General features: G+C 42.6%; 4 protein-coding genes across 4 annotated transcripts in view; 2 read left to right on the top strand and 2 right to left on the bottom strand.

The window, feature by feature from the left end:
- Positions 1–56,781: 56,781 nt before the first annotated feature.
- Positions 56,782–92,591, bottom strand: LOC308378079 (SEC14-like protein 1). The gene is made up of 16 exons (XM_080854889.1): positions 92,279–92,591; positions 87,459–87,548; positions 73,391–73,540; positions 72,750–72,881; positions 70,450–70,578; positions 68,922–69,186; positions 68,562–68,671; positions 67,791–67,980; positions 65,395–65,483; positions 64,798–64,868; positions 64,407–64,578; positions 63,961–64,095; positions 63,358–63,492; positions 62,467–62,718; positions 61,234–61,412; positions 56,782–59,924 (listed from the first exon to the last, which is right to left on the bottom strand). The coding sequence occupies exons 2-16, from the start codon at positions 87,519–87,521 to the stop codon at positions 59,819–59,821; spliced, it is 2,178 nt and encodes a 725-aa protein (XP_080711015.1). The 5' UTR covers positions 87,522–87,548; positions 92,279–92,591; the 3' UTR covers positions 56,782–59,818.
- Positions 92,592–104,434: 11,843 nt separating this feature from the next.
- On the top strand, positions 104,435–113,576 carry LOC308369454 (4-aminobutyrate aminotransferase, mitochondrial-like; the record flags this gene model as incomplete). The annotated part of the gene is made up of 15 exons (XM_080843901.1): positions 104,435–104,498; positions 105,935–106,038; positions 106,361–106,390; positions 106,669–106,786; positions 106,914–106,963; positions 107,074–107,154; positions 107,267–107,359; positions 107,497–107,559; positions 107,644–107,707; positions 108,588–108,736; positions 109,067–109,204; positions 109,449–109,616; positions 109,835–109,981; positions 113,227–113,338; positions 113,455–113,576. The coding sequence occupies 15 exons, from the start codon at positions 104,435–104,437 to the stop codon at positions 113,574–113,576; spliced, it is 1,503 nt and encodes a 500-aa protein (XP_080700027.1).
- A 22,187-nt stretch (positions 113,577–135,763) lies between these two features.
- Positions 135,764–136,620, bottom strand: tmem186 (transmembrane protein 186; the record flags this gene model as incomplete). The annotated part of the gene is made up of 2 exons (XM_080837250.1): positions 136,573–136,620; positions 135,764–136,456 (listed from the first exon to the last, which is right to left on the bottom strand). The coding sequence occupies exons 1-2, from the start codon at positions 136,573–136,575 to the stop codon at positions 135,764–135,766; spliced, it is 696 nt and encodes a 231-aa protein (XP_080693376.1). The 5' UTR covers positions 136,576–136,620.
- Positions 136,621–138,161: 1,541 nt separating this feature from the next.
- The window catches only part of gde1 (glycerophosphodiester phosphodiesterase 1), a 10,686-nt gene continuing 4,668 nt past the window's right edge, over positions 138,162–144,179 (top strand). Inside the window, exons 1-2 of the mRNA XM_080831932.1 lie at positions 138,162–138,687; positions 140,806–140,981. Coding sequence (XP_080688058.1) covers positions 138,424–138,687; positions 140,806–140,981 — 440 coding nt within the window. The 5' untranslated portion in view covers positions 138,162–138,423. The remainder of the gene's footprint in view (positions 138,688–140,805; positions 140,982–144,179) is intronic.

The raw sequence follows: 144,179 nt of genomic DNA, 5'->3' as shown, positions 1-144,179 counted from the left end.
GCAATACTGGTTCTGCTTTCTGCGTTAGGAGCATGGCAGGCGTGAGGACAGAAGGCATGTCTGGGTCAGATGACACGGGAACCAAAGGCCTGGCGTTCATAATGGCCATGACTTCTGACATGAGTGTGACTAGGACCTCATGGGACAGGTGGGAGTTGTTTGTCTTGAGCAACAGTGCATCTAAGATCCTGCGAGCAACACCTATCATCCGCTCCCACACTCCACCCATGTGTGAGGAGTGAGGTGGGTTGAACATCCAGGTGCTGCCTTGGTCTCGCATGTAGGTAGTCAGTTCATGGTCATCAGATTTGATCTGAAGTTCTTTGCATGCACCTATGAAGTTCGTTCCTCTGTCAGAACGAAAGAGGCGAGCAGGGCCACGTATAGATGTGAATCTTCTTAATGCATTCACAAAGCTAGAAGATGACAGGGACTCAAGGACCTCGATATGCACAGCTCTCATCACTAAGCAGGTAAAGATGACTGCCCAGCGTTTATTCTCTACAAGGCCGCCTCGAGTGCGCCTGGTGCTTATTGTCCAAGGGCCAAACACGTCGACACCAACATTAGTGAATGGAGGACCTGGGGTGAGTCTGTCAGCAGGCAAGTTCGACATTTTTTGTTCTTCCATTCTTTGTTTTTTCTCCAGCATGCGGCGCAAGGAGGTGAAGCGGTTAGCAGCATGCTGTCTGTTGTTGGGTAGACGAGGCCTGTTTGGCCTGAAAGGCAGTGGTGCTACCCAGCAGTTTGCATCGTCCATGTAGACTTCCTTGTCCATGATATCGAGGAACAGTTCGTCTTCAATGGTCATGCCAAGCTTGTCGTCGTGCTGTGTCCTCTGGAACACATCTCTGCCGTCTTCGTTCTGGCCACCGCTAGCTGTGTGAGAAGCACTTGGAGTGGCGTGGAGTGGAGCAGGGCTGTCAATCTTCTCTTTCACCACTAAGCGGCTGGTGCACGGACGCAGTATGGAGTGGCGCCCGGTCATCAGCACGCTGGTTCTGAAGATGCTGGCGATGGCAGGTTTGTGTGCTCCTCCTAGACACACATCTCCGATGATCACCCATCCGAGGTCGAGTCGCTGTGCAAACGGTGCGTTGTGAGGCCCATTACACTGCTCACGTACCTTGTGCACCTGGATAAGGTCTCGTCCGAGGAGGAGTAGGATGGACGCATCTGGGTCCAAGGCTGGGACTTTGTCTGCCAGGTGCTCAAGATGAGGATGGTGTCTAGCTGCCTCCGGCGATGGTATTTCGGACCTGTCGTCTGGCAGCATGTCACACTCGATCAGCGAAGGCAGGGGGATGTGTGTGTTGCCGTCCAAGGATTCCACAATGAAGTTGCTGACTCGGCGTCCGGCAGTCTCCATCACTCCTGAGCATGTCTTCAGAGTGTACCTTGATCCCGCTCCATCGATACCAAAGTGATCGAAGAATTCTGTTCTGCCCAGTGACTTGTTGCTTTGCTCGTCAAGCACAACATAGGTCTTCATGGCTCTGTGTCTTTGTCCAGCAGGATACACAAGAGCAAGACAAATCTTGGAGCATGATTTTGATGTGTTCACACTTCCACAGATTTCCGTGCATTTGGAGGTCACAAACGGGATGGTGTCCCTCCGCTGTTGCTCCCCGCCATGCTCTATACCGCTCACCTGGGCAGCAACTTTCCATGGGGCAGGTCCTGGATGCAGGACTGATGGGTGTCTGTCGCTGTTGCACTCTTTGCACAGCACAGGCTTGTCACAGTCTCTAGCAACGTGGGTGGACGAGGCACAGCATTTGAAACAGATGTGTTTTTCCATCAAGTAAGCTTTTCGTTCATCCAGTGTTTTGTTTCTGAAGCTGCGGCACTTCCTCAGTGGATGAGGCTTGTTATGCAGTGGGCACTGTTTGTCAGGGTCATCATTTCTCCTGGCTGCTGCGGTGCTGTCACCGTCGCCGCCATTAGTTGAGACTTCGGTCTTTCTGACATCAACTGATGTTCGTGCATATTGACTGCCAGACTGGAGAACACTCTTCTCAATTTTGGAGGGACACCATGCTCCTGTTATGCTGGCAAAGCTAGGATCATTGCGTGTTTGAGCTTGATCAGTGACAAAGTCCACAAAGACTGCAAATGGAGGGTATGGCACCCCGTGTTGTTGCTTGTAGCGTGATCCAACAGTAATCCACCTTTCCTGTAGGCTGGTCGGAAGTTTCTGGATTATAGGGCTGACGCCGCGGGAGGTGTTGAGGTACGAGAGACCAGGTAAGTATCCATCCGCCCTCGCTACTTCAAGTTCCATTAGAATGTCTCCCAGTTCTCTTAACTTTTGATTTTCTTTGGCTGAGATTTTGGGAAAATCCTCAACTTTCTTGAGAAGCGCGTCTTCGATTACCTCAGGTGACCCATAAACGCCCTCCAGTCTTTGCCACAACATCTTGAGGCCTGCAGGTGGGTTGCGGATGTTAACTGCTCTGATTCGTTTTGCTTGCACAGACGATGAAGGCCCAAGCCATTTGCAGAGCAGGTCAAGTTCCTCTCTGGCAGAAAGCTTTAAGTCATCTGTAGAGCTAAGAAAAGATGCCTTCCAGGCCCAGTAATCCTCTGGTTTGTCATCAAACTGCAAAAGACCTGAACTCACCAGCTCACGCCGCATCAGATATTTCCCCAGGTCAGTTGCAGCCGTAGTATTTGATAGGCTTGTGTTGTACACAGGGAGTGAATGTGCATAGTGGGGCTGGATAGGCTTGAAGTCATCGCTGCAGTGTTTTGAGTCGTGGGGGAAGTCTCTGAAACCGCATGCTTTTCTTGGTGCCTCCACAGTGCTGGTTGCCTGATGTGGTATCCAGGTAGCTTGTCCTCTGAGCGAGCGATGTTGAGCCCAATTCAATTCATGGTCACTGATCACACTTGGTGGCCTTTCACCCTGATTGTCATGTGTCCACGCTTCACCGTTGTCCATAGTGGGCTGGCGCGCTGGTGAATGTGGAGTCATGAGTGGTGTGACATTTGGTTGTGAGCTTGTGACTAAATTGGCTGTTGTTTCCCTCTGATAGGACAGGTGGCCTGGATGTATATAAGGTCTCTGTGTTACAGCAGTTACACCATACATTTCAGCTGAATTTGAGGTCTGAGACAGCCTGATGTTTCTGATGGGTTGAAGTGGAGTTAATAACTGACATTCCTCTTTAGCAGCTGCTTCTAACATTTCGGCTTCTGCATTTGCAGCTGCCATTGCCTTTTGTAATTTCAGTTCGTGTAAACTGGCATTTAGAATGGCTTGTTGTTTCAATAGCTCCGCCTCTCGTTTGGCGAACTCTAGTTCAGTCCGTGCAGTCTCAGCTTTGGCTCGCGCTTGCAAGGCTAGAGAATTAGCTATTAAATGTCTACTGGTCCTTGAGCAGTTAGATATTTGTGACCTTGTTTCTAGATCCTCAAAATCCTCTTCTTCTCCTCTATGTGTCATGGTGACGGTTTGTGTTGGGTTTTTACTCACAGAAAAGATGATCGCTGGCCGTAGAAAGGGTTGTCTTTTTACTGTTCTGCCCCCGCTTCTGTGTGTATGGCTAGGTCCGTCTAGCTTGCTACATCAGCTCGGCAGATAGTTAACAGTCTTTCCCCAAGTGAAACGCTGAAGCTTCAATTTCTTTTCAACTCTTTACTGAAGAAAATACTGTAAAAAGACAAACGCTTTTTGACCATTTAGATCGGCAGGAAAAATCGTACTGCTCAACTTAAATTTGTATCGTGTTGTTACCACGGAAACACTGTCAGATTACTACAACTGTTCGGTTGGAACTCTACACTACTAGAGGGTGCTATTTCCCTGCACAAATGACAACAGAACAGCACAAAGACAAAGAAAAAGGGGCAAGGGGAAGAATCGAGATTCGGCCTGGGATTACCCCTAGTTTTTCTGCATTTTGTCTACCTGTTACAACTTACCCCAGTATGTGTTACAATCTACCCCGCTAGTGGGGTAGGTTGTAACAGAGGACCACCTTGCATTTGTCATCATCTCACAAAGTCTGTGATACAGTTATAGAAATTTGAATTGTTGCCATTTGAAGTTGACACATGTGGGTACTTTGCCTAAAAGTTTCAGACATGTAGCTTGAAAAAAAAGAGGTAGTTTTAGGTGCTGAAGAAAAAAGTGTTACAACCATCCCCAGTCTCCCCTAATAGAGTTTTATTTTTGGGGTGGGGTTTAGATGCAGGGAGCTCCATGCTAAAACACGAGAGCCACGTTGAGTTTAAACATTGTCGGGGCGAGTAGCTTTTGTTTTTGTGAGGAAGGCGACGTGAGCGAGAGTTGCTTTGCAGCCATAGTCGACATTGTGGGCTATATTTGTTTGGCGTAACAGTACAGAGTTTGGTTTTCTTTGGTGGAATATTTGTAAATTGTGGTGGCGAAATAAAATGGATAAGCTTGGTGTGTTTTTGTCTGCCCCTTCGGCAGCCACGTTGGAAGCTTTAACTAACTACAGTGGAACTTGTTAAAGTAGCTGAGCATTACAGATTTGAAGGGGAGATTCCGGAAGGGATTAAAAAAGAAAAGTTGTTAGGGTGGGTTAGGGAACAGCTGGTTGGAAGAGAAATCTGTTAATTCGATCCAGTGCCAGAGTTTGTGATCCCAGCTGCGTGATCGATGCCTCTGATAGGCCCAGTGGATTCACGTTCGAACAGCAAATGAAAATAATGGAGATGCAAATAGAATGTGATAAATTATTGGCTATTGAGCGTGAAACGCAAATAGAACGTGAGAAATTATTGGCTATTGAGCGTGAAAGGCAATGGGAAAGGGAAAACATTGACATAAACTGGAAGAAGAACGGTTGAAACTGGCTAGAGAGGGTAGAGCACCTGGGGGAAATCCTGAGGTTTCTTTGTCAAGTTCAAAGTTATCTAGCATGGTTAAGCTGTTGCCACTTCAGTAAAAGTACAGTACTTCAGTGAATACACATTTCATCACTAGTATTCTTACATGTAGGTGTTTCAGTGGACATATTTGCATACTGACAGAGTATGCATATGTATGACAGAAAGTATGTCTGAAGCTACATGCTATTTACAGTGGTCTGAACTTTTCTTATCAATGCATTACAGGCTCTGCTGATTTCAGCACAAAGAAGGAAGTCTTCGACAAGGTCATGGGTGTTCGTTCGGAGGCTTCAAGAGGAGAAGAAGATCCGTGTGACTGAAATGAAGCAGCACTGGGAGTCTCTCAAAGCCCATGCCAGGGTCTTGTCTGACTTGTCTCACCATCAGAGCGAAGACACCATGCAAAGTAAATGCGGCCTTGTAATTTATGTATTCCCTGTGTCACCATTTTATGTTTATATTGTGAAAGACTTGTTGTTTGCCTGGACAGTGACATATTTTATTGTAATGGGTAGCCCTCGTAAAGTTCACGTGTAAACCTAACGTGTGCATTTAATCACGAGTTGTGTGGATTTAAACGGTTTTGTCGTGTCGCAATATAAGAGTGCTGTGATTGTGTGTTCGAACGTAAACAGGAATTGAAGTGTTACCGTGTTTCACAGGTGTTTTACTGTGACGTGTAGTAGGACTGCCCCATTGCCTTGTTTTCTCTCTCTCTCCGTCTGCTGTCCACTGATTGCCGTCCTCTCCCTCCGTTTTAGCTCCACCAATCCGTGCACCTTAAATGTGATTGAACACGATATTTAATGTAGAGGGGAACGTATCCAAGGAGGGAGGTCTTTTGTAGGGAGCACCGGAATCCACGAGGGGCTGGTTGCATTAGAGTGGCTACGTCTCTTGGACGTTGGTATATAGGAGCATTGTCCTCCGTGACTAGTGAGCCATCCAAGCCAGCTCTGCACAGGCACATGGCCTGGTGAGTTTCTCCGTCAGGCACGCAAGGTTCCTGTGCTTCCCCGCCTGTTTCAGATTTTTGACCTACCCGGGTATTGCTGTACTGGTATATGTAACTGGGCATCGGGACCAGCCTAGCTCTAGCTATTGTTAATATTGACGCAGCCGGTTCCCATGAGTAGCATGTGTGGTTGCCAGGTTTGTGACCGATCCTCGTTTGTCACATTGGCAGTATCAATGGTTGCCAGACATTATGTTTAAGCTGCTATTTAGAACACCTGTTATTTATACTATTTATTGGGGGCTAGTAGACTGCCCACTGTCCCTTGTTGGCATTGTTGTAAATACTTTTAATACTGTGACATTAAATTGCGATTTCTAATACCTGCCTATTGTGTGTATTTTAACCAGCCACAAGCTTAAGCAAACCTGTGCTTACTTAATTAATTTTAATTACTGCCCTTCTGGGCTGGCGTAGTCGGCTACTTTATGATTACCTAGTATTAATTATTAGTATTTGCATTTCCGGCCCCTTATATTATCCCTTCTTAAGGACAAAGGACAGAGAAAGCAAGAAAGGGTTGGACCTGCCTCATCCGCTGAAGGCAGTTGGAAATTAGAGAACTGCAACAGCATACCAGAAAACACTACCTGCATGTGCTGTCATCACTAGATGACATAATGGACCCAATTGATGAGAGTTCAGATGACTTTGAAATTAGCTCTGAAGATTCAGAGTCTGATGTGGATGTACTGTAACTGCTATTACTAATGTTTGATTGACTATCAATAAAAAAAAACTTGTGCATTCATTGTCGCGTTTAAGTTGGACTACTTTTTTGTTTTTGATTGTTGTTTAATTGTCATGTTAGTAGTCGATAGTCAAATGAAACTTGCTGTTTGGTGTTTTGAAATGCACCTAAACCCCGATCACTCCAAGCCTGGCCCTCTCCGCCATTCTCGCCACCTCCCCGCAGGCGGACTTAGTCACGTTTCGGGTACGTGCCGGCTGCACTCAGGCACTCTCCAGCCGGTGGTACCGGTGGGGGGTAATGTAATGGTCTGGGGCTGCTTTGGTGCTGGTAAAGTGGGAGATTTGTACCAAGTAAAGGGGACTTTAAATAAAGAGGGCGATCACTCCATTTTGCAACGCCATGCCATACCCTGTGGACAGCGCTTGATTGGAGCCAATTTCCTCCTACAACCGGCCAATGACCCAAAGCACACCTCCAAATTATGCAAAAACTATTTGGGGAAGAAGCAGGCAGCTGGTTTGCTGACTGTAATGGCGTGTCCAGCTCAGTCACCAGACCTCAACCCTATTGAGCTGTTGTGGGAGCAGCTTGACAGTATGGTACGGAAGAAGTGCCCATCAAGCCAATCCAACTTGTGGGAGGTGCTTCAGAAAGCCTGGGGTGAAATTTCCACAGATTACCTCAACAAATGAGCTAGAATGCCAAATGTCTGCAATGCTGTAATTGCTGCAAAAGCTGCAAAAGGAGCATTCTTTGATGAAAGCAAAGTTTGAAGAACAAAATTATTTTTTCAAATAAAAATCATTATTTCTAACCTTGTCAATGTCTTGACTATATTTTTTATTCATTTTGCAACTCATTTGATAATTAAAAGTGAGTTTTCATGGAAAACACGAAATTGTCTGGCTGTCCCCAAACTTTTGAACGGTAGTGTATGTATATATAGGGCCGGGACTTTAACGCGTTAACTACGATTAATTAATTACACAAAAATTAACGCGTAAAAAAAATGGACTCATTTTAATCGTATTTATTTTTGCACCACGGAACGTTTCTCACTGGATGAGTTTCAGACGGACCGATTATACTGGGACACCAACTAACGCGCATTATTTGAATTATTTCAGTTTAAACAACAAACCACAGTGGCACTGGCACAGTGAACATGAACCAAGCCGATGAGACCGCGTTGGTTGGCCCCGTGGATGGGAAATTTTACTACAAAAAAATAGAGAAGATGGAAGCGTAGACAAGAACACGGTTGTGTGCAAGATATGTAAAAAGGAATTTGCATATCATCGCAGCACATCGTCCCTTAAATATCACCTAAATGCCAAACATATATCAGCTAGCGTGGACGTTAGTCTGAATCCGGCTACAACCCACACACAACCCACACTCCACCAGTTGACTGGTTTGAGGACGAGGGTAACTAAGTCCACGTCTGAAAAGATTACCAACGCCCTGGCTCACTGGGTTGCACTCGACTGTAGACCACTTGGAGTGGTAGAAGATAAGGGCCTGCAAAAGGTACTGCAGATTGCGTCATCTGACACAACATACGAGCTGCCATGCAGAAAGACAGTGACAAAAAGAGTCCAGCAACTTTATGACAATGAAAAGGAAGAAAAGGAGAATTTATTGTTGAATAAAGCAGAGTATGTTGCCCTGACTGGGGATCATTGGACCTCGTTAAGCAATTCAAATTATCTTGGTGTGACAGCACACTTTATTGACATGAAGTGGCGTCTTCACTCATTTGCCTTAACCCTTTGTTGCCAGCACCTAAAATGACTGATTTAGGGTGCTTTCAATTAAAGCAGTGGTGTAAGAACAGTTTGTAACATATATTAATGTGTGATACATCATTTTAAAGCTAAAAGTATGGAGTACAACACAGCACACAGTTTTTTCATTTTTAAAATATATTTGTTTATTAAAAATAGCATTTATGCAAATGTTGTATTAATTATGCGCATACATTATGTACACTTTCTCATCTGAAGAGCAAAGTATACATTTTTATTAAAAAATTTCAACGTCAAATCAAAGCATAATCAATCAGCCATATCACTCTAAAATTTCAGCTTGATCTGAGCAAAACCTCAAATGTTACAGCCCAATATCTGGCGTCCTCCACATTATGTACATTTCAAAATTCCAGTATAATTCTGTGTGATCAAATATGGGAGATTGCGTTACCCCACACATAGATTTGAACCTGGGTCTACAGGGTGCCAACATGCACTCTGACTGCCATACCAATGAGCCAGGCTCCATAGTGTGGCAGTCAGAGCACTATACTCATCTGTAGTGCAGCACTCCGTCACACTGCCCTCCACTTCGGGAAGTGCACCCTTGCGCTTCATGTACATAGGCATTCCTCGCGCATCCACCAAGAGTACTTCTACCATCAAGAGTGCCCCCCCCCACCCCCATACACACACAGACATGTGCTTTACCCATCTACGGGGCCCCTAACACAGGTGTCAACCTACCTGGGGGTCCCTCATACAGTTTTACGGCCACGCCTCAGATGACCTCACGGGAAGCCATCCCACATCTGACATAATTTGTAGCAAACAGAGAGCATAGTCAACTCACCTGGCCTGGCTACAGGGTGCCAAACATTCACCCTCAAAGCCCTTATGGCCATGTTACATGTAGTAGACCCCAGTGCTTAGGATGGAAATGATAAGCTCAGAGAAGTCAGAACTTTCCTTGACCATTTCAAAGAGCGCTGCAAAGCTCTGCATCAGCCCTTTCAAAATGTGTCCATTGAAAGAGAAAGCCCAGATCTGGAATTTGTCAATATATTAAAAGGTCCAACTATCCTGGCTTGTAGGCCTCTTGGCCCTTTCCCTCTTGGTCTCACACCTCTCCCTCTCGCTGGTCTTGGGTTGGCTGGCGGATTTTCAGGAGCACCATCATCGCTTCTCTCCTCGTGGCTAATATTCCATTACCTAAGCTGAAAATCAAGTCAGATCAGAAAAAGGAACAGTTAATTTTTCTATTCTTCATTTACACACACACACACACACACACACACACACACATATATATATACAAGTTATTATTAATTATTGTACAGGGCTGAAATAACAAGCACACAAAACCTTGAGGTCTCAAATCAACAACGAAATATTGACAGAACTACACTAAAACCATAAGTAAGTCACATTTTTTTCATGAATTAGGTAAGAAAAACATATTGAAAGGAAAATAAATACTGCTTTATCTTTTCTCCCAAGGGTTAGTCCCTGCTTGCTTATGCCTTTCAAATGCTAAAATGTAAACCCAGTAACATGTTGTTTGCTATTAGTACAAGGTGCGTTTACGTCAGCGGTACTTTGCGGTAAACGAAACATGTGAATGTTCGCCCTCACAAATGTCTTATAAATCTAGCCAAATTGATAGCCGAACACAATACTAAATACAAAGGTTTGATAAAGTTAATTATTTACTCCGAGAAACAAATGAGGAAAGCTAGCATGCATTTCAGTGACTACTTGTTTGGTGTGTGTATGATGAAACGTACCTTGTGATAGAAACGCAGTCGGAGTACTTTTCTCCGGCGGTTTCTCCTTCCAATCCTCGGTAAAAGTTCAAACTTTTTCTCCACTAGAAATCCATCCAGGACCACTGTGTACATTAGTTTCTTGGCCACTCATCATTCATTAGAAATGCTGCTTCTTCTTGTGCTGAAAATTGCTGTTTCTCTCTGAGGTGTCGCATACTCGCGGACGCCATGTTTGTTTTTTCTAACCTCATTCACGTCACTCGCGTAGCTTGATTTGACGAGCTCTGTGGGACTAGCCAATCAATAAAATGGATTTTAAAAGCATGCAATATGATTGGATGGGTCTTGAGGTTTTGTAAAAAAAAAATGTTTTGCAAAAATATGTTATTTTCCGTTGTCATGGCACCAAAACGTCATCGTTCGAATAAGAACGATATTAACACGGGGCGGCACCAAGGGGTTAAAGGTGCATTAAGGATTAATAGCTATTCGCTAAAGGTATGCTAGCAGCTAAAACTAACGAAATCTTTTGAAATGTGCTGACTTTGACATTATGACAAACTAATTACTCAACGACTGTCCTTACACAGTCAAACATCAATCATCTGCAACACAAGACTAAGCAAGACGGCAAATAAGCTACTTACTAGATCGGCAGAAGGTAATCAAAGTCAGCTCGGCGGGCATCGGCAGGCAAAACTACAGAAGGCAGTTGTATGCCTATCGACCCTGCTATGCCATTGGCACGGACGCAATTCTCCATATTAAAAGTCATTGTAGCGCCCCAATTTTTTTTAAGCTGTTATTTTAAGGTTAAACTGCTTATCCTAACCCTAATCCTGAAGCATAATTGTTGCATATTGTGCCTTTAACCATCGAGAAGACCACCGCTAGGCACTTTGCTGAAAACGTGGCAGAACATTTTGAGTCTGTGGCAGAGGCCTGGGAAATCACACCAAAAGTCACCACAATCGGAACAGACAGTGCCCGAACATGATCGCTGCAATGAGACAGCTCACATTCCAGCACATGCCGTGTGTTGCTCACGTAATGCAGAGGACCATCACAGTTTGCCTTGCTGACAGCGAGTTCACAGCCACATTGGCAAGATGTCGTAAAATAGTGGGGCATTTTAAACATAGCCCCTCAAACACAGAGGAACTGCACACGGAGCAAGCACGTTTAGAACAAGACAAAGAGCCACTGATGCAGGATGTTTCCACAAGGTGGAATTCCACACTGTTTATGATCTCTCGTCTGCTAAAGAACCAAGATGCTGTGAAGGTTACTCTAGCCCAGGGCTGCCCAATTTGGGGCCCGCGGGCCAAATGTGGCCCGCGCTGGATTTATTTTGGCCCGCGCTGCGGTCAGAATTATAGTTAAAACGTCATTCGTTAGACAGCATTTTAACCCATTTTTAACAGGGTCTCTGTTTCAACGTCATATTTAACTAAGACTGGTTGCAGTTCACTGCTTGGCCACAGTTTTTACATTGTTTCAGATGGGTCAAGGGGGGCGCTATTGACCTTTTGTCAATACAGATCCATATCTATGGTTATCTTGTTGCTATGCTAGCTAAATAGCTAGCTTTTACCTTAACCTTAAACGATTTAAATGGAAGAGCTCCGTTTGCATGAAATGAAAGCTAGTTATCTAGCTGATGTTATAGTCTTCTCAACTTACATGTATAATGGGAAAAGGTAGAACAAGTTCATATTCATGAGTTCAAATTCACACATGTCAACACGAGTTTAGCAACTGCCAACTGTAAGTACCTTACTTATGTTTGTGTAAAGAATGTTGATATGAAATATGAAATCAACCAGTAGTCAATGTGCAAGCTCTCTCTCTCTCTATCTGAGTTGGGGCAGTCTGTCCTTCAGTTGAGGTCAAGGCATGACGCTCTCTTGCTACAAGTTTCACCTGTACGTGTTAGCTTAACAAATGTTTGTGGAGGTAGCCTTTGGAGTCAAGTGCTGTCACGGCGCTTGTTTCCACGGCACAGCTTACGCGTAACTGTTATATCTTTCTCTTTTGATGGATACAAATAGAAAATAATGGGAGTATTTCCATCGAAACATCAGCAGTCACTCTTGTTGCATGCAATCATGTTTATTAGCCTTTAACTTGCTGTTAGTTGATTGGCCATTATAGAAGTCCCCTACCTATCTTCCCTGTGTATACTAATAGATTACATTAAATTAGTATGATATGTTAATAAATGTTTCTTTTTTACCTGAAGCAAATGTTATCTTTCCCCATTATTTTCGTCTTGGAGTATACCAGAATGCTTAATTTAGGCCTACATGTTAAAATAACAAAATAATCTGGGGGGGATACCCCCAGACCCCCCTACAGGGGCTTGGTTTGTCACCTTTTTTAGCCCTTCTGAGTTTGCAGGTATGTATATTAATGGTAATGTTAATTGGGTACACATATGCAATACATTTCAATATAATGGGACCTGACCTAACATGAAACTCTGGTTTTGGCCCGCGGCCCTCCACTCCGATTAATATTTGGCCCCTGACGAGAAAGAATTTGGGCACCCCTGCTCTAGCCAAACAGAAGCACACGGTTACGGGGACGCTGGCGACACTGACGCCGCTCCGTCTGCCTTGTTTTTATTTAAGTTTTTCAAGTTTTCGCAATTTAATCTATTTTATTTTTTATGACAAAGTTTGTAATACGTTTAAGCTTCGTTTTGGCCTTCTTTTGTCACAATTTTTCTTGCACTTTACCCCATCCTGAGCTTGATTTTGGATATCCAACGCCTCGGTCTATCTGAAGCTGGTTGCCTGTGCTTCACCGCTGCTGTTTTTGGGCCACTCGATGTCTCTCTCCCTCTCCTTCATCCTGTCGGCGGATTTGACGCTGACCAGCAGCTAGGTTAGTCGGTTGACTAATAACTAGCCCTCCCAGGGAGATTGAGGCTTTGCGCTGTGCTTTGCCTGAGCTGCTGTAGCCTACTAAACATGGGATATATCTACACTGCGGAGCAGCTCCAACAGCTTGCCTCCTATGCCATCAGTTCCATCGATGAAGATGTACTCCAGCTTTGCCAGGTTACGGGGATCCGTCGGAGGAAGTGCTACATACACAGAGGGTCTCGTCGCTCCTTCAAGATCTACAATCGAGCAACGGAGGATGCCATACCGACTATCCAGTAGGGGTGCAACGGATCAAAAAACTCACGGTTCGGATCGTTCCTCGGATCAGAGTCACGGATCGGATCAGAAAAAAAAAATGGACAAGACAAATAAACATGTTTTGTCTTTTTGTTTATTAACACTTTTAAGTTATTAAATTGAAATATATAAAATCAACTTAAAGTGTACAATTAACATCTTCTTTTCAACATAATCAATAATTAAAGTGCAACATAAAAAGGCATATCTCCTTCCTTTAAACATGGACCAATGACCATCAATAAAAAACAAATTAAAGTGCAACATAAGAAGGCACATCATCTTCCTTGAAACAAGAGCATTATCATCAAAGAAGAATTAAAGAAAGAAAACAAAGCATACATGAGCTTATAAAATTTTAAATTCTTTTTCAAAAAGACAAGGGTGTCTACATTGTCTGGGGAGAGTGTGGACCTCTTTGCAGTCACTATGTCCCCTGCTGTTGAGAACACTCTCGGAAGGGACTGAAGAGCCTGGCACAGCGAGATAGCATCTTGCCATCTTAGCAATATGAGGGTATTTACACTCATTGCTTTTCCACCATGTCAGTCCATTCTGCATTCAATTTGACAGGGAAGCCAAAATGCTCCCAAACAGGGGATTTAAATGTGGGGCGTTCAAGTTCTTCTGTTCCTCCGCTCGCCATGACCACGCTGTTGCAGGTTTTTCTTTATGTTAGCAATCGCTATGTCAGCTACGTGTTACGTCTGTGTGGTAACCTAGGCGACAGGTTTGTGTGGCAGCGCGAGTATATGGAAACAGACGTATCATTAGAGGCAGCAGTTATCGTTACAGTAGTCACCGAAGTCTAGCCTACTTTAATTTTTCATGCCCACTGTTCTACATGTTGTACGCTGAGGACAATAAATCACAACGAGCCATAGGACTGTTTGCTTATTGAAAAGGGAACTGTTGCAGACTTTTACCCAGAGCGTGTTAAGTAGCTCTGTCCCTGGAACTAGCAGGAATGGTTACGGCTGTGTGTGGACTGAACATGCGCACAATTTTTTTTTTTCATAAATCAATCCGCGGATCATGCGTGTGCCGAACCAAAATAGATGATCCGAACGGATCACGGATCAATGATGATCCGTTGCACCCCTACTATCCAGTCTCAGCGCGGCTCTCCTGGACGATCCTCTCCTGTAGGCAACTCTGCACCCCGCCAGGAAGTCCTCCATCAACACTTCACAGGCCGGAATGATCTCTCCCTGGCTCGTTGTTCGTGGGATCCAAGGTTCTCCTGCCATGTAGGCCTATCCATCACCCCGCACCGACCCCAAACACCTGTCAGCTCTGCTCGTCCGAGATTGCGGATCCGTAGCGGTGGGGTGAATCCCCTGAACATCCGCCCTCTGGAATACTGCCGTCACCCCCAGACTGTGATTCACTCCACAGCAAAAGCCGCCCTGGTCAACAGCAGGTCTGTGTCGAACAAAACTTTCGTTTTAAATGACTTTTTCTCTCGTCACAATCTGGACTTCCTATTTTTAACCGAGACTTGGATAGGCGCTGGAGTTGGTCAGTCTTCTGTTTTCAGCGAACTTTGCCCCACCAACTGCTCGTTTACACCGCGTTCCACATTATTATGCAAATTACACTTTGCTCAGATTTTCCTAAATAGTAATGCACATTCAGTCAGTATAATTTTCAAGTCATCAACTGTTAGAGTGTAATTCAAATTTTATTGAACAAACCTCCTAATGATAACAGTATTTTTTCAAAAATAAAAAACTCAAAATGCAGTGTTCCAAATTATTATGCAGAGGTTCAAAGTCTCAGAGTTTCAAGATATTTTATAGGTTGTAAAGAACTAGAAATTGTCATTTGTTGAATTTGCAGCATTAGGAGTCCATATTTACTGAAATCAAAAAAAAAAAAAAAAAATCAAAAACATCTTACCAGGTCAAGTTACATGTTAACATAGGACCCCTTCTTTGATATCAACTTCACAATTCTGGCATCCATTGAACTCATGAGTTCCTTGACTGTTTCTGCTTTAATGTCTTATCAGGATGCCATAATAGCCTCCAAGAGCACCTGATTGGATGTGAACTGCCTTCCACCCACATAGATATTTTGCTTGATGATGCTCCAAAGGTTCTCAATAGGGTTAAGATCAGGGTAAGATGAGGGCCACACCATGAGTTTCTCTTCTTTTATGCAAAGAATACCTCTGGGGCATTGGCTGCTATAGCCAATGACCCAGAGGTATTCTTTGCAGCATGAGATGGTGCATTGTCATGCATAAATATGACTTTGCTATGGAGGCGCAGCTCTTCTTTTTGTACCACGGAAGAAAGTGGTCAGTCAGAAACTCTACATACTTTGCCGAGGTCATTTTCACACCGTCGGGGACCCTGAAGGGGCCTACCAGCTCTCTCCCCATGATTCCGGCCCAAAACATGACTCCGCCACCTCCTTGTTGTCGTCTTACCCTTGTTGGGACATGGTGGCCATTCAGCAACCATCGACTACTCCATCCATCAGGACCATCAAGGGTTGCACGGCACTCATCCGTAAACAAAACAGTTTGAAAGTTAGTCTTTATGAAGTCCTGAGCCCACTGCAACCTTTATTGCTTGTGAGCTGGGTTTAGGAGTGGCCGAATAAGGTTTAAGGACACTTGCAAACATCTTGAGCATCCTACATCCTGAAGTTCGCGAGACTCCAGAGGCACCAGCAGCTTCAAACACCTGTTTGCTGCTATTTAATGGCATTTTAGTGGCTGCTCTCTTGACCCTATGCATTTGTTTGGCAGAAATATTCCTTATCTTGCCTTTGTCTGAACGAACCCACTTGTGCTGTGAATCAGTGACAAATTTCTTCCCCGTCCGATGATCATGCGCAATTCTTTTGGAAATATCCAATGTTGTGATACCTTGACCAAGGTATTACACTATTTGCCGCTTTTCAGCAGCAGAGAGATCCTTTTTCTTTCCCATTTTGCCTGAAACATGTAGCTTGCTTAATAATGTGGAACATCCTTCTTAAGTAGTTTTCCTTTGATTGAGCAAACTAATTATCTCAGGTGTCTGAGATTGTAATCATTCAATTAGCCCTGAGACACAATACCACCCATGACTTTAATTGAAAAACAAAAAAATGAATTTTTATGACCCATAAATCCAATTTGCATAATAATGTGGAACGCGGTGTATTAGCACGCCAAGGTGCGTTGGAAGAGGAGGCGGAGTAGCTCTCGTTTTCAAGAATGATTTTAAAGTACGGACACTCTCTGTAGGCAGTTTTTCCACTTTCAAACTGCAATGTATAATTGTAGAATCTGCCACGTCCCCACTGGCTTGTGTTCTGATCTATAGACCCCCTAAGCCTGACAAAGACTTTATAACAGAATTCTCTGACTTTCTGTCCCATTTTGTGTCATTGTACGATCATCTGTTCATACTTGGTGACTTTAATATCCATGTCTGCTGTCCAGACAGACCCATGGTCAAAGAATTCTGTGGTGTAATAGATGCCTTTGGTCTCACTCAACATATAAACAAACAGGGTACCCCCAGGATTTTTCATCTCAAATTTAAGACTTTTTAAGACCTTTTCAAGACCACTTTAAATGAAATTTAAGACCAACATCGCACCTTTCCTGATATGCATATGAATAAAATAAAAAAAAAAAAAAATCCTAAAACAGTACCATTTAAAACAATGACTGTGAGGGGTGGACGTGTGTGTGTGTGTGTGTGTGTGTGTGTGTGTGTGTGTGTGTGTGTGTGTGTGTGTGTGTGTGTGTGTGTGTGCGCGTGTGTGTGCGTGCATGTGTGTCTGGATACGTCTGTGGGTGAACCTGTGTGCGGTTGTAATACAACAGATCCTACAGCCTTTGGAGCTCTGTGCTTTTGGCAGCAATCTGTTCATCCAGTTTGATGAGTTCAGCCAACTTATTATAGCGGGAGCTTTTCCATAAAAGTTGCAGTGTTTTTTAGGTGTTTGCTGAAATTAATTTGCAGGAGCAAGTGGAAGTTGTGATAGAGTTGCGAATTTCCCTCTTTGTAATTATAATGGAGTTATTTGTTAAAAATAAGTTATTAATAAACAAACATTCATTAAATAACAAAACCATTGAGAAATAGTCCTCTAAATAACCTCACCAACATGCCAAATAAAGGATTACCAGGACTACAAAAATGTAGCAAAATAGGCTGTTCTGGCCTCTGCTTATTCAGGTCAGCAAATGTATATATAATTTGTATTGTTGTTAGGGAAACAAACACCGTTTAGTATTGGACTTTTACTTTGACATCATTAAAATGTTCCTCTCGTGGAAATGGCAACAGCTGTTATCTAGAAACATAGTTATGCGATGTAATGTTAATCACGTAGTGAGAACAGTACATAGGCAACAACGAAGTGCACCTGTTGGTCTTACAAAAGGACCACCAGAATGACTGAATAAAGTGTTATGAATATCTCAGCCTTCACATACAATGGGGAAAAAACAGCCTGTGTCACTGTTATCTGACGTTATCTGTCCAGCACGTCTTTCTGCCGTTATCAATCGGTTTTGCTATCCTTGTTAATTTATTTTATCTGTATAGGTGTTCATGTTGTTCAATCTCATATATTAATTTAAAGTTGTCCAATTTCAACTAACCCATTCTTCAACACTATGCTACCTTATCTTCAAACAGAAAGTAACGTTAAAATCTCAGCTTTCGAGGGTTTGGGAAATAATCGCTGCTGCTTAGCTTACTTCTTATTTACATGTTTGGTGGAGGCAATCCAGAATTAGTGTTGATGAAATTATAATCAAGTCACCCAAACTGCTGTGAAAAAAACGGGAGTCGCTGAAAAGCGCACTGTTTGCATCCCTGTACAACAGTGTCTTCTTTAATATTAGACGTTTCAATGTCTTTATTCACCCAAAAAGCCCCGCATTGTCCTAGATAACTGTCTAGCTAGCTAGCGAATAGCTTACGTTAGCTAGTTTTATCCTTTATATCGTGTCAGCATCTCAGCCAGTTCAGAGCCAGGTTGCCTGATATTTTGGATGCGACGTTTGGGTGTACTAAGATTCTTTGTCACAACGAACAATAAATAAATGTGGACTTGATGAACGAAATTTAAGACCTGTTGACGAACATTTAAGACCTGTTGACAAAATGTAATACCTTTACAAGGCCTTAAATTATGAATACTAAATTTAAGACTTTTTTCAAGTTTTTAAGACCTCGCGGGTACCCTGACAAAGCTACACATTTACTGGGACATACACTTGACCTTATTTTATCTTATGGTTTTTCTGTTGATAATATTGTAATTAGTGTGCTTGCCCGAAGGGAAGCACAGTATTGTTATCGTCAAGTTTTCTTTATTTATTTATTTATTCCGTACGTTTTTCTTGCAGCTAACTACTCCTCGCCCGATTGAGCTAGAGACGCCATTCAAACACCAAAACGTCCGGCCCGATCCGGTGCAAGCTGCTATGACTTTTCGTGGCGATACTCTTTGCCACTCCTTTTTTATTCCTTTTTTTCATCCCCTTTGTCTCTCATTGACTAACATGGGGAAGGTTGAGCCATTGTGACGTCACCCACTAAGGCGAAGCTCTGTATTCTCCTGTAACGGCAGTTGACGGCCAGCGACGACCAGCATACAATCATGGATATAAACACTAGAAATGCTGTTGCTGAACTTCATCTACACACCTGATTTAATTCTTTAAGCATTATTGGACATATTTTTATCTTAAAAGCTATATATATTTGTATTTAACTATTTTGAGAAATGATAACGTTATTACGTGATGTGCCTTCGCTGCAGAACAGGATGGTATAAGAGAAAGAGAGCGGAGATTCTCCTAACTAGCTGGCTAATGTAGCCATCCCATTTAAGCTATTCATATTACCGCTAAGCTATTGTGTAAGTGACATTGGTAATTATACAGTATAATTTGTTACATTTCACTCTCAATTTTTCCCGCTACAAACTGCTTAGTATTCCACTTTGTAGCCTTCTCTAATCACTCGATTACCTCAGCCAGCCAGATTGGCAAAATGACAGCACCGAGAGGTCCACGTATGTTTACCCTGGAGAGAGCAGTAGTGCTTTGCCAAATTGAGCCAGAGATTTTCGAGTCGAATGACAATGAAACTAATGTAAGTTGTAAAATGAATGTTGATGGATAACAACCTAAATCTGAGCCATAGTTGCCAACTCTGGCATCTACAACATTTCTGATTAGCTAATAGCCTACACATAGCCTCTTACTCTATAAAACATTAAAGCAAATATGGCGATTATTATTTACCTTATCTGCTGGTAACCATAGAAGATCGTGAAGTAGGCCTACTAGTGATTTGAGTCCAAGCCCATATGTATTGTAGATGAGGTAATCCATTTGGTGCTAACAAGCACATCAAAACTCCAGTCAAAACGATGGTCTGTCGACAACGCAGATTTCGCTAATATGTTTATCCTACTTGTAACTTGTTGGTTGCTAGAAAGCTCTCTGAACATATGACCGGTCTTACTATACTGTTAGTACACAGAGTATTCCTATTTTATGGACTGCATGGCTTATGAACAAAGCTCATGTAAAGTGACATTTCTAGTAACGTAATCTTGGAATGTGGCCTGGCTCACGTCGCTGTCATTCTTCCACACTGTCAGTGGACGAGCGTTGGCTCACTGTAGATTCACTTTGTTTGCGTTATTTCAGTGTAGTATTTATTTATATATTTAATTTTGCAATTAGGCTATATAGGCTGTCAAAAAGGTGTTGTATCGCTATGGCAGGGTTACATGAAGTAAATATGAATGTAATAGACTACTTTGTGCTACTGAATAATGCAGCTGAGATAATAAAGTCTTTGGAAGACGTTTTGTGTCATGTCTATAGGTTTATGTCTGTAAATGTGAAATGGTTAGTGGTAGGCCTACATCTCATGGCATTTCAATATATTTCTAGTTTAGTGAGCTACACTTTAGATATTTTCTGAGAGTCTTCGAGTTTAGCTGCCCCCTCCTTATATGGATAAAACATATAACAAGCCAGACATCACTGTTGAGAGAGAACTGCATTAAGTCTAACATATAGGCCTATCTTACAATAAACTTTAAGTAAAGCTGGCTATGTAACCGCATTCATTCCAATATTGTTGCAGAGATGTTTCCTTTTACCAAGATAACAATTTCAACAATTCACTTAGCTCAGTAAGTCAGTATAACGAAACTCTGGAACTATTAGGCTATGACCAAATGTAACACACTAGACCCTTTCACAATAAACAAGCAAACAAACAAACAAAAACAGAACAACAAAGATACCCTCATATGTCTAAACGTCAGTGGAGCCAAAATATAATGGTTGAGCTTGGTTGCTTGCTAAAATATATTGGAAGAAGGCCCCACTACACTGATTGAGTAGATGTAAATACATGTTAATTCATTGGCACTTGTTCTCTCTGTCACAGAGCAAGCACACTCTCGCAGTTCGTTCACGAAACGCATTCTAGTTGAGGATGCCACTTTCTCTGATCACAGACCTATTATGTTTGATGTTACCCTCTCCAATCATCTGCCAGCTACTAGAGCTCAAGGCCATTACTCTCGCCATATAAACTCTCTTACTGCAGCCCAGTTTTCTGATAGCTTTCTCAGTCAAACTGTTGCTTCTACCATTGCATCAGCAGCATCATCCTCTTCCAGCCCAGATTAATTAGTTAGCCTTTTCCACTCTTCCTGCTCCTCCATACTTGACTCTGTAGCTCCTCTCACATACATCCGTCCCAAACTAAAATCTCGATATAGGTTGGATGAGGCCACCCGCTCTCTCAGGCAGGCCTGTCGTAAAGCCGAAAGAAAATGGAAAAAGGATCACCTCACTGTCTCCTTTGAAATTTTTAAAACTGCTTTAGCTGCTTTCCAGGCTGCAGCAAAAAAAGCCAGGGCAAAGCACCTCTCTGTTTTGATCAGTAAACACTCAAACAGACCAAACATTTTATTTAGCACTATTAACTCTGTTATCAACCCTGTTAACTCCCCAGCTGCTGATGTATCTACTGCTACCTGTGAGGAATTCCTTAAGTTTTTCATTAACAAAATAGAGAACATCAGATGATTCAGATCCCTGTTTACCCCCTCCCCATCACCCACTCTACCTGATTACTTTGGTACACCAGTTATTTTTAACCAATTTCAGCCCATTTCTCTCTCTGAACTGCGTGAATTAGTATTGCACATGAAACCCACTGCATTCCCCCATGATGCCATTCCCTCCTCTATCATTAAGGATGTTTTTGATGCAGTTGGCCCTTCAATTCAAATAATTCTAAACTCATGCCTTACATCTGGCACTGTCCCCTCATGTTTTAAACATGCGGTTGTCCAACCCCTGTTAAAGAAACACAACCTTGATGCTAAATGCCTGAAAAATTACCGTCCCATCTCTAAGCTTCCTTTTATCTCCAAAGTCCTAGAAAAAGCTGTTCTGTCTCAGTTGACTCCCTTTCTGACCACCCGCAACATACTTGAACCTCTTCAATCAGGTTTTAGATCCCTTCACAGCACCGAAACAGCCCTGCTCAAAGTAACCAATGATCTCCTCCTCAGTCTGGACTCTGGTGATAATGCCATCTTAATACTACTTGACCTCAGTGCTGCTTTTGATACTGTAGATCACAACATCCTCCTCACCTGCCTGGACCAGCAGGTGGGCATTAGGGACACTGCACTACACTGGTTCAGCTCTTACCTTAAACATAGGACTTTCTCTGTCTCTATTGGTCAGTTCTCGTCATCATCCGCCCCTGTCTCATATGGGGTCCCCCAGGGGTCCATCCTGGGTCCCATGCCCTTCAGCCTGTATATGCTCCCACTGGGTGACATTATTAGAAAGCATAAGATCTCTTTTCACCTCTATGCCGATGATTCGCAGCTGTACTTGCCCTTAAAATCTAGGGACTCCATCCAATCTCTCCTGGTCTGTCTTGAAGACATCAGAAACTGGATGGCTAACAACTTCCTCCAGCTAAATGGTGACAAGACTGAAGTCAGTGGCGGTTCTACATGGAATAACGCCCCGGGCGAGACCCCCTCCGAGCGCAAACCCCCACCCCTGGATTTGTTTTCATATAAATATATATATATAACTTTTTTATTATTATAACTAAATAAATGCACAAATTGCACAAATCCCTTTATAGAACTTTGAATAACATACTTAAGGGAATCAATGGGAATAAACATGCCCTTACATGCCCTTACTGCCTACAAATATCTGTCATTAGACGCTATATTAACCTATCTTTCAGGGAGGAACAATTAGCTGCTTGGTTACTGCCTAGAATTCTATGCATGCCACACTTCAACTTATGACTGGTAAACTATAATTTGTCACGAAATAGAGTTGTAGCAAATGTCAAACGTTCCGTCTTTGAAACTGCCTAGAGAAGATATGAACATTCCGTTGGCTAATTACACGGCCCAACGTCAACCCAACTGATGGAAATAAATAATAACTGAACGTGTGACAGTTTTGTTGCAAAGCACAATCTTATCGTGAAATTAGATCTCGTGTTTGTTGAGTTAAAACCGAACTATTGTTGTATAATCATGGGCAGTAGAATAGCAGGCTAAGAGTAATACCACCAATTAACATTAGCCCTTCATCATGACATGGATACCGTAATCATACAGAGAGAACATAGTGGCATACCTTTATGTTTTGCTCGTTTCTCCTCTTCTTCTTTACTTTCGAAATAGGGCGCCTGACGGTTTTGGCCATTACCCATCCATCTTTGTGCTTATTTTGCACTCGACAATCAACACATTCCCCATCCCCTGTCACTCGTACAGAAGTTAAGACTAAACCAATTCACCTTGCCCTTGGTGACACATAATCGTTCAGTATTACCTATTTGTATAAGCCATTTCACACAATTCAGAAAAACAAAAAACTGTGCAGGATTATAGGCCTGTAATTATAATATTATGAATGTGCGTTTTTTGCAAGAAAGTCGAGGTGTGACTGACCTAAGCCCACTAATTGTATTAGAGTATTGCTATAGCCTACAGTGGATCCCCCCGTCCCCCCACTTGTCCGTTCCAGTTGGGATACCCATACTTTTCCCCCGCGCTCACTCCCCTTCCCCCTTTTCATGCACGGCACCTTCTTAGCAAGCAGGGGCGCAAGCAATGGCGCCTGCAGCTGCAGGGGGCGCCAATTTGCCAATTCTCCACACAGTGATATGATAATAGAAAACCGCTTCGTGGCCCAGATTATTATTTATTTATTTATTTGGTCGTGCTGCCCCCCACCTGACTTGAAAAAGTGCCGCCCCGGTCGACCGCCCGGGTCGCCCGTGTCTAAAACCGCCACTGACTGAAGTCATAATTTTTGGTCCCTCCAAGGCAAGACACACTGCACTGTCAAACTTTGGTCACCTCACGCCTCTTGTCAAACCCCATGCCAGAAACCTTGGTGTCATCCTAGACTCTGAACTCTGTCTTGACAAACAGATCAGCACTGTAGTCAAAAATAGTTTTTACCAGCTCAGAGTGATCTCCCGCCTCAAATCCTTCCTATCCCACAATGACCTAGAGATAGTTATCCATGCCTTTATTTCATCACGGCTGGATTATTGCAATTCCCTCTACCTTGGCCTCCCCCAATCCTCACTCAGACGTCTGCAGCTGGTCCAAAATGCAGCTGCGCGTCTTTTAACTGGCACCAGGAGGCACGAGCACATCACACCCATTCTGGCCTCCTTGCACTGGCTCCCAGTTATTTTTAGGATCCAATTTAAAATTGTTTATAAGGCACTCAATGGGCTGGCCCCGGCCTATATCACTGAGCTTGTTCAGCCCCACTCTGCCCAAAGGTCCCTCAGATCCTCTAACAAAGGGCTTCTGTATGTGCCACACTCACGGCTCAAGCAGAGAGGTGATAGAGCCTTTGCCATTGCTGCTCCACGTCTGTGGAACCAGCTCCCCCTGGACATTAGATCTGCCCCCTCCATTTCTGCCTTCAAATCTAGGCTAAAAACCCACCTCTACTCCCTGGCCTTCCTTGCCCCTTGACCTATTAGCCTACCTCCTGTTCATGTCTGTGTGGTATGCCCTGGAAATGAATGTTCCCCCTGTTGTATTATTATGACCTTTATGTATTGTTGTGTTGTTGTATTTTATTCACTTTTTATCTTTATTTATTATTATTATTATTATTATTATTGTTATTTTTAATTATTATTTTTATCTTATTGTACAGCACTTTGGTCAGTGTATGCTGTGTGCAAATGTGCTCTATAAATAAAACTTACTTACTTACTTACAAGCTCACCATGTTAACTACAGCAGAGTGGGACAGACTGCAGAGGCTCGAGACCCTCCTTAAACCATGCAGGTAAACACCCACCAACTGTTTTTAAATGTATTGTACTGAATATCAATTTCTAAAACTGATTGTTCAAATCCTTGATTGTGATTAGCTAAAAGCCGTTGTAAAATCCAGCATTACCTTACAATTTGTCCTCATAACATTCTATGATAAAATTCCATATTACTGCGCAGTGAATGGCAAGGCAAGGCTGTGTATTCATATAGCGCATTTCATACCCAGTGTTCCATCTGGCTGTTGCGTTGCTTCAAGGGTTGCGTGGCAACGATTTATTAAGGAACTTTATTTTTTTAGTGGCGGAAGAATGGCGGTTTATCATTAAACTATTGTTTCTTAAATTGAATTGTCTTTATGTATGAAACCATATCAAATATTTGTAGTAACAGTTTAAGAAAAGCAATAAGCCCAGCGAGTCCGTGGTTTGCCCTGATTTGAGAACAGGTAAGGGGTTTAATGGCACTCCGCTTCGCGTCGTGCCTAACAACTCCCCTTACCTGTTCTAAAATCAGCGCAAACCACTGCCTCTTGGGGCTTATTGCTTAAATCATTATGACTATAGTATAAAGTTGCTACTGTTTTTAATCTACTATTAATTGGCACAGTAATCAATCACTTTCCTAAACTATCCTCTGCAGATATGTGACTGAGCTCCTTGGGGGTGAGACTTATGTCTCTTGCTCTGTTGTGTTACCTGCTCTCAGCCACCTGATACACACCATGAAGGTCTCAGATGACGACCCAGCCTATGTGGTGAGGTTCAAGGGTGCCTTTAAAACAGACCTGTCTCAACGGCAAGATACACTCAACCATGGATGGCTCAGGGTGGCTCAGGGATTAAAGCAAAAAAAAATCATCTGACTGAAAAAAAAAAATCGGCACTCACTTTGGGTCGTGGCTGCATACCGCCTCGATATTTAAACTTCATATTATCACGATATTATCACTTACTAGTTCAAAGCTAGGGCATAAAACCAATATTTTTTGCAAGACTTCACCATTCTTGTTAAAGGCACCCAGTGCAACTTTCGAGGCTTAAAAATAAACATTCAATTTCTAGTCTTTTTTACACGTAGTAAGTTTCAATAACTCCATACCATTACATACCGACATTCAAGCAGCAAAGATGAGACGTCGTTGTGTGGTGAGAACTGATAGAAAATCGATAACAACAACAATCGCCGCCATTTTCTTTATTTTTTGTAACCTACAATAAATAAAGCAGGCTTCCAGTCAATGGAAAAATGGCTTCTCCCCACCGGCGATTGTTGTTGTTTACGATTTTCTATCAGTTCTCACCACACAACGACGTCTCATCTTTGCTCCTTGAATGTCGATATGTAATGGTATGGAGTTATTGAAAGTTACTACGTGTAAAAAAGACTAGAAATTGAATGTTTATTTTTCATTGAATGTTTACATAAATTTGCACTGGGTGCCTTTAATGGGCTATACATGACAAAACGATTTACTGAAATCCAGGGGCATTTAAAAAAAAAATTGGGGGCACTTTTAGAAACTTGTGAAATAACATTTAGGCCTAACCTTTGTTCAAAATAATAAACACACTTATTTAGGCTTACAGTATATGAACAGTAAGTAATAAGACTATTAGCATTAGTCTACAGATTCAGAGTGTTTTCTTAGATTTTTTGAACAAAAACCAAACAGACAACGTAAATTAGACAATCATATTAAATAGTATTCTATTATAGTAATAACAACTTATACAATCTTATTAGAGAAAAAAATTAAAATACAAAAAATATTAACAATCGTTTTTTTTCTTTCGTTTTATATTTATGGATTTTTGTGTTACCTTTAATCATGTACCTACCATAGTAGGCCTACAGGAAATACAGATTAGACTAGTTAGCTAGCATGCAAGCCAGCCTTTGTAGCCAACGCACTAGATAGCTAACGTTAGCTAACTAACATTTAACTAGCTTAACCGAACTAAATCATTTCTAAATGTAATATTACTAGTTATCATTCAACGTAGGCGATGTGTGTCGCTTGGCGCTTGGTGACGAAATGCCATGTATTTCTGAATGTTTTTGCTCCCCTTGATGGAGTCAGCAGAAGAATTTACCTGTGCTGGATTGACAAGGATTTGGGCAACTCGTTGTCTACAATTCCGACATGCCTTGAAAACAAAACCGGGTCTTTTTCTCTTCATCATAGTCTTACTCCACCCAGTCAATCTAGCTTTCATTTTTGACAGTCGCTGGGTGTATGAATTTTATATTTTGGGACCTGAGCTGGTGACAGAGACTGCGCTGATCCTTTCTCCTCACTCTCGCACTCACAGCCAGGTCTGATTAGGAAGCGCTCCAAATATTTTTTGTTAGAACGTTCGTTTCTTCACGCAACAATCAGTCATGGCGAAAATCAAAACATTAAATGGCAACTGACCGGGTCATAGGCTACGATGTTTTTGACAAGTTCATTAAATTATCATTACAGAAAATTATATTAACTCCTAGTAATTTTAGGGGCAAAATTATATTTCTTAGCGGCAGTTTTGCCCTTTGCCCTCGTGTATTTCCGACGCTGCAAATCATATCAGTGCCCCCCCCCCCCTACCTATTTTTTTTCTCTTCGGATCTGCATCGATCTCATTTTTGGCCTTATGCGAGCCGAGTTGACGGAAATCCGTCATAGCGACGGAAAACTTTAATCCATGGGTGGCTACAGCACTCGATTCACGCTTTAAGGTAACATGTGTAATGGTCTTCATTGTTTTTCTTTTCTCTTGCTTTTTGACTTTGACCTTTACCCTGCCCCCCCCCCCCCCTCTTTCTTTCTATGGGAACCATGTATGAAAATGAATTTCGCCCATCTTTTTACTCTGTAAATCTGTGATGTGACAATAAACCTGATTCTGATTCTGATTCTAAGGCTAGCTTTACACGACAACGATCTGAACACAAACCGCAAAAGTGGCGTTGCGTTCCCACTTTTAATTTCGCGTTTAGACGAGAGTCTTTGGGTGGAAATCTGCATGCAGACGGTGACGCAAAAAGTGTGAGAAATTGAACTTAACCGGTGCAGACGTGGAGGTACTGCAGGATGTATGTGTCCATTCTATTCCACTATGGCTATTTTAACGCGATTGGGTGCTTATTTATTTATTCATTCACTTACATTTGCACTGTTCGTGTACATTTACATTTAGTCATTTAGCAGACGCCTTTGGCCAAAGCGACGTAGGCTACAAGGGATAGAACAGTCAAGCTACGAGACCTAGTGTAATTAATGCGCCTTCTCTGTTCTGTTTTATCTGTGATTACTCGGCTTATTTGCTAAAATGACTCCTGGATAGATATCAAGGCAGCTTGAATCTCCGACTGATGGAAATAATCCGACATGTTTGTTGTTGTTTGGCTGTACTGCACATGGATATGATGTCAACGCGTATGCGAGGATAGCCAGCGTGAGCAGCTCAGAGCACACTTTTGCGTTTTCAACCCTTTAGACGGGAACGCAACGGTGGAGCGTTTTTAAGATTTCCACTCTGGAGGGTGGGTTCATTTCTTTGCGTTTTCAAGCCCCAAAAACGCTGTCGCCGTCTAAACGAAAGGCACATCTGATAAAATATTTTGTCGTTTTCACCCGGGAGCGTTGTCGTGTAAAGCCACCCTAAGGACCTAAAGTGTCTATCAAGAGGAGAGCGAGGAGGGGTGTGGACCAGCATTGAGGCACTGCTGCAAAAAGAACCAGACAGAGCCACTCCAGAACCCACAGAGGAGCCTCCTGCTGTTTACTTCATACTCTGAATCAGAGGATGAAGAGAGGCCCAAAGGGGCTATGGCCCGCTACAGGGCAGAGCCCACCATCAGTGAGAAAGACTGCCCACTGCAGTGGTGGTCTACTCATGAGGGAGCCCATCCACAGCTTTCTGCCCTGGCCCGCAAGTATCTGGGCAGCCCTGCTACTTCTGTCCCTTGCGAAAGATTTTTCTCACTGGCAGGTAACATAGTTCAAAAGAAAAGGGCAGCCTTGAGCTTTGAAAATGTGAATAGGCTAGTTTGTCTCAGCAACTGGCTGAAAGAGAAGTAGAAGAAGTAGTCATAGAGGTATCCTGAGGCCACTTTATGCACTTTATGTTGAACTATGTTTTATGTTGTTATGTTGTTGGTGCAACTGGCAATTTAGGTTGTTTTAAACCAGCTGTTGGTATGGTATTGCTACACTTTGCAAAAATTGCACTGGTCTTTTGGACTTGAAAAAAAAATAAACAATATTTTTGTTGCTTAAGCTTATGTATTCAGTCATTATTCAATGGTATACTAAAAATCTATGTGAAAAAAATTACTTCTCACTGTTCTCAGGTCAAATATTTATATGCGATTAAAACGCGATTAATAACTACTTACTGGCCGAGAGTGAGGTCATGCAGGTAAATATCAGACAGAGGCCGTAAGGTATCGACCGAGCGATAGATGCGGGTCCGAAGTCTGATATACCTGCATGACCGAACGGTCGAGGTTAGTAAGTTGTTTATTATATGGCATTTAAGCTCTTTTCATTTTGAAAATAAATGGTAATTGTAAATAGAAATCATGTCGTTTTGTTCAGCTCACAAGTCTTCTCAAGACACAGTGTTTCAGGTGTTGCCTAGCAAACAATGGGCCTCATTCTCGACCTTTTTCTATAATTCTTCAGAAATGTTTCTTACACGACTTCGCAAAAACAACGTAAGAGAAACGCTTCCGCTGCATTCCCGCACGCTTGAAAATGTGTTCCTAAGAGTCTTCTCAGCTGGGTTCCTTCCGATTAGTTTCTTAGGTTGATGCGCGTTCTCGTGAAAGTCGATTTGCATACATACACGCCCTGCCAGCTCCTTATTAGCAGACGCAATTTTAGAAACGTGTGCTGTCGCAATCTCCCGAATCCACCTCGTAACAGGTGTTCATTAACAAGGTGGAGATATTGTATTACGTTGAACGTCCGAAGTCCGTAAAACACATTTAATTAGTCACTTTTTTTTTAAAAAATCGAAAAATAGTCACCATAGGTGTGAAGACCGGTCCCTAGTAGGAGTATAAATTGCAATGAATTCATGCTTCAGTGCTTGGAGATTGGGTTTAGTGTTTATTTATTTATTCGCTTACAGTCACTTAGCAGACGCGGCCTTTGTCCAAAGTGACGTACAAGGGAGAGAACAGTCAAGCTACGAGCCATGTAGACCTAACCCTAGCACTTGCAAGTGTAAGTGCCAAGGGCTGAGATCTTTCCCCTATGAAATGAGACGCCACTCGGTTTCGGGTACGTCATGCGTGACTGTATGAGCTATGAAACTAGCGATTTAAAAAAAGTCTAATGAAGAACATGGTTGCAAATATATATGTATACAACTGTGTAGAGCACGAAACAAGACTGTCGTCATTTTTAAATTAATTATAAGCCAAAAATACTTACATGTAGTGTATGTAGCATGATAGCTGGCAAGCTACCATATAAGCCAATGGAGTGGTGGTATACGCGCTAATTGTATCCTAAAACTACCGTTTGAAAGCTTCAGTTAAGACCGACAATACTATGCATCGCTCGTGTAGTACATTTCAGATCAAACCGAGTCATTATAAACATATAAAAAGTTGTGTAGATAGCTTTATTCATGTAAAATATTCCTCGCTTCAAGCAGCCATGTTTTTTTGAAAATTCCCGAGCTGGTTTCGCGGTGTGCTCTGGGATAGCCCTTGGAGGAGCAAGGTAGCTCTCCGATCATCTCAAAAACGAGGGCCATACACCCCTTAATCTTCCCCCTTAATCTTGATCAAGTTGGGTATTGAGACACCACTAGCTCTCACATGAACGCGCAATTTCAAGGGTAAGGGGTAAGATAAGGGGTAAGGGGAAGTATTGAGATTGGGCCTAAGTGGTGTATGGCCCTCGTTTTTAAGCTGATCGGAGAGCTACCTTGCTAAGAGAAGTACTCTCAGGTACGGTGTTTCCACAGAAGTCGAACTAGAGGTGGCTCCAGACCCACAGTGGCCGTAAGCGTAAACCTGTGAGGCAACTGGCTATCCTCAACTGGGCTAGACATGCTGTAGTGAACTGCTAGTGATATTATATAGTGGTGGCTTACCGAACAGCCTCTGCTCTGGATTGAATGGTTATACGGGATCTTACTACAGTCAGGCACCCGTCCCTGGACCACGTCAACCATCAAGCTGCAAGGTCCCGTAGCAGCAGTATAGGACCTCTGAGTTAGACCCAGAATAGTTACAGCCTGTGCCGTGGGTATGTCAATCAGCTGTGGCATTATCCTAAGCGACATTAGTCCGAGACAAAACCAGTTATTAAAAAGTAAGGGAGGATTTCATATTACAGACGATAGGTGTACAAATAATTGAGTTGGAGATCAGCCTACCAAACCCGGTATTTATATGCATTAGAAATACGGAGCTAAGACTGAGCTCCTCAAAGAGTGCGGTCAGACAAGAAATGAAGTCAGATAAAGAGGTATTAAAAAGAAAGATGTTTTAATAAACTGTTACGTTTTCAGCAAATCAAAGCGAGAGAAGAATTCACTCGAAGCCTTCCAGACGGCCCGGTCCCTTTTTGGTCCGGGAAAAGTACCGTCTTTTACAATATCACTTTGCACTATCCTCACACACACAAGCACAGTACTTTTTTGCACTATCCACACATGCACATGAACACTCTGGACTCCTTGCACTACTCTCCACTACTTTCAACACTGTCACAATTAATGCACACTTTTATATAGGGCCATATTTATTCTGTACCTGTACACACCCCACTCCCTGTGTACATGTTCTCCCTATGTGTATTGTTTTTATTGTGATTCATGTATGTATCTTTGTGAGTTAAGAGTATAAGCTACTAGATGACCTTAATTTCCCTCTGGATCAATAAAGTATCCATCTATCTATCTAATACCTTGAAGATTTTTACCAAACAAAAGCAAACAATTGAAAGACTTGAGTTCATCCAGGCTGGAGTCTCAAAGGGTCTCAGAAACTACACCTGAAAGAGACTGTCACTGTCACAGAGGTGAAAATTAAACTTTGTCGTAGGACAAAATTAAAGACATTTTTGGACAGGCCTTGACCTGGTGAGTAACATATATCAGTGTGAAGATTCTAAGGGCCTAATTTACTTACATTGCGACCGCAGCTTAATCCGTGGTCGCACATTAACGCACAGGGCCCTATCTTGCACCCAGCGCAATTGACATTGTCACCGACGCATGCATAATTCCTATCTTGCACCCGGCGCACAGCGCGATTTTCCCTCCAGAGGCGCGCTTCGAAATGAACTTGCGTCGACATGGGCGGGGGCGGAACAGAGAAGACGTTTCTCTGGCGCAAGTGGTATTTTGCAGTTTCAAAACAACGCCGTGCGCCATTGACCAAAAAAAAGCTGGTCTAATGTGAGGCGCAATGTCTAAAGTCTGTAACGCATATTCAGAACGCTATTTTAAGGGCGCATGTGCTTGCCCGCACAGTATAGGACCTATAGGCTACACTTTACTTCTGTCGTCTTCACGAGAGATTTACACCAATTGTTTGGCAAGCCATATATAATTACAAGGAAAATAAAGTATTTACCACATGAGGAAATCATTGTGATATCCGTATCCAAGACATTTTAAAACTAGGCATACATCTAGCGTACACAATTGACCCAAATGATTCAGGTTAATTGAAGCTGCGTGACATTTGATTTATTGTATGGCTTTGTTGCATTTATTTAATGCCAGTATTATTATAAATCTTGTAAACTCATCTTTGTGTATGTGGACTTTATTTATGTACCTTGGGTTTGGTCAGCTGGTGCACTGGCTTGGGTGCCGATTTCCATGCCCCCAAATCCCTGCAGGCTCTCAGGCGTGAGGGTAGACGTGGCGATGTCCTCTGCTGCCGTCAGATCCTGGGTCGAGGCAGATCCACCTCCCGTGAAGGCACGAGAACGTGTGTTACCTTCCAGCTTGGATGTCCCACGTCTCCGGACGTCATTATAGCGTTTTCGGGTGCCCCGTTGGAGAAACAATCACGGCAATATCTTGACATGCTTGCTTGACTTTGCTTACTTTTGGAGGGTTTCTCGCATCCTCATATACAGCGGGTGAAATAAGTATTGAACACGTCGCCATTTTTCTCAGTTAATATATTTCCAAAGGTGCTATTGTCATGAAATTGTCACCACATGTTGGTAACAACCCAAGTAATTCATACATACAAAGAAAAAAAACAAATACATTCAGAAATTAAGTAATGTGTATTAATGTGAAATAACACAGGAAAAAAGTATTGAACACATGAAGAAAGGGAGGTGCAAAAAGGCATGGAAAGCCAAAAAAACTGCTGGAATCTTTCAGTAATTAGAAGGCAATCTGGCCCCTAGTCAGTGCAAATTAATATCCCAACTGATGGCCTATAAAAAGGTGTCTCATTACCAAGGTGTCACATAAGAAGTAACTCATGATTGGTAAAAGCAAAGAGCTCTCTCAAGACCTTTGCAACCTTATTGTTGCAAGACATACTCATGGCATTGGTTACAGATGCATTTCTAAACTTCTGAATATTCCAGTGAGCACTGTTTCGGGCCATAATCTGGAAGTGGAAAGATCATCATTTCACCATAAACTGGCCACGACCTGTTCGTCGCAAGATTTCTGACAGAGGAGTGAAAAGAATTATCAGAAGAGTTGTCAAAGAGCCAAGGACCACTCGTGGAGAGCTTCAGTAAGACCTGGAATTTGCAGGTACAGTTCTTTAAAAGAAAACAATAAGTAATGCACTCAACCCCCATGGCCTGTATGCACGCTCTCCACATAAGACTCCATTGCTGAAGAAAAAGCATGTTGAAGCTCGTTTAAAGTTCGCAGCACGAAATTTGGACAAGCCTGTGAAATACTGGGAGAATATGGTCTGGTCAGATGAGAGCAAAATGGAACTCTTTGGATGACATAATGCACACCATGTTTGTAGGAGTCATGGCACTGCACATCATCCCAACAGTGAAGTTTGAAGGTGGGAACATCATGGTGTGGGACTGCTTTTCAGCATATGGTACTGGCAAATGTCACACAATTGAAGCAAGGATGAATGGAAAAAATGTATCAAGACATTCTTAATTAAAATCTGCTGCCATCTACCAGGATGATGAAGAGGTAACGAGGGTGGACATTTCAGCAAGACAATGAACAGCCAAGGAAACTCTCAATTGGTTTCAGAGAAAGAAAATAAAGCTGCTAGAATGGCCAAACCAATCACCTGACTTGAATCCAATTGAAAATCTATGGAAAGAACTGAAGATCAGAGTTCATAGAAGAGGCCCAGGGAACTTTCAAGAATTGAAGCCTTTTTGTGTTGAAGAATGGGTCGAACTCACATCTGAGCAATGCATACAAGTAGTTTCTCCATACAGGAAGCGTCTTGAAGCTGTCAAAGGCTTTTGTACAAAGTATTCAATAAATATCAGTAAGCGTGTTCAATACTTTTTTCCTATGTCATTTCATATTATGAGACATAACTTAATTTCTGAACTAATTTGTTTTGGTTTCTTTGTATGTTTGGATTACCTGGGTTGTTACAAACATCTGGTGAAAATTTCATGTCAATACCACCTTTGGAAATATATTTACTGAGAAAAATGGTGACGTGTTCAATACTTATTTCACCCGCTGTATATCTATCTCCCGGCTTTTTACAAAGCCATACAATAAATCAAATGTCACGCAGCTTCAATTAACCTGAATCATTTGGGTCAATGTGTAGGCAACGCTAGATGTATGCCTATTTTTAAAATATCTTGGATATGGATATCACAATGATTTCCTCAAGTGGTAAATACTTTATTTTCCTTGTAAATATGGCTTGCCAAAAAATTGGTGTAAATCTCACGTCGGTCTCCTCGGCTGTGAACTTTTCCGGTCTTCCACCAGGTAATTCCGCCATCAAAATAACAAGCCGCTATGGACTATGCGCTCCTCGCTCTTAAAGGGAATGTGAAATGACGCTCGGATTGGTTTATTGCATATTACGCCCAAACCACACCTATGGCTGAGTATCCTCCTTTGGACCAACCCTTTTGACACTTGCGCTGGACGCAAGTGTGTTTTTTCCGCCGTTAAAATAGCAACTGCGCCATAGAGCCGCCCACACAGCTACTTGCGTTTCTGATCGGCAAGATAGGGCCCAGTGTTTTTGCGCATTTTCCGTGGTATTTATCAAACCGCGCTGGGCAATCATTATTTAGCGCACCGTTAAAAGACGGGAGAAATCGCCTGCAAGTTACTGCCACCATGGAGATTCGAGAAGAGAAAATGAAGGTTCAGCGAAGAGGAGATAGATATATTGGTTCACATTCGCTCAATCACTGAACCTGATTCATTGGTTACTTAACCTGTTATATTGTTGTTCTGCCAGCCATCACCTACAGCGAGATGTTTAAAAGAACACGATTATAAAGAATATGCTATTGGTGGCATTAATGCATAAACTGTCTATTATAACAATATAGATGTGTACATGGCAAGATTAATCATTTCTACAAGGGACATGGGTTCACTACAATATATATCGACGTGGGTGCAATCAATGGTTCCAATTACGTTCGGAAAGTTTGCGATTTAAAAAAAAGAGTTCTGTTTGATGTCTCTAATTTCAGCTATGGCAGTGGGGAAATGTGTTGACCAGTGCGCCGTAGCAATGCCTGGGTGAATACTTGGCTGAGTGAAGGCTGAGATATACCAACTGCTGATGCAATAACTGTTTGAAATGATCCGATGCCAATATTTGCAATGTGATCACCGGTTGGAGGGTTCGATGATCTGGTTCAGTAATTGAAGTATTGCGTGGCTGGTTAACCTGTACCGTCTAATGATTTGTGGTTCGCTTAACTGAAAAAGTGTTATACAAGTTGAAAAAAATTATTCTGTGCGCTGTCTGTCTTCGCCTTGCTCTTATAACTGCTGCCATATCAACGTTTTCAGACTCAATGGAAATGCGCTTCCTGGTTAAGACGTGCTTTTATGAGGCGGAGAATTATCCCGCAAATTAGAGACGTGCGCTCGCCAGGCAGTTTTAGTAAATACCACGCAATACATCATTAGGCGCACTTAACTTTCCTCCCATATATTTGCGCCTCACGCCCAGGTTTCTTTTAACCTCCCATCTCGTTTTGATTTAGTTTTGATTCTTGTTGGCGGTTTTTTTAAATTCATTTTTCATTCAGGGTATTTTGTAAGGCTGGTACTCAGACTGTCAGTTAGAAGGAGATACACAACTGGAAAGCAGGTAAGACAGACAGTGAATGTTTTGAGCATGTACTTAAAAACTTAAAACTTAAAATCCCACCTACTGAGGTCTATTCGGTTTTCTATTTTATTCATGCTGCATTTTTTTTATTATTGTGTTTTTGTTTCTTGTATAGTGTAGGCTAGGCTTCATTATGTCTTGTAACACGGTAGTTGCAATGTACATTTCGCTGAACACATTTAGTGACAATAAAGGTAATCTTGAATCTTGAATATATATGTATGTTTAGAGATGCAGGCAGCAATAACTTTTGTGCTACACACAGGTATAACACATTCATATCAGTTTAGGCTATTTAATAGGCAACTGGTATGCGCTATCTAACTTGCTAGCTGAATTTAGACAGCCCTTTGCACTGAATTGTAACTTAGTTACTTTTATGTGTAACACAGATTTTTTTTGCCTTAAAGATGACGAAGCCAAAGCAGAGAAGCTGCCCCCATTGTGGAGTGATTAACCCGGCCAGCCAGAAGACCTGCTCCAGCTGCCATACTTCAATCATGAAGTCGAAAGCGTTTAAGGAAAAGGTTACTGAAATGAGAACAGGCAACTGGGCACCAAACACCAAAAAGCACAGAAATGTGGCCAGAGTTGTGGCCTCAGCCCATGTCACTGTAAGTACTTCATCAAATGTCCTTCTAATTCATAATGAGTGACTGCAGGTTCTCAGGCACAGTGTAGATCCATTTAAAATATTCAATATTATTGACTTTGATGTGTTGTATGAAGTTGTTAAAATTCCATCAGATGAGCAGTCCATAGTATTAGTGAAAGGTTATTGAACGTAATGCCGCCACACACTAACCTTAAATGTATCAAATTATTCAAAATGTGTTGCCTCATTAGTGACATTCAGGCTTGGTCCATATAGCATTTTTTTTCTGATCAACAAGGCCAGACCACCTTATACTTGACTAGCTAAAACTAACATTGAAATAAACTGAAAAAAATGTCAGCGTGCAATAGTAGCCATGGTAACATTTTGTGTAATGTATTGTGTACATTTCAGATCAGCAAGCTTGCTGCATTAGGGTACAACCCAATTTTATTTATCGGCAAACATAAGGTGGGGGCGAGCTCAGTCACTGCTGAGGTAATCACCTTCATGTGTCCTGGAGGGGACGGGCCTGCAAAGGCATTTTTAGAAAAAATGACTAAGGCCTATGAGTACCTGGTGAAAAGTAAGGCAACATCTGTTCTTATTATCTGATTTATGCTTTGGGATGTGCTGTCATTTTGACTGATATGCTGACATGTATTATTTCAGATTCACAACCATCCGAACCCTCCACCTCTCACACTCCATCTGTCAGTCTCCCAGAACCAGAACCTTGCACGTCGAAAAATGACACTAGAGAACTTGACAGCTTCGGTCTTAAAGGAATCAATGAAACATCCTTGCACGTCGAAAAATGACGCATTGATAGGAAGCAATGAAACAACCTTGCACGTCGAAAAATGACGCTAAAAGGCAGATATTGCGTCGCTTTTTGACGCTATGGGCCACTGACGCCTAGAAACCGGAAGTTGCGTATTTAGTTTGCTAATTCACCGGACGTGGGTAAATGTGTAGTTGCTCACTTCACAGCTACAAAACACCCTTGTGCGTCGAAAAAGGAATCAATGAAACACCCTTGAGTTATGTCCGTTACTCATTCAGACGAGACGTGTTCCAAACTTATCGTAGTTTTATTAAACACAGTGCTGCTGCTGATAACTGTCACTAACGTATGCACATGTAGTGTTCTACATCTAAAGTGCATGCGTAACTCTACTAAGCATGCTGGGAACTGGAGTACTAAATGTTATTAACACATATCACCACACCTTGCTCGTCGAGAACTTGACAGCTTCGGTATAATAGGAATCAATGAAACAACCTTGCACGTCGAAAAATTACGCTAGAGAACTTGTCGGCTTCGGTCTAAAAGGAATCAATGAAACATCCTTGCACGTCGAAAAATTACGCCTGATGGGAAGCAATGAAACAACCTTGCACATCGAAAAATTACGCTAGAAGGCAGATATTGCGTCGCTTTTTGACGCTATGGGCCACTGACCAAGCTTCTTATTCTGAGGAGTTGGGAATGAGAACGTGTTGCAATGTCCTATGGATTGCGCCAGTTGTTCTTGTCAGCTACATCCAGTTTGGTTAGCTGCAGTGTAGTGATGTCTTGGAGTATCTCTCTCTTTATAAAGCGTCTAAGTAGACCCTGTCAAAAGACAATTGCATACAAATGTAAGTCCCCTGTATCCACACTGACATTATCTTAATTGAAATGCATAAACAAAGGTTGAAAGATGTACATATTCTTCGTTCACACAGAGTGTACACATCGATTAGGCCTAATCAATGAAAAGTGACAAGATTTTTGATGATAATGTGCAGTGCTACCTTCATTACCTTGATCAACTCAGCCAAGTCTTTGCTGAGGAAAGGCATCACTGGCTCATCTGTTTGGTACTTCTTTAAAAAGGGATCGAAGTTCCTGGCGACAGTCATATAGAAATATAGCTTAGCCAAGATGAGTGGATCTTTCAGGGCTGCTTCAATCGTGTCAAAGGATGCTGTCCCAGGGTTTGGGAGTTTCTTTGTTCTCACCGCTTCCATATAAAGGTGAAGCGATGGACTGACTGCAACAGCCCTCTCTACCACAGGCAGGTTCTCAATCCATCGGTGGCCACAGAATGGTAAAGGGAAGATGGTGGATTTGGTGACAGCACTGTAGTCTTCTCTCCTTGCTGGTACGTTGTGGAACAGTGTGTGCATGGCTTTCAAAAGTTTGTCCAGCTGCCACCTGGAGAAGCTATTTTTAAAAGCATTATGTAATGTATGGAGTCCACAGCTTCCCACAGCAACAAGCTGAGCTCCTCCGTACTGTTGAGCAAAGTCTTGTTGGAAAAAGTTCAAAAAACTTAAAATTTACGTTGGGCCCATCCATCGAGAAGGACACCAGGCTCTGCAGGTTCAGTTGGTACACACTCATGAGAAAGAAAAAGAAAAGAAAATCAACCATTATTTTTCACATTAAATTTTCCGAGTCTTAAAATAATTGAAATGACTGAATATAAATGTTTTTTATGTTAATAATCATTAAAAATGAACCGAGAAATATGTTAAGGTATCATTTTACGGCCTTGCTCACCCATTTTCCAAATTTGTATATAGTTTCACAACATATATAGATACATATATATATATAGGACAGTGGCAATGACAGTTTCCTCACATGGTCCTAGCTTTGCTCAAATAAGTATCCATCATTTAAATTTCTTGCAAAATAACCAGCGGCACAGCTAGAATTGTGTGATGAAGACACCATTACCACTGTCCTATATACCACCTTTGAGGATAAGTGAAACAATATAGTTTCCTCATTTTGTCATTGCATTGCTAAAAAAATATATATATATGAAAATGAGAGTAAACATTGTAATGCTTGCTAATGAATAAATCCTTTACTTACTTTGACCTTTTCCAGTAAGTCGTGGGCTGTTGCATGCCCCAAAAACCGGGACCCCAGGTACCTCGACCGTACCTGCTCGCCTTCCCAGAAACGTGCATGCAAGTCCAACTGCTTGGTTTTGACCGTTTTGTTTAGACTTTCATCGCACATCAGAACAAACGGTCCCTTGTTCACTTTGGAGAAGAGGTCTCTCTTAATGAAATCAGCCAACCCAAATCGCGTGATGTCAGACGTCGACTTCCGAGCTTGAAAGTTTTAGCGATGTCCGAATCCCGGAACATGGATTGAAACAAATCAGCGATGTCATCGTTACTTTTGTACGACTGATGTTTCGCTACAGTGTGTAGGGTCAAGAGCACCTCCGTTTTTAATGTCGGCGTCGATCCTAACGGTGTCCGGAGGTCGCTTACCGGAGTTGTAGGCGTCAAAGTGGGTAGAGACTGGGTCGCACTGGTGCCGGGTGAATTTCCCAATGAACCAGAACAAAACCTTGTGATTGCAGGTGTTTACCGCTGGATTTTAAGAATGGCGATATGCTTTTCTGACCTGCTATGAGACTAATGCCTTAACACCCAAAGCAGCTAATTTGAAAGTTTTTGTTGCACAAAGTGCAGCGGGCTTCAAATGGATTATTTTCAACAGGCTTTAACCAAGCACTAAATGCAGCGTTTTCGAGCCAGATCTCATTGAATTCGCACATACCCATACTGGAAGCAGTACGCTATGATAGGTTAACCTAAAAAAAAAAAAAAAAAAAGTTATTTATAGTTATATATGCTATCTTATAGTTATATAGTTTAAAGTAGGGCTGGGCAAAGATTCAAAATTTTAATTGCGATTAATCGCATGATTTCCCTGATTAATCGCGATTAATCGCATTTCTATACTCAAAATCCAATAATCAATTCAAAAGTAGTGTATAGCGCACTTTTATTTTAAATGTTCTGCCAAATGAACAAAAGTGCCACATGTGTTGTGCAAACACATAACATCAGCATTTTTATATAGTAGCAGTTTAATAAAAATAAATACTTTGTGTAATTCTCAACTTAAACAATGTTATCAAAAAAAATACAAAACTGAAGCTTATTGCCACTGCCAGGGTATTGATGTTTAGAGTGTGGAGAAGCACCAGAAAGTTGTGTTGACAATATTACAACTCAATTCCATGTACTTGATGGCTGGTTTCCCTGTAATGTAACTAACCAGCCTGGTTATGACGTTGTTTCTGCCATAGCCCTCTGACGTTTTTAGCACACTAGTTAATGGCAACTCCCCATGCTAGCTAGCGACAGCTAGCACGTTAAAATTAGTTAGCTTAACTTATCGGGAGCCGGGAGGTCAGGGGACATCATTGCACAAAAAGCTAAAAATCATATTTCGATAGTTGATTTTCTTGTCATCCTGATGTGATCTTAATGATAGATCCAGTAGGGTGACAGGCTAGGATAGCCAGCTGCTTAGCTGCTGTTAGCATCATTCAGAGACAACGAACTAATAGATTCTAGCTACACAGCTGACCGGTTGACGCTAACCTTTGCTGGAGGTGATGCACAGGCAATGAATCGCCACATTATTTCGACAAGTTTAGCTTTTGAGTATCTGTGTTAACTTGCTTGTGGTCAACTTTTCAAGTATATATGTCTGTGCCCAGGTTTGTTTATCCGCCCATTGTTTTCTTTTCCGGTTGCGTAGCAGTCAAAATAAAAGCCTATTGGAAACAGACTTTTACAATAATAAAATAAATAATAAAACATGCGTTAACGCGGGATAAAATAATTGTCGGCGTTAATTAATTGATGAATTAACGCAAGATTAACGCGTAAACTTGCCCAGCCCTAGTTTATAGTTATATATATATTATAGTTATATTCATATTAGTTGAAGTTTTTCAAAATATTTCTGCTCTGTTTGTCTCTGTCTTTGCTCTGTCTATCTCTGCAATAGCTTTAAGTTAGTTGCCTAGGATGCAGTTAAAGGGCGCGCGCTGAATATGACATCAGCATCAAATATACAGTTGAAAAGAGCTTTGATTATGTGCCCAACTTTGTTTAAGCTCGCGAAACAAAATAACGTGAATTCTAGCAAATATAATTTTTTTATTGAAGTCGCAATATAATCCAATACATTTTTATGACCAGTCAAAATCGTAATAATGACTTTTTATGACATTTTAAGGCCTTAAATTCGGATTATCTGATTTATGACTTTTTAAGGACCCGCGGGAACCCTAAAGAACCAAACCGTTTATGAGATATGGTCCTCTAAATAACCTTACGAACATGCCAAACAAAATATTACCAAGACTACAAAAATGTAGCATAATAGGCTGTTCTGCCCTCTGCTTATTTATGTCAGAAAATGTATATTGCTTGTATTGTTGTCATGGAAACGAACACGAGACTTTTCCTTTGACATCATTCTAATGTTCGTCTCGTGGGAATGGCAACAGCTTTTAGACAGATATCTAGAAACATAGCTAGTTATGCTACGTTATGCTAAACACGTAGGGGAACAGCACATAGGATTTACTTATCCACAACGAAGTGCACCCTTAGTTTGTTTATTAATTATTTATTTTTCAACAAATAACTCAATTGTAATTAGAAAGAGGAAAATAAGCAACTTTTTATGACAACTTTCACTTGTGCCCGCAATTTCATCGCAACAAACACCTAAAAACACAGCAATGTTCAGCTCAACTTTTTGGTAAAGCCCCCGCGAAATCAGTAATTATCGGCCGCAACTATCACAAAAAAGGATTTGTGAGAAACAGATAGTGAGATTTGCCGAGCTTTCATCGGTAGATAAACATGCCGGCGGTAACCCGACGTGTGAAGCGACTGGATTCGCAAGTATTGACTGCATTCAGCTAAGTTACTGGGAAAACGGGATGAAAAACTTTGTAGTGCGTCCATATCTTATTATTTTTAGAACGGTGCGACCAAAAGACGCATGGATGCATCCCTGGGTAAAAGCCTACCATGCTCAGGCAAAACATGACCTGGAGGCTGAATGTTGAATTGCCTGTCGTGCTCCTCAATGAAATTATCACCATGCTCTTCACAAATATTATGAAGTACACAGCAGGTTAGGGTCATTATCTTGCTCAGCTCCAGCTTGCAGTCATTTCTTTTCAAGAGACTCTCCATCGGCCCTTTAGCCTCCCAAAAGTCATCTCTACAACTGAGAGTGCACTGTTCAGTCTGTAGTTGTACGTATGTTGCTCTGGTGACATTCTGCCAGTGTCGGAGAAGGGCTTCATAAGCTAGTTCTGCATGGTGTAAGTCGGGTCACAAATTAAATAGTGTCCAACGTTAATGCCAGAGATGGACAATTTATTCTTTCCAAATAATTCCCCATAATTTACTAGCTTCCATATATGGGACTGCCTTAGCACTCTAGAATGTGGTTTTCTCCAGCGTTTACGGAAGAATGTGGCAATCTCAATGAGCTTGGCAGCATCTGGAGTAGTGATATGCTGAGGAAGCAGGAAACTGCAGAAATCTTCAACACAGTTGAATACTGTGCTAAGAACAACACCAAAAATGTTGGCTGATGGTCCTATGCTCGCTGCCAGTGGCCAGCTTCCAGAGTGCAATTGCCACACGCTTTCTCAAAGGACCGTTCAGACGGTATTTTTTGTTCACTCTGCCCATGAGATGCCTGACCTGATCGCATATTTATTCAAAAGACTCCTGGGATACTCGAAAGTTATGAACAAACTGTGCCAGGGTGAAATCCGGCACAACGGTGTCCCACCAATAGCATGATCGGGGGCATGTCCACACAACATGCTCTCAGCCATAATATGTATCTGCAAAGGTAAAAGGTATGTTTTGGTTTGTTTACCGCTATAGTCCATCTGAGTTTCTACGTTTAGTAGCTAGGTTTCCGCTAGCTAGCATTGATATGCTATCATTTTCATTTAGCAGACACTTTTGTCCAAAGTAAAGTACAAGGGGGAGACCAGTCAAGCTCAGAGCAATACAAACCTGGTGCAACAATAAATACTAATTTACACAAGAAATAGAAAAACGACATAGAAAAGAAAAAGTACAGGAATGTAACTGCTGTAAGTGCAGTCGATAGATATGGCTATCGCAAGCCAGCTAAAAGCTATAATACTAACAGCCAAAACGTAAGATAATTACCTTTCTTCTTGAAAGACCATAAATATTGTTGAGGTTAAAGGACTATATTTCTTGTTGAAGGTTGCTTGGACGATTACTCGGGTAGTGTGTAAGAACACTCACAATAACCACAGCACTCTTCTTCTTCTTTTGAATGTGCCATCATCAATTTCATTACATGGCAATGCATGGGATGGCACATATGGGTGTGGTCTGCAATGGGAATAGGGACCAATTAGCACTGCACTGGAGTACATCAACATGAATGATTGCTACACTATAACAATTACACTTAAAGGCACAATATGCAACAATTATGCTTCAGGATTAGGGTTAGGATAAGCAGTTTAACCTTAAAATAACATCTTAAAAAAAATTGGGGCGCTACAATGACTTTTAATATGGAGAATTGCGTCCGTGCCAATGGCATAACAGGGTCGATAGGCATATAACTGCCTTCTGTAGTTTTGCCTGCCGATGCACGCCGACCTGACTTTGATTACCTTCTGCCGATCTAGTAAGTAGCTTATTTGCCGTCTTGCTTAGTCTTGTGTTGCACATGATTGATGTTTGACTGTGTAAGGACAGTCGTTGAGTAATTCGTTTGTCATAATGTCAAAGTCAGCACATTTCAAGAGATTTCGTTAGTTTTAGCTGCTAGCATACCTTTAGCGAATACCTATTAATCCTTAATGCACCTTTAACCAATATTATTTAGACACATATCATAGTGGACATTACACTAAACAACATAGATCTCATTCATATTATTATTATTAACAGCATGAACTCATCCTTATTACATCAATCAATATAAGAGAACATACTAAATCTACGCTTAGCACGCTAATCGCTATGCACTGTGAAGCCCACTAAAAACACCATCACAGTTACTTCATGAAAGACACTTACTTTTATCAGGTACGCACACAATGCCTCACATCCATATACTCCTGAGATTGAAGGGTAAAAAGGTTTTGACATTCAGCTTTTTTGGGGGATAATTTAAGTATTGTGGCTGAAAGAAGCATATTACTCCTTGCTCAGTCTCCTCCAAAGCTGATATGTTCTCCTCTGAGCTTTCACCTTCCAACTCCACTGCCTGGCCCTCCTCCACCTCATCCAGGGTTGCCAGGTCTGTGTGACAAAACCAGCCCAATGGCCAATAAAACTAACAATGAAAATAGTCACGCCCAGCAGTTGCTTAGACAAAGGAGACTGATTACCTGAAGGTGTGTCCTAGCAATTCAGAAAAGTGACTGACTGAAACTACATTGATTGCTCTCAGGAAGTAGCCTGATTGAGTATTCAATGAGTATTCACAGTATTAGGTTTAAAATAGTAAAAGCAAGCCAGTACATACAGATACACACAGCAGTCCAAGATGCACTCAAGCTTGTTCTAAATTATTTAGGATTGCAATAAGATTATATAGAGCCTACCTGATTCCTGGTGAAAATAGTCACGCCCAGCAGTTGCGTAGACAAAGGAGACTAAATACCTGAAGGTGTGTCCTAGCAATTCAGAAAAGTGACTGACTGAAACTAGATTGATTGCTCTCAGGAAGTAGCCTGATTGAGTATTCAATGAGTATTCAATGAGTACATTACTGACGGACCACGCTTTCCTCTGAGCTAGCATATCTAATGTCTAACTATACTAGCATTATCTCTACAAGTATTACAGTAACTGCCAATACAAACACAAAACACCTCCTTACACTGCCTGACGTAAATGTCAGCCGAAATCAAGTTATTTACAAGAATGTATACCTGCAGAGTGGATATACACAGTGGCGTAGTGGGGGTTTTGGCCGCACACACACACACACACACACACACACAATCATTTATTTTGTCCTACTTCTTGAGCCACCGATTATGAGATGATGAAGAGACACAGATTATGAAGCTAAACAGCCCATTATGAAGGGAAACACTATTACATGGTGGACTACCTCCCCGAATGCTACTGAAACACCTGTTACAAAATAAAAGAATATATATACTGTATATACAGCCGCGGAAAAAATTAAGAGACCACTTCAAAATTATCAGTTTCTCTGGTTTTACCATTTATTGGTATGTGTTAAAGTAAAATGTACATTTTTGTTTTATTCTATAACCTACGGGCAACATTCCTACCACATTTCAAATAAAAATATTGTCATTTAGATCATTTATTTGCAGAAAAATGACAATTGGTCAAAATAGCAAAAAAGATGCAGTGTCTTCAGATCTCGAATAATGCAAAGAAAACAAGCTCATATTCCTTTTTAAACTACCCAATACTAATGCTTTAACTTAGGAAGAGTTCAGAAATCAATATTTGGTGGAATAACCTTGATTTAAAATCACAACTTTCATGTGTCTTGGCATGCTCTCCACCAGTCTTTCACATTGCCGTTGGGTGACTTTATGCTACTCCTGGCGCAAGAATTCAAGCAGCTCGGCTTCTTTTCATGGCTTGTGACCATCCATCTTCCTCTTGATCACATTTCAGAGTTTTTTTTATGGGATTCAGGTCTCAAAATTGGGCTGGCCATGACAGGGTCCTGATCTGGTGGTACTCCATCCACACCTTTACTGGCCTGGCTGTGTGGCATGGAGCATTGCCCTGCTGGAAAAAACACTTCTCAGAGTTGGGGAACATTGTCAGAGCAAAAGGAAGCAAGTTTTTCTTCCGGGACAACGTTGTACTTTGCCTGGCTGAGGTTTGTAAAAGACCATAAGGATTGAACCAAAGCGGACTGGAGGTCCTTCTAAGTTCGTCTTCTCTGATGAGTCCAATTTTCAGCTTTGCCCAACACATGGTCGTCTGATGGTTAGACGGAGACCTGGAGAGGCCTACAAGCCAGAGTCTTGCACCTACTGTGAAATTGGACTCATCAGAGAAGACGTGTTTTTTCCAGCAGGGCAATGGTAGAAACCCTCAGGGTGCCTGTGCAATTTTGTATGAAGGAGTTCATATTCATGATTTCATATTGACATATTAACACGAAGAGTTCAGCGCATGTATTACCTTGCCTATTTGTGTGTAAAGAATGCTGAAATATGAAAACAACCAGTAGAAACATCTATGTGTATAAAGTTCTTCAAAAACTTAGTAGACCCTGCTTGAAAATGTAGCAAAATGCAGTCCATTGAGTCCAGAAGTAGAATTGGGCACTAAACACAGAGACATTTCACCAAGACGTTCACACGCGGAGGTCGCGCGCGATGTTTAGAAGTTGTCAAACTAATACGTTGCAAAGTGGACGCTAGGGAGACAACGCCACTACAAAACAACACCATATTCTAAATTCCGCCATTTGGGAAAACAACTATTATCAAAAAATTACAACAACAAAAATCACAAGAAAGTAATACAATTATAGTATTGGCCGCCCCCTTCTAAGTGGCGCCCTGTGTGGTCCCCACACCCCATGCTACGCCACTGGATATACGGTGTATGTTAAGAAAAGACACAGAAACCGTGCTGCTTGCCTCAGGTCGGTAGCTGTTATGATTTCAATACTCTCTGCTGTTGAATCATCAGTTTCCTCTGGCAACAAACCTTTGTCTTCAAATGTCTATGGGAGTTTATGAGTGAGCTCCATCTGTCTCAATTATCGTCGGACCTACAGTGCTGGCATAACTCAGATAATGATGGTCACGAGTAACAGCAGTGAGTGCAGGGCCTTGTGAGTCAGCACTGTTCTCACTTAGTTACCTACTTACCTCTGACTCAATCTGGTGCAGTGCTCCTCAGCCTTCAGATGGCAATACAGGTAAAACAATAGTTGGACCTGCACTGCGAGCGACGCAAACACGATTCTCAACATGGATGAAACAGTCTTGCTTGAAGTGATGGGAGTGTGTAAAAGAGATGGTGAGAATGATGGCTTGGTGTTCAGTCCACTCTGCTCATGTTGTGTGTCCATTGCTGCAACCTGTCTTTGTCACTGAAAGAGAACCTAAATACCATCAAACTATATCACATCATTCTTGTTTCTGATGGTCAACAACACAGTTAAATATTAGAATGCCATTACTTGTCATACTTGCATTGACACTGATTGGTCTTTGACACAGTCAACCCATCAATGGGTTAACCCTTTCAAGTCCAAAGACTAAATGTAGCACAAGACGGGAAAAGGCCACAGAATTACATGTGATCAGATTAAAATGCTTGAAATTTGCTCATTACGTTGGATGAGCATCTAACAGCAGAGAGTGTAATTCTTAAATGGTACTTTTCATACTTTTCTTCATGATGAGGTGTAGATTAATTTGCTGTCTAGTGGAAACGCATCTGACCTCCACAGAGTTTGACGTGTCTGTAAACACATAAAAAAAGATATTAGAGTGATGGGTGGCGAAAGCCCACGATGGAGGGGTTTGAAGCTAGATAATAATTAATTTAACATAATTAAATTGCACACAGATAGCCACCAGAATTTCCCCAAAAAGAATTACTGTCTGGGCAAAGGTGGGATCTCTCTCGTCTGTCATATCTCCTGGGCTTAGACAAATTGAAACATTTTGGACATACATTGAAAAAAGCTGTCAGCCAAAGCTACAGCACAAGAAACCGGCAAATGTGAAGTGATCAAAAGGGGGAAAAAAATATTCAACCTAGGTTAGCTTGGGCATGTATCCCAGTTGGAATGATTTACCTGCTAGACAGTTCAATGATTTTTAATGACCAAAATTCAATGTAAAGGGGTTGAATCATTTTGACGGCTTATGCATGTATTACTGTCCTGACCTCGCAGGTACCTCCTCCTGTTCTGGAGCATTTTAATGCCTTTTTTATCTCCTGTTGTGTGCTAATGAGGCAGGGCAACTCTGCTGTGATCTAGAAATGACTCAAACTGCAATTAAAAACAAAAATGACTGATTTGTAGACTGATTTATTTACCATTTATGTTGAAATACTCTACAACACATGTTTTGATAGATGACCTTGTGAATAAAATATACAAATGTTATCTCTGATGACTGCAAAATGAGAATGATGGTGCAGTCAAGTGTTTATTACTGTATAGAAGCACCATTTTCTTTTAATTAAACCTATAACACGCTTGAGTACCAAGGTCACCAGTTTAAGTTAAGCAAGCAGATTTCTCCCCATCTTTCCATTATGCAAGATGTGCTTTCACTGCAGTAGTTTGTGTTTTATGAAATGCACCACACATTCGTAATTAGTTAGAACTGAAGGTAAGCCAATGTAGCACCAACACTTATATATATATATAAGTTCAAGTTCAAGATTGCTTTATTAGCATGACTGTCATTTAGACAGTATTGCCAAAGCTCAATACAAAACATACAGTACTGTGCAAAAGTTTTAGGCAGGTGTGAAAAAATGCTGTAAACTAAGAATGCTTTCAAAAATGGAAGTGTTAACAGTTTATGTTCATCAATTCTTCATAAATTAACAAAATGCAGTGAAGGAACAGAAGAAAATTCTAAATTAAATCAATATTGGTGTGACCACCCTTTGCCTTCAAAATAGCATCAATTCTTCCAGATACACTTGCGCAGTTTTTGAAGGAACACGGCTGGTAAATTGTTCCAAACATCTTAGAGAACTAACCACAGATCTTCTGAGGATGTAGGCTTCCTAAAATTCTTCTGTCTCTTCATGTAAACCCAGACAGACTCGATGATGTAGAGATTAGGGCTCTGTGGGGGTCATACCATCACTTGCAGGACTTTTTGTTCTTCTTTAAGCTGAAGATAGTTGTTAATGACATTGGCTGTATGTTTGGGGTTATGTTCCTGCTGCAGAATACATTTGGTGCCAATCATACGCCTCCCTGATGGTATTGCATGATGGATTAGTATCTGCCTGTATTTCTCAGCAATGAGGACACCATTCATCCTGACCAAATCTCCAACTCCACTTGCAGAAATGCAGCCCCAAACTGGAAAGGAACCTCTACCATGCTTCACTGTTGCCTGCAGACTCTCATTATTGTACCTCTCTCCAGCCTCCAGCGAACAAACTGCCTTCTTCTACAGCCAAATATTTCTAATTTTGACTCATCAGTCCAGAGCACCTTCTGCCATGTTTCTGCACCCGAGTTTCTATGTTTTCGTGCTTAGTTCAGTCACTTGGCCTTGTTTCCTTGTCGGGGTATAGCTTTTTGGCTGCAACTCTTCCATGAAGACCACTTCTGGCCAGACTTCCCCGGACAGTAAATGTCTGTACCTGGGTACCACTGGTTTCTGCCAGTTCTGAGCTGATGCCACTGCTTGAAATCTTCCGATTTCGAAGGTAAATAAGCTTGATGTGTTTTTCATCAGCTGCATTAAGTTTCCTTGGCTGAACACTGCGTCTACGATCCTCAACGTCTTCTTCAAAAGAGCTTGAACTGCACATTTTGAAACCCCCGTCTGCTTTGAAATCTTTGTCTGGGAGAGACCCTGCTGATGCAGTATAACTACGTTGTGTCTTGTTGCTGTGCTCAGTCTTACCATGTAAATGGATAAAAAATAAACATTTATTGTTAACATTTTTCAAAGCATTCTTAGTTCATAGCATTTTTTCACACCTGCCTAAAACTTCTGCACAGTACTGTATATGTAATATAAAAAGATATTACAACATACAAACATATAGATAGAGTGACCTTGTGTGTGTGTGAGTATGTGTGCGTGCTGGGTGGGTTTCTGTGGGTGAGTGTGTGGAAGTAAATGTGTGTGTTGAACATAGATGTGAGTTAACACATAGATACCCTCACGCCGTCACATTTTGACACATATTGTGCTGCTAGAGCCACTGATGGCCCTTCCCCAAGGAGTATTATAATTTTGTCCTCATCGGTGAAATTCCTAAAATTTGCAATTTTGTTTTAATTTTGGGGAAGAAGACCTGTCTTAGGTCTTCATACTTGTTGCAGTATAGGAGAAAGTGCACCTCTGTCTCTACCTCCCCTGTCTGACAGTGACCACATATCCTTTGTTCTTTTGGCAACCATGTTTTCCTGTGTCTACCTGTTTCTATTGCCAGATTGTGGTGACTTAGCCTGTACCTGGTCAGGATTTGCCTCTGCTTCGCATCTCTGACAGAGAAGATATACTCTGCCAATTCATAATTTCTTTTTAGGGTCTGATAGGTATTCATTCTGCTTTGTTTGGAAATTTGGTTTGTCCAATGCTCCAAATAGTCTTCTTTTGCTTGATTCATTATTTTGGTGACTCTAATTGGTGTTTGGGAAGCAGTGCTGGGCTGAGCATGATATGTGTTACTTGTGTTAGTTAGCTTCAGAACCAGCTGGCACAGAGGACTCTTTTCGGGGTTCAGCTCTTGGGTTTTTAAAGCCTCAAATTGGAGGGTGTTCTTGGGACTGCTGTTTAGATGCATTAAATTTGTGTAGTCATGCGCACTGAGTGGACCCCATACCTCACTTCCATACAGCACAATAGTCTGTATTATGCTGTCAAATATTTTGGAATTGGGATGCTTATTTTGTGAAATTTTCTTTTTTTAGCATAGAGTGCCCTACGGGCCTTTTTTTTAATGCATTCACTGCCAGGCTGAAACTCCCTGATGCAGTAATCACCAGACCAAGGTAAGTATACTGCATTGTGTGCTCTAGGGCAGTGCTACCTAGGCTGAACCTGTACCTGAGTTCCTGACACCTGGGTTTCTTTTGGAAGAGCATCACTTTGGTCTTTGCTTGATTAACTGCCAGGGCCCAGGACTGGCAGTACTGCTTCAGCTGATCAAGGAGCTGCTGCAACCCCTGCTCTGAGGGCGACAGCAGCACCAGGTCATCAGCATAGAGCAGAAATTTCACCTCTGTTTCGTGGAGTCTGAGTCCAGGGGCTGTAGACTGTTCCAACTGCACCGCTAACTCATTTATGTATATGTTGAACAATGTTGGACTCAGTCCACAGCCCTGTCTCACTCCTCTTTTTTGGGTGAAGAACTCTGTTCTTTTTTCTCCAATTTTAATACTTGATTTAGAATTTGTATACATTGATTTAATAACACTGAATGTTTTACCCCCTACACCGCATTTCAAAAGTTGATAAAATAGTCCGTCATGCCAAATTGAATCAAAAGCTTTTTTAAAGTCTACAAAGCAAGCGAATATCTTTCCATTTTTTTGTTGTTGTACATGTTTATTGATGAGGGTGTGTAGGGTGTAAGGGTATTGTGCTCGTTATGGAAGGTTTGAATCCTGTCATTTAAAATGCTACTAAATACCTTCCCCAGATTACTGTTCACACAGATACCTCTGTAATTATTAGTATCCAATGTATCACCACTTTTGTGAATTGGGGTAATGATTCCTTGATTCCAGGTGTCAGGAAAACAGCCAGAACTAAGAACAAGATTGAACAACTTGAGCACAGCTTTTTGTAATGCTGGAGTGCTGTGTTTCAGCATCTCAGATCTGATGCTGTCACTTCCACATGCCTTTTTTGATTTTAATGTTTTTAAACATTCTAATCCTGCTATTGGAAAGTCAAGAGGGTTTTGGTTGTTCTTGAAAGCTGATTCCATATTTTGAAGTGCTTCTTTGATACTAATCTGTTTTTCATTTGGTTCTATTTGGCTAAATAGGTTTTTGAAATGTTCAATCCAAGTTGTTCCATTTTGGATCGGTAGGGCTGATTCTTGTTATTTGGTTGTGCCCAGATTGTTCCACATCTCCCAGAACTGGTTGTTCGTAATTTATTCTTCAATTTGGTGTAGAATTTGGTTTGTATGATCACATTTTTTTCTGTTGATTGTGCGTTTGAAGGTTTTAAGTGTTTCATGGTATTTATTTCTAAGGGTAGTGTTTTCAGGCTGGTGGTGTTTTTGGTTTGACAAACTGTTTTCTGATGCTCTGGCATTCAGAATCAAACCACTCAGCTTGTTTATTTGATGTCTTTTGTAGTTTCGGTTTCCTTAATAAATCAGCATCTTGTGCTGATCTGTGGAATAGCGTGGTAAGCTCATTTACAGCCATGTTTATATCCATGCTGTTGTTAGCGAACTGTCTGTTCGTAAAGTTAGTAATTTGTTCCACTAATTGGGTTGAATTTAGAGCTTCTGCAAATTTATCAGGGCTATTGGGGGTCCATCTGTATGTCAAATTTAGTTTAAATACATTGCAGGACTCAATAATTGTGTTTCGGGAATTCATATCCATTTTCATAAACACATTAATTTGATTGTGGTCAGAGAGAGGAGTTTGCTGCCTGACAGTGAATGCATTGAAGGAGGAGGGGTCCATGTCAGTGACGGCATAATCAACTACACTACTACCAAGAGATGAACAACATGTGAACCTCCCTAAAGAGTCTCCTTTAGTCCTTCCATTAAGTATGTACAGGCCTAAGGCTTGTCAGAGGTGCACTAACTCTTTACCATTTTTATTTACAATCAAATCCATGTTGTTTCTTTTTTTGAAGAATGGTGTGGAGTATAGGGTGCTTCTACCAAACACATGGCTATTGCCTTGTGGGTCAGTTTGATCTGGCTCATCACCTGTTCTTGCATTGAAGTCTCCACACAGTAGCACATTTCCCTGGGCCTGGAAATTGTTTGCTTCGGTCTGTATTGTGTGGATGAGCTCCTCATCAAAATAAGGGGAGTCTATGGGAGGGATATATGTTGAGCACAGATACATGTTTTGTTTTGATATGCCGATGTTAGGGTCAATTTTTATCCAGCAATGAGATTTTCCTGTCGTGATGACCTAAACCACACCAAAAGTCCTCCTGAGGCTCGGCCACGTCTAACTGATTTTAACTTGTGGGAGGGTATCAATATTTCTCCATATCCTGGGGGACAACCAGTTTGTATGTCCCTACCACACCATGTTTCGGTAAGAATGAGAATATCGACATTAACAGTACTCTTTATGAATGCAGGATCTTTACTTTTCAGACCAAAGGCTGATGAGTAAAGGCCCTGAATGTTCCATCAACTAATAACAAATGAACACATGAAAATTATTTGATTGGACCATTATAAAAAAGATACGCTAAGCAGATATAGTATTTAAAATACCATAAATTGGGGTTACCTGAAAGGTAAAATTGTTAGGATAGAATGTATACTAGCCTAAGGAATACACATAGTAGCAAGCAATACAATACTGTTCAAAACTTTTTTTTGTGCATATGCCAGTAGTCTACTGCAAAGGATATGCAGCATCTCCTTTATCTCTCCTAGTTCACTCTTAAATTACCTTGGTGGGGTGGGTGACCTTGGTGGGGTTCTATATATGTATATAGAAGACATAAAAGTTTTATTCAGCTGCCTTGCGGGCAGTTTTCCACATTGTTGATGCTGACCGGGCTGATGTTACTACTGGTGGCGAGAGAGATACTAAAGAAGACGTCATAGTTGTTCAGCCAAAATGTTACAGGATATAGAATAGTACAAGTAGAATAAGCAGAATAGGTGGTGATCCCAGCCAGGATTGAATTGCTCTTGTAGAAAGCCTGTGAAACCACAGCAACAGAAACCCTGTTTCCCATAAGGCAGAGGGTTACTTGGCAGATAAAAGGAAAGCTGGATACCCAAAACATGTTGTAGTAGGAAATGATAGGAACTAAATTAGAAATCGCTTTTCTATCCAGCTAATGACCACTCACCGTTTTCTTTCTGTGTATGTTGAGGGTCGGGGGTCAGGTCTTTTCCTCCCAGTCTGTCCCAGTCAGATGTCTGTATTAGACTATGCGCTAACCCTGCTTGAGTCAAGGCCACCCTGTATTTTTCAGATCCTGTTGAAAGCCATGAGGACAGCATGATAGCAGTTTTTATAATACAGGTAAATGGATGTCCTCTTGCCTCTAATTGGACTGGCCTTGCATTTCCCATGTGCACAAGCAGTGGGCCAACAGCTCTCGCATTTAGTTGATCAAAAGTGGCTCTTAAACTGATTCAACAGCCCACTCTCAGTAGAAAGCACATCAGAAAGGGAGCCAGCGCCATGAGATGCCTCTCCCAGCCTCAAAGTGCCTTTGTCTTGGCTCTGTGTCAAGAACACAGGCCAGCTCAATAGTCCCCCAGAAATATTGTGATTAGTCTTTAATTAAAGATTAAGATAAATTGAGGCAATGTGTTTGAATATGGGACTTGCTAAATCATCTCTCTGTGGAGAACAGTGGGGTCTGAGCATCCACATACTTGGATCTCACAGACCATCGGAAGCTTAATTCTAATTGATAGATAAGAGTTAACAAAACTGCAGAGTAAACCAGTGAGGATGGTTAATTAAAAGGTTTAAGTAAGGTAAGGATAAGATCACTAAGCGAAAAGAAGCTAAACTAAGCTTAATCAGCAACTCTCGGAGAGTCAATGAGGTTACATTTAGCTTGGCTGGAAAATGTATTATTTCAAATTAATTTGTAAGTCTACTCACCTATGGTGTCTGTATGCGTGATGTGGAAATGGAAACACAATGTGGTCCTTTGATGGTGTATGTCTCCATCTACTGGCAACTCGCAAATCTGTTCAATACAATAATTTTAAAAAGATGGAAACATGTATGTAATATACAGTGCCCTCCACAATTATTGGGCACTGTACACTTGGCATAAATCTTATTCTTGGGTCTAAAGTGAGCCATCTGTCAAAATGCCCTGTGTAACATTATTCCCTGCACATGTCTGATTGACATGGTTTTGTCCAAACTGTCGGGGATCACCAAAGTATATGTCAAAAGATGCAATGCAGCTGGCGTGCAGCGCTGCAGCTTTTGAGCTGAAGTGCTCTTCTCTTTATTTGGCACCTACTGTTCAGGCCCAGATTAAAGGCACGCACAATAAAATATTTAAGATGAACAGAAGCCCAAAGTAACTTAATTGCCTGCCACAGAAAACACTTACTAAACTGACACGTTCAGCAATTGTGTTGTCATGTACTGCACATTCCTGTACACCAACCACCCTGCAACTATTCCTTGCTTGATGTAATGGGCCTTAATATTACATTATCTTTATCCACAGTCATTGAATTATCAGCTCAGAGAGATGCTTGCAAACAAACTTGCACACAAATGATCACTAGTTTGACTAGCTAGTGGTGTCCCACTACTTTAAATGGGTTTTTATGGGCACTCACAATACATAGAGATGACATCACGTATGCCAGCTATGAATTTATGGACACTTTGGCATTTCTAATGTCATTACACAATCTACAACCAGTTTTAAGCATCATAGCTATATACAATGGATAAGTTGTGGTATGCACTTGTTTGCCCTTATCTGACTACGTACTCCGGTCAGAGTAGCCACAACCTTCAGGTGTAGTAGAAACAGGGTTTATTTGTGTTTAACCTCCAGCGGGTTGATCGAGTGCATTAAGTGCTTGCAGTGGAATAATCAAACATTAAAAGATGTATTTGTAATATATAACAATAATATATGAAATATCAGGATGCTGTTTTGTCTTTTTTTTTTTTTTCTTGTCCCCTTAGGTCTGTCTGTCATTTGTCATGTAAGATATCATATTACCTCTGATGTATTGTCTGTAAATTGGTAAAAAAAAAAATCACAATAAATAAAGTGTTTAAAAAAAGCTGTATTTGTAAGTGTTCGTGTGGTTTCTGTAGAAAAAAATACAGAATATAACTATATTAAATGTATACATAATTAGCCATCTGTACCAGTATAAATAAATACATGCATATCTAAACAATATACACAATTACCTATCAATTATGAATCATTTATAATATACAATTCACTATTATTCAATAAACAGAATTGCTATGCAAACCAACTGAAATAATAATATATTAATATCTGCACTCAGTGTAGTATCAGCAACACTGTACTAACAATGCTGTTACATAACTTTACCACATGATGGCACTCTATGACCACAAATGGCCTGGCAGTCTGAACTCTTAGCTACCAGCGATATCAAAACAATTGGATCTTCGTATTAGCGTCGTAGACAGGCTAGAATAAGTCGGCGAGAAATGACTAGTTATAACAGCTAGTGCTAGTAAACATTAACATAAAGAAAGTAAAGCTAGCAGGAGCATGAATTACACTTACATTGTCGGTAACGCACACGGCAACACGTTAACTCTATGCTAGCATGATACATTGATAGCACCTCCACTCACATTAGCAGCTGTCACGAGAAAGAAGAGGAAAGTTTGTGCGCGTGCGCAACATCTCAGCCCTTACAGGGACGTAAGCTCACAGTCCAGAGTATGAAAAAGTAAGAGGACAAACACCACATTTAAATCTCTTATAATTCAAGTTTAATAGTTTCAAACAAAATGTAAAGGCGCTATTTTGTATATTAATTTAAACATTTTTTTGACATACACAATAATTTCTCAAAAGATATGCAGTTTTAGTACATGGAGTGAGACAACCACACGAAAGACAACAGGAGGTGGTTTAGAGATCAGGAAGTGACTTTTTAGCCCTCTTAGGTGGATGACATTCACACCGGCAAGAAGTTAGGGTAACAGAAACAAGAGGTGAGCTCTCATACTATCAACAAGCCCTACATGGCTACTCCTGCCCAAAGGCGGTGGGACTAACAACAATGAGGGGGGGGACAGTCAGTCAACTAAACCCTAACAAATGCAGCACAACCTTTCAAACCTGGATCCTGCTGTACTGGTGAGAGGCAATTCTCTCGGGGCAAATGGATTCATCAGTGTTGAGCGGAGGCCTAAATTGTGACTTGTTTCCCCTAAACACACTTAATGCTTCTGTGGACTCCCCGTCAGAATAACAGGAAATGGAGCAGGGGTGTGCAGACGTGGACGGGACGGGAGTTTTCTAAAATCACCAAGGAAACCACTGAACAGACGCTATGCATATTCCAACCTCAAAGGGCAGGCACCATCATCATCACTCAATGCAGACCCGTAACAATACGGCAAGGCTTTGCAAAGTGAGGGCGGTTTCGGGGTGGGGGGTTGGTGGCATGGGGTAAAAGTTATTTTTATATACAGGTCGTCGTTGGGACCCAGTAAGTCACCGCACAATCACTGTTGATACTCCATACTCCCACCACAGCCCTCATTCGTCTCTTGAGTAAAGCATTTCTTGGTTAGTGCAAGCATTAGCACGTCAGAACAATATTCACTTTCTCAGCCCAGAATTCATAATATAATACATACACTCACATACAGTCAGAATGAAAAAGAAATGTACATGTAACAAACAAAAACTGAATGATTTTAAAACAAAGACCGAGAATGAGGGTCATATTTGAACTACCTCCACAAATGCGCACCCCAAAATCAATGACCCATCTATTGTTTATGGCAATCACGCATTTTGTGTGAACTATTGTGCCGATACCCAATCAGGACTCAAATCTAATAATTTCCCCCCTCTTAAACACGCACATAAACACATAACCACGCTTCAGTAACTGCATGGTGTCGCTGTTGGTGAAACTCATTTGACAGCTGTCTGAAGATTCAGGGTGATCGATTTGGCCAACATGTCCTATCTCAAGACTGCTGTTCCATCTGAGACTCCGAAAGCTAGACGCTACTGAGGTTGTCTGGATGGCTGAAGCCAAATCAAAGTGTACAACAAAACAGTGAAGTGGCAGCTTGGAACGAATTTGGGGAAGATATGTTTTTCTTAGCTCTAAGTGGAATATAGCTGTTTAAGATGATGACGATGCCAATGATACAACATAAGGAAAATACTTTCTTTGCATTACATTTACAATAAACCTATTTCACATGGCAATTTTGTGCCAGGCAAAAATCATAATCATAATCTGCAATCCCCTTTTAAAAGCACAACTTCAGTCCTATGCAGTCTGGTCGGGGGAGACATTCAAGGGCTTTATGCAATAATCAATGCCTGTAACATCTGCACTGAATGGTGCGCAGTTTCACATCATGCTGTTGTGCCTTTAAAAAAAACGCCAGCAGAATTGTTTATACACTGGGCAAAGGTTATGGTTCAAGAAAATCCCTTTAAAACAACCATAGTAAGTAATGGCAATTGCAAAACATCAGCACTAAATTGCAAAAAGTAACTTCTCTCCGTTTTTCAAGCATCCTCCTTCCAATATCTTTGTAACAATGCTTAAGTTGACCTCTATTTTGTTGAAATGACACATCGCAAATATGGCAACACTGAAATTCACTACAAAAACCACCCCAGATCACCTGTACACCCAAAATCATCCAAAAGAAAAACATTTGACCTATTCAAATAACATGACCCTCCAATGCTCAGGCGCTGTACTTACAGGACTGCTTGTCCAATTGATCAGTAGCATGTTCCAGGAGTCAATGGCAAAGATTCCAAGATGAAGGTTCATGTAACAAGATCGTAAAAAAAATGAACTACCAACCATTGGGAGAGCATAAAAAAACTGGCCTGTTGCCTGTTCAACTCGTCCTGTGAGCAGTAAAAAACTGGAGTTCTGCTCCGTCTCAAATCCTGCCCAAAGCTAGACCTAGAGGGTCACGTTGCGTTGCTAGCTCCTTTTGCACACGTTCACATAATAAATAGAAGTTTGACAGCAGAAACTCAGCTGGAATTATTGCCTCTAGCCCCAATCTCTCCACAACTCCACACTTGACCTCATAATAATAATAATATTAATATTAGAAAAACACAACACAGCTCAGCAGAGAGACATCACCCTCGTCCTGCTGATATGGCATATTCTGTGGAACACGTTGGTGTGAAGAGAGAGTGTGCGTGTGTGTGTGTGTGTTACATCTACGTGTGCATCAGTCTATTGATGTGCTAGGATAAGCCCACATGTGAAATCTGCGATGTCCATCTATGTCTTTGTTTGTCTGTGTCTGTATCTGTGTGTGTGGTTGTGTGTGTTGTGTAACAGAGATTCCAGTTCTGTAACCTCCCAACCTTTTGTCTAGCTTTATCTCAGGAGGAATATTGCTTAGTCCAACATGGCGTCCAGGATGCACGGAGCGTACAGTGAGATAATGACCCACATCCTCCTGCAGCCCCCCAGGAGAGGCAAAAACCTGCTTGTGTGCAGACCTGCTGCCCCGGTTGATTGCCGCGGTAACACAGGTCATAGCCCTTCACACATCGGAGAGGTACTTTTTGTTTGTTCATTTTCCACCCACTCCAACACATATTTTTATTGTGTTTGTTTTTGACGTGATGCTATAGTTCAATCATGCTTCAGGTCCACACAGGAGAGATGGTTAAGAGTCAGCATCATCAATGAGGGGTGGAGTGAGGGACTGTGGAAGGGGCTCAAAAATGTGGGGTGTTGGTTGGGGTGCAAGGGATCGTGGGCCAGTGTTGTCCTCCAACTTGCCCGCCCCCAACCCCATCCCTACCGTCTCTCTGATTGGCTAGCTCTACCTGGAGATCATGGAGCTGGACTGTGATTGGCTGGAGCTGGTGGTGGCAGCACTGAGCTGGGAGAAGCCGCTGTGGCTGGACTCCAGACTGGTCATTGAGCCTCTGGGGGAAGAAAGTGGGGGGTAGGGAAAAAACACATTTAAAACTCTTCCAGTGACTTCTTTGGTCAAACTATTGTTTAAAAAAAATATATATCACAGTCAGGATCCATCAGCCATCATCAGGTGAATGCAAAATGGTTATGTGGTTTCCTGGTGGGTTTTTGAGATCTCCCCAGTGATCCTGTGTAGATGCACCGTGCCTGTGCCCATGCCCACTCCAGTGCCCATACCCATTCCAGTGCCCACAGCAGATCATGCATCATATTGAAGCTACTGGAACGCATTAGTGCCCTTTACCTAAGGATTCTGTTCCCTGCCTGCAGAACCTCAGTTATATCTTTACCCTGTGAGCTTTTGACTAAAAATAATATAAAAAAATTAAACGATTTTGCTCAAGAAATGTATAAAGTCCTCGTCACTGCTAACAGTTTAAACACTTCATTTAAAAAGTGCACAGTGCAAACATGGCATTACTGATACAGTAAAATGTTATAATGAAGTCTTGAAAAAGATCAAAAGCTGCCGTCTTCTGACTCAGCACATCTCAGGGTAATATCATGCCAAAGAAGCAAGCACTGCACTTGTCAAAGCAGTTCATTAAAGTGGTTGAAGTTAGTAGCCAATGCTGATGGAACTCAGACGTTATTAGCTCTTTAGCTGAATTGATGTGTGGAACGCTAGTGGCGTTGAATCAAAGCAAGCTTCCATACGGACAAAAAATATGGTCCTCTGATCTTGTGGGACTCCTCACAAAAGGCCACAGTAATCTTCGGCTTGAGGACCTTACTGTGTGTCCAATATGGGAGGGGTTAACAGCAAGTCAAGAGCAGCATGGCTAAGCTTGGTTAGCGGAGTGCTGCGGCTAAGCTAAAGGCAAACACGAGTCCACTTACAAACTCTGCACATCACAGCAAGCCAGTCTTTACAGAGACACAGAAAAGAGGAGGAGGAAGAAAGGCGAAGGAGGAGGAGAGGGGAAAAAAGAACAAAAAGAGGAGGAGGTAAAGCAGTGGGCGCAAGATATCGCTTTGGCTTCAGGGGGGCTAAAAAGCTTAGCCACTGAGGAACAAAAACACCAACACCATATATGTGGATATATTTTTTTGTCCTGAGCTCCCATGTCTCCACTACAGAGAACTCTTTTTAATCCCCTCCCAAGACAGTACTCTTAAATCATGCAGAGAAGGAACATATGTCACACCAATGACGCAGGGGTCTCACATTGAGAGCTATTATACAACAAAGAAGATGCCTTTACCACAGTCTAATGTAGGTATGAACGGAGAAAGAGTGTTGTGTTGTGTTGTTACCTGAAGTCCTCAGAGCCCAGCACCTCAGTGTAGTACATGACCTTGCACTTGTACGAGGACACCTGCAGCGAGGCGAGCACATCGTCCATGCGCGGGAGGTTGGTGGCGGCGCAGGCGGGCATGCTGTGGAAGCGCCACTGCAGGATGTAGAAGCCCGGCCAGCGTGTCACATGAGAGCCCTGAGCAGATAACACACACACACACACACAGGAGGACGGAGACGGGTTAGTTGAAATCGTGTTTAATTAACGACACGCTCCTCAATTGAAACATTTCCCCTTATAACTCAATTCATATTCTTAATTAATGTTGGACTGCATATCTGTCAGTTAGTTCTGCTACAAATTACTTGTTTTTGAGGTTGCGGTCATCGTCTTTCATATGAGTATAAAGTAACGAGATCAGGAGAGGGAACTCATTGGCAACATCCAATCATAATCAGATACAAGGAAACAGACACTCAACATTCCAGTGGTACATTTGTGTGAAGTGCAGGGAGAAACCGTCACCACAGAGAACATTCAAATGATCGCATCTGCTTCCTTATTTGAGTATTTGATTAAACTGCTCTCTATGCCAGTGGTTCTCAACAGGCCTGGTCTTGCCACAAACAAATTTCCATGGTTATAAAGTTTCAACCCATATTTTTTTTTTTTAATTTACTTAAATATACTAATAGAGTTTGAACTATATAAAAAAACAAAATAAAAATATAAACCTAGACAGAGCCTAATTGTACCCTTGCATTCACAGCACATTAGCCTAAGTCTGACATCAGCTAGATTTAACTAGATTGTTTTTCCACACCATCGTGGGGACTATTTGCTTTACCCTTTGCCCAAACTTCAGGTTCTATTCTTCGTCAAATTAGCGTCTCTAGGCTCCCGTTACAGCAGACGCTTTGGACTGCAGTTCATATATTTTCAACAAGTCAGTTATGTTCTGAGGGAACACACACACTCTGTGACCAGTCAGAATGATTATGAGACCCACCAGTTGAGAAACACTGCTCTATAGCATCAACGTCTACATTAAAGCATCAAAAACACTGTTAAGTATTTAGAAACATTGCCTATTCTATATTTCACAAGTTCTGACAACTACCACACTACTCATATAACTATAAGCAGGCACATATTGTCTCTCTCTCTCTCTCCAAAGGCTCTCCTGCCCCTCACAGCCTCACCTGCACCCACGCCTGCTCTCCACCAGGGGGCCCCCAACTCCACTCACCTGGACGCTCTCTCCCTCCTTGCATGTCAGGGACGACTCCACCATGCTGTAGTCCTGGCCCAGCATCCACGACTTGTCGATGAGCTGCACGTTGTTGCCCCCGGGCGAGGTGATGCCGTGGCCCGCCTGCTGGTCCTTGCGGGGTTGCTGGGGCGCCCGCTTGGAGTGGTAGATGTTGAAGACCACGTCACCTTTGCACACGTCGAAGTCCCAGGTGATGACCGAGGAGGCGTCAAGGATCTCGATGAGCAACTGTTGAGGGGAGGGATTATTTTCATTATCTTCACTGATGAATGTTGGACAGGAAAGGAAGTAGACGATCTTGATTTTTTTTTTTTTTTTTTTTTTTACAATTTTGAAATATTTATCATTAATTAACTTTGTTTGTAACCTCTGCAAAACTGTGAGACCGTGTTTGGAGTTGTTATTAAATTTAGGTCAGCACAAGCTGTGTTGTTGTTTGTTTTTGTTTTTTTTGCACTTCTGTGAATTCTTTCTATCCCTTACACAGCACCAAATAAACAACAGACCAAAACATTCTGTCCTGTTCTAACATGACACCTCTGGATATGATCTCTCGCGAACCTGAAAAAAAGATAAACAACCCCACACACAACACATTGAGAGAGAACAGACTGTGCAAACTCCACACGGCCCTGGTACATTCTGACATTCCTGCGATTCCTGCCAACATTTCCTCTGATGTCCAGCAGGTGGCGCCTCCACACTGCACCTCTGTAACTGGCTCTGCAATCCCCTGCATTGAGGGGTTCTGGTAACTTTCCACTCGTGAGCCTGCTTCATTCTCAGCTCCCCTCCACATCCATCCAACCAGCCTGCTACTTACAGCGGGGGGTGGGGGATTGGGCACTGGAGGGCTGGTGGACTCACCTCGTGGGGGGCGCCCTTGAAGACACTGGCGCTCTGATAGATGGTCTCGGTCCACAGGCGGATGTCCTCGTTCTCCAGCTCCTCGGGCGTGCGGTACAGAGACTTGGGCACAAGACCTCCCTCAGGCACCTCACACTGCAGAGGGAGAGAGAGATAACAAAACGAAGATGATTGCACCGAATTCAGGAACTGGGGAAAGATTGTGCAAGTGACGAATAAAGAGGATCAATCCCAAAGTGCTGATCTTCCGTCTGATACAAAAAATATGTGTCGCCATGACTGCAGTGTTTTGATTTGCAGCATTACTTCCTGTTCACCATACATGCCGTGCTGTTTTAAAGAATTCTGTATCAGACACATGAACACCCCAAAGGCCCAATATATTCCCCATACAGCTTCCTTTCAAAGATCATTCCAAAGCGGCATTCATCAATGACTAATGAGAGCTGTCAAAGGCAAAGCTGACAAGGGGTATCAAAGAGCTCCTAAGAAGAGCTAAAAATGTATAAGATCATCATTATCTACGACCAAAACAAATACATACACATGCATAGACACACACAAACACACACATACACACACACACACACATCCTTTACGCACCATACACTCCCCGCCAAGGAAGTCAGGGATGATTTCTTTGTCGATGTAGTCCACCAGACCGCCGGGGCCCTGGTAGTCATTCCCCGCGTAAATAAGGAACTTCTTCCTGGTGTTCTCATCAATGAAGGGGCTGACCTGAACACAGGAATATACAAACACAATTAATACATTGTAAGCTTTACAAAGCAGCCATCAGTCAAGTATAATGCAGATGGCGTTAACTCATCTGTGAGGACTGCAGTGAGAAGCTGTTACTTTCAACAGTGAACATCACAAAGAATCACCAAACATTATTCATAGTATGATGACGTCAATGTGTCTATGGAGGGGAAGACATGGTGTAATGTCTCTGTGTGTGTGTGTGTGTGTGTGTGTGTGTGTGTAATGTCTGTGTGTGTAATGTCTGTGTGTGTAATGTCTGTGTGTGTGTGTGTATGTGTGCTTACCAGTGTCCAGAGCACAGGGAAGACTCTGGGTGCTCGAAGTATGAGCAGGCGGCCCAGCGTCTCGGGGTAGTTGGCCTCCACCACCTCTATGATCCGCAGCAGGGCCTTCACACCCGGCCTCCACAGGTGCCTCATGTTCAGACCCTCCAGATCCACCAGACACGTCCAGCAGCTGGGGGAGGGGGGGGCAGAAGATTGGGGTTAGAGAACTGCGGATGTGAAATTCAAAAGGGCTGGGGAAACTCAAACAGACTGACCAAGAATAACAAAAACAGGAACGTAAGCACTGAAAACAGGACGCTGCTGTAAACAACACATGAAAGGTTATCCAAACACACAGACACACACACACACACACACACACAGACAGTCCAAAAGAGTCAATAAACACCTGATTGGCCTGCCAAACACTTTGGTGTTCTCCTCACAGCGTCTCAAACCCTCTTCATTGATAGACAGCACCTAGATCACACACACACACACACACACACACACACACACACACACACAAAAAAAAACACACACACACACACACAAAGTGAGTGAATGTGTCTTTGTAGAGTATTAGAGCTAAGGTCACACACATTGTTCTTCTGTGTTCTCACCTGACTTGATGATGAGTACTATTGTAAACACGACTCAAACCTGACTAGTCATGCAATGCTCCGTTGAGGAGATTGCAAACATATTGTGTGTGTCTACCTGCATGGTTCAATTATCATCTCTTCCTTGTTTAACAGACAACAATGCCCTGCTGGGAATGCGGTGTCAGTTTAGAACACCACTTCTAGTTAAAGGATGTTCTCTTAGTTTAGAGGCTCGGGTGACTTTCCAGTTATTCATTGACCGAACGGATCATCAATACCTCGATGGATTGATTTCACCTTCCTTGTTTGACAAAAAACAACATTGCAATGGACTCTTTTGTTTGGATGAGCATGCTAAGACTACTATGCTAAGATGACTAAGCTAAGACTGGCATCCTTACATGTCTGAGGAGGGACTCTTCCCCCAGGGCGCGCACCAGGCCCTTTGTGTCCATCTGCCCCAGGCGCAAGATGTAGAGAGGTCGGCCATCTGTGGAACACACACACACACACACACACACACACACACACGATTAAAACAGAGGTGAGCATGAAGGTATTACCACATCTGCATCATGACACATGGTTCCCTCTTATGGCTTATCAGCATCATACATGCTCATCTGCTGAAAGGCGTTCTCTGAGACACACACTATGCAAACAAACAAATGGCTGCCTAAAACACACACACAGAGCTGGGGATACTCTGCTGTACATTAAAGAATCAGAAGCCCCTTCTGTCCTCCTGTCTCTACCGCCTTGTGGCTGTAAGTACGTGTGTGTGTGTGTGTGTGTGTGTGTGTGTACAGCTCTGTTAAACACATGTATTCACACACACACACACACACAAAGTGGAGTTTCCCTTTCCTGTCCTTTAAATTCAGAAAAGTAGGCCAGTTGTGTTATCATGAAACTCTGCTCTGCATGAGACTGTATCCTACTTCTGGGGCTGCCCACACAGACAGACTCTCACTACCGCTACGGTCTCTACTGCTCACGAAAGTTTACCACAGACAAATTTCCCTAGAAGAACAGGGTGAGCGACCACAAGGGACTCCCTGGAAGCGGCCCTCTGGGTGAATCATCAGGTCTTAGAGTAAACACAAGACACTATCAGCCATGCCCTGCCTATGTGCTATGGAGCGGGCGTTGCGTGCTATGAGTCAATGCAAAAAGTAATTATGATTTGCATGTGTTACTTGTAACAGTGCAGTCATGGGGGAGGGAAGGGGGTGAGAGAGAGAGAGAGAGAGAGAGAGAGAGAGATGGATTGAGGAAGAGAGAATTTTAAAATTGCATTGGCTCTTCCTTTTCCTACTCTCACAATGAGAAGTGTGTGTGTGGAACAGCTGACCACTGCATGACCCTGGGTAACAAACTTATCTGATTGATTGAAGATCGTACGCGTGCAATCAGCTTTTCCATCAAATGTTTTTTTTTTTTTACCAAATAAGAAAGAAAGGGTACCAACTTTGTGTACTTTTAACATAGCTTCACAGCCCGTCTAGTTTATGCATACAAATCCTTCTAAATAGCTGCTGTAAGCTGTGTATCCACATACCCATTGTAATGTCTGTTTATAATTGCCTCTGGGCATAAGCAGCACACAGAGAGGAATTGGAGCTATATTCGCCCATTGTGTAGGTGGAGACATCTGAAGTACCTATCTGTGTGTGGGTGAGTGAGTGGAATAATGGCACAACGTGTGTGTGTGTGTGTTTGTGAGTGTGTGTGTGTGCTGTTGCAGTACAGTGGGAAAGGTGCGAGTGTTTCACTTCCATTGATTCTGTGTCCATGACAGAGTGTATGTTTGCATGTTTACTCATGCGTACACCTGCATGCGGGTGTGTGTGTGTGTGTGTGTGTGTGTGTGTGTGTTTTGGTGTGTCTGGTCATTTAATGTGACACTGTGAGCCATTTTGTATGCCTTCATGCGAGGTGACGGTGCGTGTGTGTGTGTGTGTATTTGTGTGTGTCTGGTGTTTAAATGCCAGGGCATAAGTATGGACGTCTGTGACAGTGGGTGTGCGCACAGCAGTTCCTCTCAAGGACAAGTATGACAATCACACACACACACACACGGCTCTCTGACGCATGTGGCCCAGTGGGCCTCTGACAGGAAGGCGCTGATACACTGCCCTCAATGCCGACGCGAACCACAGACTGAGCCGTCCGCGCTTACAAGGCGCGTGTGTGTCTAAGAAAGGGGGAGGGGGGGCTGAGAGATACTGATCACCCGTTGCCTGGCACAAAATGTTTGAGATGGGCAGGACGAGTACCAGGGGGCTGAGGAATGTGGCGGACGCAGATGGGAACACGGATAGCGCTGAAGGTGGATTGGTCTGAACACGACCCGGTTTGGAATGAGGAACACTTGCCAACCGCTGGTGAGAGGAGACTTGGTTAGCCAGGTCCTAACGCTGCAAACGGTTAAATGCTCAGTGTTGAGGGGTCATCCAGGGTCACTGTAAAGCAGTCAGTCTGTATCAGTTCATAGAATAATCATACTGCGAGCTTCAGAAGGCCCAGACACACGAGGCATTAACAAAGGCACCAGAGGCAGTACGCTGATTACATCAGTAGCGTTGTAGAGCTATGTGCTTATCGTATTCACAACGCACCCAGGAGCTAACTCTTAATAGCATTTACACGGACCTGACACTCACAATCACTGACACTATCATACTTCCTCATCGCCTCAGGCTCAATGCAAATACTATTCCCCCGTTAGAAGCGGAGTTGACATTAACAACGAGTCACGGTTGTGCCTGAGGGCACGCTAGCTGGTTCTCCTCACCCTTGTCATGGTGGTGCCAGCCGCCCGTGTAGTAGTCGTGCAGGACCTGCGGGCAGCTCCAGGTCTCCAGCAGGTAGTCCACCTGGTGCTGCTTGCGCCAGGTGAGCGACTGGCACAGGATCTCCCGCGCCTTCTCCATGTTGAAGTCGCGCGCCCGCAGGAAGCGCAGGATGTGCTCGTCCTTGGGGATCTGAGGACGGAGGGAGACGTGGTTATTACTTGCCTTTGACTCATAGGTGTGTGTGTGTGGGGGGGGGGGGGGTCCTGGGGGATCTAAGGACAGAGGGAGACGAGAGAGGGGGATGTTAATGTCCAACTGGTTGGCCAGCAGGCAAAGAAAAGGGCAGTGACAGAGAGAGAGAGAGAGAGATAGAAAGAAAGAAAGAAAGAGCAGCGGTGTGTGTGTGTGCGTGTGAGTGAGTGAGTGTTCATGCATAAAACCTAGATCAATAGCAGCTGGTGTGTGAGCCTCTGAGCAAACTGAATGGATGGCCATCGGCGTGCGTGCGGGTGGGTGTGTGTGCGTGTGTGTGTGTGTGTGCACACACATCATGTGGAAGGCAGGTGTGGGAGAAAATAAATATTTAGCAGCTCTGGGGCTGAGAGGGAGGCGCAGGGAAGGGTTTGGCATGTATAAATATTTATCAGCCGGAGGAGCGGATAATTTCCCAACTATCAGTGTGTGTGTGTGTGTGTGTGTGTGTGTGTGTGTGTAAATATCCCAGTCTGTAATTTGAGTATGACATTGGGCTGTGTGCCTTCGTGTCTCACCTTGCCCTTGTGCGTTTCCTGGAGCCAGCCACGCAGCCGGATCAGGCAGCTCTCCTGCAGGGGTGTGAGGTCTCCCAGGTAGCGCTTGATGTAGTCAGCATCCAATTTGTCTGGTACACACACACACACACACACACTTATAAGTCTAGAAGCAAGTAACAACCTGGCTTTGAATATGTTACCTAGACCCCGTCCCTGAATGATCAATACGAAGAAAAATATAATCATGAAGAGACTTTTCTCACTGGACAAACAATGAGCAATTACCAACATCAGGTCACATGACACCCACCCCAAACAGCTACTCCCCCACCTGACTACGCCCCAGTCTCTGACCAATCACACTGCTCGCTCACTCACCATCTGGGGTGCCAACTGTTGGCTCATTGAGGCTGCCGGGGGGGCTAGTGCCCTCCTTGCAGACAAGGGCGAGGGAGTCTGGGGGGGTGCTTGCGCTCTCAGCAGGGGCCGTGATGGAGATGGCAGGCGTGACGGGGAGCTCAGGAAGGCGCACTACCGGCGTCAGGGGCTTGACAGGGGAGGAGGGGTCGGGGCACCAGCGGGGGACGTGGCTGATGCCATCTTCCTCCAGTTGATTCAGGTAGTATTCGATGATCTCCTTACCCTGCAATGGAGGAGAGGGCAGTGTGAGGTGGGCAGTGTGAGGTAGTCAGTGTAACTATATCTGTGTGTGTCTGTGTGTGTGTGTGTGTGTGTGTGTAGGAGAGTGTGAGTTGCTGTAGTGAATGTATGAGAGTGCGAGTGAGCGTGTGTGTGTGTGTGTGTGTTACTATGTAGGAGAGTGTGAGTGAGCGTGTGTGTGTGTACAAGAGAGCATGTGAGTGTGTGTTTGTGTGTGTGTGCCTGTGTTGTCTGGGGGGGCCTCATCCATTGTCTGTTCATTTGATAGAGGAGTAATGGTTGTATACAGTATTGTCTGGCCTGGAGAGGTGGGGCAGACTAAATTCTGCTGGTGTTTGGAGTTCTTTGTGTGTGTGTGTGTGTGTGTACCTGTAAATCAGAGCAGTCACAGAGGCACACACGAGGCCTTTTAAATGCACTGTATTTATGTGTGTGTGTGTGTGTGTGTGTGTGTGTGTGTGTGTGTGTGTGTGTGTGTGTGTGTGTGTGTGTGTGTGTGTGATCCTAACAATAGCTGTCAGGAGTGTAAGTGAGTGTACAGATAGCTAGGGAGAGGCTCTGGTGAAGCCGGAACATGACCAGGCCTGTGAATCACAACCGGCACAACAAACCACTACTACCTACTCACCACACTCCTAAGTAAAGCGTGCTCGTGTGTGTGTACAATATGATAAGCGAATAGGAAATGCCTGGCAAAAGCAGTTGAGCCAGCATCGATTGTTCACACGATCTATCTAAAAAAAAAAGGGGGGGGGGGGGGGGGGGGGGATCTTTCAATTCTTGGAATCCTCAACACAGCTGAGCAGAGAAGCTGGAAGGTCCCATTTCGTGGGAGGGCAGGAGGAAGTGAGTTTTTAAATCACCATGGTTACAGAGAAAAAGGGTGCGAGGTGGTTAGTTAGAATAGGGCGTTCACAAACTAGGGGGGGGGGGGGGGGGGGAATTAAAAGATTGCTGTGTGGTGACTGCTATTCAGATCAGTCATGACAGCTTAAGTGTGCCAGGTAAGTCCTAAGTGTGCCAGGTAAGTCCTAAGTGTGCCAGGTGTGTCCTAAGTGTGCCAGGTGTGTCCTGAGTGTGCCAGGTAAGTCTTTAGTGTGCCAGGTGTGTCCTGAGTGTGCCAGGTAAGTCCTAAGTGTGCCAGGTAAGTCCTAAGTGTGCCAGGTGTGTCCTGAGTGTGCCAGGTAAGTCCTAAGTGTGCCAGGTAAGTCCTAAGTGTGCCAGGTGTGTCCTGAGCGGCCCTGACCTTCTTGATGCTGGTGGCGTACTGCTTCATGGCGATCTTCTCCACTGTGCTCTCGAAGCCAAAGAAGGATTTGATGTCCAGGCTGGCCGACTGCTCGAAACAGGTCCACTCCTCGTTCTCTGGGTGCACCTACCATTCAAGGATGGAGAAGGAGAGGAGGGGAGGATGGGAGAAAGAAAGGGACAGAGATTGAGAGAGAGAGAGAGAGGTACCATTACCATGGAAACTCATTACACCCAGACAGTCAAAGACGGGAAATATTTGTGTTTGCCAAATAAACCATTTAATGGAACAGTGTGTGTGTGTGTGTGTGTGTGTGGTGGGGGGGTGGGTTGTCTCATCGCAGCAGGCCAACAGGGAGTAGGTTTTGTATTTACCAAAGCATTTTTAGTTTTTTTTAAACTGACAAGACTAAATAGAGTATGGTAGTCATTAACCTATATCTTTACCGTTCACTGTAGTTTGGTGTGTGCTTAGTGGACATGAGGATGTATTCCCCATACACCAAAGGCAATCTACTCGATCTGCTCTATGCTGGCTTAAACCAGTACGCTCAGCTCAAATCATCTTCGTCAGACTCGGATTACCAGTCTTCTCACTCCACAGCACTATTGGTGTACTTGTTCCTCAATGGCTTCAGCATAATGGCTTCAGCATAAGCACTAGTCAAAGCTCCCACAAGGCTGCTGATGAGAAGGGACTACTGGTTGAAGCCTGAGGCAGGTGTAGAATTACTAGAGACACTAATCAAATGGGGGCAGGGATCTGCTCAGATAGTCAATATTAGTAGAGAGCAAAGAGTTTGGCTTATAGCAGCTGATCAGGGACCAGTTTGAGTCCATCCAGGGAAGGCAACATGCACTGGAAAAAGCTGTTCCTGAGTCAGCCGCTTAGGTCGGCACACTACTGACTGCAAGCTCATCTGTATGGAAGAGGAGGCATCCAGTGAAGGGGATAGTGGCGGGTTAGTGTCCTGAGGCAGGTGTGGAGTTATTAGACTCATACGGGGGTAGTGATTGCTCTTCACTCCCACTGAACGCCCAGCTGGGCAGAAATGATTGAGAGTGGAGCGGGTGAGTGCTCACATCAGGATAGAACTGATTTATCATCTCCACAGGCAGAAAAGCAAACGCACTGCGGTAACACAAAGCATCACCTCATGAGGAGGTGAACCACTCTCGGAGGGAGGAGCGGGAACTAGAGGAGGAGAGAAATGCTAAACTCTCTCAGTCCTCTTCTCTCTCCCTTAGTGTGTGTTGGAGATTTTATTTTGGAAATGACGTAAGACTTTTTACGAATTTTATATATCTAAAAGGCGGTGACCTCATTAACACCACCCTAATTCCGTGAGTGCTGTGCCCCCATTCTGGGACCGTTCCCTCGTGTGGAGCGCATGACCTCACACACTGACTGGGGATCAGCTTCCCTGGTCCCGCCTGCCCCGTCGCCTTCACAATGGAAGCAGCAGAGCCCTGATCTCAGGTCAGATAATAAGTGGGTCGCCCCTCCCTCCCTCCTGCACCTGAGACAGCAGGGAGCCCAGCCAGGCTAACGCTATGACTCCTCTGGGCTGAAAGCTCTGCTCTGCTGGCTGCTGCAGCAGCAACACACTGAAGCGCCAGGAGCCTTCAATTATTCATCCTGCTGAGGAGCCCAGGCTCGGCTCCAGCGTCGGGGAACGAGGCCAAGGCTGCAGGCCCGGAGCAGAGCCCTCGCTCAACGGCACTCTGCTTGGGAGGGGTGAGGGGTGAGCATAGGGGGTCTGTGGTCAACAGAGGGGGTAAGGAGGTTAAGGGATTTGTGAGGCTTGTGATAGGGGTGGTGTGTGTGTTTGAGAGGGTTGTGGAAGGGGGGGGGGGGGGGGTCTTGAGACACGTGGAGGCTGTCAGCAGCTCGTGCTCCAGCGGTGATTTATGGGCAGCCAGCAGGGAGGGGCTGAGGCCTGAAGAGTTTGCTGATGGTGTATGCAGCGCTGGAGGAGGCACCATTCCAGGCACCTGTGTGTGTGTGTGCGCGTGTGTGTGTGTGTGTGTGTGTGTGTGAGAAACATCAAGACATGCTTGTGCTAGTTTGGAGCATAATTTCAATATAAACTGGATAAATGTATATAAATTGGATGCATGGGAATGGGAGAGGACAGAGCTAATACAGAGCAGGATGCACAGAGGGCAGAAGAGGATGTTGCAATCATGCAATGTACACACTGCATACTCTTACACAAGTGTGTATATTTGGAAACTGTGTGTGTGTGTGTGTGTGTGTGTGTGTGTGTGTGTGTGTGTTTTCCTGTGAGCACTCACAGAGTAGCAGCATTCCTCACTGATGATGACCCTGTTGGAGAAGGTCTCGTTGTGGGACACGATGTGCAGGGTCCTCTGCAGGCGGTTCAGGGAGTTCTTCTGGTTGAAGTACACGTAATCCACCCCTGCAATCTGCGGCCAACCACAGACAAAACAAGCACCTCATTACACACAGCTGTGCAGTGCACCTCTGGGAACATGTCGTTAAAAGAGGAGGTTCACCAGAACCCTCCTATGACTGACACATATACAGACCTATCTACTGTTTCAAACATTCTGAATGGACATTACACAGAACTTTTGCAAGGGACGTAAACTTCTGCATGTCAAGCCACTAGTGGATCTGAAGCCCACAGTGTGCGTCTTGGTAAGCTAAGGGGTTGGGTGTTAAGTGAGAGACTTGTTGGTTCTAGATGGATGATTATGATCTGAAATGACTTAAATTACAGAGGATTATGATCTTAACATAATGCTGAAGTTTTAATGTAGGCTTTATGGCTAGTGATGCATTGTCAGTTAAGATCTTAACCCCTTTTAAATGTATGCGTTATGACTGGTAATATGATGCATAATGTTAAGATCTTAACCCTGTGTATTTTAAATGTATGCGTTATGGCTGGTGATGTGACGCATTGTCGTACCCTCTTGAGCAGACGCGGCGCGTCCACGTCTAACTTGCATCGGCGCTCGACGTTGTGCATGCAGCCGTCCTCACTCTGGTCCTCGCTCAGCACGTCGCTGCCCACGAACATGGGGATCAGCGGGCAAGTAGGGAACCGCCGCTCATACGCCTGAGAGGGAGAGAGGGATGGAGAGAGGACAGAGAGAGAGAGAGAGAGAGAGAGAGAGAAAGATAGAGAGAGAGAGAGAGATATTAAAAACGATAACAGTTTGCCCTGAAAAACCTCAGAGATAGAAAAAGGAACATCAAAATGTGGGTGAGATTACAAGAGAAGTTCTTCTTAGAATATCTAATTTCATACAAAATGTATAACCACCAGAACAGACTCTGCCTTTCAAAATTCTTCAACTTTTATTTGACTGATGATGTAAAAAACAAAGGGAGCACATCACAGAGATCTCACGGCAGAAAATAGAAGGCACTGGTCTATCTCCGCAGGCACGCACAGACAGACTGATGGAGGACACAAGGAGGGTGCGGGTGGGCTGAAGAGTGGCCTCGGCTACAAAGAGGGGTGTGTGTGTTTGGGGGTAATGCACATAGCAGTGATAAAACATGATATGCTGTACTAGAGCGAAATTCACGGTTGGTGGCTTTGTTTTCATATATGATGCATATAGCTACTGTATGTAGAAAGTGTAGACCTCAGTGTGCAGACTTTGTGTGTGTGTGTGTGTGTGTGTGTAGGTGTGTTTAAAGCCTTTAGCACACGACCCACAGCAGTAGCAGTAGAGGAGCCACAGCGCTGCCCTCATCACTCACTGTCCTCAATCCGATTTTATGAAACGCCAGTCCCCGAGGAGCACGGCTGCCTCAGAGCAGTGATGGACGGACTACACACAGGCTGGATACCAGCACAGGCGGAGGAGCACCTGACCTGGGAGCAGCCATTTGGCTAATAGAGGGAGGAGTGCCGTGGGGTGGGGTGGGGTGGGGTGGTGCTCCCATTTCCAAATCCCCATGTAATCTTAGGCGCTGGCCTATTTGCTTACTTATGGCATTATATTTCAATCTTCTTCAGCTTGCCAAAATGGGTTTCTCCAGCTTACTGCATAAATGCAAAGCAGTGCATGAGTGTGTGTGTGTGTGTGTGTGTGTGTGTGTGTGTGTGTGTGTGTGTGTGTGTGTGTGCGTACATACATACATACATACCACAAATATACACACACACACACACACACACACACACACACACACACACACACACACGAATGAATGAATGAACATTCAGTCATCAGCCCAGGCAATGCTAGGTCACCGAGCATACTGCGATCACTTGGTCTGAGAAAGACAGAGAAATGCTTTTGATATGAAAGCACTCAGCTCATGCGTGTGTGGACAGCCTGTACTGAGGAAAGGGGGGGGGGGGGGGGGGGCTGAAGCCATGCGCACAGATGCACGCAAAGATACTACACGGAACATCTGGTTGAACAAGGGCTGAGTACAGGAAGCATCGGTCAGAACAGGACAAACCAGGACTGAACTCATCTGAACCAAGTTAGGTGCACACACACGCACGCATACACAGGGCGGTCGAAAGGAGCCTGATTTCACTGTCGGAAGAATGCCACAGTGTGCTTCATCTGTAAACTGAGCAGTGTGTTCGTGTGTGTGTGTGTGTGTGTGTGTGTGTGTGTGTGTGCTGAAACTGCACAAGTCGAGATAAGGCCAAAGACACACCAGAAGAAAAACAATGATGACAACAACAACAACAACAACAACAACAACAACAGCAACAACAACAGCCCAAAACAATGTCAACAGATCTGGGCCACAAACGTGTGCTCAAACCAGGACAGACATGGATCAATGTCCCGACGTTTTCTGTGACCAAGATGTGTGTGTGTGTGTGTGTGTGTGTGTGTGTGTGTGTGTGTGTGTGTGTGTGTGTGTGTGTGTAAGAGAGTGTGATCTCATGCCAGGCACACGTTGCCTATCCACTTGCTGCTGAGCTTGGCTCTTTTCAGTGCTAGGCGCTCCGCTCTGGAAAATAAAAAAGGCCACTTCAAAAACCATCAGCAATAATGGACGGATAAAAAAAAAAAAAAAAACTCCTGCCTACCACGAGCCTGGTAAACACAGTACCCCATCCGGGACAATAAATGACAACAAACAGAGCAGCTAAAAGAGTTGGGGATAGAAAGCAACACATGATAACTTAACCTGCCTGTTTGAATTACAACACTTACTTGGGCTTCCGTGTGGAGATTTTACCTTAACTTCCAGATACAGGACTTCCCTGTGGATTACTTTACTTAAAGTGCTTCCAGATACAGGACTTACTTTACCTCCCTGTCCATGTCTTTACTTAAAATGCTTCCTTGTAGGAAATTACCTGAACAACGAATCCGGGTCCAGTAAGCCATCACAGAGGTGTGTAGGACCTGTGATTGCTAACTGGTACCAGAGATACCAAACACTTTCCCAGAGTTATTGGAAAACCTCTCCATAGGATTGACTTCTTGTCTAAATGTCATTTCTTCACCGTGCAGTATCAGGGCGTGGCCCACAAGTCGGAGCGTTACGGCCAAATGAATCAGAGCTCTGGAGCCAAATGCAAATTGTTTCCAACGGAGATCAAGCGAGTCCCTAGTCAAAAACAGACTACTCACACCAAAACAAAGTGACTGTCTTGGCAAAGGCTTCGCCTCAGAGCATGCGTGTTGGTTAATAGCAATCTCAATAAAAGCCTTGAGGCAAGGCGATTACGTGCGCTGCCTGGGCGTTTCTCTCCGGTGGTTCCCACACGCACACCAAATTGACACAATCAGCTGCCAAAACATGGCGTCATGACAACCAACTGCTCTCCAGACAATGCCCATCCCTAACGAGTACAAGATCTAGCCACTCCAAACAAAGTAGGGCAGTCAATATTGAATTAGTGGATAATGACACTGACCCGAGATTTATTAGCTCTTTAGCTATCAGTTTAATTGAATCAAGGAGATCCTATTGAATAAAGGAAACATCCCAGGTGCAATAGCGGTCAGTGCGGGTGATTCACACTCACAGGAGTGGTGTCTGCTGTGGAGTACCGACAGTATGTTGGGACGAGGGCCAGCTAATTCCTTAACACTAGTAATCCTTAAGCAGGACAAAGATCTTTCTCTCTCTCGCTTTCTTTTTCTCTTCATCTCTCTCTTTCTCCATCTATCTATCTATCTATCCCTCTCTCTCTCTCTCTCTCTCTTTCTCTGGTCTGCTGTTGACCCGAAGCCTTGAAGAGCCTTACAGCAAAACAGACACTTTTCTAAGAGAATTCAGATGTTTTTGTCAAAGGCCCCAAAGATCGCCATGGAGACGGGATACACTCAGGCAGAGCTCGCATCGGGTCCAGATTGAAGCAATGGCTTGAGAGTTTCAAGCATGATTCGTTTAGGGGCTTTGAAAGTGCAATGCTGGAAAAATTCACACAAAAGCCCAGAGCAGCACTTTCGTGCCAAAGATGAACACTGAATGCAAAACACTGGGCAGATTTAAAGCAGCAGTAAGGAGTTTTGGTCTGCAAGAAAGCAAGCAAGCCAACTTCCCTAAAAGGAATGCAAAAAACACCAGCCGGTCGGGTCTGACAGAAAATTGCAAACATGCTGAATCGTGTTGTTCGGTGGCATAGCTGGCTATGCCCTGTGGTGAAAGCTTTTCTCATATTTTCAGACTGTGCTCTGTGCCAGACCACAGAACTGAATAGTGCATTAACCAGGTGTGTTTATCCGTCCTTCATAAGACCATCTACCATCAAATTTCATTTGAAGATGATTTTCAAACTAGTTGCCTATATAAATATGCTTGAAGAGTTAAAAATAGTTTATTGTTGCATTAAAAAGAGGAACTCTTTTTGCCCCTTCCTCTTTGAGGAGAAAAGAGAAGCAGCCTGGAGCGTGGAGAGCTAATGAGGGTAATGAGTGACCTGACTGAGCTTAATCCACTTAGTCCATGAGGGAGAGGCTCCTCGGACAGGAAGGGGAATGACTGCAGTGGCCCATCCATTACAGAGCCGGGGGAGCCTCAGCCAAGGTCAGGCAGCTACGCTTCATGTCCGACTGCTGTGCCGACACCGCAAGCTGCTCTATTTATGGTTCCCCATCACAGACACCACAATAACACATGCTGACAGTCTTCACACATCCAATGTCACTGTTCACATTACCATGTCACTGAGTCGAACACAGACAACGGTATCCCACAAACACACAACAAAGCAGACACACAACACAACTGATAAATGCTCACACACAGATTAGCGTGAGTTAGTAAGGTAAGCATTAACCTGGCTCTTGGCACACGAGGCATCAAACCAACACCGTGCATGGCACAGGCACTCGCATCCACCCATGTGCCGGGGGCAGCGCTTTATGCCGCAGTCACGTTGCCTGGGGGATGGGGCATGGCAGCCGCGCACAAATCACCCACAGGCCCGGCTAATTAAAATCAGCTTATCAGCATTGGCCAGAGGCATTTACACTGTGACAGGATCAGCCATGTGGCCGACGCCACGGCAGTCTCTCCCATCACCTTTGTGCATGACATCTGAACTGAGATCAGTCAGAAAGTCAGTCAGTCAGTCAGTCAACTCCATATGTACAGTGAACAGCATCCTGAGGCATGGACACAGTAGTCATTAAATGTGATGTTACGGTGCAATCAGTGGGTACTAATCCACAAATGGGATTTGAATGATGAGTGGTGGGAGATGCTGGATTGACATTACATAAATCAGCGGTACGAGAGAAACAGGGTGAGTGATGTGGGACTGCACGGCGTATGTGGATCGCTGACTGTCCAGACCGAGTGATGGGATCAGTTGTGATCACTGGTGGTTTTGGTGGACTCAACTGAACTTTCTCAGCTTGACTGATCTGGGTTCAGTTTAAATCCTTTGCATAACGGCATAATCATGGCACAGTACTTCCACTTTAGGATTCTGGAATGAAAACTGCATGGTTAGCACATGGGGGGGGGGGGGGGGGGTAAGCACACTCATCCAAATCCAAATTGTGTTTCCAAATTGAGGCTTGGATCATTAATAGGAAAAGCTGAACAAGTCTGACTCACGCAACGCAGCACGTTTACAAGGATTTTACGATTTCCTATAAAACTGATAATCTCATCTATCTCTTCAGGGCTCCGGGCTGTGCATTTCTGCGAGGTAATCTTCCATTTCACATGAATGCCTCATCACACCATGAAGAGAGGACGTATAACAGCTTGAGAAGACTGACAGCAAGGCTAATTAGAAGTGCGCTAATTAGAGATGCACAAACTCCTCATCTCTGTGATGTCGAGCAGCCAATTTTCTCGCCTCACTCCGATAACTTGCCTAAGGGTATTTGGTTAAGTGGTAAAATCTTTGCAAGAATTTTGCATGATGATAGTATTTCAAAAGTTGCTTCTATTGATGTATGGGTGACGGAAAAAGAGAGTGTCATTGATTCTTATACAGCACAAAATACAAGAACCGTTTCATGATTTATGCTTGACTTCATTGATCAATCCCATCATTAATGGTTTAGTAGCTATTAAATAAATAGATTTATAGCTGAAATGTGACTGGATTCTTAACTGCGTACTGGATGAAGGGTGGGTGTTGGGCGGGGAATACTGCAACTGCTCAAGGAGAAGGACATCACCAAAATATCCATCACCGAAAGGCAAGGAGAAAGAACATTACCAAAATATCCATCACCGCCAGGCATTGGAAATGAGTCACAGTGTGAACCTTTTCTGACAAAATGATGGTCACCTGTCTCCGAACCTCCAAGCCTTTCCGAAGGGGAGCCGAGGTGCTGCGAAAACAAAACACTCCAGCGTCTCTCCCAGCGTCTCTCTGCACTTTGTATAACAGACCCCCGGTGCCGGTGGGAAGGTCAGGTACTATTTATAAAAGCGCTTGACGTCTGGGAACAGAACATTTTGGTAATGGGCGCTTAAGATACAGATGTACAGAAGGGGGCGGTGGTGCTGGTGATTGGAAGGTCAGTTGCCATGCAAAATGGGAAAACACAGCAAAACAATGCATGCCTGCCAGACGGAACACTCTGTCCGATTGGGATGGTTCAAGAGGGCAAAACACTTAAAGCTCCGCAGAGTTTTGTAAATAACCGGACAAAGAGGAGACAAAGGGTGAAAAAAGAAAAAAAGTGAGGTCTCACACGCACGTGTTTCTCTCAGTTGCATAAGAGGCAAACTATTGGCCAGGCGTGGTCCTTTGTTTTCCATGATCGCAAATTATACCCAAAGCGCTGTTCTTCCAATCGCTCACATCCAACCTCCACTCAATTTCACAACAAGCATTCGATTCATGGCTCAGTTCACATAGGCAAACCTTTTCCCCTTAACAAACAAAGGGGAACAAAGGCAGCATTATTGCATTTGAATCACGTTTCTGGAAAGCACAGCCCAGCTTCTCTCGTGTTGACACAGTGCATTCTGGACAGGTTGCCTGTGCAGGGGAGCGGAGTAGGCCCTCCAAACACAGCTAATGAGCCACCAACTCATGTGAACTCGCTTACGCATCCTAAATGTTTACCCACGGCTCTGGTAAGGTCTAAAGGAGGAGAAAAATCACAAGGGCCATCACAAAAGAGTAGTGTGTGTGTGTGTGTGTGTATGTGTGTGTAGGTGTGTAGGTGTGTGATTGTTTGTGTGTGGGTGTGTTTGTGTGTGAGGGTTGTCATGGCTGTTTTAGCAAAGGAAGAATGGACTAAATTGTATAGTTCAAATTGCATTATTTTATGCCAACAATAAAATACAAAAGAGAAGGAATGTGTGTGTTGGTCAGAACGTCAAAGGGACGAGCCTGCCCAGTGCCTTTACATTTGTAGTGTTCAAACAGATTGCTCAGGGACCTGTTACGCTGGCAACTGGCTGCGGGGTCCACTGACAGGGGGTCAAACACGCGCCAAGCAATTGAGGTCAGCAAATCGGAGAGCACACCAGCAAATCGGAGAGCACACCAGCAAATCGGAGAGTACACTAGGGAGGAGTGTTTGTGGACGAGGGTAGATGGGTAGACACTAATGCCCTGAGAGCAAGGGGGTGTGAGTGTATATGTGTGTGTGTGTGAGAGTGAGAGTATGTGTGTGAGTGTGTGTGTGTCTGTGTGTGAGTATGTGTGTGAGTGTGTTTGAGTGTATATATGTGTGTGAGTGAGAGTATGTGTGTGTGAGTGTGTGAGTGTGTGAGTGTGTGTGTAAGTAAGTCACAAGTGGCCGATTCTTGCAACTTTCTGATAGGAGCCTGTGCTTATGAAGCCCTTGTGCCCAGCTGTACAACTGTCCATTACGTATGGCCCTGTGCCAGAGGGAGATTACACATACATGTACACAAAGGAGGCCAACACTACAGACCTCACAGGCGCCTGCTTACACAACGCGATTACATCCAGACTACAGGCTGCACGGAACCAGGACAGCAGCAGCAGCAGCAGGAGGAGGAGAAAAAAAAAGAGCCAGGAACGCATGAAGTAGTTCATCTGCAAAACTGTCTCACCACAAATGTATTCTTTACCCTCCAATATGAAGAAATGGGAAATGAAGCAGAGAAGTAGGTCACTGCTGAGCAAGTGAGGAGGAGAAGCGAGATGGGAACTTTTAAAGCAGCGGTGAGGTTTTAGAGAGGGCAGGGAATTCACTTGTGTCCTAAATGATGCAGAAACACCCGCGCTGGCATCCTACAAGCGTTTAAATGGCTAACAAAACAAGGACAGCAAAGACGGTTAAACATCCCAGCACAAAATCAGCGTGTATAACTCAAAGGGTTTCTGGTTATTACCATTTTATTTAGATAAAAAGCCTCTATGGAGGCCTTCACAAAGCAAAGGAGGGTATTTAGCCCTTTATTGACTTTTCTCACTGGTCTGGTTGAACAACTTCAAAACGAAACCTGAAACTGAAAGTACTTAGCTAGCATTTGACACCCCATTCAAATGCAAACAATATAGTTTCGCCGGTAGCTTTCTTTTCTCCATGAATATTTTGAAGGTTGGAGACATCAAGAGCAGCCGATTGTGTTGCCACAGGTGTGAATGTGTCCCCTTCTCTTACAGTTTGAGAGGCCAATGAGCCGAAGAGATCTGGGGAGATTACGCCGCCATTGGACTGATGCAGGATGCCAGGGATGGAAAGATACAGGGCTCTTCCCAGCCTGGCATCACATTCATCCCTGGCCTACTCCTGCCACTGTGATCTTTAGAGAAGGGCGGCAGGTCTGCATGAGCATGAAGAGAAGGCAACAGTGAAGGAGGGGGGGGTCTTGACTAGGAGAAGGGAGCTGTTTAAATGGCAACTAAGTGGCAGAGGAAGCCCTTCTGTAGGCAGTCATGCGCCCTTCCCCATCAAAACAGGAAGTAAGCTCAAGCTAAGACAGTATGTGGTTAGCGGTCTGTGAGGGGGAAGCTGGTACGCACCAGGGATGGCAGAAGCCATTGTTAGTAGCATATATTTAGCAAGGTTGTCCTTACTGTTGGTTCAGCAAACACAGCAACAAAAAAAACAACGAAAAAAAAAAATATTCTCAATCTCACATCTACAACTGCAGCTGCCTGGGTGCCATTTCCGCAAACGCTGCCACAGCTTATGCTGCAGTGTACAAATCAGGCATGGTGTTGCTGAAATGATAACATGCTGAACATGGTGTTGTGCTGGGCACTGCCTGGAAATGTGTACTGTGTTGATTAAGCACATCCTTTACTGGAAGCTCAGTGGCGCAAACAAGGGGGCCTGACCTTTGACGTCCACTGCTGGCCCGTAAGGATGGATGGAGTTGTGATGTAAGCTCGGCGCAGCAAGGGGTGCTTGCGGGGAAACAGAGTGTGAATGATGCGGTCAGGAATCATGCTGGCTGACTGCCCACATAACACTGTGTGTGTGTGCGCGTGTGTGTGTGTGCGCGTTTCCATGCAGTGATGAGTCAGACAACATAAAGATGCAGGTTTAACAGACCACAGGAGTCATCCTGTACTACATCAGCACTCCCACACAATGTATTGTGCGCCTGTATGAGTATGTGTGTGTCATCACCTGCAAGATGAGGGCTGAGGAAGGCTATGGGTGGGGGGGATGGGGTACTATTCAGCCCTACAAAACCTTATGTAAAAACATGCGTCCAGACCACAGCCGTCATCACCCCTTCCTAGAGACGCAGAGTGGAAAATTCCCAGTGGCAGCAGGCTGCTCATCCCTCTGCGCACCACATGTCTCTCTGGGCTCATTCAGCCGAGGCTGACATTTCCTATTGGATCCGATAAATGAATTACCTCGGCGGGCATCGGTGTTGACGCACTTGCTCTACAGCGGGGGATGAAAGTTCTGAATCAAATTTTGAAGATATTGGCAGGCTGTCAGCTGCGTTCAGATGGGTCAAGTGAGCAGCAGAAACACTCTGCCAACTGCAGTGAGCGAGGGGGTGGAGAGACTAAGACCTGCAGTGCTGGCATTGGCTCAGGGATGAATGTTCGAGTGCTGAGGTGCATTTTTCAGGTTACCAGCATTTTCTCCAGCCGCCTGACTCCCACACACGCAGCAAATGAACTGTCACAAACTAGGAGGGATGGAATGTGTAAATAAATAAAACAAACAAATACATAAATAAAAAAGGCAAAACCTATCTGTTCTAGATAAAGTAGAGGCTGGAACATCGAAGAACATAAATACTAGATCACATCAGAATCAATGGTCAGTCCCGACTAGTTGACACCTGTTAAGACAAAACGAAACGCTTCCAGTGTTCCCAGATTAAAAAAGTAATTTCTGAGTCAAAACACTTAAATCTTTATAGGTATATCTTTAAAGATGGAGCACCCTGAAGGTGCAGTAAGTAATTCTGAGGGGAAGTGAGACACGGTTACGTGCTATACTCCGCACAAATAATCGCATTGTCAAGAAGACGAGATGTCTGAGAAACAGCCAAAGAGGACACAGAGACCTTAAAACAGAGGTTTGCACAGTAGGATTATTTGAGTTGAAGCATAATTGAAAATGCTATGGTAGGTAATGTTACTTTTTCTTTTTAGCTTAGCTGATACAAACCTACGGGTTGTGCAGCAGTACTGTAGGGAGAGGTGTACTTGTTTGGCTGTTGAGTTCAATTATCAACCCTTTTTCTCCAGAATTGCTGAAACCCCTCCTTTAAGCACACCCATTACTTTGACTTTTCATTCTCTGATTGTAGACCTTGTACGGCTGTGTGTGTGCGAATAACAAAGCAGTTCACACAATGCAGTCTGTTGGAGCACTGGACTGCATTCCAAATTACATCAGAATTCCGTAGCGAGGGGAAAGTTGTAAACACGCTTTGATCTGCACTAGTTGTTATGGGCGAAATTAGGAGGCTTTGTAGAGCAAATGAACCCTTCTGCCTGCTATCACGGTCACCCTGCCGAAGGCTGGACGCACGCCTGCGAGCTCAAACCACATCACGGGGGACAAACACTTCCCCCACAGTGCTCAGACAGGCCATGTCCTCAGGGTAGTACCAGGAATCAGTTTACAGATACAAACTGAAAGGACATTCTTGAGGTCATCTCTGCAGAACAAAAAGGTGAATTTGACTTTTCGGTTACCGGTCATTGAACAACCAATCATGCTTGAAACAGCCTGCACTGTGCATTTCCTGCACTGGCTGAATGATGGTCAGCACATTTTACCTGCGCGTATTCTTACAGTGTTGACAGCCAAACCAGAGAAGGGTTTCAAAGGGCTTTGTTGTGTTCGGGTCAAGGATCACTTCAGCCTTGATTACACGGAGAAGGAGCCAGCACTGTTGATAAAGGAGGCTATGGGGAGTGAGGGTCTACATACCAATGTCCTCTCTTGTCCAAATATGGCCTGTTACAGGAGGGGTGAGGGCCCCTGTACTTACAATTTACACATTACTCAGTCCAGCAATCTGTTAGAGATTCATCAGTGCAGGGCATCAGGGTGTTTCCTGTCTGCCTAAAGACTGAACTGAGTGAGGGATCACATTCTCCCTTGGAAAGTTCTATGCTTGTCTCATTTTATATACACGTGATTGTGCAAGCGGTAAAAGCAGTCGTGTTTCTGCTGTATGCCGGCGACGGTATGAGGACAGGAGGATTTGCCTAAAAACATCATAATCAGCCCGGTTTCCTGACGGTTCCCCGATGTGCACGAGTGTGTCCCGGCACATCCTGTCCCCTCCGCCACATTAACGCGGAAGCCAATGGAGCTTTGTCCCCGCAGATTACACAGGCGCTCATTTAAACAGACAAAGCAGGCTTATGTCCTTAATGTGGCGGCACAGCAGCGGGGTGTGGGGGTGGTGGGTTGGGGGGGGGTGTGTGGGGGTGGCTGGAGGGTTGCTTAGTGAAGGAGCGGCACCCGTCCAACCTGAAACAACAATGACTGGGCGGGTCAGCATCGTTCCTCTCTGGTCTCAGGGGGAACTTCTGTTTCATGAGCTCCGTGGACGACGGCACGATGTAATAGCAACAGCAAGATCAGCTCAATTTCCTGTTATTGTGAGAGAGAGAGTGAGCGAGAGAGAACAAGCGAGCACGCCAGTCAGGCTCTCCGGGGCCAGAGGACTTTGCCTTGGCAGCCCATGCCCCGAATATCAGCTATTGTCGCTCGACCCCCCTCCTCATCCACCGTTTGGCTAAAGCTGCATTCCTCAGGGAAGACTCCTGGAAGTTCTACTGGGGTTGTCACGGGGAAAGAATGTTGTTTAAAGCTGATGCGTTCTGCAGCAACTGGGTGGATACCCTGTTCCAGAACTGTGCTGTTCACTCAGACGCTACTTTACTGCGAAAGAGGAAGCGCTGGTTTCCTATTGCAGGGTGAGAAACACAGCTGATCCCCCCCATTCACACGCATGCAGGCACGCTGGTGTCAACTGCCTTTAATGTGGGCTCGAGCACAGAGGCACCCTTCAGTAAGGCAACCTGCAGCTGTGCATCAGAGGCTTTCTAGAGGATTCTAGAGGATCCTTTGGGGCTGTGCCCCTGAACAGCTGTTTTTTCCAGCTTTTGTTTCTATGGTAGGGAAACAAAACACACTTCAGAGCCTTTGCAGATTTGTGTTTTGCGACACAAACCGCAATAAACAAGTCGTTCAACAACTGGCTCTCGCTTGACCCGGGCAGGAAATAAACAACCTCTTGGAGTGTAAAACTTTACTGATGTTAAGAACAGTCTAGAAGGCAGGCTGCTGCAACCAAGGCCTGGGGAGGCTCAAGCAACAGAGGAATATCTTTCCAAGAAACATTCCAGGTCCTGACGAGCACAGACAAGCTGGTTGTGTGTGTGAGGCAGACACCTCTTCAGTCTGGTCTTCGCAACACTGACAGTTTAGGATATATAGGGTGGTCACAGTTTGAGTTTGGGAGAAAAGAAAAAAAAAAGAAGAAGAAAGAAAGAGAAAAAAAACACACACACAAACACACACACACACCCTTCTGCAGAACCAGGATTAAAAACAAACACAATATCCGGTACAAATCCCAAAGGGGATTCTAACTTATAATTAGGCAACAAAAGAGGGATAATCCAAAAATAACAAGGACGGACACCAAGGTAGGAGTAAACTAGAGGTGGAATAGCTATTCCAGAGGCAGAAGGTTTTCCTGCACATCCAGTCTCCATCTCCCACCAGAGGTACGCAACGGCCCATTACCTCCTACTCTGCAGCGTCTGCAGATGTGCGCCCTGCAAAGCCAGTGAACCCAACAAGAAAAACTGAACAAAAAAAATGCATAATCAACAAGGTAAGATACTGCACAAAACTCCCCACTGGCTTTTTGACCAAAATAACAACCACCTCTGCACCATGACCCCTCTCCAGGGTCTGCTTCCAGTAGGGTGGGGGTGTGGGGGCTCTGCAGCATCCTCTCCCTTCTCCATGCCCTAGTTTACTGGAGCCCCTTCCTCACGCTCCCCTGGAGGCAGGTCATGTCCCTGCTAAGTCCCTCAGGAACATGCAGCTATTTCAGTCCGCCTGCCTCAGGTGCATGAGAAGTGTAAGCACATGAAATGCTTGCTGACTATTTCTGCAACACGCTTAAAACCTGGGCTACAGGCTGGGAGGGGAATAATGCTTTAATAAATGGGAGCTGCACGCACTGTTCAGCTGCTCTGCTATAAAGCAGAACCCGTAACTGATTTCTGCCTGGCCCCATCATGTTTTCACTCAAGAGCTCTCACACAAGATGAGGCTTCATTGCAAAAGGACACCCACCCACAAAGCTTTACCTTTCCACATACCCAGATATGAGGGGGGGGAGAGAGAGAGAACATTCCCAACTCCTCTGCTCCATTACCGTGGGGAGGGAACACCAGGCATGCTTCAGGTTACACTGTTGCTTCAGGTGGCGCCTGCCTAATGGAGTGGAAGGAGAAGCAACCACCTTCTGGCCCCTGTCGTGTGTGTGGCCACAGTGACTGCTACATCACATATTGTTCTTCCATTGCCACTGAACCAACCCATCCTAATAACGCCCTAGCAATCACGGCTCACTGGGTGGACTAAGAGGGGCAGAAGCAGCTGTTCTGCCTTCTGCTCCCTTGAGAAAAAATGTATGAAGTATTTTCTTTCTTCCCCTCAACCATGTCACTAAGTGGTAACAAAGGTTGAGGGTATCTAAAAGCCTATGCGGCTATGTTTAATTTTTAAAGCAGCAAAATGGATGACTAGCAACTCCGCAAAGAAATGACTTCTACACATTCTCCATTCAGGAGAGGACACCGACTCAACTTACATGACCTCTACTGGTCTATGGTAGAGATTTTACAGTACTGACAGCACTTGCAAATAATCTTAAGTTTCCATACAGAAGAAGTTTGAGTGTACACTTAGACTTAGATCATTCAAAAGAGAATGAACACAGTGTACAACATTCTTGCTCAGACACTCAGACACTTAAAAACTAAATGCAGAAACTTGTTTGACACTGGACTTTGTCCATCCAAATTAATTTATTATCTACATATGTCTATCAATGCAGACAATCTAAATGACAATTAGTTGTGGAAAAGGGGGGAAAAAGCAGTTACTGAAGAGACTGAAAGCACTTACCGCCATAACCAGCTCAAAGGGCTGCTTGTAGACCCTCACGGGAGACTGATACTTTTGCACCATGGTGCCACCTCCACTGGTGCCGTCAACCTGTGAGCAAAGACCAAAAAAATTAAACCACACACATTTACTTCAAGTATTTCATAACATATACACTGTCTATTATAATAACTGGATATCTCTATGGTAGGCTGTGGCCTAACCTCAGCTACAACCAGCTACTTTACGCCACCAGACTAGCTGCCAACACAGTGGGGCTTTTGAGGGGTGAGGGAGTGGGGATTTGAAATGTATACAGGGGGAGCCTCACTGGATGCACATAGTCTCCAATTCACTTGAAGAGGGCTGCATCCAGCTGGCTGCGTGCCCACCACCTTGAGTGTCCGTCCGCAGTGTAATACTGCAGGAGAGCACTCTCAGCCGCTGTGGGTGAGGGAGCCCGTCTCATTGATAAAGCGGTCTGAATTAATCAATGGCCACAGAGTACTCAACCACTTAAGGTGGTGCTGGTATAAACTACAAAAGGGGAGTATCTGTTGTTATGTTCTGTTCTGTAACTAATCTTGGTGGCAAATGCCAGCACACAAAAGAAAAAGTCCTCTCACATATTTCTTACAATAAAAATAATGGTAATACTGATTACAGTACGTTTATCTTTGCAATAAATTGTCCTTGCTGAAACTGACATGAGATGACTGCACTGCACCTTTAGGGATTCCATTCAGGAACTGGCATGGCTTAGGTGCATGGTGTCATTTCGAGTTGAAAAGTGCTGGGGACATAGATGGGATTTTCTGGATCCTACCCGTCACAGGCCCATCGCGTGTCTGCCTCTGCTATTATGATGAGCGTAGCCTAAATACAAATGCACCGAATTCCAATCCCATTATTTGGGATTGTGTGCAGGCTTTAAAACTAAAATGTAAAAACATGCCCAAAAACAAGTGGGATGGATAGTGTCAATTAGTACCCTGCCGATAGAGAACCCTGCAGTGAGAAAACCTCATGACCCAAAACTGTAAAGCCTAATTTATACTTCTGCATCCCTCTCCGTCCTCGAAAAAAAAAATGGGCGGGCGGGGGCAGGCGGTTGATTCAGAAAAAATTGAACGTACTGGTCGGGCTTTTATACTACTCCGACGGCTATGCGTCCTAAAGCCTATTCAACCTATTCAACGCCGGTCCGCTGGGTGGGGTAACGATTGTTTGCCGAGCCCGTAGCTACCACATAACCTCTTTATTGAAAGTCATTGATTGTTTTTACTCCCAAATGTCACTGACATGACACGGATGCTGCTTCAGGACTTGACGGGCAGGTGTCGTCACATAGGCCTTGGAGACATGTAGCTCAGTCAACAATAGCATGTCTAATGCTATATATTCACTTGAGTAGGCAAATGTATCTCCATCGTGGTGGTCAATTTTTTGTGAAAAACATAGTAGCGATTTATAACAAAACGATATGCTTATCGTACATACAATACAGAAACTATTATAAAACGATCCAATAAAATGAATACGTTCTTATTTTCTTTGGTATTTTTGTCACATTCATACTGCAATGATCGCTGGGTAACCTTTGAATAACTACAACGCTATGACAATGCACTCATTGGCCACGAGACGGTTGCCCTTGTCAAAAAGTGGTAACGTGAATGTGTCACTATGAAACAAAGCATGCACACTTCGAACAAAATTACCCCCCAAACTCTGAGGACAGGGCCAGAAAAATAAACCCACGGTATTCATCATACATCATACATCATGCAGTGTTATAGTTATATCAGTCACACAGCAAGAACATGCATACCTCAATACAGTTGTGGGACTGCGATTTCAACCATGAATATGTTGAAAAACACATACATTAGCACACTTACTAATGATCATCTGCCAGGCTCTCACGAAAAGTTGATTCCAAAACTCTCGAATTTAAGACAGAGTGGACTGACAAGTAGGCTATGCATTTGTGCTGCTTGTGGGCAGGACAAAACCGATGTGTTTAATCTGCAACGAGACGGTTGCCCTTGTCAAAAGTGTTAGCGTGAAACGTCACTATAAAACAAAGCATACACACTTCGAACAGAAATACCCGTAGAACTATGAAGTAAGGGGCAGAAAGATAAACCCACTGCAGTCTTCATACCAATCCACATGCAGTGTTATAGTTATATCAGAAACACAACAAGAGAATGCATGCACATGCCAATAAACATTATTCTGATTCTGATACCTCAACATACAGTTGTGAGACTGTCTTTTCAACCATGAATATGATGAAAAACACATAGGCTACAGGAGCACACTCACTTATTATCCTCTGCCTGGACACCTTTAATGCCCAATTTTCAAGAAGACGATCTTAGAGAAATCGTTGTGTGTGTGGTAGTCGTTTATTGTATACATGCCTCCTCCCGGGAATCCTCACAACAGCGAATGATGGCAACTAACAGACAATGGTTGATGGTGGAGCTGCTGGACTAGTTTGAGTTATAAGCAGAGGACGTGCTTGTAGCGATTTGAGCGACAACTACAACAACAACAGAACAGGAGACAGGTGGTACGTACGTTTACTAGATGTTCCGCTAAATCAAGCGTTAGCGTATTCACAATAACTCAAAAGTGTGCTGCTAATAAGTACAACGTTGTCGTGCCGATTATGCTCTCACACGCCACCCTCATTGAGGCAAATGTAATGTTTGACTCAAATGTCTTTCACTGCCGTTTTATGTAAAGTCAGTCATTCTAAATAGGTTCTACACATACATGAAATACATTTCCTATTTAATAGATGCAAAGTAATTATGCTGCCAGCATTACTCCGTAGCAAATTACGTATGTCAGTTGAAGCTGGTTGGAGAAGGCACTTTCAACACCGAGCCACCAGCCAAGAGACCAACAGTGGTCGGGAGAAATGTACTTTTCGAGGGTTTATATAAAATACGGTAGCCTAATGCTGCATGCTGTGCAGCTTTGTAGTTTACCAAAGTCGTACTAAAACATTTTGACAGAAAACAGGAAATGTAGGTCCTGACATGTGTGATTCCGGAAATGATGTTGTTTTGGAAATGATGTCGTAAGCTGGCCAATCACAGCCAAGTGGGTCTCCGACTCTCTCCGTCTCTTTAAGAAAAGTTAGAAAAAAGCGTTTGTCTCCGACCAGCTCTCCGACGGCTCTCCGACGGGTCGGATGGGCGGCAACACCTGGGTGAAGGTGTTACCAAGGCGTGCCAAGGCGTGCCAAAGTGTCCCTCTACGACCAAAACGGAGAGAATCGTAGAAGTATAAAAATGCCTTAAGAGATGTGCTGCTAGCGACACGTGACAAACCCGAGGGGGACTGTGTAACCCCCGACCTCCGGTGTCTGAAGGTGCGGGTTTAAGTCCATTGCGGACTTTGCACATTTATAAACATTCGCATAGCGGGCAACTTAAAAAAAAAACTTTCAGCAGCTTGATGGCCACTATTCCTTGTAGTACGTTTTTTTTTTTTCAGATGTCAGAACTCAGAAGTGGTGGGGACGAGATTGATGATTGCAAAATGTGGTGGGCACATGTGCCCAGCGCGTATGCATGGCGAGATTACAAATGCACGTTTTGAATTGTTTGTAGTCTACACATATTACACGGAACATACACCGCAATATTACATAAGGGTGTTTGATATTTGGGAAAGTTAAAAAGAGGAAGGGGTTCGAATCACAACTGGCATACATATTTGAAGTGAAGGGTTTGCTAATAGCTAGATGTGAATGTGATGACAATAATCATCCAGCGACTATGATCTCAAAAACACAACCACGACTAAATGAGTCCTATATAACTACTGTTGCTAACCAAGGCTATCTCTATGCATGTTTAGGCAATATGATATTTACCAGCATGGCTTGTTGTATGGGTATCTTAAAACCTGTCTTAAAAAGATAGATAGTTCCACGATTCCCGTTAGGTAGGTACAGGGCACACCAGCATAGGCTATTATTGCAACATGTACACCTAATGTAACGTTTACATTTTTACATACTGGGCTGCAAGGATGAAACGTCTAGTAGCTTAGAGTTACCAGACTCAATCAGCAAGAAGATAAAGGCAGGTTACTTTCAACTAAAGGTTACTTTACTCTGTGATATAATTCAATATCACGATAGGATAACTCTGCATGGAACAAAAGGTTAACAAAACATCACAGGCTCAACCAATTACTAACTGAATTTGCTAAATAAGTTCATTTTTTAAATTGCTGCCCACGACAGTCAGTCAAATAAAGACAGCTGGTGAGTTGGGAGTGGGCTAACCAGACAATTTCTTGGAGACACCCGTTATCAAATCTGTTAAATGGCAAGCTATATGTTACACTTAATTTCTCTGTTTTCCTACCGTGTAGCCAGATTGATAAAATAGTAGTATGGAATTTGAGCCAGTTGAGCTAGTGTCTGGGCTACATAGTAACGAAATTCAGGCAAGAAACGGTCACATTTAAGGCAATATGGACTTATCAGACCATCGACAACCAACCAAGATTAATGTTATAAGCGCAAATATGAATTATAAATCCATGGTCTCGTCCATTAACCAAAATGCAAATTGCCAATAAGTAGGGCTAACAAATTAAGCAGGGTTAGCTAACAACAGTTAGCTATTTTGTATTATTATTATGATTCAACAATGTTGGGTTATGCTAGTTTCGTGGTTAGAGTATCGATATAGCTTCTAAACGAACTAGCTAGCTAGCACATTTGAACTGCGGTCAGCGTTGACACAGTTCACAATAATGTACTGTAACTCTAGCCCTAAAATACAATAAAACACAAACTCACCAACCTATATGAAGAACTGCAGTTAGTCCAGGCTTCCGCAACGGAATAAGCAAGCAGCTAAATACTAACGCCGTAAAGAATCAATTCCGAAGGCATCCCAAAGCTAAGTTAGCTGTCGGAGAATGGTAAAACCGGTTTGCGTTAACACTAAATTAGCAAGCTTCCTTTGGTAGCTATCTTGCTATGCTGCTTCAGTGCCAGTCATTTGACTTTGCTATATCAATATGTAACCCGCTCGTTAATTCAACATCATTGAAAAATTGCAAACTAGCTAACTTAAAGACTTCTGCTCAGTACCTCTTTCAGTGAAGGATGTGTTGTCGTCCTTCACTGATGAGACGGAGGCTGAATCACTGATTAATACTATTCACTCAGCCTCCCGTTGACAAATCATCACACTCCGCCCCCTTGCACTCTTCCGTCTCTGTGGATGCCGCGACTGCATGGATGAGTGGAATACTTCACTGCCCTCCTGCGTTTGCTCACAGAACAATTCTTTAAATTCCCTAGTGCAACTAGGCTTGGGCAATGTATTTCACAGCTTTAACATACTTAAATGACGTTTTTATTTTCATATGTTTACAGGAGAACAGTTAGGGTCTAATAATACAACAATAACTTAATAAGTTCAAATTCTAATACAAATCCAATTATTTGATGTGCTTCTGCAGAACACAAAACATGGTGTCATTTGATTAATTTATCCAAAAGGAAAATAACATACATTTTCATATCTGGTTGCCAGAAATATTGTATTCTGTTGAGTATCAGTGAGGCCTGTTTGACACATGGTTGAATATGTGATGACAATGGACAAGATATATCATTCAAAATAATACACAACTCACAAAAGGAACAATTTGATAATGACCAGACCACATAAAAAAAACACACATCTTCAGGTGGACCAGGATGTCTCTGTTTTAAAAAAGTAGGTTGACCTACTTGCTATTCATTTTTTTGCTAATCTACTTTCACCTAATTGAGAGTTTGATTTTGAATCAAAGTATACATTTTGGTGTGAGGGTCATTGCTGCTGGGTGGATGGTACCAGGGTCATTGCTGCATATTCTAATACAAGTTTAGACTGTCATCTCTTCAGTGCCCACTTCCCCATTTCACAGACTATCACCTGGAGTAAAAAAACTCAGTTATCATGTATGACATAGAAGTTGGTTGGGGCGAATTTTTGGGGGGATCTGTTAACCAGTAACTGAGATAGTTTAAGGCCCAACATTTATTTGTTGAGTACATTGTTTACAAACGTGCATTTGTAAATATTACTATTGTCCTAACATCTGCTTCACCTTTCTGAAGTCTTTCGTAACACTCAGGGTATCACACCTCACATCAGTTCCATTTCACAGCAGTCTACGCCAAATGTGCTGAAGGCACTCAGTGGATTTAAGGCTGTGGATTTCTAACCACAGGGTAGCATGCTTATTCCAGTACCCAAGCTGCTTACAGCCACAGCTGATAGCATTAAGCTGATTACATTCCTCAGGAAAGCCGGTGGTCTTGCATCAAACTCCCAAAGGTCAGCTTATCAGCATAAGTATATATGCCTCGTCGTTTTGTACTATGAAGCATTCTGATCGTAGAATGTTCTGATATCCATATAAAGCCCTTGAAATGCTCACTGTGCCATTACAGAACCCTTATCTGAGTTCTGTAGTATTTGTACCACTGTCAAGATGCAGCCTGCGATTCTGAAGGAACTTGTTGATTGGCTGAAATACTGTGTGGCCTGATCCAAGCCACGTTTGTTTCCCATTTACCGAGCCAGAACTGTCTGAATCTATTCTGACCACACACACAGAACGGACAGCTGAGTGATTTTTTGACACAAAGTGTATTGGATTAAATTGACTGTGTATGCAGTCCAGTAAAATGTGCAGTCATTCACCCTATTTACTAGTGTGAGTTAGTGGGCTGAACGGGGACAGTAACAGTATAAAGTAAATATAAACATAAATAAATAAACATAAATACATTGGCATCAGGCAGTGTAATATGTGATATTAATATGGAAAGTTAACCTCACACCTTAACAATGTTCACCTTGCACTAAAAGCTGAGGCTGTGTATGATTTAAACGGAAGGCTGCAAAACAGAGGTTTCCATCTCATCTGAAAACACTCTGGGGTTTGTCCACAGCCCTGCCTCTGTAAATGGGAAACAAACATAGTGGCTCAGACCAAGCCATAAACAAACCCAGCCAATCAAGATGGCGCCTCTGCAGTATGGAAGGGAGCGGTGTTATATGATAGCTGTTGAGCTCAAATATCAACAACCTTTCGTCGAACTGAAACCTAATCAGACTGCATCTTTAACTTGGGGTTGGCAGGACTTGCATTTATCAATGGAAATTCTCAGACCATTTTCTCCATCAGTCTTTGAAACGAGGCTGAGGCTCCAGTGGCCCTTTGTGGCATAAACTCAAGCAGGTCAAACCCCATTCAGAATATGAATGCAGTTTTCTCTTTGTCTCTTTGAATGCAGGGTTCCCACCCTGGGTTCCAAGTGCCCTTAATGAATTTTCCTAACCTTACATAACCTACAGGTACACAGAATTGCATTTTTACACTCCACTGCCCTTTATAAATAAGCTAGGCCGCTTCAAGTGGAAACCATCACACTGCAGAAATTCACACAAAGAAACATCCACATAAGAGTGCAAGAACATAATTCATTTCAATATACTTCCATATGTTAAAATGTAATGTCATGCCTTTCAGTGAATTCCATGACTTTACCAGGCCTAGAAAATATGATTTCCATGACCATGGGAAGCCGGAGAATGTGATGTCTAGAATGGATGAAACTTCCTCACAATGCTCAGCTGAGATGATTGAGACAGTTCACATTTTGTCATTGAGTCTAACTACAGACTATCAACAGTGAAGATGAAACACCTTAGAACGTTTGATGATACAACAGATGATGAAACAACTGGTACCAGAAAGGCTGCATATTATGGTGTATTATCGTGTAATTCTTAAGGGTGTGGTGGGCATTTCTGAGCACAGAAAAGTATTAAGCAGATAGAACCAGCTCACATGTCCAATATTGAAAGCGCTGTTGCCAGTTAATTTTCACAGGTCAAACTGTTCATACAATTGGGCGCTGCCTTTGAGAGGAGATGAGACAGGAGTGGGATCAGGAATCTACTGCAGGTCAGAATGGAACCTGGGTCTCCAAGAGCTCTAGAGCAGTCATGGCCCCAATCACAGGTTTCCTATCTTATATGCCAGTGTTCACAGGATTATTCACTTTTGTTGCATTGAGTTACTACTATGAGCTTTATTTTCAATATAGTATTTCTTAAGTATGTTTGTTCATAAGAGGAAACTACTAGTCAACTCAGAACCAATTAGACTGCTTTAGTGAGTTGATACAATGATGAATCATTTAACACTAAAAGAGCATATTGCAGCATTACAAGGAGGTACATTTGGTGCATGTATTAAAAAAAATCTAAATTTACTTTCCTGCCTCGATCCATTTTGAAAACTACAATAATCTATGTCAAGGTGGGTACAGAATCACATTATCCAAGCAATTTGAAGTTGTTTTAGTGCAATACTTCATGTCATGAATTTCTGAGCTAAAGAAGAAAAAAAAAAAAAAAAAAAAAAAAAAAAAAAAAAAAACACAATGGATTTTGGAATGAACAAACCATTTTCAATCAGAAGTAAACAAAACAGCCCGACATATTTCTTGAATCACAAAATTGTTTATTGAAATGCTATTTACCTAAGAAGCACACCGACAGTCACTCAGAAGTTCTCCACGATGGCAGGACGGTCCAGACTCCTGGACACAGAGATATCAATACATATTTTTAAAAAGCAGTTTAAAGTCATTACAATATTTAAGCAGCAGTTAATCCTAATGGACAGAAAACTTTGTTACAAATATTTTAACATTTCACATCTCCCTACAATAAGGAAGACTACAGGTAGTATCAAAAGTGGCTAAATAAAATGATAGAAAAGCTTGTCTGCAGTATCATACAAGAGCATCAAACAGCTTTATACATGCTCACACCTGCTACTGCCAGAGTCAGCGTCTTTGCTGCCCCTGTTATCTAGGTCTGACTGGACAAGCTGCAGTTTACCACCAAACAAGTTTGGCAAAACTGAAGCTTTTGTCCCAGACCAAATGAGAAAACACTGATCAGTCAGGACACTTACCAGCCATTCCAATTAGTCTTCAAACCATCTACAGCCCTTTTCCATCAGCTGTGTGCATCAGGATCAGCCCTTTAACAGATAATAAAAAATAAAAAAAAAAACATTTAAACAATTCACATCTCTACAATAAGTTACACTACAGGAATGATCAAAAGTGACAAAATAAAGTAACAGAAAATCTTGTCTGCAGCATCATACAAGAGCATCAAACAGCTTTATACATGCTCACACCTGCTACTGCCAGAGTCAGCGTCTTTGCTGCCCCTGTTATCTAGGTCTGACTGGACAAGCTGCAGTTTACCACCAAACAAGTTTGGCAAAACTGAAGCTTTTGTCCCAGACCAAATGAGAAAACACTGATCAGTCAGGACACTTACCAGCCATTCCAATTAGACTTCATACCATCTACAGCCATCTTCCATCAGCTGTGTGTTTCATGATCAGCCCTGTAGCAGATAATGAGATGGCATACTACCGCAGCAAAGACACATTATTTTCCAAACCAGTTTTGCCTTAAGTGCCAATTAAGTGCCGAGAGGGGTCCTCTATTTCAAGAGTTAAAAACAGCTAGATACTAATCGTGACTTCGAATAGCTGGGAATTGGTAAATTGGGGCTAGTTAGCCAGAAGGTTAACGTTACGCTAGCTACACAAGTAAAATAGCCAAGTATCGCTAATGAGTACATCCTAAACAATGAAGTGACATATTCATGTGCACTTTTTAAATCTTTCACTGCAAACCTTTCCATGTAGAGTGAAGTCAAACCTACTTATCGGAGCACTCAAATCTCCCACTAATGGAATATTCCGAGTTGGACTTTCAAGTGTCTTCGCGCTGATGGTCGGAACTTCCCACTAGCTCATGATGAAGAAACCATTACAATGTGTGCGCACTTGTATAGCGCCATCTTCTGATCACCAGAGCCAAGGACTGTTAACCATGCTGACTTTAAAATTAAAAAAATAAAGCTAATGTCAGTTTCAATGTACTGGAACCCCAACATTTAAATGTATGGTGTTGCGAACCAAAATCAATTTGACAAAACATAACGTTGAATTATCAAACAGCTGCGTTAAATAACGTTTACGTTCTATGGATCATCTCCCCCACTTACCAAGCTAGCCAGCTAACATCTGCAGAAGACCGGGATACCAATAAAAGCAAAGTTAGTTGACGAATCAAATGTTATGTTATTAAAGTCAATTACATTTAGGTTCAAAGTAAAGAACTAAGGAAAGGGCACCCGTCTTCCTTTGTTTGCAACAAAGTGCGCTTACTGAAGATCGCGCTAGCTCGCAGTCCAATTACTGCTATACACGAAAAGTTGTAACTCAGAACTCTGTTCTTCAGAAAGCTACTTAAAATGACACACGTGAATGTACAATCATAGCCGACCAAAAACTTCATGGTTACAAAGTTTTGTAGTCCATTCCGTGCGAAATGTTCTCCTCCGCCTTCCCTCAAAGGTCGGTAAGTGAACCACTTCCGTAGTGCCACACGTTTTAAACTAAACCCAGCGAATCGTATGGACGAGGAAAGGTCACGTGGATTGACCCAACGTCTGGGTAATGTAGTTTTTTGTCAGAACGGCAAAAACGGACACGTGAAGTTGCCGGTTCTCACCAGACGTCTGTTAGAAATAATTTCTAATATCCAACTATCCAAGGACGCCACACCAACACAAAACACCAAATTTGGGATGAAAAAAATATTTTTCAACAGATTGTATGGTGGACACTTCCAGTAGATGGAGACACAGGCCCTTCACTTTCACTTTTTTTTCACTCAAAGGGCTACTTTATTTACAGTCTTTCTTGGGCAAAAGTTTTGGCAGTGACCCAGTGTTTCGCACGTTTTCTTGGTGGTGATTCACATTGCTTCTAGATTATTGTGCAGAGTGATGAGATACAATTGTATTATTTGTAAAGAGCTTGATTGGCATAAAACATTAACTTTATCACAAAAACACAATTTTGACTGCATTTTGGCCCTGTCACAAAATTACCAGCAAACACCATTTCAGTAGTCATATCATCAGCACAGGGTAAAGAGTGAACAAGTTAGGTGAAATCATTGTCTTCTTGTGTTACCTCCAGAGAAATACATGCAGGCGTTGAGACAAAGAAAGAGTAGCTACACATACAGGGGTGTGAGTAACAGAGTCAGATGATACAAAATGATTAGCCTACATAATAATTATGTAAGTACAACAGGAGAATAGCAATATCTGGTTCCATCATCATTTCTATGCTCACACAAGAATTAGGCTACTATGTAAACTAACAACCAATTAGAACAGGAAAACATCAATATTCAGTTCCATCACCCGCAGAAGTTATGAAGAAGGGTCATCACTGTCTTTATTGACTCTTGATGTATTTGCCAATAAAAGCTTTTGAAACTTTTATTTTGCTGAAACAGCGAAACACAAAATATGAAAACTTTTGTCCATGATTGCACATACACATCAGGCAGACGCAGAGTGACTTTTAATTATTCCACATGTACACGCACACAGGGACGTGCACAGGGGGTGGCTATGTTGCCAGGGCAACTCCCCGTTTGCCCTCCTCGTGTAAAAGTGCCCCTCCGAGGAAAAATAAATAGTCATTTAATAGTACATTTAAACAGCTGCAGAATGTCATGTAGACCTAGATTTTAAAAAATCGCCACCCAAAACATTTTACAAAGTAGCCTTATTCACTTCCAATCGATAAACCTATGGGCAACGAGAGTGGAAGTCAGTAGGGGGAGGGGGGCATGCCCATAGACATATAGAATTACTAGATGACTCACGGTGGGGTCTAGAACGTCCGCAGAGGTCGGCCATCTTACTCCAGGAGGATCGCTCACCATAACATTGTGCAGTATCATAACTACATCTCTGACGTTTATAACAAACCAAACCGTTTAAAAATCGGTTAAAAATTGAGCAAGTAATGGTTATTTAAAAATGGTTATTTAAAAAGTACATTTATCACTACCAACCAGGCACGTGCACAGATAGACCCCTAGTGCTGCTATAATCGCACACATACAGTGGTGGCCAAAATTATTAGAACACCTTACAGATCTGAGAATATTGACCTTTTTTTTTGTCTCCAAAACATTATTTAATTTCATAATGTAAATGAAACATGCAGATGGTTGTTCTGAGCACAACAAATATCAGATGAAGTGATTCCTACTGTTTTTATCCACTTTTAACTCTAATATTTGGTACGCCCACCTTTGGCAGCAATTACAGCAGCACATCTCTCTGGCATAGAGTCAATATATTTCTTGAGAACTTCAACACTAATGTTATCCGATGCCATTTGCAACTCAAGCCAAAGGCTTTCCTTTGAATGTACAATAGATCTGTCCAGTTTATTTTCCAACTCGCCCCAAATTTGCTTGATGGGTTTGAGGTTCGGACTTTGAGGGGGCCGGTCCATAATTTTCAATGTTCCAGAAGATTCCTTCGGTCACAGGTCGTACTGGCAATAGTTACAAGAATGTTTAGGGTCATTGTCCTCTTGGAAAATAAATCCAGGCCCATTAACACCACTCCCAGAAGGTACTCCATGCCTCACCAGAATGTTATGGTATACTTTCTTATCCATGATGCCATCAATTTTGCCAAAGTCATCTGTTCCTAAGGATTAAATGGCACCCCACACCATAATACAACCCCTTCCTTGTTTAACTGTTGGCCAGAGACACTCATTTTTATACCTCTCCCCCTCACTTTGTTAAACATACACTCTTTGCTTGTTGCCAAACTATTCAAACCTGGACTTATCAGTCCACAACACTTTATACCAATCTTTCTTTGTCCATTTCTTGTGTTCTTTTGCAAATTTCAGGCGTTTCACTCTATTCTTCTCTTTCAGTAATGTTTCTGTGCTGCTATTCTGCCAAAAAGTAATTTTTCTCACAGCTTCCGACGCACAGTTCTTGGGAACACTATTGAACCATTAGTCATTGTGGTGTTGATCTCGTCACCAATTCTCGTGAAGTCTTTCTTCAGTCCTTAAGACTGAGAATTCTGAGATGATTCACTTCACACCGTTTATTTTTTTAGCCTCTCCCCTTTCGGTTCTGGTGGCATGGCGGTCTAGAGTGTATTTTACAGTGCTTGGACTGCATGTCAAGTCCTTGGCTATACGGCGGTAACTACAGCCAGCATCAAAAAGTGCCTTTATTCGAACCCGTTGCTCACTCATTAGCTCATTCTTCACCTTAGCCATGTTCAAAGAGCAACATTTGCTTCAAGACTGCCTCTAGAGGCTTTGAATCTATACCAATTGGTGGTGTGGCCTCAGTGACAAAACCCTTATGTTACCAATCACTTAATGCGGAAGATAGGCCTTGTACATTCAAAAGAATCACCGAGCTGTGTCCTGAGACTCTTGCATCACCATCAATTTAACCACGACCACACCTGACAATGATTAAACAAGTAATTTGGCTTCTTCTGTGAAGGAACATGATTGTGTGACATTGACAGTGAAATAGGCTTAGTTTGTTTTTGTACGGAAATTGACCTAAATCTACTTATGATAGCTCTATTCTGTGGTTTACAGAGCATAATTATGACTTTGTAGGTATTTCATTAGTTTTAAGGGTATTTTAATGACCAATTCAACAAAAACAACTGAAATAATATGCCTAGTGTTCTAATAATTTTGGCCACCACTGTATATAAATTACATTTTCCTCTTCCGTATAGGGCACAAGACGAATCAGACTAGGTAGGGCAAAGAGTGTGGGCCATACCCTTTTATGATAAAAAGGCAACGCAAGTTTATAGCATTAAATGCCCATTGAGTGCTGCTATGTTGGATAGAATACTTGACATTAAAACAGCACCACCCAGACATCTTTGCAAAGCTGAATGAAAGTATACTGATTATCCAGCACCATCCAGTGCTGCTGCCGATTAAAGATGATTAAGATGAAGATTAATGGAAATTCCCATCTTTTGACTTAGTGATCTTGGCCTTCCCTTAATAAATTCCCTTTTATTTTATTCTATTATAGCCGGAGATGTACCTCTGTGTACTCTTTCATTCTGGGATTTATACATTTGATTATGGGATCCTCAGTAATATACCTCTTTTGTTTCCCACTGAGCAGTCTGTGTGAAAGAAAAGTGTTGTGCTTGTTTGCTAATTACTTATTACAAAACAATGAAACAATGTTTTTTTTTAGTTAACTGAATATTTGAGGAGTTGGTGTAACCCAGTGGGTTGGGTTGATAGTAGAGAAGGTACTGCAGTCTCTAAGTAAAGTTTGACTAGGGTCCTCTGGACAGAGCCTGGCAACTTATGCCGATTTCTTTTGTTGTTTTGCTTCTTTTGCTCATTTTCGATGGCTTTCCAGTAAATAGTTGTTTCACAAAAAAAAAAGGAATAAAAAAATAAAAGCACACCTTTCTTTATAAACTATCTTGCCTCATCTGTTGATTCTCAATACTGTCACATAAACAATCAAGGTTTGAATGACAAGTAATTTAGCAAACAAAAATTACCACTGATGAAGCGTAATGTCTTAACCATCACCGTAGCACACACACTGGTCATTGTCTCAGTAGACAGCTTATCATGAAGAACCTGCAATTATGACTACAATTTTAAAAAAATCAGGTTTGGGAGACAAATCCCCACAGCCAAAGATACACTCTAAGATAATTCAAACATCATCTGACATCCAAAACAGAAGTAAATATCAGTGGGCCAAAATTGTCATAGAACATGCGTAGTTTCTTATTCTGAAGGTGCCATTGTAGGTGCCTGGCATCTAGACTATTGCATGATACCTTAACTTGAACTTCCCAATGACATGTTGTCATCAGGTTTTAGGACAATACTGTCACAATCAAGCCCTGGAAGTGTCATGGAAAAGCAACTGGCCTTGGAACATACTAACTTGATTAAATTTCATCTGATGGTGAAAACACAGCTAATGTAGACTTCTAATACTGACAGCTTGGAAACAAATAGCTGTTTTTCCTGTCGTTGTAGACATGAAGGATGTATTCTGACTCATCTTATTCTATAACCCATGCCACTGGATATGTACTCATTGGCTCAGTAAGAGTAAATAGCTCTGAGCAACCCACTTGCTGTGTTTACACGCTGAAATAAACTAAAATCTGAACTCAAATGTTGTCACTATACAATACTCAACCACAACCTGACAACCTCTGGAATCAGTCCCTGCAACACTTGCAATACTTCTTGCGATAAATGTTTAGCAAAACCAACTTGCTCTGGAACCAATCAGAAATCAGAAGGGACCGATGGAGAGGTTGCTATCACCAAGTTGTGCTGGTACTGAAAAATGCAAAACAAAATAAAAAGTAAATGTAGGATTAAAAGTTAGCAACTGTCATTGTTTTAATGTGGACATAACTCTACACACCTGTGAATATTTGTCTGTGACTTCACATACATAATACGGGTGTTTATGAGTTTCTAATTTGTGAGTGAAAATTTCAACATGCAGGTTCAGAATTTCTCCACAAGATCTCATGTGTTGTTTTTTTCTGTGACTTAAAAGTCTGCTCAATGTGCATAAATATTTGATGCAAGTTAAAATTCTAAGTTAAAGTTCTACATCAAGTTTACCAGATCTAGCATTTTTAAACGTGTTATACCTTCATAATTTCCTTACAAGATGTTTCCTGTCTAAACCAGATACACAAGAGAGGACTGCCCAGCAACCCCTCCCATCATTCAGAATTTAAAAGCCCACAGTGTCCAACCAGTAGGCTACCAGCAGTTACACCATTACCAACTTGGCTGAAACCTGTTAATTGGACCTCATCACCATACAGTGAGTTTCTCTCAGAAAATGGAATGTAGATAATATAGGCCTAACGCCAAGCTAAAATGTGCAGCAAATTCAAACTATGTGAATGTGAATGTCTATCAGATTCCTACCTACGTGCTGTTTCTTGAATTAATGTATTAATAACCGTTTGAATTTGATGAAGTCTAAACACAATTGATCATGGTTGATGCACAGAGGTGTCAGGACACTGGAGATTAGTTTGTAAACTGCCACATAAGTATACTTTGGCGCTTTGAAACCGTTCGTCAATTCGGAATGCCGTAGGACCGTCGTTCGGTTTTTCGGACGTTTCACAGCATCACGCTCGGAGCGTTCAGAGCGCTCTCTAGGCACTCCAGCTGAAGATAGCAACAGAGCGCGACGTCACTCTTACTGGACGTTTTTGGGGAAAGTGCGAAAGTTGGGGGAAAAGGGGAATTACAGAAGGTATTCCACAAATTGCCCAGCACAACATATGGATGGACCGCTCCGATTTTTCGAACTAGGGGAGACCAAGTTGTAACACGGGGACAGTTGTAACACGCTTTATTTCTCAGGTGTCTTTAACGTAATCCGTTGAAACTCACAGACAATGTGTGATGTCATCAGCATGTAGGTTATGTTTAAAGTATGCATTACAGCATGTGTTTCAATATCTGTCAAAAGGTATAGACAGAAGAAGGCGTTTATAGGGCAAAAATGTGTAACTTCTATGTTCAGCGCAAGATTTTGACTGCACAAATGATGACAGGAACGCGGAACAGGTGGTTCATGTGATCATAGATTTCCGATCTGGATATAAGTATAAATATTAGCTGCATGCAAAGTGTTTTATTCCGAACTAGATTAAGAAAAAAATATGAGTGCATCGAGGGAGTTGTAAATTGAAGTAGGCTACTGGCAACAGGGGGAGAGCTACGGCGAAAAGGTGTGTTTACAGCTGTCCCCAATACGTTACAAAACAGAAGGACAAAAACTCGAAGACAAAAGGACAACGACAAGTCCATCACTGTACAGCTCAAACGGATCACCAGCAACAGTGCTCCTTTCTTAATTACTGTAGTAGGCTATCTCATAACACTTCTCTAATTCTTCTCTAATCACTGGACCTCTTGGACAGGTTGCTCTGCTGCAGCGGTGGAACATGGCCTCTCGCCTCTACAGCCGATGCCTGGCCCTGCGCTCCAGTGCCTGGGTCTCAGCACAGGGTGAGTGGGACAGTGATTATACATCATTGATTATACTGCACTAAGTGCACATAACCATCCACAGCGAGCAGCTGATTTGGCAGTCTGTGCCGTAGCAGTTAAGGGGGTATTTTTTTGATGCAGTTGTATGTTTTTTACCCTTGTGTAAATTATCTCTCATGAGAGGTGATGGGTTCATATTCTACGCCTCAACACCACGTGTTAGAATGTGTGCCCCCAAGTGTTTCTGTGTCTCAGTGGGTGGAGCTACAGCAAATATTAACTTATGGATGCACTGGTATCATGGAGATGTTCTTTTTTTTTTAATTATTTACAAAAAAAGCTCGACCTATGACATCGCTTACTATTACCATATTGAAAACATATTTATGGACAGCTCATATTTGTGGAGATCTCAGTGTATTGCAAATTCAAATCAAATTGACCGTTTTAGGCAGGCCCATCGGAAATGCATATATGCGGGGTGAATACAGCAGCGAGCTGGGTAGAGAGGAGAGGACACAATATAATGTTTTTTTTAATCATCAACTATACTGGCCAGTTTCCTCTGATTCAGTGTTCCTGTTTTGCCAAGACAATCCTCCTCAGAGTGGGGAAGAGCCAGGAGGAGGGGCTGTGCTCTTTGTCTGTTCAGTAACATACACTACGGCCTAAACAGGACTGGACTGGACTGAACTCACATTGTTGCCCCCGTGTTACCTTTGTTTGCTTATTTACATGAGGTCACGTCACCTTCGTTTACTCATCTAAAATGGAACCTTTAAGTAGGCTGACCTCTGGTCATTTCTGCTGGATACCTATAACTTATGACACAACCTGTTATTGGTCTGGTGTGGGCACAGTGGCATGTAGTGCTGCCATGGGTTGCTTCACTCCCAGCTTGTTTGTCCAAAGGCTGCGTGAGCTCAGTTTGATCATTCAGTCCAACGCAAAGACTGAAGGGCAGTCTAATGCAATGTATGACACAATGTGACAGTTCTGCTACCGCTTGTCCAACCCAGGTGATTAATCAGGTACCTGAAGACTTACATGCCTTACCTATACCTATCTTTTTGGTTATGAAACGAATCCTAGTCATGCTTTGCGTCGACAGTGTTACCTAGTAATACGACTCTTGTTAAGAATTTCAGCAGAGGCAAAAGTGCATCTGAGCATCACAATTTATTTGTCAGGTGCAGGTTACTAAATCAGTTACACATAAAAAATAATCCAAAGTTAAAAGTACCTTAGAGAAACTAAACATTCAAAGGGTATGAACATATCTGGCTGCTCAGGCGATGGCACCACACATAAAGTGCGAGGCTCTCTAGCAATCGTCTCGATATTTTTGCTGTTTTCAGGAATACTGATAACTGATTGGGGCGTAACCGCCAAACATTATAGCACAAGTGTTTACTCTCATTGTTTCAGTTTCGTTTGTTGTGTTTTTACTGCAGGTTCGCGACATATCAGTCAAGCAGCATCAGTCAAGAAGACCCTTGAAGAGTCTGAGTATGATGGCCCTCATATGAAGACTGCGGTCCCTGGGCCAGTGTCACTGGTACTCTTCACAAACATCACATGCGACATATCAAATATCTACTATGACACTGATTTAGCTATTCTGTCCCTGTGAATGGTTAGCAGATATTTGTAGGGATTAATGGTCACAAGCACAGTGGTTAATAAGTCATCAAGTTTGTGGTGAAGCCTTTTGGGATTACATTTGTGACTTTGAACAACTTTGAAAATAGAATGAGTTGATGAGTACATGATCGTATCCATGAGGACAGTGTACAGGATGTTTTGCTTTGCCATCATTGGTCACCCTGTAACATTCCTGTCTTAACTGTCCCCCTCCCACCCTGCCACACCTCCACCAGGCATTGCAGAAACAGCTGGGAGAGATCCAGGTGAGCACTAAGAATATGTTGGACAGACACCGACACTGACCTTGAGCTGGTACAAATCACATTAGGCTTTTTAATCATTTTAATAATGGGAAAAAATAAAAAAGAGAATTTTCCCCTAAAATGCTCTAACAGCACAGCCTACACTGGATTAATTTGAGTCCAAATGTCAGTCCAATCAGTGTAGAAAAAGCAGTGGAGCATGTAGATCTAATTTTGCCTATTGAACTCAGTCAGAGGGGATACTTCAGCAGAGTCTGCTCTGGTCTCTTCTCCCTCAGAATGTCCAGTCGCTGAACTTCTTCTGTGATTACGAAGAGAGCAAGGGGAACTACCTGGTGGATGTGGATGGAAACCGCATGCTAGATGTCTACACTCAAATCGCCTCCATACCTATTGGTAAGAGTGAAGACAAGATCCTCTCTCTAAAGGTGTTATGTTTGCAGTGATTCTCATAGGATTAATTTATCCCAAAAGGTGTATACAAATCAATCAATGATAGCCTTCATACTTTATTCATTTGCAGGGTACAACCATCCTGCCCTTATGAAGGTTGTGACAGATCCTCATAATCTGGTAAGGCTAACAAATGCATTCTCTACCAGTTACATGAGTGAAAAAACAAGATCCAGTTAAAATCAAGTGTCATCAAACGTTATATGAAACAAGGTTTACATCTCTTTCAGAGTGCCTTTGTTAACCGACCAGCTCTGGGTATGCTTCCACCCCGGATGTTTCCAGAAAAACTGCTGGATGGGTTACTCTCAGTAAGTACTAACCCTCTTTTGACAATAACTGATTAAAAACAGGCAGCACTTTCCATCTCAATCTGATGGCAGTTCTAGGGGAGTTCATTATACATTTCTGTCTCCTCATCAGGTGGCCCCAAAGGGCTTCAAACGTGTGCAGACGATGGCTTGTGGCTCTTGCGCCAATGAAAACGCCTACAAAGCCATTTTCATTTGGTACAGAGTAAGTTGAATTCAATAATCTGTAAAAGCAAATGAAGTATAGCAAACTTGTTGCTGATGATACTGTTTATCTATAAGTCTAGAACTGATTCTGCTGATTTTAACAACATGGCAATAAATTGCTCGTCCACTCTTTAGACTAAACAAAGAGGTCACAGTAACGCAACTCCTGAAGAGAATGCAACCAGTCTTATTAACCAGGTAAGAGTGACAAACATGTTGTTTACCGTATAGTATTTTCCCATATTTCCTGTATTTAAAACTAACTGGCACTCTTCCCAAAAGGCTCCTGGTTGTCCTGAGCTCAGTATTCTGTCCTTCATGGGAGGATTCCACGGCAGAACTATGGGTAAAGAAAAACTCTCAACCATGCTAACAACGAATGCTACATTCGAATTATGATTCATTATGAAACCATAATGGGGGTGGTTAAGTGTGTTGACATTGAAGCAAAGCTCCTGTTTGAAATGTGGTCACAACAATGGTGGCTGTGTTAGAGCTAGATGAAGCTATACAAACATTAATAGCAACACTAGCAAACAATGGAAGAACTGAAGCTGGCACAAGAACAATGTGTAAATGTATTCAAGAGCAAAGACATGTGTTCTGACATAATGTCCCGGCAAAAACCAGCCACTCTCTCAAAACTTCACAATCAAGAGTCAAAAGGCCACATATGTTGATCTGAGGTCTATTGTAGTCATTAAGCCACAGTAAGAGATGTTCCATGGATTAGCTCGATCTCATTGTGTGAACGCTCTGCAGGCCTTTTTAAGGCCTCCATCTTCATGTGGTTCTTTCTGTATGGCTGTTTGCCAAGACCAATCAGAATGATCTATCTAATATAATATAACTCCTTAGTGCACGTCCTGTGGGTGTAACCCCCTGGTGTGGGCCATTTCACTAGTTGGGCCTGGTGGGCCCCTTTCGAATGTTACTGGAGGCCAGTTAATCACTTTAATGGCTGCATACAGGTTCCCAGCTGTTCAGCCTGCTCACTTGTTTCAATAAGGCCTTTCATACTGATGACTTAATCCATGTTCATCTAGTCATAGAAAAATATCCTTCATTTGCTTCCTTATTGTCAACATGGTTTAAGAAAAGGCTAATAGATCAACATTCAATGCACTGTGATTGTTATGGGATCACCAAAGTCTAGTCGTTAACTTGAGACAGCAGACTCCTAAGACGTCACTTCTTCTCCTGTCTTCCACCTCCGTATACCACAGGCTGCCTGTCCACCACGCACACCAAGGCCATTCAGAAGCTGGATGTGCCCTCCTTCGACTGGCCGATGGCGCCCTTTCCCAAACTGCGCTACCCGCTGGCCCAGTATGAGCGAGAGAATGCGCAGGAAGAGAAGAGATGTTTGGAGGAGGTGGAGTACCCACACAGCTTTCATCACTGAGTAGACAACACTGAGTAGACAACACTGAGTAGACAACACAATGATTACCTGGTCATGTTCTCATGTTAGTTTTAGGCTATGGCAATAAGCCCTAAAATATGCGATAATATGCCTATATGTCACACATGCACAAAAAGAAATATGTTTAGACTGACTATTAGCAGACACTGATCAGTGTTGATAGTTCATAACCACTTGCTCATTACTGCTATCTGTGTCTGTGCCTCCTTCACTGGTAGCGAGATGAACAGTAGAGCGAACAAATTAATTTAAAACATTCCTGTAAATCTCTGTCACTAGGTGGAGGACCTCATCGTTGAATGGGGAAAGAAAGGCAAACCAGTAGCAGGCGTGGTGATTGAGCCCATACAGGCAGAGGGAGGGGACAACTACGCCTCTTTTGACTTCTTCAGGAAGCTCAGAGCCATTGCTAAGAAGGTTTGGATTCTACCATGATCATGTCATCATAAGCCTCATGGAACTATAATGTGTGTCTGTGTATGTGAGGAGGGCGGACAGAGGCTAGAGACAACATTATTACAATATGGCACAACTTTTCTAGAGAATTTGACGTTTATTGTGTCAGTAGCTGTATCCTGTATCTTTTTACCTAAGCATTTACACCTTGAGAATTGACCATGCAGTCTGAATATTGTTGTCGATCTCCATCTCTTCCCAACAGCATGGGAGTGCATTTCTGGTGGATGAGGTGCAAACAGGGGGCGGCTCCACCGGACTGTTCTGGGCTCACGAACACTGGGGACTGGATGACCCTGCAGACATAGTCTCCTTCAGCAAGAAACTGCTGACAGGGGGGTACTTCTACAAAGATGAGTTTGAGCCAGACAAGGTAGCGATCAGGTTTGACGACCATTTCAATGTGATCACTGAGTGAGTTGAGTGAGGTTCTTAGTAGCAGCACAATACTATTTGGATTTGAGACCAACTCATCTCGTCCTTCTATTCGAGGCAAAGTGGCGTTATCGCCCATAGAAGTCCCTGTAATTGTCTTCCTTAAATAAAATAAAAAATGGTTTTAATCTAGTATGTGTTTTGTCCTCTCCTCAGCCCATGAGGATCTTTAACACCTGGATGGGGGATCCTACCAGGAACATGTTCCTGTCTGAGGTGCTAAAGGTGATGAGAGCAGAGAACCTGATGGACCAGGTTAAGCGGACGGGTCATGTCATGCTCAATGGCCTGTATGACTTACAGGTAGGCTTCAGGAGGAAAAGAGCTGTTGTACATACATACACATAAATACACAATCATACATATACATATACTTACATACATATACATACACATACATACACATCGTGTGAACGTTTAGAAAACCAAACAATCAGTCAACAGTGTTGTAGCAATAAAGTTTATCTACCAAATGTTCACATTGTACACCTGATAGTTAGGGCTGCACTTGCATGTTTTGGAGGTGAGAAGACGTTACATCCAATCCTATGTTTGTTATCACATGCCATGAGAAGGGGACATCAGTACTGTTTACAAGGGGCTTGCTGCAGGATAGCAACAGATGTAGCATAGCCAGCAGCAACAGGAGTAGAAGCAATAGTACACACCTTCTCAGTTTGGTTTAGTTTAGTTACAGTGTGTCCGTTTCTTTTTTAGGAGGTGGAAACACAGCAGTGTGCATTTGAGACATCGGTTTCTGCATTCATTTCTCATCAAATCTGTTTGTGTATATGTGAGGGAGTGAGTGACAGACATGTAATTGAGGGGCCGCTATGACATCTCATAGACATTTTAAAATTGACATGAAATGTGCCCCACTGATTGGGGACAATCCCATTATTCTGAGCCTCGAGCACTCTGGTGCCACCAACAGGTTGAAGCGAACTGTAGGCCCATTTTCAAAATTGATGCACCATTTCATTCCTTGGATCAAGACACGTTTAATGCTCACTGTGACAAACATTTCTACCATATTGTTTTTTCCGTCATATTGGATTTCATCCAAAACTATAATAGTTGTTCACAAGCCAGACGAGAAGATATCTTGACGGAGCCTAACTAAAGTTATTTGTTGGGTTAATAAAGTGATAGACATGATCTTGGATTGTGCAGATCTAAAATGTATTGTATAATGTCCCAAACACTCTCCCAGAACTTCTCAATCTTTGGGCAGGCCCAAAACATTTGGTAGTGATCTGCACTTACTTCCCCACAACCTCCCAACATGTTTGAGTTAGTGATGTTTGCTGTGATTTCAATTTAGGCGTGACAAATTTGGATGTCTCATATGTTTCCTTTCATACTTGTAGCCTTAGATTATTCCCCTTAGACTTGTTTGAATATGTAAATTGCCAATTGTCCATGGAATATGCCAACAGATAACAAATCGGCCATGGCAAAATCCTGTGCGACACTATCCCTAGAAGAAACCGGTTACTAAAAAGTAAGAGGGATATTCATCTAAATAGATTGTAGGTATCAAAAGAAATGACCTTAGGTCAGCCAACCTAACGGGAAGCAATATACATTAAAAGCCAGGTTCCGAATTGAGTGGAGTCAGACTAATTAAAATGGAGAATGGTTGTGCCAAGAAGGTTGCTTTAATAAATATAATTTTTCAGCAAAGCAAGGACAAACACGCTGAGACCTCCAGCCACATATTCCGCCATTGGTTTGGGAGGATTGTCCTTTACAACAGTGGTTCCCAAACTTTTCTGGCTCACGGCACCTCTAAACATATCTCTCTCCATCCACGGCACCCCTATTTTTTATGTCATATTTGTACTTTAGGCCATTTGATTTAACGTTGTGATGTGTTGAATAGGCTATAACTGCTTTTATTAAAGGCATTACATTAAGAAGGTGAGGTTTATCTCTTTTTTGTTATATTCAAATGAACCACTCTCTTTAATTCAACTAATGTAATAGAACTTTTGAATAAATAGTGAACAGAATATGAACAGACAACGTCTGTCCCTCTCACAACTATATCACAGCCAAAACGTATGGGTAATAATCGAGAAATTAGCTGGCAGTAACAAAAAATAGCAGGAACAAACCTTCAGACAACTTATCAACTTAGTGGGACACATGTGCCTGTCTGTCTCTGACTGCATAGTTTGTTAATGTAAGGAGGGATTGTTGAGAGTGCAACACGGAGGTCCTGTTCAACTGACAGCCTTGGCGTTAGGTGTAGGAGGGATTGTGGACAGTGCAACACGGAGGTCCTGTTCAACTGTTTGCCTCAGGTGTTGCACTGTCCACAATCCCTAATCCCATTAACAAACTCTGCAGTCAAAGACGGGCACATGTGTCCCATTAAGTTTAGCATGGTTGTCCAGTTCTTTGCAAAATAAAGTTCTCTGTAAATTTGTCCTCATCCACATACTGTAGGCCTATCTCACGTTAACGATCATCTGGCAAAGGCCACTAGCATCAGTGGACTCGTCTATTTTAAGCGCAAATGTCCCCCTTAGCCGTAGTTTCTCACTCAGTACAGATTCCATGTTCTCCGACATATCATCAATGCGACGTTTGATTGTGTTATCAGAGAGGGTGATTTTTTTCTGAAGTGTGTGCATTTTAGATTTGGCAAGCAACTCGGCAACTAAAAAACTAGTCTTTTGTGCCTTCTCAGACACACGCACGGTAGAAAGCGTTCGCTCTGTGTGGTATTCTGCGTTTAAAGTCTTTCAAAAATATTCTAGTCTTTGTTGTGGTGTGTCGGGTGCTTGGTCTCCAGGTGCCTTGCCAACTTGCTAGGCACCAAGGCTGCATTAGCCAACGTCTCCCTGCAGAACTCGCAACATACTGGAGGTACGGGTCGTTATAATGGCTCACTTTTCTATTTGCTAAATTCGATTCCGATGTTTGTTACTGTGGAGATGGATGCACTCTCTTTAAAAGTTTATCCATTGCGCCTACCTTCACTGCTGTCAATACGGAATAACAAACAAAGTCAACGAGAGAGCTGTTGTTGATGTTACGCCCTGAATCAACTGTAAACTGTAGCCTATTGTTGTTTGTGCTGCAAATACATTTTTTTATTTATATAATTACAATAAAATTAATTTTGAAATTGATATATATTAAATGATCAAGCCTTGGGCCATTCCACGGCACCCCTGAGCATGTGTCACGTCACCCCAGGGTGCCGCGGCACCCACTTTGAAAACCCCTGCTTTACAAACCTATCATGTGAACCAAATTCATGCGGCTGGCATATTGGATTTAATCAAAAACCTTTAGGTTTCAGGAGGCACAAACCTTACCAATGCTTCACTAAATTTGGCTCAGATGATCTTGACAAAGTCTCACAAATGTTATCTGACAGATTTGTCCATTACAGACTATCAAATTTGTCGGCAATGCCGCCAAACAGTGACATCAAGTCTCCATGGCAACTATGCCCTGTTGGGCTGACTGGCCCCCTTATTGCTGCTTTCAGTTATATTGGTCTTTGAGTCTTGTTCTCCCTTTCACTCCAGGCTCGTTATCCTCATCTCCTCAGTAAAGCCAGAGGACTGGGGACATTCTGTGCCATCGACGTCAAGGATGAGGACACGCGCAACAAGCTCATCCTCAAGGCCAGAAACAAGGGTAAGAAGCATGGCCGGGGACAATGCCCAAACATGCAACGTGGGAAAACAAAAGTGTAGTATTCAAACCGTACATCCTTTTTAGAGCTCTTACCTTCCTCATTTGGTCTTGCTAAGGTGTTGTACTGGGAGGCTGTGGAACCCAGTCCATCAGATTTCGACCTGCCCTTGTGTTCAAAGAACATCACGCACAACTCTTCTTGAACATCTTCAATGATGCCTTGGCTGACATGAAGTAAAGGGATGGCAAGGCTTCCACATGATATTTTAACCTTACCATACAACAATAGATATGCTGTATTGTTTTTGCTATCAAATGATGCATTTCGGATGCAATGCCAATCATTATTCAATGTTGCTTATACCCATACATTTTATATATTGTCATTCTTTTAACTTCTTTGGTCAGGCTGAAAGCCATACATGCATCACCTTCACTATGTAAACAGAATAATAATACATTTTCAGTTTCACTGTTGTTTAATAAATCAAGGAATTCAGTTAGAAAATGCTTCTGAAAAGCATGTAATAAATTGTCTATAACATATATGAGACTTAATGTATCAGTTTCTGCCATATAGGCCGTAAGGTGAGCCCTGTTTTCGTTTCAACCCGCTCCACTGTCTGGCATCTACACAATCTTTAGCTCATAAAAAAGAACGAGTCGTGCTAACCTACCAAAAAAGAGTTTGTCGCTGAAATTCCAGTCGATTGTCGATATGTCTTTGCTTTATGCAGAACTAGAGTCTTCAGAGCGTAATAAAATTTTGGTCGCGAGCCGTGGCACTGTTCGACACGTGATCATGCTACACCAATGAGAGGGCTGCTTTTTGTCAACAGAATGGCAAGATGACGGCTCTCGTGTGATTAGATTCAACATTACCGATAGAGAAAAACACCCGGACATCCTCAAAAGTGGGCTAAATTGATTCTAATTAGTGCTGGATACATAGCCGTGTCCAAGAAGAACGAGGCAAATATACGATAATGTTCTGTTTATGTTAAGTCATTTAGATCAAGTTTGACATACATGGGAATACACCTTACTGACGATCTAACATGGACTGTGAATTTCCAGCACACCGAAGAAATCAAGGCAAAGACTGTAGTTCCTACGTCAGCTGAGGTGATCTTAACTGTGATAAATCATAAGCTTAGATGATACAATGTTGCATGGAATTGTTTGTGTAAGAAGTAATGAGCATTTATTAGAAATCAAAAAGAAATGAGGACATCGTCTGACAGATGAATAAAGACAAGAATTATGACTCTGGATGTCACTTCCACCAGCTCCAGAGGTGATCCTTGAGCTGGTTCACTGCCCCTGCAAGTTTAACCAACTTTGACACTATGGTTTTGAGAAAATGGGCAAAAACCTAAGGTGGCAACAACCACACTTCACTCCACATCGACACACACATGCACACACACACTCACTGGTGAGATTTCATTCACAACAATAAATCTCCCCCCCCCCCCCCCCCCCCACAAACACACTTACAGAAATACAATAATCATCCCAACTTTAGAAATCCAGCGAGGGGGTTGACTTTTCCTCATTGAACTGGAGCACTCACACCTAATTGTAAGCCCTGTCAGACCCTCGTTTGAAATTGTGATTAACATTAAATAAATGTTAAATACATTATATCAATAAGACACAGCACAAAATACAGAAGTAATAAGGATGATTAGTGCAACGGCCCAGTGGTTGAGAAACACTGCACTAGGACATCAAGTCTGAAATGCCATCAGCGGTTGCACAGTGAAGAAAAGCCACGTAAATGCTTGAATTCTGAAGTCTGAAGTTTGCTGTTCTCAAATGCATATGTTGATACTCATGCCAATGTTGAAAAACTTCTAAACAAGCTGGGTCTTTAGTACACCGGATAGTACATGGCAGGGAAGGTCCACATAAATGTGCCTGACCTTTTATATGTTTCCAATATAGGCATTTTCACTGGCATTTTTATATGCAAAAACATACTATGTGGGAAAACATTTACAAGGTCTTCAACTCTGTTTGTTTGTGTGTGTGTGTGTGTGTGTGTGTGTGTGTGTGTGTGTGTGTGTGTGTGTGTGTGTGTGGAAGAGAAGACTGGATAGAAGCCTCGTGAAGGTGCCCAGTGTGTGCACACTCACACTCACTCACACATGCACATCCTCATATAGGCCGTAAGGTGAACCCTGTTTTTTTTCAACCCGCTCCACTGTCTGGCACCTACAGATGTGGCAGTCATTGCTGTAAGTGTGCAGACAGATTTGCCATGCACTTTATATGTTTTCACATGGACTGGCAACAGGACACGTATCTTTGACATTACCAAGGTGTCATCAGCTCTTGGAACCAATCTGTGTTCAGCCTTGATTGGAATTCACACATTCTCTGGGTGTGACTCCACAAGAGCCTTTTATGAAAAAAAAAGGAAAAAGAAAGACATTTTCTGTTGCATGTGAGAAGGATGAGTACCTAAAGGCTTTTAAAAGTTTAGGTACTAACTTTAACTTGGTGCAGTCATTTGCATTTCTTTGCCAGTATGTATGCCACTTATACGATCAGCCAGCTGCTGATAATGTAAATGAAGCTAGGTACAAGGCTTTCTGTATGGCATCATCAGCCTTGCCAGAATTATCCATTCCCCCTACCACTCTGAGACAGAGAGATGTTCCTGTTTTTCTGCAGGATTGTGTTGCACAGACCTATGTCGTTGCTGTAATTGTGCCAACACAAAAGAATCTGAGGAACTGGAAGATAACTGTCCTGACACTGACAGTGAGGACTGAGTGTCCTTAATCTGCTATTTCTTATCAAAGTCAAAGTAGCTTTACTTGTCAATTACTTCAAATGTCAAGACATACAAAGTAATCGAAAGAACGTTTCCCACTCTCCTACGGTGAAACATATAAAGTGCACAGGCACAACAGATAGGACAGGACATTACCTAATACTAAGTAGAACATACAGATAAACATATAGTAGCATAAGTTTCCTTAGGTTATAGTGCAAAAAAAAGGGCAATTTGGTACTGGCAGAAAAAAAACATCCTGTAAGATGATTTGTTATATTGTTATATTAGCAGTGCAAGTTGAACAGGGAGTGGTGGTAAACATAAGTGATAAAAGTGCAGAGGCTGTTTGTTGCAGAGTCCTGAGTGATTTTAGGGGGGGTGGGGGGATTTGGATATGGCTGGGAGGAGTGAGGGGAGAGAGTTTAGTTTCCTGACAGCTTGGTGAATGAAGCTATTACTGAGTCTGGTGGTGCGGCAACAGAGGGCCCTGTACCTTCTTCCAGAGGGTAGTAGGCTAAACAGGCTGTGTGCAGGGTGGCTGGTGTCACTTGCAATTGAGGTGGCTTTTCGGGTGAGCCGGGTGGTGTATGTGTCCTGCATCGAAGGGAGTGGGGTGCCAATGATCCTAGCAGCTGTGTTCACTATGCGTTGCAGTGCTTTTCTGCTGTGTTCAGTGCAGCTGCTGCCCCACACAGTGATGCAGCTGGACAGGATGCTTTCAATGGTGCCCCGGTAGAAAGTGTTCAGGATTAGTGTCGGAGCTTTCGCTCTCTTGAGCTTGCGGAGGAAGTAGAGGCGCCGCCTGGCTTTCTTCGCCAGTGATGCAGAGTTGGTGGCCCAGGAGAGGTCCTCACTGATGTGCACCCCCAGGAATTTGGTGCTGCTCACTCGCTCCACAGCAGCACCATCGATGGTCAGTGGTGGGTGTTCAGTGTGGCTTCTCCTAAAGTCAACCACAATCTCCTTTGTTTTGCTGACATTCAGCAGGAGGTTGTTGTCTCTGCACCACGTGGTCAAAAGGTTAACCTCCTTCCTGTAGTGGGTCTCGTCGTTCTTGGTGATGAGACCCACCGAAATTGTGTCGTCCGCAAACTTCACCATGTGATTGATGCTGTAGGTTGGTGTGCAGTCGTGAGTCAGCAGGGTGAAGAGCAGGGGACTGAGCACACAGCCTTGTGGGGCCCCTGTGCTCAGTGTGATGCTACTCGAGATGTTTTTGCCGACTCGTAGTGCTTGTGGCCGCTCACTGAGGAAGTCCAACACCCAATTGCAAAGGGAGGTGTTGAGCCCAAGCTGGTCCAGTTTACAGATGAGTTGTTGTGGGATTATAGTGTTAAAGACTGAACTAAAGTCTATGAAAAGCATTCTCACATGTGAGTCTGCTTTTTCCAGGTGGGTGAGGGCTGGGTGGAGAGCAGAGCAGATTGATTCCTATGTGGAACGTTTGGCCCGGTATGCGAACTGAAAGGGGTCCAGGGTGGGGGGGAGGATGGACTTGATGTGGGACATGACTAGCCGTTCAAAGCACTTCATAATGATGGGGGTCAGTGCCACAGGGCGATATTCATTTAAGCAGGATGGAGCCGGTTTCTTTGGCACAGGTATGATGATGGAGGTCTTGAAATGTGATGGAACAGCAGCTTGACTCAGAGAAGTGTTGAAGCTATTCAGTTTTGTACAGTTTTATATATCATATTTCATGTTTCATAAAGAGTGTTTTTTCAGATGGTCATTGGTATAAGTACAATTACTGCCTTTGATTGATACAATGACGGAGGTTAATTTGTCACATACATAGAAATACTACCGTTTTTTCTGTGCGAGTGTGAAGAAAGAAAGATCAAGAATTATTTTTCATAAATAGCAAGAGGGAGTTTAAAGTGCAGTGTGTGTACAGTCCATGTGAAAGTGTGAAAAAAGGTGTAATTGATGTTTATATAGTCATTGTGTGTGTTCAGGATACGGAATGCTTGAGGACAGAAGCTCCTCCTCAGTCTCTCTGTTCTGGTCTTGTAGCAGCAGAGACGTTTGCCTGACCTCAGTGTTTTGAAAAGTCCATCTTCAGGATGTTAGGAATCCTTTACAATACCTGGTACGTAGTCTTTTCTTGTAGGTCTCCTGCAGAATATGGAGAGATGCTCTGATGATGCGGTGCTGCAGTCACAGGCTGTACAGTTCCCATACCAAGTGATGATATTTCATTAATATCGCCTTTTTTAGATATTGACAAGGGGGTACCCCAAGGCTCTGTCCTTGGGCCTTTACTTTTTATTATTTATATCAATGAAATTGCCTCCTCACTCACTCCACTTTGTCAGGTTCATCTTTATGCGGATGACACAGTTCTGTACTGTAGTGCCTCAAACATCGACTCTGCTATAAATACATTGCAGCTCTCCTTCCACATGCTAGAGAAGCAGTTAAGTGACCTGAAGCTAGTCCTTAATTGTGCAAAAACCAAATGGATCCTTTTTACTAAAGCTAGAAGCACTGATTTGAACAGCTTAAAACTCTGCTCTACAAATGGTTCCGCTCTAGAAAGGGTCACCAGCTACAAATTACCTAGGCATTTGGGTAGATGAGAAGCTTGATTTTAAACCATATGTGAAACAACTCACTAAAAAGCTAAAAATCAAATAGTTTTTTTTATACAGAAATAGATGCTGTTTTACTTTTCCAGCCAGAAAATGTATTATTGAGTCTGTTTTTATATCAGTTTTAGATTATGGTGATGTAATCTATGGAAATGCATCCCACACCACCCTAAAACCCCTGGATGCTGAGTACCATTCTGCCCTACGTTTTATAACTGTAGACCGCTATGGCACACACCACTGCACTCTGTATAACAAGGTTGGCTGACCAGCCCTGTCTGAAAGAAGGGATGTTCACTGGAAAACTTACAAAATTTACAAAACAATCATTGGGCTAATGCCACCATATCTCTACTCTCTCATAAGCTGGAACCGTAACACCATCAATACACGCTCCCAAAGCTTGCTTATCAATTCAATTCAAAGTACTTTATTTTTCCGTTAGGAACTTCGGATGTGGAGGAGCAGCAGGGTGTGTCCATACCCGACAATACATAAAACAAACACACACGCACACACAGATACACACAAGCACACACACTCACACACACGCACACCATCAGCCCACACTAGACACAAGGCAGATAATAATGGCAGATTATAATAATAAACCTTGCTGAGCCTGGTGAATAAATAAGTTAATACCTCCACAGTGGAGGGACAATAAATAATGATTAAAAGAGAGTCCAGGTGTTTAAAAGAGAGAGAACACCGTTCAAGCAGGGGGTTCAGCCATTTAACAGTCTAATAGATGCTGGGACAAAGCTTGACAGGGCTCTATTTGTCCTTAGTGTAGGTGCTCTGTATCTGTGGCCTGAGAGTAGGAGGCAATACTGAGTGTGTAGAGTGTGTGTGATGTCCAAGGTGATTTGTTTTGCTTTTTGCTTAGTCCTTTTGTTGTATATGCTGATGAGTGATTCCTGCTGTTGTCCAATTATTTTGCTGCTCAGCTTGATGATTCTGTTTAGTGGGTTCCTATGGATGTTGGACAGCGCTCCAAACCAGGAAGTGATGTTGACGGTGATTATGGATTCAATGAAACATCTGTAGAATGCAGTCAGAACGGATTGGTGGACCTGGAGTTTGCGGAGTTTGCGAAGGAAAAAGAGACGCTGCTGACACTTGGAGTAGATGGTATCGGTATTTGTTTTGAAGTTGAGTTTGTGGTCAATTATTGTTCCAAGATATTTGTATGTGTCAACCCTTTCTATCGGCTGGTTATTGACAGTCAGAGTGGGAAAGGTGGAGGGGGACTTTCTGAAGTCTATTATTAGTTCTTTTGTTTTGGTGATATTGAGATCAAGGCAGTTCCGGCCACACCAGTCTGAAAAAGTGGCCAGCTCAGACTGTAACTGATCGGATGAGTTGGTGGAGTCCATGATGACAGTGTCGTCAGAGTACTTTATGTATGTAATGTCTGGGTTTGTGTTTCTGCAGTTGTTGGTGTAGAGAGTGTAAAGAACTGGTGAGATGACAGAGCCCTGTGGAGCACCTGTAGAGATCCTTCTGGATGAGCTGAGGTGGCCATTAACTCTCACTCTCTGGTGTCTGTCTGTCAGGAATGAGAGCACCCAGAGTATGAGGTGGGGATTGACCTCCATCCAGTGGCGCGGGAAGGGGGGTGCTGAGGGCGCTGTAGCTCCCCCTATAGCTCCAGGCCCGGAAAAATAAATAAGCTCTTACTCATTATTATGTATTAAATATATATTTAAACGGTTTAATACATATTTTTGCGTTGGGGAAGAAAATAAATGTTAAACAAATGGGTTTGCTAGTTTTTAGTTATCACAGGCATACATGGAGATCTTGCTATATGAGGTTCACGTGTGTGTGCTGAAGTTGGTACTGTAACTGATGAAGAAAAACTTATTTTGGCAAAAATGCGACTAGTTAGAAGATGGAGATGCTGCAGCACCTTCTTCTACTTTCCACCCACGCATTACTGTCGCAATGACTAGCAATAAGCCAAAAAATAAGACCAAACTTTCGAATTCTTTATTGTGGATTCACAGGAGTTTTGAATGTTAATGACGTTTATAATTTATGCCGAGATCTGGAACATGCCACATAATCGATCGTGTTGTATGTTTTGTTGTTGTTGATCATTTATTTTTTTGGATCTGTTTACATGTTTAGATTCTCATTGGCGATAGGCAATACTTGTAAGTGATGATCCCATTTTTGTAGGGGGGGGGGGACAATGTATGGCAACATTTCAAAGAGTAATGAAGTAAAGAGTAGTGAAAAAGTTGTCGTCTGGACTATGGAAGTTTATTAGACTCTTTATTCAAATGGCAATGCATTTGTCAAATGGCAATTCAATGCGCAAAGTGACAATGCAATCCGCAATTCAAATGGCAAACCAGTTGTCAAATGGCAATTCAATGTGCAAATGACAATGCAATCCGCAATTCAGTTTGTATTATTTTGAATAAAAATTTGAATGAACGCTTATTGCATTGCATTTCATATTGACACGGTTTTTTCGACTCTTTATTCAAATGGCAATGCATTTTTCAATTGGCAATTCAATGCGCAAAGTGACAATGCAATCCGCAATTCAAATGGCAAACCAGTTGTCAAATGGCAATTCAATGTGCAAATGACAATGCAATCCGCAATTCAGTTTGTATTATTTTGAATAACAATTTGAATGAGCGCTTATTGCATTGCATTTCATATTGACACGGTCTTTTCGACTCTTTATTCAAATGGCAAAGTGGCAATGCAATCCGCAACATATCAATATCCACGTGATGTCAGTCACGTGATATGTTAGTGTGAACCTCAACATGGGGTCCATGTATTAAATGTCAGAAGAATCAGAATCAGCTTTTTTGGGCCAAGTAATCATCTTTTAATCAAAAATGAACATACAATTTTCTGTCACTGACATGGAAGTAATTGAGGAGGACACAAGAGACCAGGCAATGGGTGGTTCATTTTTCAAACACAGAGCCGAGAGAATTGGGGCTTCGATCGCTAAACAGGACAGTTCTTCAAAACCTGCCCAGCCTTCACATTCCCTTATCAGAAATATGTGTAACCCAAAGCTTTTCAACTTCACCTCACCTGCCACTGAACCTGGATGCACACATGAAAAACATGCAGTTAATGAATTCTTACATGCTACTCCGGATTTCGTTTGTAGTTGTGACTGCTGTGGTCAAGGTTGCGGGGAAGTTAAGTGTCACTGTGCTTACACGTATTCCTCAAAATATACAGCATAACACAAAACAATACAACAGTGCAAAACAATATAATACAACAGTTCAAAACAATAAGTTGTTCTTTAGAAAAATGTATCGTAGAGGAACTGCCGAAGACCGAATGTAGAAGACAGCTGCTAATCCTGGCTCTCGGGAGTCTGTTAAAACTGGAAATATTTGTATGTGAATTAAGGTGTTTACACAACTTTTATAAGTCTACATCGACTCGGTTTGTTGTTAATATACTATACGAACACTGTCAGGGCAAACAGAATATTGTAGGTCTTTAATTAAGCTCTCGACCGTTATGGTTAGCTTGCTGCCTAAACTTTAATTGGAGATCAATGTAGAAGATAGCTGCTAAAATGCTATAAGCGCTGCACTGCAGCCGAGCTTGCTACTTGACACTCGCTACATGACAGCCAAACTTGTTTTTTTTTTCTGACCACGACCCCTAGGCGAAATACCGCCTGCCGATAATTCGTCCCAATGGAAACGTGGAGTTAGACTTGAAGAGAAGAGAAGAGAAAATAAGAGCTTCTTGAGAATAGCGGTATAAAACACTGCAAAACAGTGCCGTACATGGACCCCAACATGGCCGGCAAAGGTTGTTGTCATGGATATTGGTCACGTGACTAAATACGCCTAATAGGGGTAGGGACCCGCCTTGATGGGGCGACTGACAGATTGCATTTTCATTTGAATTTTGCAACAAAAAGAGCGTGATGACAAGTAAATGCTAATGCAATATAGTGGGGGCGCTGTTCAGCTACTACATTGAATTTCCATTTGAATAAAGAGTCGAAAAGACCATGTCAATATGAAATGTAATGCAATAAGCGCTCATTCAAATTGTTATTCAAAATAATACAAACTGGATTGCGGATTGCATTGTCATTTGCACATTGAATTGCCATTTGACAACTGCTTTTCCATTTGAATTGCGGATTGCATTGTCACTTTGCGCATTGAATTGCCAATTGAAAAATGCATTTTCATTTGAATAAAGAGTCGAAAAAACCGTGTCAATATGAAATGCAATGCAATAAGCGTTCATTCAAATATTTATTCAAAATAATACAAACTGAATTGCGGATTGCATTGTCATTTGCACATTGAATTGCCATTTGACAACTGGTTTGCCATTTGAATTGCGGATTGCATTGTCACTTTGCACATTGAATTGCCATTTGACAAATGCATTGCCATTTGACAAATGCATTGCCATTTGAATAAAGAGTCTAATAAACTTCCATACTGGACCTATTCAGATCTGCAAGCTGCACGCTGAATCCGGGGTATGTTTAACGTGCTTCGTTACTGCACTTTACGTGAATAAATATTGCTCACTTCACTGGAAAAAAGATTGCGCACTTTACTGGAATAAAGACAGATTGCTGCATCAACCACAAAAGAAACTCCCTTTTTCTTTCGAACACAGATTGCTACATCATCAAGAAACTTCCTTTTTCCCAAAAAAGCGCTGGCGGGCCAGAATTGGTAGCCCCGCCCGTTGGAAATAGCATGTGAACCAAAACACTTTGAGGAATAGGGGATCATGATTTTTCAACACTTAAAAAACACATTGTTTTATGCTTATAATTAGCACCGCTTGTGTTGGCGGGCTTTTATTTCATATTACTATATTATTCAAAATTATTTATTTGTGTTTACAATTATTGTTGGGGGGGGGGGGGGGACGACAACTTTATAGTGTGTGGGGGGGGGGGGGGGGGGGGGGGGGACGTCACAGCACCCCCGGCATGAAAGAGGTTCCAGCGCGCCTGCCTCCATCTGGAGAAGATGTTGTCCCATTAGATGGGGTTGCACAGTGTTAAAGGCACTCGAGAAGTCTATGAACACCAGGCGTACAAATGACTTGGGCTTGTCAAGGTGGGCATAGGCTCCATGCAGTAGCGTCAGTGTGGCGTCATCTACCCCTCTGTGACGTTTGTACGCAAACTGAAGCGGGTCAACGTGCTTACTGACCTCCGCCTGTAGCTGTGTGATCATTAACCTCTCAAAGCCTTTCATGACCAGGGATGTTAGGGCCACAGGTCGGTAGTCATTGTCGCAGGTGGGTTTACTCTTTTTAGGCACAGGGCATATGATGGAAGATTTCCAGCTTGAAGGGATAGAGTGTTCAGCCAATGAGCGGTTAAAGAGGTGGCAGTAGACACCAGCAAGCTGGTTGCTGCAGGCCTTCAGGAGGCGGCCACAGATCTGGTCTGGCCCTGGTGCTTTGTTTGGCCTTGTCCTTCTCAACACCAGCTCAACCTCCACCTGCTGCAGCTGCCTATTTACGTAGCCCGGCATCCTAGCAGTGAGCTCCTCTGTCAGTTTCTCCCTCTCCTGCGAGTGGTCCACTTTCTCAAACCTGCAGTAAAACTGGTTAAGGTTCTCTGCCATGTTAATGCAGTCTTCTTCCCCAGTGGTGGGTAGAGCTGAGTTGTTGTTGGGGAGGCCAGCTAGGGTTTTGACGCCTTGCCATGCAACTCTCGGCTTACCCTCCAGGAAGAGTTTCTCAACTCTCTCCTTATATTCCCTCTTTGCTGCTTTTAATTGTTTATTCAGTTTATTTTGAATGAGTTTGGACTCGATTTTATTTCCAGAGAAGAATGCAATTTTCTTTTCATTCAGGGTTGATTTCAGGGCTTTTGTTATCCAAGGCTTGTTGTTAGAAAATACCTTAACAGTCTTAGTAGGGACAATCATCGCCTCACAGAAATGTATGTAGTCAGTTACCACATCTGCAGCCTTCTGTTTCAAGGCACCCTTCATTTGGAATGAGGTCCAAAAATCATTAAGGTTGTGCTCATTTATTTCACTTAGGGAATTCGCAAGTCTAATCATATGTACACCTGCCTTCTCCTGCAATGATTGTAACTGTTGACCCAACCATAGTATTTTACTGTATTTATTTTATATGCATATTTATTTTATTTTTGTATTTTTTTTTTCTCCCCAATGTATGAACTCCTATTGTACCCTCGGCACCATTGAAAATGAGGATCTTAACCCATTTTAACCCATCGGTCACAATTGTGACCAAAAAAAAAAAAATATTTACAAGCCTATAAAAATGTCACTGTGGAATTTCTCAATACTCTTTTAGTAAATATTGAAATAATAGAGTGTTTCAAATAAATGTGGGCAGTATCAAATGTTTTGAGTAAATTGTCACATGACTAGAGCTGTTTACTTCCTGGTTGCACCTTGAGAAGAGGATGGCTGCCTCAAAGCTCCCAAATAAGAGGTTAGTAAAGTATGTTAAAATAAACGTAGGAAAAAGATTTTTTGTACACATGCTTTGTAAGTTGTTTGGTTATGATATATACATTTGTTATTACTCAAATGTCTTTGGTGTGTTTGCAGAATGAGTAAACATGTTTGTTTACTCATTTACTCACCCACAATTGTGACCGGTGGGATAGAATGTTGTACCTAGATTTACACATACTTCTATACAAACAAAATTCTTGCTTTATCATACCTACATTTGTTCTTTTTTTAGGATCACTTTAAGTGAAGTCCTTGACATGTTGGATCTAGATGATGGCCCAGACAAGGCATGCAACATTGCAATCATACCTCAAAATGAGAAAGATGCCATTATAAGTGATTGTGATAGTGATGGGTCAGATATGGACTATCAGGGGGAGATGGGACATTTGCCAGCCAGGATTTTAAATGCACACGCTGAACTGTTGGAGACAGATGATGACCGGAACAAAATCGAATGTGAACTCCCCCTCCCCCTCCCCACCAGCCCCCCATTGCAATATGTCACCACTGAACATGGGGCGAATAGGACCTCTACAAGACGTTCCAGGCAACCATAAGAGCCAACCTCTTCTTCACCACTGTCAACTCTTGAAGAGCCAAGCTCAAGCTCCTCTAGCCACCCAATAGATAAGACCAAAGAGCCTCCAACGTCCTCATGTGGCCAGTCTGAGAGACCTCCAAGATATCCTAGCCGCCAGAGAAACAAGTCTAAAGACACTCCAAGGTCCTCTGAATGCCAGAATGGGCAGTCTGAGGAACCTTCAAGGTCCTCTAGCCACCAGAGAAGTAAGTCCTATAAAACTTCTAGGCCCTCTAACTGCCAGAAAAGTGGATCTAGTGAACCTTCTGGCGGGTCTTCTAGCCACCAGAGGGATCAGCCAGAAGGACTATGTGCACAGCCTGAGGTGGTAAAAAATAAAGACAGAGTGTTTAAACGATCAAAGAGGCCGACCACTGTTAGCTTTCCTGAATACAAAGTATACAGCCCGAATGCTGCTGAATGTGTCAAACAAGCCTGTCCTGATCCAATGGATCTTTTCCTCCTAATGTATCCACCCACCCTAAGAGAGATAAATGTGGAAATGTCCAACCTCTATTCTACCCAGACCAAGGCCAGGCCACTGAATATGAATATGGAAGAGCTCCTTACATTCTATGGGATCTTACTGGCATTCGGCTACAGCACTGTTCAAAGAAGGCGTATGCACTGGTCGCTTGACGATGATGAATGCATTTCAAATGCAATGCGGAGGAATCGATTTGACGAGATCATGGCCTCACTACATTTTGTTGACAACACCAAGATCACAGAGGACCCATTTTTCAAGGTCAGGCCCATCTTCACCGAGCTCAACACATCGTACAAAGTCATGCCATATCCAGAATGGCTGGCGGTGGATGAAAGCATGATACGATATTATGGCCGTCATGGATGCAAGCAGTTAATCAAAGGCAAACCAATCCGTTTTGGTTTTAAAATCTGCAGCCTTGCCTCATACAAGGGGTACATGCATCATATGGAGCCATATATGGGGGACGATTCACACTCCTCCCACAGACCGGATTAGGCCAGGGGCCAACTGTCGTTCTTGGTCTCGCAGAGCAAGGTGAAGTGCCTAGAGCAGGGGTTTTCAAAGTGGGTTCCGCGGCACCCTGGGGTGACGTGACACATGCTCAGGGGTGCCGTGGAATGGCCCAAGGCTTGATCATTTAATATATATCAATTTCAAAATTAATTTTATTGTAATTATATAAATAAAAAAATGTATTTGCAGCACAAACAACAATAGGCTACAGTTTACAGTTGATTCAGGGCGTAACATCAACAACAGCTCTCTCGTTGACTTTGTTTGTCATTCCGTATTGACAGCAGTGAAGGTAGGCGCAATGGATAAACCTTTAAAGAGAGTGCATCCATCTCCACAGTAACAAACATCGGAATCGAATTTAGCAAATTGAAAAGTCAGCCATTATAACTTATAATAACATTTAAATCTGGAAGAAGACCAGGAATTGCCAGCTAATATGGCAATAGGATACCACCGCAAATGCTACATGCTGTTCACCAATGAAGCACACATTGAAAGAGCACGAAAGGGAATGAAAAGGCAGCCAAGGACAGTGAAGGTTTGTACTCAGAGTATGATTTCCTTTTCGCCTGTATTATATGAGGTCTGTGTACCCAACAGGGTTTGAGCAAGTAACTCAAGACATTGGGCCTCATTCTCGACCTTTTTCTGTAATTCTTCAGAAATGTTTCTTACACGACTTCGCAAAAACAACGTAAGAGAAACGCTTCCGCTGCATTCCCGCACGTTTGAAAATGTGTTCATAAGCAGCCGAAGTCTTCTCAGCTGGGTTCCTTCCGATTAGCTTCTTAGATTGATGCGCGTTCTCGTGAAAGTGGATTTGCATACATACACGCCCTGCCAGCTCCTTATTAGGAGACGCAATTTTAGAAACGTGTGCTGTCGCAATCTTCCGAATCCACCTCGTAACAGGTGTTCATTAATAAGGTGGAGATATTGTATAACGTTGAACGTCCGAAGTCCGTAAAACACATTTAAGTAGTCACTTTTTGTGAAGACCGGTCCCAAGTACGAGTATAAATTGTAGTCCGTCTTGTCGTTCGAAATGGCCACCATAGGGGTGAAGACTGGCCACCAGTAGTAGTATAAATAGCAATAAATTCATGCCGTAGCTCTTAGAGATTGAGCTTAGTGGTTATTTATTTATTCACTTACATTTGCAGTGTTCATGTTACACAATCAGTCTCTTAGCAGACGCGGCCTTTGTCCAAAGTGACGTACAAGGGAGAGAACAGTCAAACTACGAGCCATACAGACCTAGTGTATATGGAAAGCCAAAAATGACATAATTAAAAATAAATACATATGGAAAAATGTGAGTCATAAATAAACAAAATGACTAAAAATGCACCAAAGAAAAGCATTAGAAAAAATATATCATGCAGTTATGTGAATGGAAATGGAAAATGAGTCCTTTTTATTTACTGTTACATTTATTTACGCTTACATTTATTCCCAAATACATTTCTTCCTCCTTTTATTTTTCTATTTATTTACACATTTTTTACCGTACTATTTCCCGTACCATATTTATTTCTTCTCGCGCCTTTTTACATTTCTTTCTCCTACATTTACATTTCTGGCTGCATTTATTTCTGGCTGCATTTATTTCCGTATTCATTCTTGTCTCAGTATGCAAATGAGGTTGGCTATCATTGGCCAGCGCACAGTAGTGTCGCTCATTGGTCTCGCTAGGCCTCTGGCCTAAGTGTTGGTGAGAACTGAGAAGCTGTATGGTATGGAGAGATCGGAAGAGATTGAAAGCTATTTTGATGCAATGTGAATCACTATTTGTTTTAATGAATCCACCGATCACTTGGAGTATGGTGGCGAGGGAGCTTCGAGGCTTCGCAGAGATGGCTGAGCGTAATAGGATGTCTATGTGGCTGAGACCTTGACTCCAGATTTCTTACCCTGCTCGCTCGCTACAATACGCCATACTCAAACGAAGATTCCCGCTACCTGTTGTGCAGTGGGATGTAGCAACAAAATAGGGGACGCAAACGTCTCATTTTATAGCTTTGGTGTATAGTACTTTCATTGTAGATGCACGACAGTTCATTTCCACGAGGGATCAATAAAGAGACTATCTATCAACTTTTTGAGAAAGTTAAAGAGCTGCACACATTGCCTTAGAGTTATTACAATCCTCACGTTATGTGTGGCCTGATTTCATGGGTTTGGGTGACAAATCCAGCGATTTTTTTCTCACTTGTCATTAGGGGGAATATTGTGTTGACAAAGCTCTGCAAAAACTATATATCACGTCCTGCCGTTCACGTTACAACCGAGCTGACGAGAGCGGACAAGGATCTCAACTGCTGATGTGCACTGGTTGTGGTTAACTGGCTAAGCTTCTGTTAGCTAAACTAACGGTGCACTGTTTAACTTGGTTAGCTTCCGTTAGCTAAACTAACTGTGCACTGCTTAGCTTCCGTTAGCTAAACTAACTGAACCATGGCAAGCAAAACGATAAACCTCATACGTTAAGGTTGACAGCTTGGGTATGATCAGTGTGTGTGAAGGTGATATGTGTGTGTGAAGGTGACTAACGTGAGTTAGCTGGTTAGCTTGCATAGCTTTGGTTATAAGAATACAGAGCTAGGGGAGAGTGGGGTAAGCAGCTCGACCAATGAGAGAGACGGTGCGCTGGCCAATGATAGCCCACCTCATTTGCATACCGAGACAAGAATGAATACAGAAATAAATGCAGCCAGAAATAAATACAGCCAGAAATGTAAATGTAGGAGAAAGAAATGTAAAAAGGCGCGAGAAGAAATAAATATGGTACGGGAAATAGTACGGTAAAAAATGTGTAAATAAATAGAAAAATAAAAGGAGGAAGAAATGTATTTGGGAATTAATGTAAGCGTAAATAAATGTAACAGTAAATAAAAAGGACTCATTTTCCATTTCCATTCACATAACTGCATGATATATTTTTTCTAATGCTTTTCTTTGGTGCATTTTTAGTCATTTTGTTTATTTATGACTCACATTTTTCCATATGTATTTATTTTTAATTATGTCATTTTTGGCTTTCCATAAGTGTAACAATAAACACTACCTCGTATAATTATGACTATAAATGTGAAACGTAATTGTTAATGATACAAATATTCTCGTATTTATTATTATCATAATTATTTTAATCCGAGGATGTCTGTAGAGTTGACGTGAACGCAATCACCAACGGGTTCTCACAAATTCGCCCGTTAACCCTTTTAGTGTAATAGGCCTACGGAGTTTTTTCAAATGTCATTCCTCAACGCGATTCCTGAAATAACCACAAGATGGCCCGTGGAATCGCATTTGAGAAGATTACGGCAGAGTTACGACTGCTATTTCGAGTTCTGAAAGTTGTCTGAAGTTCAGAAGAAAGCACAGAAGAAAAAAATAACGAGAATGCAAATGTTTTCATAAGTGTTTCCGAAGTGGAGTTCCTTCTGAAATCCTTCGGAAAGTCTTCCCAACGGCTGTCGAGAATGAGGCCCATTGACATGACAGAGAAATGGTGTAGATGAAACTCCTTCATTACTGAGACATTAAGGTCCATGGCTTCCACACTGACACCTGCTTGAACCTCTTCTTAGCAATCTTCAGTGATGTGTGAAATATTTAAGGCCAAACGCCCTCGACAGGCTGGTGCCACATAACCTTAATAGAAGAGACCCCTGAATAAAGCAAGGCACGGACAGTGATGACTGTTATTGGATTTTATTCAGATAATTTCCAAGATACAATAAATGAACATTATTAAAAAGAAACAGTATCTCGAAACCAATGTCTTACAAAGGGAACATGCAGTATTCCTTCCTTGTGTGACGTTGATTCGCAAGTAAATAAAAGAACAGTCCACTGCCTATATGACAATAAGTCAAATTAAGCCAGGTTAACAAGATGTGGCTTTTCATGGCCACAGGTCCACTGGCTCTGCTTGATCACCTCAGGGTGGAGGGTTCTGGATTTCCCCACTCAGCTGCAATGTTTTTGTTCCTGAACGTAAAGGACTTCGTTAAAATATACTATAATATAGCAGGGGATTACAACAGGGGTGAGGAACAATTCATTTTAAATGTCATTTCAATTTTTTTATAAAGCCCCAAGGGCCGTACTATGGATACAAAAGGATTTTCCCCCAGCACTTTAGGCCTATATTGAATGTGGTCACCTTTACAACAGACCCCACCTTCACTAGATCCCCTGAAAATAACTTCGTTGTATTGCAACTGCAATTTCAAACATTGCTTTACAAACCATGTCATATTACATGTGAAACTGCATCACAGTAAATGCATTATGTTGGCATGAGTTTGTTGTCTACATGTTGTCTGTGTTGCCATGTGGTTTACTCCCAGCTGGTTGCCTCATATGCATGAAAAAAAAATAAACAATTAAAATATGAAATAGCCTACCGAGAGGAAGTGGCATATATTGCACCAGTCAGATGAACGAGGGATCTGATGGATGTCATGTGGGGTCTTGTAGCCTAAGATGCTACCTGTAGAGATATTATTTTACATAAGTTAGTTCACAGAAGTGCTTCGCAGTTGTCAATGTTTAAATTGTCTGACTGTTGTAATTAAGCTCGTCGTTTGGACTAACGGGAGGAGAGACTTTGTCGGAGAAAATTGTTCAGTAGACGCCTATGGCCATGTTCATATGAGGAGAGGGGATCTCGCTTCACGTCTATTGTAATCAATGTTTCACACCCTATACTGACGAAATTAACAACATGTAGCCTTAAACAGGTTTCATTTATGACAAGAAAAATAGGTTGAAATACCCCAATCCGCGGTTTTGATTGGACGTCACGCCGGAAAACTTTGATGATATTTTTGAGAACTTAATCGTAAAATACTATTAAATGTGCAACTTCCCGCGTTGGAAACAAACGGCTATATGTTTCTTATTATCTGGTTCAGCTTCCTTCAAAAAATTAGCTTCACAGCTGCAGGGTAACTATCAACTCGAGAACTAAGCAAGATAGACGGTCTCAGCCCACTGACTAAACGACCCGTACCTCCAGTATGTTGTGAGTTCTGCAGGGAGACGTTGGCTAATGCAGCCATGGTGCCTAGCAAGTTGGCAAGGCACCTGGAGACCAAGCACAAGCACCCGACACACCACAACAAAGACTAGAATATTTTGACAGACTTAAAACGCAGAATACCACACAGAGCGAACGCTTTCTACCGTGCGTGTGTCTGAGATGGCACAAAAGACTAGTTTTTTAGTTGCCGAGTTGCTTGCCAAATCTAAAATGCACACACTTCAGAAAAAAATCCCCCTCTCTGATAACACGATCAAACGTCGCATTGATATGTCGGAGAACAAATCTGTACTGAGTGAGAAACTACGGCTAACTTCCTGCTATGTTTTGTTACTGCCAGCTAATTTCTCGATTATTACTCATACGTTTTGACTGTGATATAGTTGTCAGAGGGACAGACGTTGTCTGTTCATATTCTGTTCACTATTTATTCAAAAGTTCTAATACATTAGTTGAATTAACAGGTAAGAACTAGTATTCAATGAGAGGAGGAGCGCACGATGCGAGTCGACTCACTTGGTGAATGAGACGCGCATTGCATGCGATCTGAGGCGTAGCGCACGAAGAGAGTCGCTCGAGGCGCATTGCGTGCGCACATTGCCTAATAAACGTGGTTGACTCTTATTAAAGCTCGAAAGAAAAATTAAATTCACAATGCAATTTATTTCAATGTGATTTATTTCTTAAAAAAGACTTTACAATATCAACATCACAATGACTAATGGTGCAACAGTGTCTTCAAGAACTGTCCGTCGAAAACTGGGAGAAGAAGGTTTTTTTGGCAGAATAGCAGCAAAGAAACATTACTGAAAGAGAACAATTGAGTGTAACGCCTGAATTTTGCAAAAGAACACAAGAAATGGACAAAGAAAGATTGGTTTAAGTGTTGTGTACTGATGAGTCCAGGTTTGAATAGTTTGGCAACAAGCAAAGCGTGGATGTTCCACGAAGTGAGGGGGAGAGATATAAAAATTAGTGTCTCTTGCCAACAGTTTACAAGGAGGGGGTAGTATTATAGTGTGAGGTGCAATTTAAGCCTCAGGAACAGGTGACTTTGGCTAAATTGATGGCATCATGGATACAAAAGTATACCACAACATTCTGGTGAGGCACAGAGTTCCTTCTTGGAGACATCTTATTGAGCCTGGATTTATTTTCCAAGAGGACAATGACCCTAAACATTATTTTAACTATTGCCGGATCTACTGGCGACAAGGAATCTGCTGGAACATTGAAAATGATGGACCGGCCCTCTCAAAGTCTGGACTTCAAACCCATCAAGCAAATTCGGGGCAATTTGGAAAATAAACTCGACAGATCTATTGGAAATTCCAAGGAAAGCCTTTGGCTTGAGTTGCAGAAGGCATGGGATAACATTTGTGTTGAAGTTCTCAAGAAATATATTGACTCTATGCCAGAGAGATGTGCTGCTGTAATTGCTGCAAAAGGTGGGCGTACCACATATTAAATAATAAAAGTGGATAAAAACAGTAGGACTCACTTCATCTGATATTTGTTGTGCTCAGAACAGCCATCTGCATGTTTCATGAACATTATGAAATTAAATCATGTTTTGGAGGCAAAAAAAAGGTAATCATTCTCAGATCTGTCAGGTGTTCTAATAATTTTGGCCACCACTGTATATCTTATCATGCCTCTTACCTCATACATAACTTCTATTGTTACCTTCACATGTACTTACTCCTGCATCAGCCCTTTGCATCTACCTATATCATATCTGCACTAATGACCAACTATTGCTGCCAATGTTACTACTGCTCATACCCCATATATCTTGTACTGTCATATCTGTACTGTATAGGTACATCCCATCTATTTATTTTATATTACCACTATAGAATATAGAATAGCCTACTCTGAACTCTTGCTATCTGTACTTCTGGTAAGAACCCGTTGTCTCAGTACTTGCACTCTGTGCAATGACAATAAAGTTGAATCTAATCTAATTAATCTAATCTAATCTAATTTTTTGACCTCTTGATTTTTGGGGAAGTTCATGTGTAAAGCTGACCACAACCCCCTGTGTGCGCCAGTGTTGTCAATCACATGTGCGCGCGCAACATTTGCGTCATGTTATCATTGTCAACTTGTGGGAGTTGTATTGTTTAACGGTGAGTTCTTTGGTAGATTAAATTGTAAACTTTAAATACAAATGCTAGTACAACTTATATACATTATCTGTAAGGTTGTCAGTGTGCAGTGGTAATGTAAGTTGGATTCGTTTTCGTTTTTTCCGTGGAAATAAATGACAATGCTTGACCATATAGCTATTTGATTTGTCTCTTTAAAGAAATAAATGACAATGCTTGACCGTGTAGCTATTTGTTTTGTCTCTTTAAAAAATAAATGACATTGCTTGACCGTGTAGCTATTTGTTTTGTCTGTGAGAAAGAGTAAGAGCTTTAATAAGAGTCTCAACCACGTTTATAGTAGCCTAGGCTATGTGCGCCGTGTCAACCACGTTTATCAGGCAATGCGCAATGCGCCTCGATCGGCCCGCTTCGTGCGCTACGCCTCAGATCGCATGCAATGCGCGTCTCATTCACCAGGTGAGGCGACTCGCATCGTGCGCTCCTCCTCTTAAAGAAATAAATGACATTGCTTGACCGTGTAGCTATTTGTTTTGTCTCTTTAAAAAATAAATGACATTGCTTGAGCGTGTAGCTATTTGTTTTGTCTGTGAGAAAGAGTAAGAGCTTTAATAAGAGTCTCAACCACGTTCATAGTAGGCTATGTGCGCCGTGTCAACCACGTTTATTAGGCAATGCGCAATGCGCCTCGAGCGGCCCGCTTCGTGCGCTACGCCTCAGATCGCATGCAATGCGCGTCTCATTCACCAGATGAGGCGTAGCGCATCGTGCGCTCCTCCTCTTATTGAATACCGGAACTTAGCTCGAATTAAAGAGAGTGGTTAATTTGAATATAACAAAAATTAGATAAACCTCACCTTCTTAATGTAGCGTAATGCCTTTAATAAAAGCAGTTATAGCCTATTCAACACATCACAAGGTTAAATCAAATGGCCTAAAGTACAAATATGACATAAAAAATAGGGGTGCCGTGGATGGAGAGAGATATGTTTAGAGGTGCCGTGAGCCAGAAAAGTTTGGGAACCACTGGCGTATAACAGTAAAAGGGTTAACGGTTGAATTTGTGAGAACCCGTTGGTGATTGCGTTCACGTCAACTCTACAGACATACTCGGATTAAAATAATTATGATAATAATAAATACGAGAATATTTGTTTAATTAACAATTACGTTTCACATTTATAGTCATAATTCTACGAGGTAGTATTTAGCCTATTGTTACACTAGGTCTAGATGGCTCGTAGCTTGACTGTTCTCTCACTTGTAGGCTACGTCACTTTGGACAAAGGCCACGTCTGCTAAGTGACTGAATGTGAATGACATGAACACTGCAAATGTAAGTGAATAAATAAATAAACACTAAACCCAATCTCTAAGAACTAAGGCATGTATTGATTGCATTTTATAGCCTACTACTACTCGTGGCCCCTATGGTGGCCATTTCGAAAGACAGGACTGACTGCAAATTATACTCCTACTCGGGACCGGTCTTCACACCCATGGTGCCTATTTTTCGATTAAAAAAAAAAAAAAAGTGACTGCTTAAATGTGTTTTACGGACTTCGGACGTTCAACGTAATACAATATCTGCACCTTATTAATGAACACCTGTTACGAGGTGGATTCGGGAGATTGCGACAGCACACGTTTCTAAAATTGCGTCGCCTCAATTTGGGCTTAAATGGGTTAGCCTAATCCTCAATGTGTCTTCCGAGGCCTAAATAAATAAATCACATAATTGATACAAAATATTAAATAAAAAAGAATCAAAACAAGAAAAATTAAAACGTTTATTTTTAAGAAAAAGTGCCAAAGACCTTCTCAAATCCACTGTTATCAACCACGTGTCCTAGGCGGGTAGAGAAATACATTTTGTCCGTGGTACTGTATCGCTTTAAGTAGAAAATCGTCTCGTTTGGGTTGCTGACATCGCTTATGGTCATGACATCATTCACCGGCATGTACAGTTCATTACGACGGCCCCAGAAAGTCAGGTGCGACACCTTGAGCGTAGCCTCAGAAGAGTCCAAGTACATCCTTCCCACGACTCGTTTGGCGAAGTGACTGATGGAGTACAGCATGAAAGCAACTAACATTGCTATCGCAGTGCTGTTGCTCACAAGGGAGAGGGAAACCTCTCCTTGGGAGAAAAGGTAGTATATAGGGGGAAGAACGACCGCAGTAATTCCAGTTTGAATTACTTTAAATTTAGACAGCGCCCGTAAAACTCCAATGGTAGGAAATGTATAAATCAAGGTATATTTCTGCGAGGACAGATCAACAGAGTGTGCAACAGTCTGGTGGTGGGAGAGTGGAGGGGCACTATGCACGTATGGCGATGTTGGTCTCTTGAAGAGTCCTGCGTGCGTATGCACTGAGATCCGAGGCAGGGCTTGACTGATTCTGCCTACTGCAGAGCAATAATACACGTATCCCCGATATTGAATCAATGGACAGATAGCAAAGCGACCCAGCTGAATCGATTTAAGCTGTAAAAAAAGAGAGAGCATAACCTACTTAGCTGTTGTTCTTCACAAGTTAGTCTATATAACATAAGGTTACACATACAAATGTCTTATACTTCGGAAGAATTTCGTGAACTTACCATCTTGGCTAGTACAAGATACTGTCAATGTAACACCACCACTCAAATGACCTTTACTTGCACATGCGCGTGGTAATTTATTTCTTCCTGTCCAGGTGCAATGCTGCCCCCTCTTGGTATGAAGTACATCTAGCAACGATGTCATTCTAGACTTAAGTGCTATTCTATTTAAATGGTTCTAGACCCCTTAGACATTTAAATATATTATCAAAATAATCCATGCCACAATACAAGTCGAGGGCCGGACATTTTCAATATTTATTGAAAAAAAAAAAATATGATATACTGTATATTATATTTTTTAAGATATAAACATGAACTTAAGTTTGACATAGGCCTAATTCAATCTGGGATAAGCAGCCTAAAGCTTAGGCCTATTAAGTTATTGCCTATAAACACAGAGATCAAATTTCAAGCATCAGTGGCATTCATTTCTTATGCCTTTGATTTTTCAGTCCAACAAGTTTGTCCCAGGCAGCCATATTTCCTTTACATTTGGTTACCTCTTCAAAGAGATATTTCCCCGTAGGGCACATGAGCTACACCAAATGTCATTTCATCAAGTGTTACTCATTCAAAACCCCGTTTTTTATGCAATGTCTTTCACAATGGGAAGGAAAGTCACACAATCAGGAACCCTAACTAGGTTTACACATTTTGTCAATGCAATTTCGTAGAAACTGCATATCTTTTGAAGTACATTGTCAATTAATCAATGACTACCTGTTTCCCAGTCCTTGGCAATTGCTTTTATTTAAACTAAAAATGTTGCTCTGTTTGTGTGTGGAGCACTTTGAAAGGATCTCCTTAAATGCCTATGTGTCCATTGTTCGTTTTGCCATGTCTCCTTAGCTTCTGCATTTCTGGGATTGGGTTTATTTTTGTTCATCTGTATTTTCAGTTTCTCACAAAACTCAATCTCCCTAGCTTTGTATAACACTTGAATGTTCTCAATGCATTTGTCAATTCGGTTTTTCTCATTGTTTACAATAGTCTGGTGTTTTTAAACGCGTCTTCATAAATGTATGTGGATTTATTGTGTTTTACTTGGATATTTTGGGGGAAATCTGCACAGGTTCCCTGACGTGAGGTCTCTCCAAAGTGGAAATACAGGTAGAAAATTAATAAAAGCAAAGTAGCATAGAGTCAGTGAAGAGATTCATGACTAATAAACACATTTGTATTAGTACTTAGGATCATATCCCACCCCAGTTTTTTCAAGACACAATCCTTAGTTTATGTCACAATGTCCTCCCATTGAGCACAATGTAATTGCTGTCATATGATTGGCAATCTAAATATATGTTGTGTGGAATTTATTTAACCCCACTTTTGTTAAGACAAACCCCATTGTTTTATCAGCAGAGCGATGTGTGTGCCTCCCTATTGAACATAATGTAATTTAGCCTGTTAATTTTGAAGTCCATTTAAAAAAAAAATGTTTATGTAATTAATATACATTATGTTTCTTATAATCAGGTTGATAACTTTTATTTTGGTATGCTTTTTTTTAACTGTGCCCGGAAGTGCGAGCTAATTTGACTTAGTTCCTCCCTGAACGCTGCTCAATACATATCTGTAAATTAATTTTCAATTTCAGTTGGCAACGGTTTTGTCATGTACCCTACACATGATTTTCCATACGCTTGGAACTGATTTAACGAGGAGGAAGTGTAATGTCTTGTGTGTACCGGATGCTGTCTGTTTCCCGACTGTCTGAATTTAGTTCCTAGTGCCTAGCCTACTACATTGGAATCTGTCAGTCGTCTGCCTGGATATTGAATAGGCTGTGCATTCAAGAACACCTAGCTTCAGCTGAAGTGGCACCAAGATTTTTTTGTATTGAAAGAGATGCTACAAATAGGGGATGGTGTCACTTGCCTGTCGGCAGTGTTTATCGTGCTTCTCCTTGGAACCAGGAGCGCACTGTGGTCCACAGTGATAACTACATCACTTTACTTTTTTCTGTTTATGTTCCGATTCCCGCAAGTCCCAGCGAGCCGAGCACGGCAGGTGCTGCGACCCGGAAAACCGACCGCCGGTGCGATATCGATTATTGCTCATCGGGGTGGCAGTCACGATGCCCCAGAAAATACCATAGCGGCCATTCGGGAGGTAAGTGAACCTGCTTGTCTTCAAATCAGTCACTGACGTTAGCTACCTATGAGGTTTAGGTCTAACGTTACATCCAACAGATGTCACTGCATTACATAGGCTTGGTTACATTTAAATGTACACTTTTATTACGTGTAATGTTTTGTAAGTCGCTTTCGAGAGAAGCGTCTGGTAGCTACCTTAACCGTAACCATAATGGTGGGAAAAGCTTTGAAGTAAGCAATAGATTATTAGTTCAGTAATTGGAGTAAATATTTGGAGCTGATGCCACGGTATGAAAGGTGCCGGGGACATAGCTGGGATTTTACATGGTCCTACTTGTCACTGGGTTATTGCGTGTCTGCCTCTGCTATTCTGATGAGCGTAGCCCAGATATGCTGAAAAAACAGGTGGGATGTATCTCAATCAGTGGGCAGCGGATACAGAACCCTGCAGTCAGTGAGAACCTTCCCTGAAACGTTACGAGACGTGCTAGAGACACATAGCAAACCCAAGGAGTCTTGGTGTAATTGTTTGCCGCTCCAGTGTCTGAGAGCGCAGTTTGGACTCCAGTGTGACTATGCACATTTATGTAAAATATCATAGAGAGCAACGCATTAAAATCCTATTATACTTTGCCAAGTTTATGGCCACGGATGACGCTCAAATATCAAATCCTGCGCACAGTGAAAACTCCAACACGATGCTAGCCAGAGACATGAGCCTAGCAAACAACACAACTGCTGCATGTCTTCAACAACATTTCTGTGACCAACCAAACACAACTGTGCAGTGCTTAATGTTAGATTGTTAATGTTAATGTTTCTTTACATCATGTCGTGTAAAGTCCACTGAAAGTATCCAACGCGCCACAATAATCTACTGGAACAAGGGTGATGGCATCTGACTGGGGGTCATCAAAGAATAGTTACATTTTGCAATGTTTTCCTGTCGCATAATGTATAGAAGTCTGTAGATGGGTGAGCTTTACATTTGCCAGGTGCCATAAAATCCGAGAAATTATGGCCGCGGTGGTGGGCGGGGAGTTTTGAAGGGGGCATGGATGGCAGAGGCGGGCAAATGTTGGTTTGAGGCATGTACTTTGAAGGAGGCTTAGTATAGTTTATTTTGCAAGACAAGAGAGAGCACAAAGTGCTTTTGTTCAAACTTGTTCTATTCTCTGTAACTACTATTTTAAACCATACTGAAAGTCCTCTCTGAGGCGGCATTGCTATGTGGAATGCAAAGTAATGTCTTCATCAGCCTAGGCAGCGGACTGAAGCGCTCATCTTTCCCTACAAGGCCCCAGAATCTGGCATCAAAAGGAAAACGAGTTGTTGTTTTTGGCGACTAATATTGCCATTTCCAGTTCGGCCTGCAGCACCTGCTCTTGTTCGGTCTGTCCCTTATTGATGTTATTTGATATTACCTGAGTGCCCTTTTGTGCCTCGCAGCACGGATATGTTTTTGAGACTTGACATGTTGACGGACATCATTCTTACCGCCGTGCTCTATGATGAAATCAGTATGACAAGCTTTGCAAAAAGCATGACTATTATCAAGATGACTGTTCGAAGACTTACATTTTGAAACATATTTCACCTTCTTCAGTGGTACACCGGTGTCACCATATGCCATTTTCCCTTACCCTTACCCTTGCAGTTTCAACCTTGAGCGTCAATAGCCTGCTCAGAAAGATCAACTGCGCAATAGGATGGAGGTTGCCAGATTGACAAATGGGTTGCAAATGGTAAAGTGTATTTATTTTGTAAGTCTGTAAGACATGATCTGGCAACTTAAGAACATTGGACAAACATTTTCATCTGATTATTAATAAAACACTTTTGGACCTCGTAAAATACGGGAGATTTCCGTGAGAAATCATAAAACGGGAAGGGGGAGGGAGAATACGGAGAAACCTGGGAAAAACGGGAGAAACGGGAGAGTTGGCAGGCATGCCTTACTATTAAGCCTTTATAAGATTGACTTGATTTGACATCTGTGACTCTTGCTCTGGCTTGTCCTCTGTATAGTGCTGTGTAGGCTGTTTTTCTCTGGGTGCCATGCTCTGTTATTTTCCGTCTTACCAATCAGGTTTCTCTTCCTCCTCTTCCCCTCTCTTTTTTTCCCCACCACCAGGCCAGTCAAAATGGAGCGACAGGGGTCGAACTGGACTTGGAGTTCTCTGCCGATGGGGTGGCTATTCTTATGCATGACGAGACCGTTGACAGGACCACCAATGGGTCAGGACTCCTCAGTAAGCTGCGCTTCTCTGAAATCAACCAACTGGATGCTGCGGCCAAGCACCGCCTCAGGTAAAGCACAAGAGCAAGGATGAAATCAGAAGTGAAAAGCAAACAAAAAAAGACCAGAGGAAAGACATCAGATATATTGATTTCAAAGATAGGCCAATCTATTAGCCATGAGACAAACCAAACTGAAGCCCTTATGAGAGTGAGACGTATGATGGTCTGAGAGTAAGACATATGATGGTCTGAGAGTGAGACGTATGATGCTCTGAGAGTGAGACGTATGATGCTCTGAGAGTGAGACGTATGATGGTCTGAGAGTGAGACGTATGATGGTCTGAGAGTAAGACGTATGATGCTCTGAGATGTATGATGGTCTGAGACGTATGATGGTCTGAGACGTATGATGGACTGAGACGTATGATGGACTGAGTGTGAGACGTATGATGGACTGAGAGTGAGACGTATGATGCTCTGAGAGAGATGTATGATGCTCTGAGAGTGAGACGTATGATAAGAGTGAGACGTATGATGGTCTGAGAGTGAGACGTATGATGGTCTGAGAGTGAGACGTATGAGACGTATGATGGTCTGAGAGTGAGACGTATGATGGTCTGAGAGTGAGACGTATGATGGTCTGAGACGTATGATGGTCTGAGAGTGAGACGGATGATGGTCTGAGCGTCAGACGCATGATGGTCTGAGAGTGAGACGTATGATGGTCTGAGAGTGAGACGTATGAGACGTATGATGGTCTGAGAGTGAGACGTATGATGGTCTGAGAGTGAGACGTATGATGGTCTGAGACGTATGATGGTCTGAGAGTGAGACGTATGATGGTCTGAGACGTATGATGGTCTGAGAGTGAGATGTATGATGGTCTGAGACGTATGATGGTCTGAGAGTGAGACGTATGATGGTCTGAGACGTATGATGGTCTGAGACGTATGATGGTCTGAGACGTATGATGGTCTGAGAGTGAGACGTATGATGGTCTGAGACGTATGATGGTCTGAGAGTGAGACGTATGATGGTCTGAGACGTATGATGGTCTGAGACGTATGATGGTCTGAGACGTATGATGGTCTGAGAGTGAGACGTATGAGACGTATGATGGTCTGAGAGTGAGACGTATGATGGTCTGAGAGTGAGACGTATGATGGTCTGAGACGTATGATGGTCTGAGACGTATGATGGTCTGAGAGTGAGACGTATGATGGTCTGAGACGTATGATGGTCTGAGACGTATGATGGTCTGAGACGTATGATGGTCTGAGAGTGAGACGTATGATGGTCTGAGAGTGAGACGTATGATGGTCTGAGAGTGAGACGTATGATGGTCTGAGACGTATGATGGTCTGAGAGTGAGATGGATGATGGTCTGAGACGTATGATGGTCTGAGAGTGAGACGTATGATGGTCTGAGACGTATGATGGTCTGAGAGTGAGACGGATGATGGTCTGAGAATGAGACATATGATGGTCTGAGCGTCAGACGCATGATGGTCTGAGAGTGAGACGTATGATGGTCTGAGAGTGAGACGTATGATGGTCTGAGAGTGAGACGTATCATGCTCTGTGGTTGTTATTTCCTGGTTATGAAGAGGAACAGGGCGTCACATGAAGATGAGACATAAAATGAAAATGAAGAGACAGAAAAACAGTTACTGGGTTGAAGTGAAGTAAAGTGTAGTGTTAGGCCGAATCTCAATTCTTCTCCTTGCCCCTTTTGCTTAGTCTTGTCTTAGTCTTAACCCTAGCACTTGCAAGTGTAAGGGCCAAGGGCTGAGATCTTTCCCCTATGAAATGAGACGCCACTCGGTTTCGGGACGTCATGCGTGACTGTATGAGCTATGAAACTAGCGATTTAAAAAAAGTCTAATGAAGAACATGGTTGCAAATATATATGTATACAACTGTGTAGAGCACGAAACAAGACTGTCGTCATTTTTAAATTAATTATAAGCCAAAAAAACTTACATGTAGTGTATGTAGCATGATAGCTGGCAAGCTACCATATAAGCCAATGGAGTGGTGGTATACGCGCTAATTGTATCCTAAAAACTACCGTTTGAAAGCTGCAGTTAAGACCGACATTACTATGCATCGTTCGAGTAGCACATTTCAGATCAAACCGAGTCATTATAAACATATAAAAAGTTGTGTAGATAGCTTTATTCATGTAAAATATTCCTCGCTTCAAGCAGCCATGTTTTTTTGAAAATTCCCGAGCTGGTTTCGCGGTGTGCTCTGGGACAGCCCTTGGAGTTAAGGTAGCTCTCCGATCATCTCAAAAACGAGGGCCATACACCCCTTAACCTTACCCCTTAATCTTGATCAAGTTGGGTATTGAGACCCCACTAGCTCTCACATGAATGCGCAATTTCAAGGGTAAGGGGTAAGATAAGGGGTAAGGGGAAGTATTGAGATTGGGCCTTAATCTTTTCTCCTTTGTCAAGTCCAAAGACTGGGGATTGTATGTTACAAACTATATGTAGCCTTCGGTGTCTAAATTTTTTTGCTCAGAATATGAAAACATTGTGGCCAATTAAAATCAGCTAGAACTTGCTAGTATAATGTCGTCTCTACTAACATTTTAACTTCCTTTCAAATGCTCCAAAAATTCGACATAGGCTACCGCATAGTGGTGCATAAAGTGAAATAACCTTAGTGAAAGATATTTTTTGTTCCAAGAAAAATGTTACCTTGAATGATTACGTTTCTTGCAACAATTGACTAAAACATTTGTTGTATTTCTTATTGAGAGTGAAAACTTAAGGAGCTACAGTGGCGGCTGTACACTGATGGGGTGTGAAGCCGTACCTGTGAGCTACGTTCTGTTGTTTTTTTTAGACCTGTCTAGTGGAATGTAAATGTATACATAAGCAACAATATGAGTTTCATTGTATAATTGTACTTTCTGAAGGCAAATCAATGTTTTAATACAATACTATATGTAGAGTAAATGCTGAATATAGGCTTACAAATATCAACATATATAACAGGGAAGAGGTGTACTCTATCATAAGTATTTTATTTATTATTGCCGCAAGCAGCGATCATCGGGTTCCAATTAGGTGTGCAAACTGCCACAAATAGCGAAAGGTTGAATGATTTGACCGCTTCAACAGGTGAAAGAGGACCATTTGAATTTTGTAAATGTTATGTAAGGATTTAACTACAAAATACATTTTGAAGAGAAACAAAGAAAGGCATGTTGTAGGTTGTTGTAGCGTCATGTTACGGTTGATTTGTTTGAAATTG

This window comes from Sprattus sprattus, assembly GCF_963457725.1.
Source record: "Sprattus sprattus genome assembly, chromosome: 1".
In the NCBI taxonomy this organism is placed as follows: Eukaryota; Metazoa; Chordata; class Actinopteri; order Clupeiformes; family Clupeidae; genus Sprattus; species Sprattus sprattus.
The sequence above is the reverse complement of the archived record's forward strand: the minus strand, read 5'-3'. Positions and strand labels throughout refer to the sequence as shown.

What these genes read in the sequence shown, in the direction of transcription:
- LOC308378079 (XM_080854889.1), bottom strand. Translation starts at nt 87,521, where the DNA reads ATGGTGCAAAAGTATCAGTCTCCCGTGAGGGTCTACAAGCAGCCCTTT. An exon ending in GTGAGGAATGCTGCTACTCT is followed by an intron (nt 70,579 to 72,749) that starts GTGAGTGCTCAC and finishes CTTGAATGGTAG; the next exon opens with GTGCACCCAGAGAACGAGGA. An exon ending in TCAAGGGCGCCCCCCACGAG is followed by an intron (nt 62,719 to 63,357) that starts GTGAGTCCACCA and finishes TCCCCTCAACAG; the next exon opens with TTGCTCATCGAGATCCTTGA.